The 144,179-nt window shown below is 42.3% G+C and overlaps 2 protein-coding genes and 1 long non-coding RNA gene across 4 annotated transcripts; all 3 read left to right on the plus strand.

The window, feature by feature from the left end:
* The first annotated feature begins 613 nt into the window (after window positions 1-613).
* tlcd5b (TLC domain containing 5b) lies at window positions 614-1,732 on the plus strand. The gene is made up of 2 exons (XM_067257664.1): window positions 614-803; window positions 1,185-1,732. The coding sequence occupies exons 1-2, from the start codon at window positions 614-616 to the stop codon at window positions 1,730-1,732; spliced, it is 738 nt and encodes a 245-aa protein (XP_067113765.1).
* Window positions 1,733-3,442: 1,710 nt separating this feature from the next.
* arhgef12b (Rho guanine nucleotide exchange factor (GEF) 12b) lies at window positions 3,443-108,666 on the plus strand. Of its 2 annotated transcripts, XM_067256847.1 has the most exons (40): window positions 3,443-4,273; window positions 57,222-57,242; window positions 58,299-58,393; window positions 61,831-61,929; window positions 62,040-62,089; window positions 62,864-62,921; window positions 63,057-63,262; window positions 64,243-64,320; window positions 65,222-65,341; window positions 65,440-65,556; window positions 67,071-67,190; window positions 67,401-67,484; window positions 67,650-67,760; window positions 68,732-68,830; window positions 69,688-69,730; window positions 73,184-73,289; window positions 73,527-73,664; window positions 74,316-74,348; window positions 84,832-84,946; window positions 85,224-85,329; window positions 85,805-86,035; window positions 86,519-86,669; window positions 89,858-89,893; window positions 90,145-90,311; window positions 90,462-90,608; window positions 90,760-90,845; window positions 90,929-91,054; window positions 91,441-91,555; window positions 92,058-92,158; window positions 92,456-92,533; window positions 92,769-92,844; window positions 94,051-94,218; window positions 96,878-96,965; window positions 104,059-104,133; window positions 104,236-104,330; window positions 104,489-104,764; window positions 104,966-105,268; window positions 105,394-105,623; window positions 106,011-106,083; window positions 106,524-108,666. In XM_067256847.1, the coding sequence occupies exons 1-40, from the start codon at window positions 4,242-4,244 to the stop codon at window positions 106,532-106,534; spliced, it is 4,464 nt and encodes a 1,487-aa protein (XP_067112948.1). In that variant the 5' UTR covers window positions 3,443-4,241; the 3' UTR covers window positions 106,535-108,666. The 2 variants fall into 2 exon arrangements, with proteins under 2 accessions (XP_067112948.1, XP_067112949.1); XM_067256848.1 differs by lacking the exons at window positions 91,441-91,555; window positions 92,058-92,158.
* Window positions 108,667-134,780: 26,114 nt separating this feature from the next.
* On the plus strand, window positions 134,781-135,638 carry LOC136963661 (uncharacterized). Its single transcript, XR_010879007.1, has 3 exons — window positions 134,781-134,947; window positions 135,064-135,172; window positions 135,295-135,638. It is a non-coding gene; the product is annotated as an uncharacterized lncRNA (long non-coding RNA).
* Window positions 135,639-144,179: the final 8,541 nt, after the last annotated feature.

The following is a 144,179-nucleotide window of genomic DNA, read 5'->3' on the forward strand; positions in this document are numbered from 1 at the left end:
AAAACTTGTTCTTGCTCCGGCTTTAGCTGTTGGATATTCGGCAGCGTTGCCACAACGGACCGAATGGCTCGCATCTTTCTCCGCCGCCATTACGGAACTACAACACAAACTAGCGCACAACATCAACGTCATCGTTCTCAGCCACTCCCTCTGTTCGCTGATTCGCCGGTAGAAAATCAACCTGAAAAATCTGACTTACGTACCTCATGGCCAGACCTATGTACAGAAGCAAAAATAAAATTGAGCAGAAGTACGTAGGAGGGCAGAGTCAGGCTACATAGGCAAAGTACTACTTCATTATTTTTCAGTATTTTACGTCGAAATGCTTATCCAAACAACGTCAATCGCGGCACTGCACTCCGTTGAATTATAAAGAGGACACATGCAGAATATGAACTTTGCAGAGTTCACGGTTATTGAGCTGATTGTGGGAAACTAAACCCATTCTAATTTGTACACACACACAGATTCCTGGCATTATTAGAGAGATAACACAATAAAATGTTCTAAAAGTGAAGAGGTAGGAATACTTTCTGAAGCCACTATATATCACAAACTGAAGCATCTGTCAAAGTCTATCTAATCCTGATCCTTCTCCCAGGCAGACACAACAATGCTTCTTCTTGAGGTGATCTGCAGTCTGATTGGCTGGGTGGCACTATACTGTGTCTTCTGCTGTCTGGCCAACCAAAGAGGAAAGGAGTGGAACTGCAGACTGGTGACGCTGTTTCATGGGATACTCATTGTGGGCATGACAGCATACATAGGTTTCATAGATGGGCCCTGGCCCCTTACTCACCCAGGTGAGATGTGGCACCGAGATGTGTGCTGGGTTTCTTTATCTCTACATTGGAGAAATATCCTCATTGTAAGAATTTCCACTAATTATTTAACAGATCTCATCTCCCAATTACTTGATCAATCATGTTTTTCTCACATGCTTTACAGTATATGGTAAAGTGAATGACCCAAATCTTGTCCATAACATAATAAATAGTTGGATTTTCAACCAGGGGACATCGTGAAATGCATCATGCTACCTTGTTGCATAGCATACAGTACCTTGTAAATTTCCACAGAAGTAATATATTTTGTGTCAGAAATACTTCATGACTTAATAATTGGAAAGATTTTAGCACAAATTAGCAATGAACCCCTGTACCTTTGTCCATGTCCAACCGTAGGCACGGAGAACACACCTCTCCAGATCAAGGCAATGGTGCTCAGCCTGGGCTACTTCCTCTTCGACATGGGCTGGTGCATGTGCCACCGTTCTGAGGGCCCCATCATGCTGGCTCACCACACAATGAGCATCCTGGGTATCCTGCTGGCACTGGGCCTGGGAGAGTCTGGAATTGAGACATGCGCCGTCATCTTCGGCAGTGAAATTACAAACCCACTTCTCCAAGCCCGCTGGTTCCTCAGACAGATTGGGCGCTACAACAGCCTGCTGGGGGATGTGGTCGACTTGCTCTTCATCTTGCTGTTTGCCTTTGTGCGTGTTGGTGTGGGCACCATGATGCTCTACTGTGAACTCACCTCCCCCAGACCCAGTTTAATAATGAAAGGGGGGGGTCTGGCTATGTACATATTAGCTTGGGTCTTCATGGTGGACATAGCGAGATTTGCCTGCAAGAAAGGTCGGGCCAAGTATAAAAAATGGCAAGAGAGGCACAAGATGGTCGAGCAGAATGGGCAAGATATGTATGGACATACCGGAAAGACAGATTAAAGACAGAATCTGGAGATGGTATTGGGCTCCCATTGTCTATACGTTTAGACATAGAACTTTGATGCTCCTTTAAACATACCATATGAATTGGAACTCATGAAATGTACAATTTTGCACCATTTAAATTCTTAAGCACCTTCAGGAACCCACTGCTCTGGGCCATACTGTAGATGTAGTTCTGAGGAGGATTGACTGCAACCCCTATTGCTAATGCTGCACCTAAAGGAGAGTTCTATTTCTCATGAATTCAAAGGAAGGAAGATAGACTACCTCAAGGACATATGTAATGAATACATCCTTTTTGTTATTATTTCTTCATTTACCTTGTGTGCATGATCTCTGCCTCAATGTTAGGCTACATTTAGCTTTGTTTAGTAACCAGTTAACAATAAGCAAATGCCAAAGGATAAACAATAACTATGAATGAATGTATCCATTTAACGCTAAGGTAGGCTACACTTATTAGGCAGTAAACATGTCAGTGTCTTTGTAATAGGTATGCTGAATCATAGTACTCCATGCTCTTTGTATAACATTTGCTAATTGCTGAACTTCATAAAATGTACAGACCTTTTGTAGGCAACAAGAAAGCACTGTGTGCCTGTTGCCATCTATATTGGTATATTTAGTTTGTCCTTTAGATGGCACTGTCAACCTTTTTCATGTTGTCCACCTTACAATTCACCTAGGGTGTTTTGCAATCATGAAGCTGTTTTAAATAGTGACATCCTTTTTAGCAGTCATCGGAACGATGATGAATAAAGACTACATCCCCCAGTGTAAGAATGGTTGTCTCTGGATGCATTATAGCCTATACTACAATATATGTTGTTAGCGAGATTTGACTTTATTTGGAAACCTTGTTACTCTTTACTAGCATGGGTAGTTATCAGTTTAGCAAGTGCATGATATATGCTCTGTGGACCAAGTAGTCAGATTAAATACCTAATAAAAAACATGTTGGAGATCAGCTAGAAGATAAAGTTTACGTTTGTTATGTCTCTTCTTGTAATAATTGTCATCCTTAGGTGATCATTATAATGAGACACTGACAAATAGTAAGATACATGTGCATGAATCACTAATACAAGTAGAAGTGAACAAGTGTTAAACTAAAATGTACTTTGACCAAAACGATGGTCTGAAAAACACAACAGTGAATAAATCAAGAACTACTGTATAATAGAGAAATCAGTCGTTTGACACAATAGTTAATGTGTGGTATTTGTAATAGGCTTGGAACACTTTATCTTTGTGATGATGACTGAAGTCATGTCGTTTCCTTATACTAACTTTTAGTTAAGTTGCTGTTATGTCTCAGAAAGTATCAATACATGGGGTGGTAAATAGAAGCCAGGAAAGAGTTGAATATGTGTAGTATTTGAACTACTTATATCTACGTCAGTATACGTCTTAACAGTACACACTTGCGACGCATACAAAACGATTTTAAGTGTATTTAAATGTAATTCATTCATAACTACCGTACACTTTTATAACCATGACCAAATGCATAGCAATGTAGCGTTGCTTTCAGAAAGTTCTCCATCGAAATCTCTATAGAAGAGGGATTGGGTGGTTTCTTTTTCTTCATTTGGGGGTGGGGGTGGGAAAGCATTTCCTTTTTCCATCCGCTCTATACAGTAAGAGCGAGAGGCCTGTGCAAAAGTGTGAATCACTTATCTGAACTAACTTGTAGATTTGGAACGTGGTGCGCAACAATGTTTCAATTTTGAAAAAAGGTCTAGAACTTACCGTCGGAAACTTTCATTATAGTTGGCAGAATTCTTGCAAACATGAAGGACCAAGCCCGTCAGGGATAAGGGGCGATCGGGAATGCTGCTGCCATGAAAAGATTTCAGAGGGGAAAATAAGGGATCCGCACCGAGTGCAAGCAAGCTTGGAAAAAACTTATGAGAAGACAAGAAACGATGTTAAGACTGTTTCTCAATTAATAGAGAAGACTCGTCTAAAAAGAGTTATCTAAAGTACAACTTGGTAGGCTACTGTGTTCAAAAAGGAAACATTAACAATAGGGAGCCAGTCGGCTAATAGTTTCCCGGTGGTCTACTGACAAAGACGTATGCAGACAGCGGCAGGCGAAGCCCAGGCTACAATGTGTTCGCATTTAATGTTCCTCTTGAAAATTTTGAGAGATTAATGTAGTGATACTTGGAAATATCTATGTAACACGGCGTATTCACTTTACGTCCCGGTAATGTCTTTGAAGAAGATGTTTATATTTTACCCTGATTCATTCGCTCTCGTGTCACATTGTTTCACATCAGTTGCTCCAGCAACATACTAAATCTACAAATTGGGTATACACTGTGGAATACCAAAATTATTCTTTCCATTTGATGGATAAAACGATTTTCAGTCGTTGTGGAACGCCTTGGTTGGACGGACACTGAAAGGAAATACGGAGTCGATTCACAATCGGAGTTTGTCGTTGTGGTAAAATGCTAGTTGGATAAAATCCGTGGAAAAACCCCATAACGGAAGCCCAATGAGCGGCACACAGTCAACACTCACTGACAGGTAAATTGTACATCAAACTCACAAGTCTCGAATGATGATTTAATCATATGGTACAATCAATGTGACGTTATTTCTTGTGGTATAGTTGTTTGTGTTGGTCAGACTGTGCTGGATTTGCTATGTAGACTAGTATGCTCTATAGCCGTCACATTTTTCTTTGTTGGTGATGTATTTAGAGTCTGTCATCCATTATTGCCTGTTTGCCACTCACTGTGTCCAATTATTGTGTAGAAAGGGGTTCTTTTTTGCATTCCTGTGAATTATAATGGAAATGACTTAATCAAAAACAAATCTGGTGAATTGAATGACAGCTCAAGGAAAATGCACAGGAATATCAAGAGGTGATCTGATTGGTGACACTATGGAATATAGAGAGAGGAATGTAGGAATGCGTTTTCATCTGTATGGCCCAGAACATAGCTGTCCTCACTGTGATTCTGATGTTTCTAGCCAAAGTGTTTGCTTGTTTATGCTGAATAGGGTAATATATCACTGTGATCATACAGCTTCATACTCCGCCCAGAGTGTGAGGAACAGCTGAACAATGAATCAGCTGTTTTTTGTAAGGGGGGGCTTTCTTGAAAGTGTGAGACAAGTGGTGAATGAGGCGAGAACTAAATAACAACATCAACATGAGGGAAGTGATTTGTAGGACTCATTTGGCATACGTGTATAACTACTATCTGGACTAGTGTCATGCTATATGCCTTGCTATGAGCTGTTTCTATTTGTGTCATTTTGTACGACATGGGCCAAAGCACAAAACCTCTGTTTTGATAGTGTGCCTACTTTAATTTTTCTGTCGCATTCAAGGCATGTGGTAATCAGTATAATATGGAATCCCTTGGAAACCTAAAGCATTTGGATGTCTTTAAGTTTTCCATTGGTGCCAGTCTGAACAGCTTTGGCCGGCTTTCCAGTTTTGCTAAAACTTCAGAAGTTGATGGCTGGGAATGGAAAAAGCATATCCCCCAGCAGATTAGATTCCAGTACACATTCTTGTACCCTCAACTGTTTGAAAAGTGTATTCCAAGAAATGGCAAAGATAGACACCCATTACACTGGAAAGTCAATTGATGTTTAATTATTTCACTAGTCATGTAGACAACAAGATTAAGACCGGCTATTTTGGTATTGTTGTCGTGCAACAAAAACCTTTTTGCATTCAGCTTTACTGATGTTTGCATCACCAAGCCAAAACCCTTCTCCTTCTATGACTACCTTTTCTGGTATCATCACTGAATCCTGCATCTACCCAGATGTCACAAGTATACTCGTTGCTGTATAGCATGAAGAAACAGTCATATAATTTGGTTCCTGACTGATCACACACTAATACTTTCTTTGAATCTAAGCTACAAGAGGCCTCTCAAAGCTACTCATTGTAAACAATATCTATGATGACCCACATTTGAAGACAATTGTCATGCCTTTGGAAGGCTGAAGACACAATCTCACTCATTAACCTAAGATGTAAGGTTCTCTTTAAAAAGTTTGCACAACCAGGGATGGATACAACCATGACTTGAGGGAACTTGACAGTCAAACCAGGAAGCAGGGTCATCTCTTCATCATCTTCTCTGCATGCAGCCTCAACCCCATTGCGTTTGATGAAGATATAACAGTGGAGCAGAGTCCAGCCCAGTCCTATTGCTCTGTCTCAGGCACTTTCTCCTACTATGAAGTGTTTATTTTCAAAAGCCCCCCTTGTTTCAGCCCCACCTCAACAGTTATTTTCTGGCAGGTCCTCAATGAGAGGGAGCGAAAGTTTGTTCCATTTTGTTTTGGTTGACAGAGACAGATCAAAGATATAATCCTCAGTAGGGTTTCAAACTCTTTCTTTAAATGGACTTCTCCTGTCAGAGACAGACTATGTAAATCATCTGTATGCCTTCAAATTAAGTATGAATAACTCATTTTGTTTATACCCCTTGCTTGTGTATACCCCTGAAATAAGTGATTTAGAGAGACAGATTTGAGACTGACTGTTGCAGATATAAATAAGTGTGTGTAATAAAGGCTACCTTTAGGGCTAGTGGGAAGTGTCAATGTTGAGACTGATGAAGTCGGGGGGACATGCGACCAGCTCTTTGTCACTTTTTCGCTGATCAGAGGATATTCCTCTCTCCCTGAGGCACTCGCAGGAAGTGGTGACATCACTGATAAACAATGTCTGCCAGCCTGGCCAGGCCACCAGCCCTTCCTGACAGAGCCGCTGGCCAGTGAGCAGTGCAGGATGGGAATCAGCCCAAGCTTTACTGTCATTCTATCCCCTCTTGTAACACTGCAAGGGCTTGCACTGTTGTGTTCAAAAAGGGTGTTGGTTGCAATGTTTTGACTAGGTTAGGAAATGCACTCTGAATAGTGGTTCGTGATTTCAAATCTTTGCCTTTATACTATTGAAATATTATAAACACATGACATCTTTCCTAGTTTCATTTTTTTTGCATTTGAAAACCTCTAACTGTTTGTCATCTCTTGACACCAAGTTGGAGAAGGACGAGTCATTGTAATACCAGGCTGAGATTGCATGCGGGCAAGAAGTCTGTTGACTGCCTCAGAAACAAAGATCAGAGTGTGTGGTGGCATGGTGGTCCCAGCATAGGATGGTTATCAGAAGATGGGACTGTTCAGGTGTGTATTATCAACATTGCATGAGACCTGGATGACTTGGGGTTTTTTGTGTGAAAATATTATCATGCTCAGCCATTCAGAGAGAGCACGACAAGTAAAGACAGGGTTACTTTGATTTACTTTTCTAAACATAGACAAAGCAAATAAAACTAGAGAGGGTACCATTTCTGTGGAAATTGTAGGGTGTGCTCGCTTGCGTCGGTTGCAGGTGGGTCCGTCCCCTTAAGTTTTTTCCCATCTAGTGATATTTTCAAGCATTCAGCCTACTCAAGAACCCCCTTTGAAACAAGCTAACCCCCTTTGAAACAAGCTACTGTAACAACATTGTCACCGGCAGTATTTCAGATGGAATCGCGATTCAAACAGTACCATCTGCTAACTGAAAATATGCCCCCAAAAACGTAAATAAGCTTTACATCTATTTAGGGAGAAATGGCAAATTCAAAATAAGTTTGCTACGAGCAAGCTAGTTGCGGTGGCTAGCCAAACTTCACTGAGTGAGGGGATTGTTTTTAAGCGCCAGAAATGAGAATGTTTCTTTTGACATAAAGTTTAGGCTGTGGCACTGAAGCCAGCGACGCACCACGAAGTTTAAACTTTACATACATTCTTTAATGTGACATTACTTACTGTACATGCAAGTCTTGATTTGCTTAAATGTACATGTATGATGCTGCTAGTAGTAGCAAAGAGTCAATATAAGTTCTTTGGTAGTAGTACACCACGGCACGATACGATACTCGCTGTGCAACAGCACATCAATCCGTGCGTCATTGCAACCTGTGCTGACGTGGTGACGTAGATAGCACTGAGTACCCTTCGTCGACTAAAGGCACTTTTTTGCCACAAAAACGTTGTAACCTCCTAAACCGTGAAACGGAACGTAAATAAAAATACAAGCAACGCAATCGAGACCAAGACAAATATTTTGACACAGGCGTTGTCTATGTAGTCCAAATATTGACTTATCCTTAGGGGGGCGAAAATAAACAATAACTAGAAAGGGCTGTTCCTGCGAAACAGCAGTGAGAATGCTGAAAACCTGAATGGGGATAGCTGACCATGCTAAAAAGGCGGAAAATTGTGAAAATGTACTAGAAAGTTATAAGCTGAAGCGCCTGAAAGGTATTTTTGAAAGGGGCTGGAGCTGGACGAAGGTATAAAACTACAGAAAAGAGAAGAAAAATGCAAAAAGAGAAATAATTCTGAAGAATTTGAAAATTTAGCAGAACATTATTTGCTGGAGTTTCAAAAGGCCTGAAATGTATGTTAGAAAGGAGCTGCAGCAAGATGAAGGCAGAAATGTACAGAAAAGAGAAGAAAAATGCAAAAGTACTGGCAGTTGGAAGGTACTGCTGTGAAAGGTATTTTTGAAAGGACCTGGAGCAAGATGAAGGCAGAAAACAGAAGAAAAGAGAAGAAAAGAAGAAGAAAAATGCAAAACAATAAGGGCAAAAATTCAGAAAGATGAGCTGCAGGAAAATGTGAAAATTTAGCAGAAAACCAGTTGCTGAATTCTGGGTTGAACAAATTTGAAGGTAAAAGGACAACACTGGAATGACTTGAACTTGCTGGAAAAACGTAGCAACCGTTGGTCATTGGCAACAGACTGGCAACATTTCTAACCTAGAATCTAGGTTTCAGGTTCAAGACGGAGGAGAAACTAATCATGTATGCCTGCACACCCAGTCCTGTTCAGACACTTAATTTAAAATGACATCAAAATAATAATTCATAGTGCAGGGTTGCCAATATTGTCGTTGTCCCTGGTGAGTTTTTTTTATACTTAAATAATAAGATCATGCTACATCTAACCAGCGGATCATTTCTTGCAAGTGTGTCAAAGTGGTATTTTTACAGACTGTATTAACACCGTTGGCTTCAAATTGAAAACGGAGACCATCTTTTGATTAAAGACAAGTTCCTTAACCTCTGTTGTCAATATCGCCAATAAAAAGTAAATACTCTTCAGTTACGAAGCATTTGTTTGTAGCTAGGTAATGAATGATAGTTATTAGACCGTATGTGACCTGGTTTCGCCGTTCTATTAGCAGCCATGATGACAGTAGCGTCACTAGAATGGCCATCACTAACAAAAGATCAAAAATCGAATCTGTCCGCTGTTCTACATTGCCCACATAATTACGTATATTTCATTCCAAGACTGCCGAAACCATAGATATCCTTTATGTGTCTGTGCGGTCAGAAATACAACTCCTTTGGCAGTTTCAAAAACGTTCATGGTGCATGTCTGTTTGGTTGCCACGGTGATGGCGCAGCTGTGATAGCTAACGAGCTAGGCAGAGAGCAAAACGAACATTTACCTAGTATCCACACCTCAAACAAATTAACCTAGACGCACAACTATACGTCCAATCCAAAAAATAAGCATATTTTCCGAGACCCAAGACTCTGCCGAAACCAGAGATATTCTTTATATTTCTGTGCGGTCAGAAATAAGACTCTACTCTCTCTGAACAAATGTGTACGTCTTTTGGATTCAACAGACAACTGTCTACGACCAGCACAAAATTAGCTATCTATTGATCCAAAAACGAAGCATGAAGAGCGAAAATTGTGGCAATGCTGGCAAACTAGAAATATTTTTCAACGACATCTGAAGCTCAGGCCTCCACTCTAAGCGTTTCAGTCTGCACTCTAGGGTCTCACGTACACACCCATGTAAATCTCAGAAACGGCTTGAAAAAGTCATGAAACATAATCAGTGATATTGAAAAAAGTTGAATAGATATCAAAAAGCTGAATTATTTAAAAATAGTTTAGGGTTTTGTCAACATTTTAAAGTTTAAATGGTGGCTCTAGCTGAAAGATTGAGGAAGAAGAAGGATTTGGAAGTTGAAGAAGTTTAAAGAAGTTTGAGTGGATTTGAAAGAAAACTCCATTGGAAACCCATGTAAAAAATATTATGAATATTGATTTATATTAATTCAAGCATAAGAGGTACAAAGCTGAAAAGTCATGGCACCCATGGCCTGAAACTGCTGAATTTTATGATAGCTGAACGGTTTTAATAGCTGAAGATTTGAAGGCGCTGAAAGGTGTCTTGGAAGAAATAGAAGAAGAAGATGCTTGAATAAAGATTCAAAGAACAATACTTGGAATGCTGAAGCAGCATTCCAACAATAACTAGAGAGGGTACAATTTCTGGGGAAATTGTAGGGTGTGCTTGCTTGCGTCGGTTGCACAGGGGTCCGTTTTTGAATGACATTTTTACAACTGATATTTCTGTATATTTTATATAAAAATGCATACTTATTATTTATAAAGATTACATAGATTTAAAAGCATTTTTTTTGCTGCTCATTTACAACTGAAAATACGAGTGAAGTGTAGAATGAAATAGATGTCTTCTAATTTCCCCTGCAAGAGGCAGCCTCATCGTTGAATCAAAACGAATAAATTTGTCAGACCGGTGTAAAAATTGACCTAATCTCTATGACTTAAACGTCATTTTAAGTTTTTCCCTTCTCATGATATTTTCAGGCATTTAGCCTACTCATTGCATTCATTCATTAATAAAGAACCCCCTTTGAAGATTATTCTACGACGTTACCCGGCAGTAGAAGATGGAATCGCGATTCAAACAGTACCATCTGCTAACTGAAAATATGCCCCCCAAAACGTAAATAAGCTTGACATTTATTTAGTGGAAAATCGCTCATTCATAAAAAGCTCACTGGTAGCGATCATTGTCAGTAACAACGCAAAATGCGATATAGCCCTGTGTGGAGAAGCTGCCCCGGTAAATTGTACTACTACGGTACAGTACTAGACTACTGCTGTGTTCGTCTTGGTAGCGATTGCGTTGGTTGAATTGGATTTAATGTAACGTTGTACGGTTTAGGCTGAAATTAATTATTTTCATGAACAGATTGACAACGTTTAGGCTGTGGCAATGAAGTTCAGGTTAGTAGTTAGATAGACTTTTGATTTAAGTAAGGGGAGTGCCGAACATGTTCTGTCGCCGTTTGACTTCCTAAACAGCTGTGTACTGTAGATGTTTTTGTAGTGTCTCGCGTAAGCTACAGCTTTGCAGTGAGCTACACTGGTTTGAAACCGCAGGTAATGGTAATTTCACCAACAAATCGTTTACTAATGTCAGAATAAATCCTACAACGAAAATGTATATGTGAGGAATGTTTATTTTAACGATTGAACAGATACATCATAGACCACTGTAGTATTTGTTGCCCGGGCAACACAGGCTAATGTCATGATGCTAATACTTCAGTGAAATAGTAGACTACTGTTTCCGAAAGTAGATGTACTTCCTTAATAATATCAGCTTATATTGTACATTACACATCACAATTGTGTGTCATATCACAAAGTAAAATGAGTAAATAGTTATCACCCTGGCCTCTTTGCTTGTGGCGTTTCTGCAGCTGCCTTGCAGTAAAGCTATAGTTAGCCTAGCTATCCCCCAAGTTAACAGATTCGAAACGAATGTTCTGCCAAAGGTAGTCACACGTGTTTTCGTGACGTTAGTGACGTTAGTAGGCTAGCAAATTAGCCACCGTTAGCTTCACTTTTCGCCACAAAAACTTAACTTGAGCCTAAACCATGCAACGGAACGTAAATTCCAATAGAAGCAACTCAATCGCTACCAAGACGAAACTTTTGACACCTACGTTGTCTATGTAGGCCAAATATTGACTGAGTTTTAGGGGGGCAAAAAGAATAAAAAAATTATAATAATATATATGTGAGAGAACAAAGGTTGTGCCCTTGCCGAAGGCAAAGCACACCCAATAAGTTGAATAAAGATTCAAAGAACAATACTTGGAATGCTGAAGCAGCATTCCAACAATAATATATATGTGAGAGAACAAAGGTTGTGCCCTTGCCGATGGCAGAGCACACCCAACTAGATGTTCAGGTAGTCATTTTGTCCACTTCCTTTGATATTATGAAGGACTAGTCAGAGCTACCCGCAGGAAGTTAGGGAATGGAACTTTTGCCTTTTACCACTGTTGGCAATTCAGTTGACTGTAAAGAAAAACCTTTCTCTTAGAACAAAATTTACAAAACAGAAAGATTTACATACATGTACTTAGGCCCTAACTCATGTAGAACGGGTCCATAAAGTGGCTGCTTGGTATAGCTGAAAATCACCATCTTTTGTCAGCATGTTGCCTATATGCTCATTGGCAGATTCTGATCCACATGGGGAAACAAACTGACAGCCTGTGTTAAACCCTTATAATCACACTCTTTTCTGTTTGGACCCTAACCTTAACTTGGTCAAAGATCAACCCTGTTCTGTTTTTTTCTGTCGATGAAACTTCTATATTTGTGTCTCAGTGCAGTTGTTAGCACCATCTCCAATGAAAGCAACAGCAATTATGAGACCAAACTGTCTGAATCATTCATGACATGTTGGGCTTGTGTTGCAGGTGTTATCGCGTCATTCGTCACAATGGCTTCCCCCCACACCAGGGTTCAAACTGGGGAAACCACTTCTCATGAACACCACTTTAGCCAGCTATGCCACTGACAATCTAGTAATTCTATGTTGTGGGTGGACAGTATTTATTTTTAGAGGAGTAAATTTAACCTATTAAACTGTAACACTTGCCACACTCATCACCAGGCCTTGTGTTTTTGTCAACTCGTTGGAGATATTAGCCTTCTAGTAAATCCCAGTTGTGCAAGTTCCCCATAATGGGAAAACAATCATAAAATAGTGATTGAGTTGTCCTTTCTTTCAGTCAAATGATTTTGCCTACCACAATGAACCATTGAAGGATTGTTTTTTTATATATTTACCCTCATTTACCCTTATATAATGTTTACCCTCTGTAACTGGACCCGCTCTTCGTCTCTCTCTCTCTCTTTCTTTTGACTGGTGTCTGTGGTACAAGTCAAGACATGCTAAAAGCAGACACAAGCTGTATCCAGATGAAAGCCACACCCAGAGGAGTTTGGTTATAAAGAAAAAGCTAGACTGTTTGGCCATAATAAATACCGTAGTCAGCATCTGTTTAACAGTTCAAGCTGGATCATCAATTGAACTGAGTTTCAAGTGGATCTAATCCAGTCTGACATTTATATCAAGGGATCATCATGATGTTATCAAAAACATGATGTTAAGGCTATTTATTGTCACTGCCATCATCTACCACCAAACATCAAGTGACCAGACAATGTGACTTTGGGAAATTGTTTGATGTAGAGTGACAACATAGATAATTTCTATAGTTTGTGAGCTATTAGCAGGGCTCTAGGTGTGGGTTGCTCAAATGATGACCAAGGACCCAGGCATAGGGGAAGGTTCAAGGCGCTTTATTTCCATAGTGCAGGATTCAGGCAAATCAAATCAAAATGTATTTGTATAGCCCTTTTTACACGCAAGGGCTTCACATACGCCCATAGAACTGCCCCTCAACCAACCTAAACCCTCAAGGAAGACAAGGAAAAACTCCCAGAAAAACTCACTGCAGCAGAAAAAATTGAAGAAACCTTGGGAGGAGCAATTCAGTGAGGGATCCACTCCTCCAGAGACGGTTGGTGGAAGAGAGGAGCAGAACACAGGCAGACAACAGTTGTGTCATGAATAATCCAAAACAAATTCCCCCACTGGGGTTTCAACAAAAGTCACTTCACCAAGCACTTGCCTGCATTTTTTCTAACTTCCCACCACCAAAACAAATGTTTGCCTTTTTAAAGGGGCTATACCATTAATTTGTCCCAACATAAACCAATAACCAACGACCTTTCCATAATTGATTAACAATAAAACCAATGATATGAGGGAGTCAGGTAGCTGAGCGGTTAGGGAATCGGGCTAGTTATCAGAAGGTTGCTGGTTCGATTCTCCGGCCGTGCAACCCTTATAAAAAAGAAGTATATTAAAGTAAGTAAGTATAAGTATACTAAAAAATGGATAGTGCACTTTTAGTTCACTTTTGATATACTTTTAAGAAGTATGCTTTGAAAATAGTTAACTTTTGATATACTTTTAAGACGTCTACTTAGATAATAGTTCACTTTTGATGTACTTTTAAGTATTCTTTGAAAATAGTTCACTTTTGATATACTTTTAAGAAGTATGCTTCGAAACATAAAATTGTATACATTTATTCTGGAGTAGGATGTACGTTTTCTATTATTATACAGCAAAAACAGTCAAAATAATTTTAAAGTACATTACAGGTTAAATTCTTTAGATCCATCTCATTGTAATTATTCATGTCTAGGAAAATCTATTATGCATTGCACATTGAATCTTTTTTCGTACTGAAGCTGTAACCTTAATTACTGCAAAAACATTTTGAAGCCCTATACTCTTAAACAAATAATTATCAATTGGAGTATTAATGGAAAAAACGAAAAAGCTACTTGAGAAAGAAGCAGACAGAAGGGTTGCATTGTGGATTTGAAGGTTATACTGTCAAACTGACTGAAGAACGAAATAAGGAAGTGAAAAAATGAAGATAGCATGGCTCATAGGACATATACTTCATGAACTGAAAGTACACTACACAGGTTACTTTAGAGTATTCCAAAGTATACTTTTAAGTACTTTAGGAAATGTACTTTATGAACTGAAAGTACACTACACAGGCTACTTTACAGTATTCAAAAGTAAACCTCAAATACACTATAAGTGTACTTTAAAGTGTACTAAATGACCTAAAAAGTGTGCCAATTCAGTTTACTTAGTACAAAAATAGTATATAAATAAGTACACTGCTAGTATACTCTTAAGTACCATGATAATAGTATAATTTTTATACTAAGTATACTTAAGTATACTTACAAAATAAACTTGAAGTATACTTATTTTTTGTAAGGGAAATGATGGTGTGTCCTTGGGCAAGGCACTTCACCCTACTTGCCTCAGGGGAATGTCCCTGTACTTACTGTAAGTCGCTCTGGATAAGAGCGTCTGCTAAATGACTAAATGTAAATATGAAAGAGCCAACCCATCCCTCAGCCTACCGACTCAACGGCTGAGCTACCCAGCAATACCTTGTCAAGGTGGCTGATTAATGGTAAAAGATGGCTCCCTCTGCTAGTGGAAGAGTGTCGCCACTCCTGTGACAGCATCCTCTGATGGTCAGAGCCAGTGCTTCGTCACAAGTTTCTAATAGTGTTTTAAAGTGTTTGGTTACTTTTCATTTGTTTGAGCCTTACCAAGCCTTGGGTCATTACCTGTGACGGCATGACCATCCTCAAACCCAAAGCTCATGTACTTCCTGTAGGCTACTAAAATCACCTGACTATGATATGGCCCTATTCTTGAGTTTTAGGCTTTTCCCTGTCCTTCCTGAACTGGGAAGAAATTAGAATATCTGGTTACTGTGCAGACAGGCCATGTGTTGTCCTTGTGGACGATGTGAAAAGATGTCCCAGCTATGTGTCTGATGTGAAACAGGGATTGAACGGGTGCTCTGTAATGCCTCAACAGTCGACAGTGGCACAGGCCCTCCCAACTTTTCTAGAGACCTCAAGTTTTGCCTGACCTACATGCTTTTAACACACTGCCTCTCTCTACCCTCTCTTCCTGTCTCTCTCTGTTTTTCTCACACACGCTTAACACACAGCTTCTAACTCACACAATGCTCCTGCCCAGCTGTTGCTCCATAGCACTGCTTACCTTTGTCCTTACTATAGCATCATGTCTGCGGTGTTTTGTGCAGTCACATTACTTTGTCCAGGCTTATGGGTACTACCGTATTTTTCGGAAAATAAGACGCATTTTCTATAAACGGCACCCCATCAGAATGGGAGCTTTGTGTTTGTAAATCTGAGTATAAACCGCACTGGAATATATGCCGCACCTGATACGGGAACAATGATACCAAGCAATGCACGAGTATAGGCGATCTTACAGCATGCCGTTGCGACACACTTCAAAAACGAAAGTAAGTGCGTAATGTATATTTTCTATTGCCCGGGAATTAACTAATATTTACCTTTAGACGCGTGAGTTCTAAATATTTCCTACGTTCCCCAAAGCGTAAGTAATTTTTCCGAAACGGTAGCTAGCCAGCTTTGTTAGCTTCCGGGCTAAGTTAGCTAGCATAATACTCGTAGCATAGCTACTACCATGCTAGTTAGGGTGACCAGACGTCCGGATTTCGTCCGGCCATCTGTTTTTTTTAGCCCTTTGTCCGGACCGCTGTTGCGTGCAGGGCTGGATTAACAAATTCTGGGCCCCTGGGCACGAAGGCATCATGGGCCCCTCACACCCCTCCTCACACCCCTCCTCCTATCAACTCAACCACAGCTAGTTATATTTATTACACGGCTGTTCTTAATACTGTAGAATGCTCCATTCACTTGAATGAGGCTTCCCAACGTTCTGTGGTCAATTATTTTTCGATAATTGACCATTGCTATGCATAATTGACCGCTGTCAAGGGAAGTGGCCTTTTTACCTTGGATTCACGTCTTTCGTAGCACTCCGCAAGTCGTCCAGTAACTTTTCAACCCCAGCGTACTCCGTTGCTTAGCGACGTCAGGTGATTTGAAGCCTAAAGAATGTTCAATGTTCTTTGGCGAACTATTTCTCTGCTGATCAACACTACGAATGGTAACAAATAAATAGTAAAAAGACACACTGTGTTAAGTTATTCTTTCAGCAAGTAGCCATGTAATAAGCGGGATAATGTATAGTACGCCGTTGTCATTATCGGGAAAATAAGCCCCGACAGGGCGAACAGCACTGCGACGGCGACGTGAAGCGGTGTTTCAAGTAAAACTATGTCGGTTATAAATTCAAGTGATTGTTCAGTAGGCTACAGCAGCCAATGAAAATGCACACAATCTATAAATGTAATTAAATCATACCAGCAGCGAGCATAATAGCATGTAATAATAAATAAAGATGCCTCTTACCTTAGAACATCTGCCTCTTTCTTGATTTCTTCCTTGACAATTCAGTCACCACGTCATCAAAGTCCAGTTCTCTGACAAGTTCGGACTCAGTGCGCTTTCATTGATGGCTATTAAGGCGTTTCAGACACATACTTGTTCTGAGTTCGTTTTTTATTCTTGCCATTTGTGAAAACGATCGTTCCCCCTCACAATTAGTTACAGGTAGTCAAGAAAAGTCTGAGGGCAACAAACACGTTTGGAAAGGTTGATTGTAGGCCATTTCTTAACAAAATCTGCAGCAGTTTTGAGGGTGATTTATCCTGCTCATCTCCTACAAAGAACTTAAATTGAATGAGCTCATCTGCAAAGCTCTGATCTAAATCCGTTGGGTAAGCAGAGGAAAGTGTATTGGCCCGCTTACAAATATCACTGGTGTCAGACTCATTGTCATCAAACAGAACTCCAAAGTATTCATTCAGAGGCCTGTATGCATCCAGTCGTTGATTGAGACAGCTGAGTAACTGATCAATTATCACGTTTAAAATCTCAACTTGAAACTTGTGGCTCCCCTCAATTGTGACTTCATGCTCCCTGGTTTCATCGGCAAATGCTTTCCGTTTCCTTATCCGATGAAGGCTGTGCTGATAGGTCTGGCACACATCTCTAACACCCATGGCAGTCTTTTCAAAGTCTGAAAATGGATCCCGAAGTGATGCCACAAATGACAGCAAAGATTCCAGTAGTCGCACAGCAGTCTTTAAATCAATGTCGCTTTTCTGCAACAGCTCACTTGTCACCTTGAACCTGTGTAGGACGGCATCCCAGAAATGGGCCATGAAGGCTGTTTCCAAGCATTCCATTTTGCCACAGAAAAAAGCTGCCTCATGTCATGTATCAGGAGTTTCATGCATGTCACCTGACAAACTCCCCAAAGCATCCTTTATTGAGCTGTAGTTCTTCCAAAGTGCTGATTCTGAGTCAGCGTGACAGCTCCACCATTGTGTGCTTGATAGGGATTTCAGAGTCATATTTACTTTGATGTCAGCATTGTGGAAAACGTTATTCCACCGGTGAGTTGACGCAGCGCAAAAACTGTACATGGACTGCAGTATCCCAAAAAAACTTCTAAGCTCTTGGCAGCTGTTCTCAATGGTATTGACACCAACCAAGGAATGTGCAGCGCACAGTATGTAATGAATTAGTGGGGTTTGTTTTTTTAAATGGGCCTGAAGACCGTTGTATCGCCGGACATGTTACTGGCGTTGTCATATGATTGGCCTCGACAATTAGACAGAGTCCAGGTCACTGATAATTGCAAGTACACTGTCAGCCAGGCTCACCCCAGTATGGCTTTCAATAGGCTCGAATCCAATAAATTGTTCAACAACGTTCCCCTCATTATTGACGAACCTGAAAATAAAAGTAAGCTGGTCCACATGAGATAGGTCCGGTGTTGAATCCACGATCACTGAAAAATATTTGGCATGCTGTAGCTCGGCTGCAATGACCGCTTTATTTTCTCCCCCATTAGCGCAATCAATTCCTCGCATATTGTAGAAGACAAATATGATGTACTACCTCTACCGTTCTGACCATATTTCTGAATGTGACCAGCCAAAAAGGGATCAAACTGAGAAATCAGCTTTAATATTCCCAAGTAGTTTCCATTGTGCGCTGACCCTAGAAGCTCATCGTCGCCACGGAATGGGAGGCCTCTCTCACTTAAAAACTTGATCATAGCAACAATGCGCCTCAGCACTAGGGGTGTCAAGATACCAAAAATTCAGTAGTCGGTGCCAATACCAGTAAAATAACACGATTCTCGATGCTGATTTCGATACCACGTTAAAAAAGGGTTTTCTAAGATTCCATGTACTTGAACTTCTTTATTAACCCGTAAAGGAGTAGCGTTGCACATATGTGATCGTTCGAATGCGGGTCTCACATACGCGATTTCGAACATTCCAACTGAATATTTTCCGATAGACAAAAACTATGCAACAAACGCTTTAGTATGGCTTCAAAATGTACTAATGAGAAGGCTAATTCAACCGAAGTACAATTTGGCCTTAACAAGTAACACTAGCATGGTAGTAGAATTGCTACGAGTATTATGCTAGCTAATTTAGCCAGTAAGCTAACGAAAGCTAGCTAGCTACTGTACCGTTTCGGATAAATAACTTGCGCTGTGTGGACCGTCGGAAATATTTAGAACTCACACGTCTAAAATACTTGAAAAACATCAAAATGTCATAACAATACATAAAAACGTGCAATATAGCATAGAACAACATAATAAAGTGCAATTAATGCTTATAGTGCAACAAATACTGGAACACTGAAGCGTATGCTGCCCCATCAGTTCCGGAACCGATGCTGCTAACACTGGCATCGTCGCTAACGTTGCCTACGGTGCTTCAAAAAAATGGGCATCGTCGGTGTTTTGACATTTTAGAACCGGAAAGTATCGGTAGTATCGGTTCTCGTGACATCCCTACTCAGCACCTCTTTCCAATACTTCCTCTCTCCTTCCAGTTGCCGCACAAGGGATGCATCAACAGTACCAATTGCATTACATCGCTGTAATAACGCAAGCGTATTAGTTCTATGCTGTAAGCTCTTCACGTGTTCAGTTCTGCGATCAGAGTGCTTCCAGTCGCTGAATCCTATTACAAACGCAGTTGCTTTTGTGGACAAAACCGTGCACGCAAAGCAGTACACATGTCCAGTACTAGGTGAGTATATCAGCCAATCTCTCGTAACTATTTTTCCGTTCTGTAAGCGGAAAGAAAATAGATCATTTGTTAGGGAACGTGTCCTACCCCCAGCAACGTCCCGTGTTGACGCTGGATATTTGGCCGCTCCGTTTTGGAAGGCAGACACCCCGCTTTCAAATGAACGTTGGTCGCTCGTCTATCGTGCCCCACAAAGATGGGTCATTCATATTGTCATGGGTTGTGCTTGAGCTGGTGGCACCAACCTCTGGGACCGTGTTGCATGTAGCACTGCTGGCTCCAGGTGGTGATAGACTCTCCGGCGGCTCTGGCTCGCAAGCGGGACTGGTGGTCTCACAATCAGACTCATGATGACGACATTAGCAGACGAGCTAGCAACAGGTGCCTCCTCTGATGAGCAACTAGCAACCTCTTTAAAAAAAAAAGCTGTGGATTGAAGGCACACTTTGTAGAAGATCTGCTCCTCACGCTTCTTTCTCCTTTTGTCGCGCTTAAACAGTGATTGTGTAAACATTGGACAGTTGACAGTTGACTCATTTTAATTTATTTCAGTTAGACAACATGTCGTCGGGGGCCCCCTGGTGGTTGGGGGCCCCTGGGCAACTGCCCCGGTTGCCCATATGAGGCAGACTCCCTTCACTATCCATGTGTATTTATTTATTCCTTTTCAGTTAGATGTTATGTTTCTCTGAGGACCCCCAAAACTTTCATATTTAGGCAAATTGTCCATTAAACTGACTCATGGCTGAAGCACATGTAGCCCAACATTTTTCATATGAAAAGGGAAATTATCATTGAGGTTTTCAATGTCTAATCAGTAGAAGCCATAGAACTGTCGAGTGTGTGTGTGTGGGCCAGGCCTGGTGTTCTGTTCCCACAGGAAGTGGCAGGGAGAACGAGAAAAAGAGCGAGAGAGAAAGACCCCTCTTGAAAAGAGAGGAAACAGGCTCCTCTCTTTCTCCCTCTCTGCTCTCTTGCCTATTCTGGTGTATATGTGTGTGTGTGTGTGTGTCTGTGCGTGTATGTGTGTGTGCGAGTGGCACAGTCCAGCACAACGCCTCGTGCCCTACACACGTGACAGGAACGCTCAACTTTCCCAGCTGCGTCACCATGGAAACTGCCAGTAATGTGCGTCCGCTTTCCCATCCTCCTCCCCACTCGCCTCCCTCCCCCGGCCAGCAGTTGAAGAGAGAGGAAAATTACTTCCTCAAGGATAGCCTGCCTGACTGGTGACCCTCACACACTGACCCCCTCTCCCCCTCTCTCGTCTCCTTCAACCCTGTTGCTCCCAACTTCAAATATGGATGTCATTTGTTTGCTACACTGGCCCCCAAGAGACACACCAGCCATGTTTTCACCATAAAGCCTTCAATTTGTGAGCCACCACTAGTTTGATTTGAGTACTTTGAGTAAACTCTTGACAAGCTTTACTTTCCTTTGGCTTGGGAGATATTTCAGTTTACTACTTTTATTATAAATACCTGTACAGATAGAGTGCAACATCTACACATAGACTGGAAAGCTTGATTCTCTTGCATATAATATAATAAACAGATATACTGAAGTACAGATTAAAAAGTACAAAACAGTGTGATGCAATGAAATGTAGGTGCTGGTAAGGATCTCAGGGTGATGTAAGATAGGTTGACTTGGCCTCCTGACATTACATTCCACTGAGAAGTGTTCAGAGGTGTTTTAATGGATGCTTCTGAAAGTAATGAGCTCATTGAATCTCATCGAGAGGGTTATTGTAGACTCTGAATACACTCAGTTTGATAGAACCATACCGAACGCTCAACAGGGACTCCTTTCTGTGGTCTTAGAAAAGAGAAAGGCATCACAACTGAAAAACTAATTTACCAGAACTTGTGCACTTAGATGATGGCTTAGTCTGTGTCTGTGAGGAAGAAAGAGAGTGAGAAATGGCATTAGAAGTAAAACAAAAAATCCTGTATCCCCTTCTGGAGGTTTAATCTATGAATTACATGAATTGAACTTGTAAACAAGAAGTCCTAGTTTGGTAACTGTAAGGTAAAAGGTTAACGGCGAGAGCATATTAGGAGACATTATGCGTTACATACTGTAATCACTCTGTCAGGCCCACTGGAGCGAATCTCAACAGGAGGCACATTTTGCCTGTCGATTGCTATGGCCTCTCCCCCCACATCCTCCACACAAACATGCATATAGCCAGTGACATTGAGGCACACACAGTCATAAGCATACACACACACACTCACTCATGACATTGTGTGCACTATCCATGGACTTGTACACTTATTTACACAAGCACACTCACATATATGATCACATATTTCCTCTCATAGCCTCACATGCACATATCCACATACACTCACAGAGTCTTCCCTGGATTTCCTTGCCTGCCATGGATGTTTCTCCCCGGCTGGCTACATCTGTTCTGACTGTTGATAAGAGGGGTGGGTTAGCTAGCTACACCCTGTCACGCCTTTATCACTGATATCAAATCAGAGGCTGGCAGCTTCCTCCACTAACGGACCATTACCAAATAAGGTTTTAGTGTATGGTGGTGTTTCAATCACTTCAACCGTCATACTTTCGTTGGTTTGTTTGTTGTAAATTTGTCGTATACTTTTAAATTCTATTTTTAATCTTTTTAAAAATAGGTTTGAGCTAGTATCAGTTATGATGTAGCCCAGGCAATTAATGTTAGCCATAGCCTGATAAAAGTTTGGATTCATGCAAGATGTTGCGCCTTTGACCTTTGAAGCTACAGACATCTCGTAATGCTATGACTTTTGAAAAAGAAAAAAAAACTGTTGTACTTAGTGCCGTACTGAAATGTTTTTCTTTATAGTAACCTCATGGGAATTGCAAGTGTAGTACTGTAAGAAAAGTTACGTGTGAAATTTAAATATTGATTTCAAAAATGTTATTTGTCTAATAACTTTGCCTCTGAACTAAGCCCCTGGACCAAAACCTTTTAGTTTATTATGTCAATCAAGATGACTAGATGACTGAAACATTTCTACTTGCTTTTTTGTTGTAGATTCTGCCACTTCTACTCGTCATCAAATTCCCCCTTCTCCATAGAACCTATAGTTTTTTGGGAAAGAATATGTTCATGCATCGCAGGTGGCGGGTGTATTCTTTGGTATTCTCCCACACATGCATAGACAGCAGCTGTGTAGGTGACCATTCAAATGTTTGCACGCTGTTCAACTCTGGCCCTTAGTTAACCAACCACAAAGACTACTGCTGAGCGTAGGGGTCTGTTCTCCTTAACAAAGTAGGGAAACATTTTGATCCTTTCTAGTTGTGGTGGCTAAGCGACAGTCAGATGTGTTCGTGGTACAGGAAATGTTTCTTATTTTAAATTTAGTTTGGAAAACTTAATTGGAGTGAACTTCAATTGTTTTAATGCTTAAGTGAAGTACTTTGACATGAATCAATTATTTTTTAAGTTGTGATAGTGTGCCAGTGAGATACATCGTATATTTTTTACTTCGAGTCAAAATAATACAGTGATGCATTGTCTTTCTTCCAAATAACGCAGGAAAAGTTCAACTTGATAGAACTTAGAACTTAGAAAGTAATAAAGTTGTTGCCATAAACGCTTCTGTTTTGTAATTCAGTCCTTGTTTCCTTGATAGTTATTGCTAGCACTGCACTGACCATCTTTTTAAAGTATCAAGGAATTAGGTTTTAAATCTCCTGTATTTGAGCTTGTATTCTCACAGGCCAATGGGAAAACTCCTGAGCCTCTGTAGCTGAGCTTAACATCTCGAAGGAATTGTCTGGTATTTTTGGCATGCAAGACATGAGTTTTTTGTTGTTGTTTAGTTTAGGATTTTTTTCACCTCGATATCTGTACAGCTATAAATAGCCTTGGTTGGAGTCACTCCCTGCATGCTGACGAGGGGCCCGGGGAGACATCCTGGATCCAACCAACTGGTTTTTCAGAAATTACCCTAATGTGACGGTTTAGTTTAATCACTTTTTCTGTTAATCACGATTCTGTTTGGACCGGCCCAACCTTTTGGGTAGACAGCTGCCTGCTAACTTACTTGAAATTTAAGGAAAGTTCCTGAAAAGTTTGCCAATGCTACATACTGAGTGTACATACACTGTAGCCATGAGCACTTTTAATCAGTATTGTGAACCCCCCTCCCCCCCTTGTACACTACTGTTCTAAAATTTATCCTAATAAAACTTGATTAACCAAGCTCAGCATTATGAATTGATATTGTAAGGCCAAAGGAAACTCGTCCCGTGTTTGCGGAAACCCTATGTCTGCAGTGTCTTCAATGGATTATTGTGCTTAATGGCTGAAATTTACAGGACAGTCCAGCAGTGACTGCAAATGATGTCCAGACCTTTGCTGTGTAGCCACCACTGTGGAGTAGCGGAAACAATAACGATGCAGTGGTTTGCATTTGGTAAGAGCTCTCAGGAGCCGGATTATCTCCTAGTGCTGTTTATAATAAATCGGCAATTACCTGGGCCCTGAGTACTACTAAGAAGAGCGTTACAGTTTAAGAGCTTTCTATTCTAGCTTTCTATTTCTATTCTATGGGAGTCAGGTGGCTGAGCGGTGAGGGAATCGGGCTAGTAATCCGAAGGTTGCCAGTTCGATTCCCGGTCATGCCAACTGACGTTGTGTCCTTGGGCAAGGCACTTCACCCTACTTGCCTCGGGGGAATGTCCCTGTACTTACTGTAAGTCGCTCTGGATAAGAGCGTCTGCTAAATGACTAAATGTAAATGTATTCCTACTGCAGGCTAGATGTGATACGCACAAATGCATCTCTCTAATAAGGCCAGGAATCTGTGTGTGTTTATAAATTTGAATGGGTTTAGTTTCCCACGATCAACTCAAGAACTGGGCAGTCTGCAAAGTTCATATTCTGCATGTGTCCTCTTTATAACCCAACGGAGTGCAGTGCCAGGATTGACCTTGTTTAATTAAGCATTTCGACATCAAATAATTAAAAATAATTTGTGTGTAGTAAGGAAAATAAGAAAATTCAGTTTCATTATTTAGAAGCAAATTCGCTTTTACAACCGATATTCAGCTGCTTTCAAAGAGGCTGCCCTTACAAAAAAGAAGTATATTAAAGTATACTATAAGTATACTAAAATATGGATAGTACACTTTTAGTTCACTTTTGATATACTTTTAAGAAGTATGCTTAGAAAATAGTTCACTTTTGATATACTTTTAAGGAGTATACTTAGAAAATAGTTCACTTTTGATACTTTTAAGAAGTATGCTTAGAAACAGAAAATGGTATACATTTCTTCTGGAGTAGGATGTATGTTTTCTATTATTATACAGCAAAAACAGTCAAAATAATTTTAAAGTACATTACAGGTTACATTTTTTAGATCCATCTCATTCTACTTATTCATGTCTATGAAAATCTATTATGCATTGCACATTGAATCTTTTTTGGTACTGAAGCTGTAACCTTAATTACTGCCAAAACATTCTGAAGCCTGAATTGATAATTATCAATTGGAGTATTAATGGAAAAAACGAAAAAGCTACTTGAAAAAGAAGCAGACAGAAGGGTTGCATTATGCATTTGAAGCTTATACTGTCAAACTGACTGAAGAACGAAATAACGACGTGAAAAAATGAAGATAGCATGGCTCATTGGCTGGTCAATTCCCATGATGCAAGGCGGTAAATAGTGTTAAAATTTGCTGATAAGTTTGCCGTTTGTTTGAAATAGAAATGTAACTTCATGAATTTCGTTTTAAAAATGTGTCTGCTTAGACTATAGTGTTTTGTTGCGTGGTAATTGTCATTGTTGTGCTGGTTTACCATTGTAACCATGAGTTAAATGACTGTTACGTTTCATAAGAAGAGCTGGATTTGTACTACTTGAATGCGTACACAGTTAATAGCTTATTTCAGCTAAGACTCTGCAGTGTAACTTTGCGAGGGCCCCTGTTCTCGCCAAGTGACGCAAGATCTGAGGCGTTTGAGGGGCTCCTTAACATTTTAATATTTTAGTAAGTCATAGTGAAATGACATTTATTAAGTTTACTTCTTGAAGTACTTAAATTAATTAAAAGTGCACTTGAAAGTATTGCGAAGTATACTTTGAGGCTCTTTAGGAAGTCTACTTCATGAACTGAAAGTGCACTACACAGGTTACTTTAGAGTATTCCAATGTATACTTTTAAGCACTTTAGGAAGTATACTTCATGAACTGAAAGTGCACTACACAGGTTACTTTACAGTATTCAAAAGTAAACCTTGAAATACACTATAAGTTTACTTTAAAGTGTACTAAATGACCTAAAAAGTGGGCCAATTCAGTTTACTTAGTACACTGCTAGTATACTTTATGTAACATGATAATAGTATACTTTTTATACTAAGTATACTTACAAAATAAACTTGAAGTGTACTTCTTTTTTGTAAGGGTGGCTAGCTAACAGAGCGAAAATATTAAGAGGATATACTTTCGGTATAGATCAGTGAATTTTGTTACATAAATTAATGTGTTGGGGAGAGCAGGGGCGAAAGTACAATTTTTTAGAAAAACTTAATTTTAAAAGACAATGTTTTAGAAATAGATATATTTTTGCTTGGGTCAATAACTCACAAGTGTGGTCTATCAATACCAGGTGGTATGTACAAATGTTGAACAACTTCAGTATAATTTCATTTTGAACACAAGTTGCACATTGGTACTTTCGACCCCGTCAGTTGGGACGACAGTAACACACGGGTGGGTCAAAAGTAACACAACGATACAAGCTAGATTTTTTGCGTTACTCTGGTTTTTATTAAATATACCTGACTATGACCTTGTTAATATGTAACTGCAAACATATTTTGTCCTTTATTTTTGTAAAAAAATATATTTCATTTAATTTCTTCTGAATCAGACCTCTGTCTGTCTTTCTGACCCTCACTCTTGGCATATTCTGTTGGTATAATATGACATAAACATGTTTTAATAAATTCTTTCCACAAACAGAAAGTCACCACATACTATTGCATTAGCGGCTGGACAAAAGTGTTACTTTCGTCCCGACAGGAGCTCCTGACATTTAAACTAGATTTACTTTTATACTGAAAAACTCTGACAAGGCAGCTTTCAGAATGTGTTACATCAATGGTTGCGTGCTGAACGTCCTGTCATAGCTTGGAATGCAAATGAAGTCAAGGCTCTGAGAAAATCGCTTTGTTACTTTCGTCCTGCGTTACTTTTGCCCCAGTTCTCCCTACTGAGGTCAAAACTGCCTAAGTAGCCTACTGCGATTGAACTAATGCGATTTACAAAGGCCTTCGTAATTAAATGAAACTTAATCTGATGACCGCATCAAAGTTGACATATTCTCCAAACAGTAGTTATAATTTGACAGTCATATGTCTAACAACAAGACTAGCCAGCTATCGAGCCATGTCATTGTCCCCAAATCAAATCAAGATTTTTGGGAAGAAAATAATCGGCATGTCATGTTGCCCGCAGCCTGTCTGAAGTACTGTAGATTGACTAGCGAGGTGAATAGCGAATGGGATGTGAGATGAGCGGTTATGTTAGCCTGGCTCTGCCTTCCTACGTACTTCTGCTCAATTTTCATTGTGCTTCTGTACTGCGTCTGGGCTTGAGGTGTATTGGTCAGATGTCTCCGGTAAACTTTTTACCGGTCCAATCAGCTAACAGAGGGAGTGGCTGAGAACGACGTAGATGTCATGTGCTAGTTTGAGTTGTAGTTATGTTATGGCGGCAGAGAAAGATGCGAGCGAAGCCTTTCGGTCCGTTGTGGCAACGCTGCCGAATATCCAGAAGTTAAAGCCGGAGCAAGAACAATTTGATCCCCACGGGGTTCGTTTGATTTTCCAGCTAGCTCTGTTAGTGGTGAAGGAGTTGGCTAAGGCAATTGCTAGCGATTGGATATATCAGATCCAGAGTGGCTCTGGGCAGATCCAATAGTTTTAAACTTCAACAGAGTACCCGCCTTCAAGGAAGTTAACGCTTGTCAATGGATCGAGCCCAGACTCTATACTCTATCTGTACAAATGCAATGTACGAGAGTCTGGTTAGGACCAGACTACGGTTACGTGACACTGACAGTAAATTCAGAAAAGTAACATTTTCCAAATAGGTTGAAAGAAATATTGAAGTCACTCATTGTTGTAGCTAATTACATGCTAGGCTTTGACTCCGTCCCTGCAGGGCCGGATTAAGACATTTTGAGGCCTGGGGCTAATTACCAGGATGAGGCCCCTATATCGCCCCGACGCGATATATATATGTATATGTGTGTATATATATATATATATATATATATATATATATACATCATGACACGCACACAAACCCACGCCAGGTGCACTGACACATCAGTGCTTTAAAGTCCACAGAACCACTCTATAAATATGATCAGTTTAAACATGTGACTCACCATCATCACATCAATGATATTAAAAGGCCCGTTTTCTGCTCTTTCAATGCAAACTCATCAATGTGCTCTTCAAAGTCCAGTTGGCGCAGTATGTCATGCTCTATTGACTAGGGATGCACCGAATCCAGGATTCGGTTTCGGATTTGGCCGAATATTGGGCTTTTTGACGGGATTCAGTTTCGGCCGAACCTTAGATTTTTTTTCCACCGAACCCGAACCCTACGCTTGCACTAAGCGCGCTACGTTGGTCGAAATATTTACTATTGTGTTAACATTTTAAATGCGTTAAAAACACGTTCATCTCGAAGACGAGTTCGTTCAGAATCATCTACGTAGCAGGTCGACTGACTGATTTCCTTCTCATACATTCCCGTAGCGCCACAGTGCATTTCTCTGTTGAAGCCCAGCTTCAATGGACTTCAATGGGGCTGCTTTGAACAGTTTTTTTCAGTGCTTCGAAACTATATGGTCATTGGATAAATGCTGCGATTATGTCTCGCACACGGACGCTCAGCGTCTCTGGGGGTGAATGTAGGAGTGGGCTGGCCTGGACGCTGGGCTTCTGTTTGATGATTGGAGGGTCTGTCGAAAGACTCCATCTCGTTTTGATTGACAGTGATTTTGTACTATAAAAAGTCGCCGAAACTATTCGAGCTCAGTCCCATCGCGGATTTTGGTCCCACTCTCGTGCTGTCTTTTTTCACTCTGAATTTTTCTAATGTTATGCAGCGCGGTGCCGTTGACTCACTCGACATTGTGCAACCTGCTGCAGCCCTGGTGGCGAGGCCCAGGGCTGCAGCCCCTAAAGCCCATTGTCTTAATCCGGCCCTGCGTCCCTGTTGTTATGGTTACTTATTTCAGACACTTTAGAGGCTCATACCAAAGAGTAAAGAAGCACAAGAGGCGACACTGATGCTTTTTTAGTAACAGTCACTAGGGACGCTTCGGTAGCACGCCGCCATTGTGGAGTGAAAATTCCAACTGGAGTTACTGGACAACAGCACAGATAGTTACATAATAGCTAGTTATAGGTAACAGATCATTTTATATATATTTTTTGTGTTGACGTTAGCTAGCTAGAATCGGCAACTGTGTACCTAGCAAGCATTAGCAGCATTTGTATCGGTTAAATGTCAGTTAATTTAATCATCAGCTAAGCTAAACGTAGTTAAATATCAGCTAATGTTCAGCTGTAAAGTATACACCTTTTAAAGGATCCCTTGGTAAATCAGCCTCTGCCGGGTAGAAAGGGAATTTTTAGAAAAAATTAAAAGTTAACACCAACATTTAGTGGCCAAATCCATTGTTATGTCTACAAATTATTTTAGATATGGTGTAAGTTTAGCTATCTTGCAAATACTGAGGATAGCCTACGGAAGTTGAGTTAGCCAATGTCGATGCTAGCTAACGTTAGAATAGTTAAATTTCACTGGGTCTTGCAGCACGCTGGTTGATTTACTGAAATTATTATGAAATGTTATGTACTAGCCATTTGCCTACTGTAGCAATTAACAGTATCGCCTGATAGTGTAACTGAGACGACACAGTAAATAATTCCTCTTTCAAGTAATAAGCCCCCGTTGAAGTGTTGAGCATTAAATTAGCTGCACGGTTTGTAGAGATCTTGTGTGTTTTGCTAATGCAGAATTCGGTCAAATAAAATCGGTGAAATAGACGTAATGAGTGGCACATAAAGTGGGGCAAGTACATTTCTCTTCCAGACTTGCCCTACAAAAAAATCCACTTGTCCCGGACAGGCTAATGTTGAGCCCTGTACATGGCTCGAATCTTGATATAGATCCGAATCCATCATATCTTTGACACCCAAAATCACTGAATCTCACAGCCAATTCAGCACAATAGAAAATGCGCTTCAAAGAATGTCAAACAAAAAACATTTTGTGGAAAAAAAGTGGAAGACTTGTCTGTAAGTCTGTGAAATAAACTGTTAAAAGGGATTTGATGATCAGTAGTCTAGTGATTACGTTATTCTGTGTTGTCATCTACGGTGGCCCTGAAGTGCAAACCACACCCCCTAATATGAGTACATGCCCCAAATGAAAACACTCCCCCCAAATACGAGTCAACTCCCCCCAAATAGGATGACTTGCTCACCTCCCCCCAATACAAATACACGCTCCCCCAAATGGGAAACGACATTACATTAACTCAAAACGGAAAGGGTTGGTACTACACTTTGTCGTTGAATGGACGCAGTAACTAACAAGAAATAAGAAATTGATCGACAGAAGTACAAAATGCAATAGCCTGCAATAGCTCCCCCTAGAGGCCTGGAGCACTTCTGTTGTGTAATCAGGGTGCAACGTTTTTTTGGTAGCATTTTTTTCAGGGTTTGTGTGCTTTCCTTTTTGCAGCGCGTTTTTATATTTGCAGCACGTTTATGTATTTGGTTGTGTTGTGTATATTTGCAGCGCGTTTCTATATTTGCAGCGCGTTTGCTGAAGGCTGAGCATGTGTTGTCAAATTAATGATGTTTTCTTAATTTGCTTGTGTTTTGTCTATTAGCATGTGTTTTCTTAAGTTGCAGGGCGTTTGCACATGTCGGCCACCATAGACATAGCCTGTTGAGAACAATATTTAAAACAAATCAACAAGCATTATCTTAACAATGTTGATGTACCAGGGCTGTCAGTTCCCTGGTGTCTACGGTCCTGTAGGTTCTCTCCAACCATATTTGTGAGTAACCAAAATTAGAATGGTAATTATTAGAATCAGGTGTGAAGAGTCAGGGTTACAGAGAACCTTTAGCAGTGGTTCTCAAGCCACGGGTGCGCTGCCTCTTTGGCAACTCTCTCAGAGTACCTTGTGACTTTTTCATTCTGTGATAGTTGAAGTAAAAGAAAAATATTTTAACAAAACAAAATTAGTAAACTTGAAACTGAACATTGTTATGGCATTGGCAGCATCATCTAAGGATACAGTTAGTGTATGTTGCTTTGCTAATATCTAAGCTATTAGATGAACTACAGTACAGTACCTCAGTCATGCCTATTAATAAGCTACTTAAAGCCGATATATGCTTCTGCGTTTTTCGAAAAACGGACACATGGGAACGCCCGCGTCTACGTGGAACGCCCTCTACGAGCTCTCCGTCAGCCCTCGGAGAGCCCCGTAGAGCTCGACGTGCACCTCCTGAATTTTCTAACTATCCGTCGTAATTTCGAAGAGCTACGGCTTGAGCGGTTAGGGATTCGGGCTAGTAATCTGAAGGTTACCGGATCGATTCCCGGCTGTGCAAAATGACGTTGTGTCCTTGGGCAAGGCACTTCACCCTACTTGCCTCGGGGGGAATGTCCCTGTACTTACTGTAAGTCGCTCTGGAGAAAAGCGTCTGCTAAATGACTAGATATAAATGTAAACTGCAAAGATAGCACTTTGTCAATTTTGGCGAAACTCATCCAGACTACTTGGGCCAGGTTGTGCACACACGATCAACAAATGTGTGCTCAACCCTGTGTGATCCGATTAAACCTATCAAAGTTTGTAGTCTTGTTTCCTTTCATGAGACTACAGTCAATTTGGTTCAATGAGCCTGATCAACTTGACAACAAATTTAGAGTAGACTGGGATAATTGAGTGCTTGTAATTAGAGCATGTGAGGAGTATTGATTTGTATGGCAGGCATATCCCCTGCGTGTGGAAAGGCTTTTACATTTACATTTATGCATTTAGCAGACGCTTTTATCCAAAGCGACTTCCAAGAGAGAGCTTTACAAAAGAGTATAGGTCACTTAGGGTGTGAGGGAGAGCTCGTCATCCATGGTCACCCCGAGGTTCCTTGCAGAGGATGAAGGGGTCACCGTCGCCGATCCCAGGGTGATTGAGAGATCGTGGGAGATTTTAATGCGTGGACAGGCATATCTGCCAAACTACTGTCACTGACTCCACTTGCATCATTACCATGGCTAGCCATGGGAGGAGGGTGACATGGGATTGGGCTCTGTTACCCCACTCCAGGAGACTCTTATGTGGGGGAAAAGCACGACACAAAGCTCTCTTGAACGGTGCTCAATACACTCCAGGCTAATGATCTATTAAAGAGCTAAGTTCTCCCTGATCTGCCCTAAGCCTGGAGGTTAAACCAAGGTCCTGTTATTACAAACCTCCCAACTAATCGCTGGAATCTTAGGTATGTGTATTGTGCCATCCATGCATGTGTAAACGCACACAGTCTGTTTGTGTGTGTGGTGTGCGTGTGTGTTTGCTGTGTACACTGCCAGAGTCATTAATATGGCGTCGCCCATTCAGGTTTTCTCAAGCCAAATATAAAATAGGTTTATCAGTGTGCCCTCATGATGCAGAAGCAGTGAAAATGTGACCTGTGGCAGGTCGTCTGTATATGGTGGACACAGCACAGCCCCACCCCCACAGTGGGGGCATTTCCTCGCTTAGCTCACCCTCTGTTCACCACTAGCCTGTGAAGGACACACGCACACAGGAGCTAGCTGGCAGACAGTGGAGGTGTTGTGTCAGCTCAGCTGCTGGCGAATCATATGTTTGGCCATCTGCAGCCCCCTTTCTTTCTTTCTCTATCTTTCTCTCTTTCTTTCTCTGTCTCTGTCTGTGTTTCTCAAGCACTTCTTAAGCTAGCTTTACCATTCATCTCTCACCTCATTTTGACCTCATCAGGACATTGAGCTGCCCCAGCCCCAGGGTTGCCAGGTCTGTGTGACAAAACCAGCCCAATGGCCAATCAAAACCAGCCCAATGGCCAATAAAACCAGCACAAAAACCAGCCCAACATGAGAACTCAAAATATGCCCCTGCCAAACCATATACACTGCTTTTAAAGTCCAACAGCATTGCTATCATTGCCAAATGTATTGTAATATCTACAAAGTAAGACCAAATGTTTAGTATTCCAGTATTAAAAGCAGTTTTCAGGAGGTTTTATCAGGAGACTGAGGGCCTCATGTACGTACATTCGCAAACGTAGCGTTATTGGCACCATGGCCAACCCGCAGATTGTGCACTCTGTGATACTTCAGTTTACGTCGTATTTACGAAACCTGCTGGTCATCAGGTAATCAGCGCCTTTCTCCGCCCACTATACCGTACATTGCGAACATTTAAACGCGCAATTGAATGGGCCTCCTTCTTTCTATCATGGATCAGCCACCAAAGTCAAAACAGCAATGACTGTTTGAAGTGATCCTGATGCCAATATTTGTAATGTAGCGAAGAGTTTAACAACTGCTGGAATGGAATGTGAACGCTGAGTCGGAGATTCAATGTAATCTTTGATTTCTTCCAGTAACTGTAATATTACATGGCTGCTTAATCTGTAACGCATAATGATTTTGTGTTCACTCAACTCAAAAAGTGTGATCCTTGTGGCAAAAATTATTTTGCCTATGTCTTCGTCTTGATCGGGTTACGGCTGCCATTTCACTAGGAGGCATATGCGCATCCTGGTTTACGCCTGCTTTTAACAGGCGGAGAATTTTCACCGCAAAATAGAGTTGCGCTTTCAAAAGCGGGTTTTATACATACCGCGGAATACATAATTAGGCGCACTTTACGCATCCCCTCCCATCTCTTTATGGGAAACTCCCACTTTCGCATTGACCCTCCCGTGAATGCATATGCATGACACGGAAAAGCGCAATTTGCCATTTTCAGTTCCCGCGACAGGCAGTCTGCGCTATTACCTCAGTGTGGCATGTTTGTACATACCTCGCCATGCTTTTACGCGCAAATTGCGAAACAAATACGCCTGAAGTGGGCGCAAAAGCGTTAGTACATGAGGCCCTGAGAGCATTAGGCACGTGTGCACACACACAGTGCGTCCATGTGTGTACGTGCTGATCTGGAGTCAGTTTGGTAGGATTTGGGTATAAATAAATTATTTCATTTAAAATATGGATTTTTATTTAAAGATGTTCATGTAATTTGCATGCAAAATAGGTCTACCCGAACCAGCGGACAAACAATTCAACCCACGGCAACACTTCAAAAGTAGCCCAATTCCGCGGGAAAACTGAGGACCTGGCAACACTGCCCAGCCCAGATACACGCAACTCAACTCTTAAATAGGTGTTAGACTTTAGTTTTTTCCCCTCAAAATTTAAACCAGTTTAAATTCACCTCCAACTGCCTGATGTGCAACAATCCTCCATAGATATGTAACTATAAAGGCAGGAATCTGTGCATGTGTGTATGTTGCGTGATTATCTTAATTGTATGAAGTAAAAATTTGCCAGGGGTATTGCTCAGGACTCAAGCATGTGCTGTGTCATCTACAAAGTCATTTGGATGAGTGGTTTGCAACAAGTAAATATAATTACATAAACTGCCACTGCACTAATATATTAACAGAAGAACCTTTTCCAAAGCAGTGGTTGTGACTGTGCACATGAGAGCCAGTGTTTTATAGCGTAGCACATCCTGAGTCATTCCAGACCAAGGGGTCTCTTCAGGCCAGCGGTGAGATGGGGAGAGACCTAGAGCCTCAGGGCAGAGAGAGAGAGTGGGTGATGGGGAGGGAAATTAGATGACCCGGGACTCCTCTCCAGCTTTTATGATATGAAAATCGATGCTCAGAAGAAAGCATCTGCAGGTCACAAAGATCTGCCAGGCTTGACAGTTCCTCCCGTGTCACTGAATCCTTTCCTGGGGGGTAGCCCGGCTGTTTGTGTGGGGAGCTTGTCTCATTTGTTTATTTGTTGTATAAATTGTGGTAGACTTCTAAAGCAAGGATGATTAATCCATCCTAGTGTTATTACTGAGGCTTTGTTGTCCTGAATTGACACAAATACGTATGGTCTCACACACACACACTGCACTTACACTAACACACACACTCACATACTGGGTCAGACTGTTTCAGTTCACTTCAGCTGGTCTCCAATCTGGGGTTAGGGAGGGGGGTGGGCAGTCACCTCTGCATGACTTCATTTATTACACCCACTGTCAGAATACTTCAAACATTGCATGCAAATTCCTGTATTCCTTTATTAGTTACTTTATGTCATAGACAGCTGAAAACACAGAAACGTGAGGTATTCCTCTGCGGAAGTATAATTGTGGAGGCAGAGTTGTGGAGGCAAAGTTGTGGGGGCAGAGTTGAGGAGTTACAGCTGTGGAGGCAGTGCTTTGGAGGCAATGTTGTGGTGGTGGTGGTAGAACTGTGGAGGCAGTGCTGTGGAGGTATAACTGTGGAGGCAATGCTGTTGGAGGTATAACTGTGGAGGCAATGCTGTGGAGGCAGTGCTGTGTAGGTAGAGTTGTGGAGGTAGTGCTGTGGGGATATGACAGTTTGAAAATGTGTTCAGGTGTGTACAGAGTTGTATTCACTGGTTATTTGGAAAAATCAGGGTTAAACAAGAGTGATGCTCCACACAAGGGCTAGGTGAACTCAGCGGATGTCACAGAACCTAAAAAAGACATGGGGGATTGAGACTTGACATAACTTCCTCCTAAACTACTGGACAGTTAATTCCAGACTCTGTTACAGGCCATAGCTACTCAATATGGGGTGGAGGAGGGAAGCAGGACTTAGTGTTACTATCCATACAGACCGATCAGACATGATCCCCCCCCCCCCCCCCCCCCCGTATCCCTTTTCTGGTGTCCTTTATTCTGTTGTACTCTCACAGACCCTTCACACTTTCGGCCTCCTTGTAGCTCTTTTCTTCCTCTTCCTTGTCTCTGAAATTTGCCCTTGCTTTTCTTTCATATATATTTTCTGAATTTAGCAATGTTCTGAAATGAAATGCAATTTCACCTCACTTTCACAGAAAAACAGATAATCACTATTTAATTGTGTCTTTAATTCCCAAAACAGTACAAAGTACAAAGTAAATGTTTTCATTTGTGGAACATAACTTCGGTATTCAAAATTACATAGCTATTGGGTATTGTGAACACAAATGTCCATCTGGTATTGTGAACACAATCCAAAGAAAATGATAATCTAACTATAAAGGCAGGAATCTCTTTGTGTTTGTCTGTGTGTCTGTCGCTCAAGTATCTCGCAAACCGGCCCGGTGTATTGCTCAGTATCCAAGGACATGCAGCGATAACTGAAGATGTTTGGATGAGTGCTTTGCAACAACTAATGTCATTTTTATTCCTACTCTCTCCCTCACCGAGTGCTTTAGAAAAGTTGCCATGAATTAATGTATCTCTGCAATAGGTGCACTGTAATTATCATACAGGAACATATTTAACAAGTGATTTAACTCACTTTTGTCCTCTCAATGTGATAAAGGTTACTGTCACTGTGAGTATGGGGTGTCATGGTGATGTTATTCGAAGGCGGTTTAATTGCGGAAGGATAGCACTGAAAGCTTAGGTGTAAAATACACGGCCCACCACTGTGTACTAGTACAATGAAATTTACATGGATTATATCGATATATCCTACATATTGCTGCTTCCTTATGCATAATTATTCTTCCTTTGTAATATGGCTTTCTCAACATGTGCGTGTTTATTTGGGGGTGAAGAGGATATTTTGTGAAAACTCTCCCTAGAGTGTTGCTTTGAAAAGGTCATGCATCTCACAGGATTTCATTGGGTATTGGTGATGCATTATTCATTGCTGGGCTTTCCATCTTTTCAAACCCAAAGACTTTTGCTGGCCTTAAGGTCTAAATGATGAACGGGAATAACCTATTTATTTATTTATTCATTAAAGCCAATTTATCTTCCTCCTAGTCGCTCCTCCTACTCTATCCTCACAAAGAGTGCCCTCCCCAAACCTCTTATTTCTCTCACTTCTCAGCCTAAAGGTGGGAACATGGTGTATGTGGAGGTGCTTGCTGGTTTGTGGTAGCTGGGGGCTGGCTGGGGTGTTTGTCTGTCTCCTTCTCCAGTGGATTTATCGCTCTTTCTCTCCACCCCCCTCCCTTGGTTCCTGCCCCCACCACCAGCCCTGGCCCCGGGACTGGCCATGCTCATAAAACGTGAACAGACAGTGTAGCGTGAAGAAATGTACGTCCCCGAGCCGAGTCAGGATGCACACTCTCTGATCAGGCTTATTGGGGCAGAAACAGGGCGAGTGCCTCCTCCTCCCTTTAGGGCCTGGAAAGGGGATGGCGAAAGAAAAAGGGTGGGAGGAAGGGATGTATGGAGGAAAGAATGGGGCAGGAATATGTGTGTGTGGGTTGTGCATATTGTATCATAGTCTGGTTTGACTTAACGACTGTACGCTGTTGTTGGATATCAAGACATTGAATGATTTCTGTAGTTTGAGATTTAGTGCCTTTTGTAAATGTTTTATCCAATACTGATTAACAAGCTAACCTTTCTGTAATACAGCTCTGCAATTGCCAATGATGTGAGTCTGGCTCTGTGGAGACATCGAAAAAGAAACCCTGAATGCAGGGCGTACGCTGATATATGATGGTCATGCAAATTTCATTATGACATTTCTACCAGACTGCCACTAGTCTTGCTTGGTGCCTTGAGTTGACTTATGCTTGTCTGGACATAGACAAATAGGCAGAAAGGGTTTGTCAGTGCTGTTAATGATGATGACTCAATGTAAGACCTAAGACCTAAGATCTCTCTTGCCATCTCTGTATTTCTTTCTCTCTCCACATCTATCTGTTTTTATCTCAGTTATTCTATTGCTCATTTGAAGGCTAGGCAGAGGCAGTAATATGTTGAGGGATACACTCTTGGGAAACGTTGCCTGGTCTAAAAGCTTATCGCACAACTGCAGCTCTACCTTTGAGCACAGAAGAGCAGATAGTTACAGAGTTCAACCCGAAATCACTAATTAGCTTCATTACTGAGTGGTCACAGCTGATTGCGGGTGAAGAATGTTGCAGAATGCCCTAAATCATTTCAGGTGAAACCTCTTCCGATGTTATACAGAGTTGGTTGTTGCCTCTAAAGATAGCATGAACCCATATAGGTCCAACAATTTTTGTTTGCCGGTTGTTACGTTGCCATATGGTTCTGAAGCTGAAATGACAGTACTCAAATAAACCAAGTCAGGATAAAATATCTCTCTCTGTCTCACTTTCTCTGTCTCATCGTCACTGTGTCTCTATTACCCTGTTTCCACCGACGTGTTTTGGGTGCTGTTTCGGGCCGGTGCTTAATCACAAACTAGTTATTTCTCTTTCGACAGCCTGAGAACCGGCTCCGAACCAGGGAAAGTGGTTCGCAAGTAGCACCACTTCGGAGCTGGGCTAGAGTGGGAACCAAGTACGAACCGCTTGCGTCAGGGGCGGGGTTACCGTGACCAACAAGATGAACAGAATCCTTTGACCGCCATTGCTGTATGTTTTAACAATTCATATTTCAGCTAAACGTAGGGCCCGTTCCTTAAAATACGGAATCGTCCCGTATTTGAGAATAAAAAAGCGCATCCCCGTTTTGAATCAATACGGGACAGGTTTTGTCCCGTATTTTCTGAGTTGTCTTCAATGCAGCACCCCATGCAAATCATCACAACCGAATTCTGTGAAGACTCGTCCTATTCTGCCCCTGATTGGGTAACACTCGCTGCCATTGTTGGGTTGATCTTTTTTTTCATGTTCACGGAGTCAGAGAAGGGCGGGTCTCTTGGCGGGGAGTCGATTTGAAAGAATGGCGGAGGCAGCTCCAGATTAGCCTGGTCCTAACCAGACCAGTCGTACATTTCATGTGTACAGAGAGTCTGGGCTCGCTCCATTGTCAAGCGTTAACTTCCTTGAAGGCGGGTACTCTGTTGAAGTTTAAAACTATTGGATCTGCCCAGAGCCACTCTTGATCTGCCATAACCAATCGCTAGCGTTCGCCTTAGCCAACTCCTTCACGGCTAACGGAGCTAGCTAGAAAATAAAACGAACCCCGTGGGGATCAAAAAATTTTCTTGCTCCGGCTTTAACTTCTGGATATTCGGCAGCGTTGCCACAACGGACCGAATGGCTTCGCTCACATCTTTCTCCGCCGCCATTACGGAACTACAACACAAACTAGCGCACAACATCAACGTCATCGTTCTCAGCCACTCCCTCTGTTCGCTGATTGGACAGGTAGAAAGTTAACCGGAGACATCTGACTTACGTACCTCAAGCCCAGACGCAGTACGGAAGTACGTAGGAGGGCAGAGCCAGGCTAGCTCCAGATACCCCCCGCGTAATAAGAAGTACACTTATAAAAGAAAGTAGGATTGACATGCTTCAATACTGTAAACTACTAATTCTGGTCCACTGATGTTAAAAGCCTTTTTTGTGGTCTCACTGTCAAACTTTGTTGGCCTATGGTTATTATCGTTATAGCTGTGTATTCAGCTATGATCATATGACCACTTGAGTTGTGATAGAGAGACGCATCTGTTCATACTGATTTCAATAGAAGATATCTTTTTATAATGTCCATGTAACAATCTTAGTGTTTTTATGAAAACATGTTTTAAGTTGTGATTTAACACCACTGCCACTGCCCCCTAACCCCCCCCCCCTCCCCCCGCGGCAGGTGTCCCTTATTTTTCTGTATTGAAGGTGGCAACCCTAGCTAAACGGTACGTGTAAATCAGCATCTGAATTAAAATGTGAAGAGAAGTGGGCAGTGTAGTTGCTGAAAATGTGCTTATTTTATTGATGAAACGGCTCATTTGTAAATTTGCTCCCACTTTTCGATAACCTACCTAGCATCGCAGTGCAGACACTAGTTGCTGCATTTTATCATGATCCTATCAAAATGAGTGAAATGACAAACACAAATGTTATGAGCTATTGAGCCTATATTTAACACAAATTTAATACACAAGCACATAATACAGCAAAAGTTTATAAAATGTTGCGCTGGTAATGCCAGTGTTGTCATACTGCTGCGAGTCCAGGGTATTGCGCAATAGCCAAGAAAACACGCATCTCAACCTCGCGTTCTTAGCATTCTTCGGATTCAAAAACAGCCTTTAGACGGGCTCTGCCAGAGAATGTTTAATAGAGCTCCGGACGTGACTTACTGTTTACGTCGCCATTTTGGCAGGAAAGTAGTGGCTAAAATGAACGGCGCCAGCACGGATTTCAACCTGTCCGAGTTCACTGCGCACTTTAATTCAAAAGACATAGGCAGCTATAAAGCAAAATTTGATCGACTAAACATTATTGATCCCTATAATGCTCCCGGAGTTATTTTTACGACCTTTACGAGTGAAACGGAAGGCTTCCCTGACCTTCTGTATCCAGATATTTACAACTCTTTACAGCCATCCCAACCTGCAGAGACCCCCCCGACGCAATCCGGACGCATAATGTACCCCCTCAACCTGCACGTACACCCCCCCCCCCCCCCGCACCTATCTCTACCAGAAATGACCATCTCGCTGGCTCGAAATACAAAATCCCCGATTTCCGGGAGATTGTAGAGCATTTGCGGGCGTCAGGGAGCCGCTATTGAAATGCGGGAGACTCCCGGACCTTCCGGGAGACTTGGGATGTCTGTCTCTATCAAATGTCATTCGTCCTACTCTGGAGTCTTGAAAGCCTACAAAAGCCTGGAGGGATATAAATGGACTCAATCAGCTGGATTAGTGATAAATATTCAGCTATGTAGCTAACGTTAATGCAGTCAGTTTTATAACTTGTATAGCTAGCTAGCAGTCTCTTGTCATTCCAAGAGACTGAATGAACCTCAGTTGAAGCCATGGGTGGTTGTCAGGACTTATAGGGTTGTTCTCTCTGGATCTTAGGAATCCTATAAAATTCTCTCCCTTTATCTTTTCCCTGATGGTTCAGGCATCCCGGCGCACAGCAGCTATCCACCATATTGAATCAATGTTTATTGAAATAGGCAGCAAATTATATGCATATGTGTAATATGCAGACATCGCAACCTGCAGAGACTCATTTCCGGGAGGAGGCATGCATGATGTACCCCCTCAACCAGCACGTACACGTACACCCATACCCCTCCCCCACCCGGGACGCAATCAGGACGCGCAAAATGCACCTGTTTCGACCATAAATGACCATTGCAGTCTCACGCTCGCTCTAAATACAAAATCCCTGAATTTCGGGAGATTGAATAGCATTTGCGGGCGTCCGGGAGCCGCTATTCAAATGCGGGAGACTCCCGGAACTTCCGGGAGACTTGGGATGTCTGAATATGTATGTAAGTATATATGTATGTACACTCTGCCGCTCCACTTGGCTCTCCACTTTCCTGCCAAAATGGCGATGACCGGTGCATGCTGGTATTGCGTGACGTCAACTCCCGGAGCTCTATAGGGGAGAACTCCCACTCTCGGGAAACTTCCGGGTTCTGAACTGGTTGCAGTTCCACTCTAGTTCCATATTCTCGTTGTTATGATCAGTGACCTATGCTCTTTTGTAAAGCTCTCTCTTGGAAGTCGCTTTGGATAAAAGCGTCTGCTAAATGCATAAATATAAATGTAATGTAAATATGATGGCGCTAATGGTCGAGTGCAGAATGAATGGAAGTCTATGGAGCTATACCCCTCAAAATCCACTTTTCTCAGGATATAATTTTTTGTCTCGTAATTTGAATGTTGACTTTTATAAGGGGAGGCAAAAAAAATACACACTGCTGGGTGTAAAAAAACTAAGTCGCTTTTTGTCTTAAAAAGCTTTTTAAAATGTCCAAGACGTCATACACATCGTACGATCAGAGATACTGCTACACGGCAAGCTCTGGTCACTTCCTTTTTTCTCTCGAGGCATCGACAACACAGCTGACAATGTGTTGTCAGCTGTGTTGTCTCTCCCTGTCAATACACATGCTAGAAAGAGTTTTAGCTTGCTAATTTTGTTGCTAATGTTGCTAATGCTCTGACATTCTGGTTACGCTTTGGATGTCATCAAGCAGGGCCAATCAGCATTCATTAGCAGAATGCTAGCGTGTAATGGGCAACAACGACTCACCCTGTAAGAAATCAAAAGGACATAAATACTTGTTAATTCAACTTTCGACATATAATCCATGTTGAACATGCACAAATAACAATCAAATCCGAGATTTCTCAACGACAATCAGGCGAAAGAGACAAATTTAGCCATTTAGCTCCATAGACTCCATTCATTTAGCACTCGACCGTTATCACCCCCAGTGGAACTCTGGTGTAACTGCAACACAATTTGGTACAATGTGGCTTAACCCTGTAAGACCCCTTGTCAGTGGCGGCTGGGAAGCCCCCGCAGCCCCCGCAAGGCGTGGGGCCCCCACGCCCTAAGGGCCCCGCCCTGCATATCAAAAAACAGACTAGGCCTATATTAAAAAAATATATTAAAAAAAACAAGGAAAACACGCTCATTTAGAGCCCCAAGTTTCAACTGCCAGGTAAAGGAATTCCGTAATGTAGGCAACGTAACAGATCTAAATAGACTAAATAGTCTCAAAATCCCTGAATCTGGCAACAATGACTTTTGCGTATCTTACGTGCCTTTTGGGCCATTACGCCTATTGAACGCGCACATTTAAAAAATGCTAATCATTAGGCTACGTTCTGCTAGATGACGGTAGAGACATGAGTAAAAGAAGATATGCACGCGGTGCTCAAAAGCGCAGCAATAAACTGTTGTCTGAATAGGCTCGAGCAAAACACCCGAAGATTACACACTTATTTAGACCAGCCAGAGAGGAATATTATCAACATCTCCAGACGAAACACTACCGCAGCCGCAGGTAGCTAGCAGCAGCACGTCTTCACCAGCAACCAACAATAAATATACTTGCTTAGCCTACTTATTGGCAAGAATAAATGTTTTCCTTTCCTCCATTGATTGTGTGTTATTTCGACGATGCTATCCTTGGTGCTGAACTATCAGAAGGCTAGTGCTGTCTTTGGTTTTGAACAATGACAAATGTGTGGCGGCCTGCGGAAACTCTTCACATCGTGAACATTTGGGTCTTTCTGTGTATTATACATATTTGGAAACTACAAACTATCCTGAATACAAATATGTTTAAATCACTCAGATATCTTTATCACAACTGAAGTTACATAATTTTAAAGTTGACCTGTGTCAATAAAGTGATAACCGAGAAAATTGCATTCCACTCCACTTTCATTCTAAATTCTGTGGCGAATATGGAAAGTAAATCCTTTTGTTCGTAATCACGTTGTGAATGTAAATGTCAGTTTAAGTATAGGCTACATTAATAACTTCTCAGCAAGTTATTTTTAAGTTTAACAGCCTGACTTCATTGATCAGTTGTTTGGGGCTGCTGCAGCACTCAAAAGAGCAAGCAAACTGAGCATTTGATTTGAAATGGCTTGGAAATCTTGTCCATCATGTCCAAAAAACGTTGAAATTAACAGTTTTTCAGAAGCTATACTTTTTGTACATTACAATGAAGTTTAGGGTGTTAACTATAGAAAACATCAAAAATCTAAATTTTGACAGAAAACAATTTTCGATCTTTTATGGCTTATAGCCAGCAATGACCGTGCGGCCGCGACATCCGACGGTTTCCGCAGAATGCCACACAAATAGGCTGCTATTGTGCTTTTGTTATTTTTTAACTTTTTTATTTCTCTCACATTGGTGAATATAGGCTATATTTAAAGGTAGACAGCAATGTATAAGATAGGATGGAGATACATTTTGAGTGGATTTAGGGGAGGGGCCTCAAGCTCCAACTTTGCGGGGGGGCCTCTGCAAAGTCCCGGCCGCCACTGCCCCTTGTTGTAATATTACGTCACCTTTAGCTCTCAAAAAAAAAGAAAATGCAAAAAAATATATATATTAAGACCACATTTACATGGCCATTGGGTCTTATTGTATTGCCTTGCAATGCCATTGGATACTAAATGTGTATATAGATCTGGCCATAAGGCCATGAACTCCCTCCACCAGCAAACTTTTCTGGAAGCGAATCTCCTTGTTTCATTTGACTGAATATATCAACATTGAAGTAAGTAAATTCCATGAAATAATTTTTGGGGTGATTGTTAGAATATGTAGTTCATGTAAATACTAATTTATTGTGGAATTCATGCATCACATTAGATTTTTAGCTTGTTTTGTCTTTGTTGTACTTTTACGTTGGGTGAAAATGGTAGTAAAATAATATGTGCACCTTGCACACTACATGGAGACGTTACACTTCTTGAATGTTCAGATACAGGATAAATACTTACAGAAATGTAATGTATTTGATGATTCACACTTTACAAATGGGGTATTTGTTAGAATTTTCAGTTTAGACCAGATTTGAATAATTCTAAATGTTATTTCAATGTTAGCAGTGAAATATAGTCAACTGTTCTTTTAAATCTGGACTTTGTTTGTTTGCCCAAATATCTGCTTGTTGCACAAGGCAGATACTGTTTGTGGAATGCTTTGGAGGATGGTTGTTCAGGGACAAGTGTAAATGTTTTGGAATGTGGGGGTTGCATGTATGGTGCATAGTTCAGAGACAAGTGTGAATGTTCTGCAATATGAGGATGTAAGAGGTCTTGGAATGTTAAGTACAGATCACATTAGGCTAGCCAGACAGTATTGTGTGCCTTCAGTGGAATGTATTGCATGAATAGGATCCATTTGCATTGGAATTAGTTGTACTTGAACATACTCTAACTATTATTTCCATTCAGAATGACACCAGCAAGGAGAGTTTACTTCAGTGTATGATGTCAATGATGCTATCCAAAATGGAGAAAGTGATGTTGACATGGGATCAGACACCAGTGATTCGAGTGATGAGGAGGTGGTTGAAAATGTAGAGGAAGTGGAAAAAGAGAATCAGAGACCCCCTGATTGCCCAAATGATGATGATGATGGTAAAGACCAAACCAACACAAGCCAACCAAAACACAACATATGCGCTGTCAAGTGGTATGACAACAGGGCAGTCACACTTGTGTCATCCTTTGCTGGCATTGATCCTGTGCAAAAGATTCAACGCTGGAACAAAGCCACCAAATCCTACATTGAAGTTGAGAGACATCATATTGTGGGTGCATACAACAAATACAATACGTGGATTTGCTGGACTCATTTGCAGCCAAACACAAGTTCCTCGAAATTGCGCCGCTGATACAGTTCCATCTTCTGGCACCCTATTATCATTGCTGTGATCAACGCCTGTCTCCTCTACAAACGGGACTGCAAAGCTCTCAATATTCCCAAGAAAAAGATGTTGAACAGGAGACTGTTTCAGGCGCAACTAGCTTCCTCTCTCATACGGACAAACACAGTTGTCAACACACCAGTGACACCTCAGAGACCTGTGACTGCTCAGAAGAGACCATCCTCAGGTAATGGGGGTCCACCAAATGGGGCCTCAGCCAAGAGGGCATGTGAACCACCAACAGATGTGCGCAGGGACATGGTCGCACATTTCCGGTGAAGACGAGAGGACACTGCAGACACTGCATAAAAGGATATTCTAATACGCTCTGCAGAAAGTGCAGTCTTCGTCTTTGCTTTTCAGAGGAAAGGAACTGCTTTTGGGACTACTATTGCAAGGGTCCTTGAAGTTTTCATTCTGTTTTGAATAATATTTATCCAGTTCATTTTCTTTTTTTATGAATTCTGATTCATCAAAATATGACTGTTGGGTGATTATTATTAATGAAATGTACTGTTATAGTGATATCTAAGCAATCCACACTCCAAATTAACCGTTAGTTGTTTTGTGTATTTGTTCTGACAGGTTGAGAGCAAATGATGAAATTCTGCTCCCAACTAGGCCCAACGTTGCAATATTACGTTTCCCTAAAAACGTACAAAAACATATATTTTTTAATGAATCCTTCATTATCTGCATCAGAGGACTCCTACAACATCATCTGACTTTGAAAAAAATGTGTTTAGACATTGTTTCTATATTTGGGTCTTACAGGGTTAATAGGGAGTGGACAGGCTCTCCTTAAACAGGCGGCCTTTACACACCGAGTCCGAATTTCGTGTCCGAAATGTACGCACGTAAAAAACTACGACCTCTCGTTATTATCGAATGCCGAGTTAGTCAAAATTAAATACATAAATAGGTAAATAGATAAATACATACATAAATAAATATGTCTATGAAATAAATTCTGAAATTAAAAGAAGATGGCAATAAATATAGCATTATATAATTATATAGACCTTTTTTGTAACGTAAACAATAACAGATCAGTTTAGAACGTAAGGCCCTGAACTACATCCGGCTAGCGCGTTTCCTACATTAGTCGCTAGCTACTTTACCATCGAGTTAACATGACTAGCGCATATTACCATCAATTAACTGGTTGTGAATAGAAGCGATACATCGAATAGTGTCCCCTAACCGACCCACTGGATCAGAACGTTATTTATTTTAGGCTATAATTTATTTTAGGCTGATCTGGAATTGATTGCCTACCTAAATTAGAGCTAGAGCTAATCTATCCCGATGTCTACCACTATTTCAAATACATTTACATTGTCATTTAGCAGACGCTCTTATCCAGAGCGACTTACAGTAAGTACAGGGACATTCCCCACGAGGCAAGTAGGGTGAAGTGCCTTGCCCAAGGACACAACGTCAGTTTGCATGACCGGGAATCGAACTGGCAACCTTTGGATTACTAGCCCGATTCCCTCACCGCTAGTAGTAGGTAGGTACTATTTGGCTAGCTAGCCTACCAAATAGTATTTGGTAGAGTGCGTTTACTGTCAGTAAAGAGGTTATTGGAGCCTATAAAAGTCTGATGCCTACAACTATTTTTTTTAATGGGAGTCAACAAACAATGTACATATTAAGACATGACAAACCACATTTTTAAAGCACTAACCCATATAGCAAACTTCATTGAAACTACGCTGAATCAACATTCCGCTTTCAACGCTAATTTCATTGAACCAACGTCAGACTAGGTTGACCCATCATCATTTTACACCAATATTACTATTGAAACAACGTTGAAAAAACAACCAAAATCAACGCTATTCTAACGGTATTTCCACCAATACTACTATTGAAAGATCAACAAGCTATTATTTACAGCAGCAACCCAGTCATCTCGTTGTCCCGTTTTTATAGGAAATTTAAACTTGACTTGTTCTTCCCCAATCTCGACGAACAGCCATACACAGCAACAATTGACATTGTTTAAAAAAAAATGTTTGCCACTGTAACTTGCTCACTTATGCTTCTAAACTAGCTGACTTCCATCAAAACAATCATTCGCGTGTCTGAAACCGGAGGCTTTCAAGGGCCAAACTTGACGAATGAAAATTCTAGAATGTTCATCAAAAAGGGTCTATAGCTTAATCCATTTACCAACATCAATAAAAATATACTTTTATTTATTTCAAAATGACGTTTTTGAAAAAACAACATTCATTTATTTCATGGGACTTTTATTTCCTAATGCCACATATATTTCAGAGCACCACATTTATTTCTGTGCTGTATTTATTTCCAGTCGCACATGCAAACGAGAGGGGCGTGGTTATCTTCAGACCAACGCAGCTGCACAAGATCGAAGGTAGATAGGGACACCTAGATTCGGTAGATGATGGAAGACATTAGTCTTGTCAGCGATCGCATGCTGGCCCTTACAGATCAAATTGATCAGCATGGCTTGTCAGGATATACTATTTTGGCACATAGTAGATTTTGTAGAGGTTGGGCGGATAAGTGCTCTACAGAACATAGACATTTACTACAAAGTCTTAAATGGTTTGAAACTTATCGAGCACCGTGTTTGTGTGCAAGACGGCAAGTGTAGAAAGCCACAACAATAATCTTCCTTTAGGGTTTAGCGTATTTTGATCGTAACCTATTGTCTGGGTTCACAGTGATGATTTAAGTAATTTGTAAGACGTAGTTTCATAAGGGGCTGTGGTATCGTGGGAAATTTGGCTATTGCCTCAAGACAACCACAAATACGCGATTAGCCTACACATTCGGGTATTTTCTGGTGTGCCCACGATAACCAGTTATTTTCGATGAACCCAGGCCATACAAAATGTTGCCTAAATGCCAATACATTTGTGACTAAAAGCTCCTTTCATCCATGAGCCTGAATAGCTCGCATTGTATAGCAATGGACCAACAATCATGTGTTTTTGCTCTAGTGCGATCGAATCCTACTTCATGCCAGCTTGCAACTGTTTTATTTTCTTAGCCTACAGCAGCAAATATGAGATGCGACTTGAAATTTGCCAATAATGTTTAATGTTGTGTGAGTTTGTGACGAATCTGGTGATAGAGGCCAACGGCAGCTGCTGCTGTTAGGTGAACGCACAGCTTGCATGCTTACAGAAACCAGCTAGTCTGGAAACCAGGGCGATAACACCGGGTGTTCAGCACCTGTGCTAAGGGGATAGCTATAGAGCTACCTGTATGGGGGGTGACAAGTGCCATCGCACTGCCGAAAAGCATACAAAGCTTTGCCCACAATGTCTGTGTCGTCTCTGCCTTTTTATCATTGGTTCCCAATGGGAGTGATGGCATTGACCTAGTAGCCTACGTGTGGGTACTTGGTCTTTGATAGCTGCGATGTAGCGCTGAAGTTACCTTTGTAAACATTCAAAGGTGACGTGTAACTCGTCTGCAAAGTTAACAATCACTGCCACCACTACGTCTTCCTAGGTGGTATCAGAGCCTGTTTAAAGGGGCGATTGATTGCAAAACCGATTTTACCTTGTCATTGTTGAAAAATGACAGTTTGGTGTGTAAAATAGACATACAGTGAACCTCAAAGTCCATTGAAACCTCTTTCCTATCAAAATTTCACTTTTTGAAACTGCAACTTGCAAACGCTAGCCTTTGAAACAGTGCAAGTTGTGACGTCACAATTTGCAGCATCAACTTTGTCACGCCCCAAAATGTACATTTACTAACGTTATTTCTTGTTCCTGACTGTGTTTCATTCAAATAAATAACCTGTGTGGTCAGGTAAATCTACAATTCAAGATGCATGTTTGTCCAGATCTATTTTTCAGCAAGATAGCTAGAGCTAACTGAAGCTGAGTTAAATCACCATAGTTTGTTTGGTAAGCTGTAGCTAGTGCTAATGTTACCCACCTAAAGGCCGATTTATACTTCTCCGTTTTACGGAGACGGTCACAGGGAACGCCCTCTCCGACGAGGGATTCCCTCTCCGTGCCCTCTCCGAGCCCCTTGGAGAGCTCTATTTGCACCTCCTGATTTTCCTGACTATCCGTCTGTCCGTCCGTCATTTTACGGATACCCCTTGGCTGTGATTGGTCCGTATTAAGAACCGCTTGCGTCAGGGGCGGGGTTGCCGTGATAAACAGGACGAACAGAATCCTTTGACCGCCATTGCTGTAAGTTTTTACAATTCATATTTCAGCTAAACAGTACATGTAAATCAGCATCTGAATTAAAATGTGACGAGAAATGGGCAGTGTCGTTGCTGATAATGTGCGTATTTTATTGATGAAACGGCTAATTTGTACATTTGCTCCGACTTCTCGATAACCTAGGTAAATAAACACTCGACGACGACTTACAAAAAAACGTTGCGCCACCTACTCTTCTGGCGGTGAATTGTTTTCAGCACCCACAGCCTTCGGAGTACTATAAATTCAACCAATCCGTCCGACTCCGTCCGTCTGTCCGTAACGGAGTCGGAGAAGTATAATTCGGCCTTAAGTCGATCCTGTTTGCTTGCACAGGGATCTTCTACGCTAGAGCTACGTTAATAGACAAACATCTGCCTTGCCTGTCGAGTCAATGTTAGCTAGACTAGCTCATCTGCTTTTTATTAACGCTGATTTGCAAGGAATGCAAGAACAGCTAGATAGCGAAACGCCTAGAGTAGGCATGTAAACTAGTTTAGCTTACTAACGCAAGAGCATAGGTAATGTGTGATGATTTAGTTTATTGGCAATGGGGCTAACGCGTTATTTCATGTTCCTGACTGTGTTTCATTCGAATACATAACCCGTACATGTAAATCTACAATTCACGATGAATGTTTATCCAGATCTTTGGCAGGTTATTTTTTATCTAGCTAACTGAAGCTGAGTTGAATCACGATATAGTTTGGTTGCTAAGCTGTAACGTTCTACTCACCTAAGTCGATCCAGTTTGCTTCGACAACAGAAGCCTACAGAGCCAACAGGTCTTGCCTACAGAGCCAACAGGTCTGTGGACGATGCAGTTAACATGGCCCTCCACTTCACCCTACAGCACCTGGACTCCCCAGCATCCTATGCCAGGATCCTGTTTGTGGACTTCAGCTCTGCCTTCAACACCATCATCCCCGCCCTGCTTCAGGACAAGCTCTCCCAGCTGAACGTGCCTGATTCCACCTGCAGGTGGATCACAGACTTCCTGTCTGACAGGAAGCAGTGCGTTAAGCTGGGAACACAAGTCTCTGACTCCCGGTCCATCAGCACCGGATCACCTCAGGGCTGCGTCCTTTCTCCTCTGCTCTTCTCCCTGTACACCAACAGTTGCACCTCCAGTCATCCGTCCGTCAAACTCCTGAAGTTTGCGGACGACACCACCCTTATTGGGCTCATCTCTGGTGGAGACGAGTCTGATTATAGGTGGGAAGCGGCCAACCTGGTGACCTGGTGCAGCCAGAACAACTTAGAGCTCAATGCTCTTAAGACAGTGGAGATGGTTGTGGACTTCAGGAGGAACACAGCCCCACTCACCCCCATCACCCTGTGTGACTCCCCAGTCAACACTGTGGAGTCCTTCCGCTTCCTGGGCACTATCCTCTCCCAGGACCTCAAGTGGGAACTGAACATCAGCTCCCTCATCAAGAAAGCACAACAGAGGATGTACTTCCTTCGGCAGCTGAAGAAGTTCAACCTGCCAAAGACAATGATGGTGCACTTCTACTCAGCCATCATTGAGTCCATCCTCACCTCCTCCATCACCGTCTGGTACGCTGCTGCCACTGCCAAGGACAAGAGCAGACTGCAGCGTATCATCCGTACTGCTGAGAAGGTGATTGGCTGCAATCTGCCTACCCTCGAGGACCTGCACACCTCGAGGACCCTGAGGCGAGCGAGGAAGATTGTGGCCGACTCCTCCCACCCTGGACACTCCCTGTTTCAGTCACTCCCCTCCGGCAGAAGGCTGCGGTCTATCAGGACCAATACCTCACGCCACAAAAACAGTTTCTTCCCTTCCGCTGTGGGCCTCTTCAACAAGGCCAAGGGACCACACTGACTCAAATGACTTATTGCTTAAAACACACTGCTTTTGCACTGCACCACAACATGGTATCTTGTACATTTGTATTTTTTGTAATATTTGTATTTTTGTATTTTTATATTGTAATTTACGGCAACTTATATTTATCCCACTTAGTACTGCTAGTTTATGTACCCTTAGTATAGTTAGTCCACATATTTAAATTTTAGGTATATGTTTATTGTATGCACCTTCCTGCCAAAGCAAATTCCTTGTCTGTGCAAACTTTCATGGCGAATAAATCCCTTTCTGATTCTGATTCTGAAAAAGTGGAAACAACTAACGTAATCATTTCAAATGATATCTAGTCAATCTGTTGAAAACAGTGTTGTGTAGACACAATAGATTTATTTGTACGTTTTTATTTCAAGTCTCCACCTTCTTTGTTTCAGTGAGTGTTGGCCGTGATGCGTCTTTGCTCCACAGCTTCACTTGTTGTAAACCAACCAATCAGCGCGCAGTACATCTATATATTCATGAGCATACCATAAAAGGAGAAAACCTAGCGTGGTTTGATTTAATATTGAAGAATTACATAAATTATAATATCTGGGTTTGGGTATTGTGTACCGTGTTGAATGGGTCTTGGTCTGGACACGTCTTGGTTAGTTGCAACTTGTCATTGCCAATATTAACAACGCATTAAGAAACTTGACTTCAATTTGAAGCAGTACTGTAAATCCAAAGGTATGGGTAATGTCTTGAATGGTCTGGCTTCACTTCAGGTCTTTCCTCACTAAATGGTAATACCGGCATGGCATAATGGTGAGGCTAGATAGTTATAGCTAGGTGCCTTATCAATAGGGTTGCCATCCATCCCTTAAAATACGCAATCGTCCCGTACTTGAGAATAAAATAGCGCGTCCCGTTTTGAATCAATACAGGACGGGGTTTGTCCCGTATTTTTTGTGAAGGCTCTTCCTATTCTGCCCCTGACTGGGAAATACTCGCTGCCATCGTTGGTTTGATCGGTTTGTTTCAGGTTCACGGCCAATCAGAGTCAGAGGAAGGCGGGTCTCTTGGCGTAGAGTCGATTTGAAAGAATGGCGGAGGCAGCTCCAGATTAGCCTGGTCCTAACCAGACCCTCGTACATTTAATTTGTACAGAGGGTCTGGGATCGCTCCATTGACAAGCGTTAACTTCCTTGAAGGCGGGTACTCTGTTGAAGTTTAAAACTATTGGATCTGCCCAGAGCCCCTCTGATCTGCCATAACCAATCGCTAGCGTTCGCCTTAGCCAACTCCTTCACCACTACTGTAACGGAGCTAGCTGCCGTAGGTGGAAAATCAAACTTTTCCAAAACCCCGTGGGGAGGAGGGCCACAACATCATGGCCACCAACAAAACTTAGCAAAGATTGTTCTTGCTCCGGCTTTAACTTTTGAATATTCGGCAGCGTTGCCACAACGGACCGAATGAATGGCTTGGCTCGCATCTTTCTCAGCTGCCATTACTGAACTACAACTCATACTAGCACGACATCAACGTCATTGTTCTCAGCCACTCCCTCTGTTTGCTGATTGGCCCTACAAAAAATGTATTTGAGAAAACCGACTTGTGTCGAATTCCCAGACCTAGTACAGAAGCAATCAAAATTGAGCGGAAGTACATAGGAGGGCAGAGCCAGGCTAGCTCCAGATACCCCCCCACGTAATAAGAAGTAGGCCTACACTTATAAAAGGAAGTAGGCTTGACATGCCCCAATACTGCACACTTCTGGTCCACTGATGTTATCGTGTTCATGATGTTCATGGAAGATCATTTGCAAGTCTCCTGCACTATATATATTTTTCCAAGAGACTTTTTGAGTATCAAAGCATTTGTTTAATTTAAAGTTAATAAGTTATGGATCTGTTAATTTAATAAGTTAATAAAATATGGTTCTCTAAAGTTCCTCCAAAAGCCTATTTTTTGTGGTCTCACTGTCAAACTTTGTTGGCCTATGTTTATTATCGTCATAGCTGTGTATTCAGCTATGACAATATGACCACTTGAGTTGAATAGCAGATATCTTTTTATAATGTCCATGTATCAATAAAAACATGTTTTAAGTTGTGATTTACCACCACTGGCACATCATCGGGCCTGTGGTCATCGTGGCCTCGAGGGGTGTGGCCCCCGCTGCGGCAGGCGTCCCTTATTTTTCTGTATTGAAGGTGGCAACCCTACTTATCGACCTAGCCAGAGCCATATATTTTTCTATGGCTCTGGACCTAGCTATCCACATAATGGCAGAGCGACGCAGTGGTGGCAGTGATTGTCTTCTTTGTTAGGCGTAGCGACGGTTGGTAGCTTTGTTAGCTAACATTACCTGGCACTAATCACCCCCCACTACCTGTACATCTTGCACACGAACACAGTGCTCGATAAGTCTCAAACTATTTAAGACTTCAATGTATGTTCTGTAGAGCACTTATCCGCCCAAGTACCTCTACAAAATCTACAATGTGTGCCAAAATAATATATCAGCCATGCTGATCAATTTGATATATAAGGCCAGCATGCGATCTCTGACATGACTAAAGGCTGAATTATACTACACATGGGAACTCGTCGATGTGGAACGCCCTCTACGAGCTCTCCGAGAGCCCTTGGAGAGCCCCGGAGAACTCGACATGCACCTTGAGAATTTCCTAACTATCCGTCGTAATTTCGGCTGTGATTGGTCAGTATTAAGAATCGCTTGCGGCAGGGGCAGGGGGGGGGGGTTGCAATGATCAACAAGACGAACAGAATCCTTTGACCGCCATTGTTCCATACGTTATGTCAACTTGTGATTAGTAATGCAAGTTATAAAGTTAAGGCTTTTGCTTGACCTAATCTAAAGTGAGAACTATCTATGCCTTATTAAACATTTTGAAGAGATTTGCTTTATAACTTGCATTACTAATCACAAGTTGCATCATTAGTAAATGTTTATAAAATAGTTGTTAAGATATCTGCTAAGTATTAGTGTACATCATGTATTTGACTTGGCGTACATTAATTAAAGACATAAGTAAATATGTTGTTAGTTATTTACTCATGTTTTGTAAAAGTAATGTAAATGGTTTGTTTACCATTTGCTAATGCTTTCTATACCAGCTAATGGACCTTTAACAGCTTATAAACTAGTGGATTGCAACTATATTAACAAGCTGTCTATAAAGTATGTTAATTCAAAACACCTTATGAATTGTATTATCAATCAAATACATCATTTTTAACAGTGTTTAGTAATGATTAACATAGTGTTTAAAAATAAACGTATTAACTATTTAATAATGTATTGTTAATGTTTCAAAATGTTTTATAAAGGATCAACTAACTATTAGTTAACACTTTGTAAATGCCAAAAAGCGTTGACTTATTATAGTGTTACCATTTATTTTATATATGTATAAACACATTTTTTTAGGGCTGTGAAATGATTAAAATGTTTAATCAAATTAATCCCAGATTTCTGTGGATTAATCATGATTAATCACATATTTCCGATTTTCTCTGTATATTTTTGTGAGAACAAAAAGATTTATGACAAAAGACGGATATATACATTGAACATGTTCTCTTTTTTTTCATAAAACAAACAAACAATGGTGCTGCAACTCAGCAGTTTTTTAGCAGTTCTCTTTGCTATTCCATATGGAACATTAATATAATCTTCATCCTAAACAGAATTTGGGCTTCTTAGCCATTGTATGGTTGAATAAAACATTTGTATTTTATTTTAAAATCAAACAGAAATGATTTGGGCTTCTTAGACATTTTTTTTACGGCTGAAATGTCACGGGGTGGTCCATGGGAGGATGAGTGGAGGCTACACCCCTCCATCATCTCTCTGATTCAGCAGGGCAGAAGGGAATCTGTTTGCGTCCTGGGACAGCTAGCAGTGCCATCTATGGTTTTCTCTGTGCGCACGGGACGAACCGGCGTTGGAGGTCCATGCCTTCGCACCCCACCCTTGGCCGAGGGTCCTAATTTATGCCTTCCCACCAATAACTGTCATCCTCCCAATACAGGCCCCGGTAAGATCGAAAAGACTGTTGTTGATTCTAATAGCCCTCAACCGCCTTGGAGCCCCATGGTTCCCACAGCTAATGAGATTGGTATTGAGGAGACTGTGGCCTCTCCCTCAGCAGCAGGATGCACTCACCTAATTCGGCAGCATGGTGAAGAGCTTACCTGTGATCTGAGGTCCTCTCATGGCTTTGGTACTGAGAGGGACATCTTAGAACGCAGAGGTCTGTATGATGCTGTCATCCAAACTATACAGACCGCACACGCACAATCCATGCCGGGTCAAAAAGTTGTTTTTTTACAGTCAATGTTTGACATGGGACTGGCCACAGGTACTGTAAAGGTATACGCAGCAGCCGTCTCAGCTTTTCATGAAGGTTTTGCCAGTACAACCCATTGGTTAATCGTTTCCTGACTGGTACCTGTGGGCTCAGACCTCCTTAGAGGTCGTCAACCCCCCAGTGGGACCTGTTCATGGTGTTGGAGGTTCTGTGGAAGCATCGTCAGCGTACCCCTGCGTTTCATTTCTCTCAAGATTAGCTTACTCCTCACTCTGACTACGGCTAAGTGAGTGAGTAACTTCTGTGCCTTGTCAACAAATGTAGACTGCCTGATCATCTTGTGGAACCAAAAAGAGTGCTGTTGTGCTATAACCCAATTTTTGTGCCAAGGTCAACAGTCAGATGTTCAGGGCACAGAGGTGCGAGTTGAGAGCGTTCTTTCATCAAAGCCTGCAATGCCTTTGTCTACACAAAGACTCTCCCACTGTCTCTGCGACTCTATCATTACAGCATATGAGATTAACCCGATAATGGAAATTCACCATAATAAAATCGCGAAACAATAAAGTTGCATATCGTCTCACCCCTACCCACACACATAAGCGGACATACTCTGAATATCGGCAAAAAAATCCATCCTCTCATCCACCACTGAGGTATGGTGTCTGTATTCACCCAGACAGTCCATCCCTGACTTCCACCATCCTAATCTCTACTACATAGCCCATCGGAGGAGAATCTTTTTTTCTCTCATATTAAAGGACAAGATAAGGACAACCATTACGTGTCCCTTATTTCTTTGTGTGACATGTGGTGTAATGTAGCTAGGCAATTGTCTGTTTCCCTTTCCTGTTTCAATATGACTGGGTTTGTTTAGTCTGAGGGAATGAAATTGGCTTTGTCTGGCAACATGTGGTGGCTTTGTACTACAAAGATGCAAACTATAATCAGGAATTGGCATTGCTGAGGTATATTGTGTTATAGGTCAATATGGGAGGTTGTCTGTTTCTTGCGCTGTCTTCCGTCCCCCTAGCTTGGTATATGTTTTGACTCGACACTGCTGTTTTTTCTGGCCTGTGAGCAGACTGTAAATGGGAGGCTTGGCTAAAACTCTGGGAACTAGCACGATATTTCTCAAAATCCTGCCCCCTGCCTTCACTGAAAGATACACCCCCCCCCCCCCCCTCACATTCAGGAAATGGGAGCCCTGCCAGAAGCCCTCTCTGTTTCTGGGAATCTCTCCCACAATGCTACAGTGTAGTAAGTTGGCTTTGACGTGATCGCCATTGTTCAAAGTGCAGGGCCCGCATTGTCTAGGGGAAGGAACAGCAACAAAAACAAAAAACACCCGCGGAAGAAGGAGAGTAGGAGTGTGTGTGTGTGGCGACAGGGGGGTTATAGAGTGACTGAGGAGAGGGGTTTGTGCAATCTGTATGTGGGGAACCTCCGGAGTATTAATCTGTGAGGTTCTCGCTTGCATAATTTCGAGAGACTGAAACCTGTGGAACTGCATGCCATCACCATGAGAACATGAGGTTTACGTTAGCTTCACACACGCACCTTATTTTTTGTATGACATGGTTTCAAGATGGGTCTAGTGTCACCTTGTTTTTTTTTGGCCCAGTCCCCTTTTCCTGTTAAAAGCCTGTAACCCAATGTTTGTGTTGTTGTGTTGTGTAAGCAGATGAGGACAGATGTTCCTGTGATAGGGCTGTTAAGCTGCCATTTAGGTATAGCAGGTGACACTACATTGAAGAACCACCCAAAACAGAAGTATGATTTGGCACAGACAGACAGGCTGTCAATGAGAGTTGAGTGGGTGTGTGTGGGTGTGTATGTGAAATGTCTTCTGGTCCATGCTCTGTCTTACAGGTGAATGCATGACTTCAAAGTGTAGAAAAGTGTAGAAATAAATCTTTCATGTATAAAACATTCTAACTTAACTCTTTGTCCTTTGCTTTTGCAGGTTTCCCAAAAAAGCAACTAGGTGAGTTGGCATTTCTTTGCTTACGTTTGTCAACTCCAAGAGTATGACAAAATATTGTCGTCCTTACATCCAGAATATGAATATTTATTACGTTAATATTTTCTTTTTATGGCCAAAACGTGTAACGTGAAGTAGGATGTACACATTGAGTTTGGTGGGTTTGGCCATCTGTAGGGCTATTAGGAACCCCCCACTCTGTGAGACTCCCTCTTCAAAAGCGTCAAGATGACTCACACTGCGCTTTCATTTGGAGGGTGAAGCATTTTTTCCCCCATAGCACCAGGGATTTGACACAGTTAGGTCTGGGATGAGAGCTAGCAGATACTCGTGTCTAGACATCTTCAAGCATGTCAGAGAGGGGGAGAGAATTTCAGAATGTATCAAATGTGACATCATATTGAACTCAAATTCGATTATCACATTAGTGAGACGAGACAGAGATGTAGAGGGATGCAATCCAACAAGGCGTAAAACATAAACGTGACACACCTTTTAACTTCCTTGTGTGTGAGCCCAAGTAAAAAAAAAAAAATGTAAGTACCAACATACACATACAGGCTTGTGAAAGTATGTGAATATACCAAATTTTAAGTACACTTCCAATTTTGTAGAAAAAGATTAATCTCTCTTTTCATACATTTAAAGTAGATTTAAGGATACTGTTTTTCCACCTGGGAGAATATCTCAGGACAGGATCCTGAGAGAGAGCTAGAGTGACATTTACGGCCTTGCACATGTAACAGACGTGGTCTTGCTCCGTCAGAGGTATACGGGCTGATGTTCGACCCTCACTGGGATCGAACACGCCACCTCTGACTTGCCAAGCGCGACCACTAACAGCTACGGCAACGAAAAGCTAGCTATTCATTGGCGCGGGTGGCCTGTTTACATACTTGAGGAGTCAGTTTAAACCGATACACACTGGCTACATTCAAACCTTCATATGTCCAAAGAAGAAAGGTGTGTCAAGAGAATATCAAGTCATTTATGGTTATGGAAAACCATTGTGTGAGTGTCTGGTCTGTTGTTGTCTGACCGGTCCATTCTGGTGTTCAGGACCGCTAGCATTCTCAGCAAGGACCACCCCCCCGACAAGAAACCCAAGAGTGACAAGGCCGCTGTCCAGTCTGTGCATGAGTTTGACCCCACAGGTGAGTGCTTCTCTCATGTGGGCATACACACACACACACTGTTCCTTCATGGTTGGCATATAAATGTGATCTCAGGAGAATTATGCCCATGGTTGCGGTGAATTAAACAAATGCTATTTTATTTCAACGTGTTTAGATTAAGCCAAGGCATTGGTCATCCTCATCCCTGATACTGCCCCAGCTCACAACATTGATCCTACTCTCCTCACAACTCAACATTCCTCAATCCCTTAAATTAATTGAACATAAATTATGCAGCGCGTCAATGGGAGAAAGTGCTGCGGCAACATGAGCTAACAGTCTGCCCTGGGGAGTTCGGTCCAGTGTAGTCTGGGGAGAGGGTGAAATAGAAGCAACATGGCTCCCCAACTGAAAGACACACAAACATTCACATGCAGGCTGATGCTTGACTTTGTTGAACTACAGAGACCTGCAAAGAACTATAGAGACACCTTCTCTGGTGTCTCAATAGTAGATGTGCCCACAGACACACACACGCAAGCTTACCTATACTGCCGTTTCTGGTCTGAAGATGAAACACCCACTCATCTTGCACATAAGCATACCCTCACACACAATTAACGGGTAGTGTTGACTCACACAGACACACTTTCACACATACACACGGATACATGAAGATAATATTACTGGCGGAGTTTGAAATTGGAAGGGGGATAGATGGGTCTGTGATGATGAAACACCCGCTCACACAGAAGTTTTAGCTCCATAAATCTTGACACAAACAGCCATACACACACACACACACACACACACAGACACATAAAGAGAAAGTCATGACCAGTGAAGTCTGAGGTTGAAAGTGAGCTTTGAGGCCCCATAGTCATGTGATGAGGCTGTACACACAGACAAATACAGCCTCTACATCTCTCTTTCACTGCAGACCTGTTTGAGGGGCTGTACTAGAGTGGCTTAGTAGAGCCCCTCAAACGGGTCTGCAGGAGCATGTTGGGCATCGAAGCTGTTTATAGTATAAATCTCTCTTCTGAACTTGACATTTTTCTGACTGTAGCATCTTCACTACCCTCATTGGAAGATTGACAATGGCACTTTTAGTGTTAAAAGGGTAGCAGTTGAGCTTCAAGTTACAGCATAACTGTTATGCTGTAACTTTCTAGTTGGCGCCGAAATTGGCTGCCTAGGTAGGCTCTCCTACCGAAGTAAATTCCTTGTCTGTGCAAACTTTCATGGCGAATAAAAACCCATTCTGATTCTGATTCTGATGAGTATCACAACTGATTCAATTGTGGTACTGCTGCTACTATTGCCGCTAATTTGTCAATAGTTTGCTGTATAATTGTAACAACTATTTTCTCAGACGACAAAATAGTTGATCATGCTAAATGTCCATTATGAACAGCATAGCTTGAATCTTTATTTGTCATCGCACCTTCCTGTAGATTCGTCCTTTTCAGATATAATGCAAGACTTTAAACATGAATACTGTTGCTTTCATAAATGTATTAATGCTAGAGAACATTCTATTTATTCTCATACAGATTATATTAATCCAGTTTAATGCAATAAACACACAGTTTTCCCATCAATATAATGAATAGCCTACATGCCACCATGTCATCAAAATATTATGCAATAGTGATGTTGTATGCAGGCAGTAACTGTCCTACTGACACTTTGTCAAACATCAATCACTTACAAACACACACTATCTTTTTCTGGCTTTCTGAAATGTTCTCTCCCATTTCTGTTTTGCTGTTTTCTATGTGTGTCTGGGTATGTATGTCTGTGTGTCCGGGTATGCATTGCCACTGTGCCTGTGCGGTGTTTTTGATAGAACTGCCTGTGCAGAAGACTGTAGTAGCAGAGGGAAGCCCAGAGCCCTGTGGTAAGACGGTCCTGGAGTTGTCACAAAAGGACCTACCTTGCTTTGTTCCCTCATTTCCTTTACTTCATCTGCACTGTTCTGAAAAGACCTGGATAGATAAGATTAAATATAATCACCTCTCGTTCCAAAAATACAAACATATTCAAAGATAGTCTTCCTGGTCAAAGATGTACAGTGTAGCATGCTTTCTTTCAAATTATTGAGTTGACAAATTGATTCATTCATTGTCAAGAAAAAAATCCCTTCGTCTGATGTCCCAGATCATTAATCCATCTGATTCAAGTGAAGACCTTCTGGGATGTAATCAATGTAACCTGAAGAGACTGAACCGTACATAATTTTCATCTCCTCAAACCAGTGCAGTTAAAGGAAAGGTGATAAGGAGAGAAGGCTACTGCAGGATATTTTACATACACTCCTAGTATGGTTGTGTTGTGTGGTGATTTTCCCTAGTAACCCCCTCTCTTCTGATGTCTCCTATCCTGTTCACTAACCTACTAACCAGATATTCCCTAAATCCCTGAGTATATCCTGAGATCTTACTACATGAATTTTCTTGTGCTGCATGTTTATATGAAAGGTCATCCAGATTAATAGTAATGATTAGCTGTTCAAGCTGTTCACTGCAACTATGGAGTTGTTACTCAAGATGTATACCGGGACTGCAAATACACACTCAAACACTTATATGCTGCAAGTTCTATTTCATTTGGTGGAAACCAAAGCATCAACGTTGTTTTAATCACCTTTTGTTAGGACTGACTTTTGCGTGACCTGCTTTGACGTGTTCAGCCTCTATTTGTAACTCAAACACTCACAATCTGTGTTCAGACAAACAGCACTGGAGGTGTCCCTGCACGTGTGCTGATATCACTGTTCACCAAACAGCCGGTGCTTATCTATGAGTCAAACCAGGTTCCTTCAGGGTCATTCAGCTTTACCCAACCCATCAAGAGCTTACGTGTTTACTGTACATCTATGGGAAAGATATATGGAAACTATAATGAGACAGTCGTTTAGAAATAGAGTTGGTCAAAGGGAGAGAGGCTTATTTTATGAATTGAGGCAGAAGGCATGTAATAATAATAATGATAAATTGTATTTGTGGGACACTTTTCAAAACACTCAAGGACATCTTACATAAAATGGGCCTATATAGTTAAGTAAAAAATCAGTGGAGGTTAAAAAGTATACTTTTTGGTCAGAGAAAGTAGTGAGTACAGTTTAACTTAGCTTTGCAACTTTAGTGATTTGCCCTCTTTAGATGCCCTCTGTTAGATGTTCCTCTGTGAACAGAAGCTCAATCAGCTTTATCAATATTTGTATAATCTGGTTTCATAGAGGGTAATATGTCTGCTTTGCTGTGGAAGAACTTGTCTATACTAGTTTGACCCAACATCCAGTGTGTATTAATCTCACAATCAAATACACACACGCATACACACACACACATATACACACACACCACACACACCATCACCCACACACTCTGTCTGCCTGGGATCATTAAACCGTTTCTCTTAGTAACATAAACTATGTTTCTGTGCTTATCTGTCTGCCTGCCTTTTTGCAGGGCTTGTCCAGCGTTGTGTGATCATCCAGAAAGACGAGAATGGCTTTGGGCTGACGGTGAGCGGAGACAACCCTGTGTTTGTGCAACTGGTCAAGGAGGGTAAGTGGATCAAATAATGTATTTCAAATACGCAAATCGGACCTTGAGTTGGAACGCCAGCATTCAGATCCATAATATGTTCCCTCGTCTCTTCTGCCCCTGTGGTGTAGATGGCGCTGCCATGCGAGCTGGTGTCCAGACTGGTGATAGGATCATCAAGGTGAACCCCTGTTCTCTTTTTGTGCCCATAGGCCCAGTTTAAATTCCTTTCCTGTGAAACATCTCCCACTATTTTTACCTTCATGGGAACCTGCATCCCACTCCTAAGCTGCAATTATGTACTCTTCAAATGTTTCCTTCCCACCTTCCTTCCTTTTGCTAAACCATCGATATGACCCTGACTCAGATTTCTAACAGCTGTTAGATTTCTTACAGGGTCCACACACTTCCCTCCATCCGGCTGCGTTAGATTACATTTACATTTAGTCATTTAGCAGACGCTCTTATCCAGAGCGACTTACAGTAAGTACAGGGACATTTCCCCTGAGGCAAGTAGGGTGAAGTGCCTTGCCCAAGGACACAACGTCATTTGACACAGCCGGGAATCGAACCAACAACCTTCCGATTACTCGCCCGATTCCCTAACCACTCAGCCACCTGACTCCCCCTAGATAAGAGACTACCACATAGGAAGGACGCATTCATAGAGTAGTCAAACAGAGCCCCCTGCTTCTTCAAGTGTTGGCTAGACCCCTGCAGGCTTCTGCAGTAGATCATGGGTCATGTGTAATGCCCTCTGCAGAATCACCACTCTGACATCTGCTGGCTGGATGGGGAACTGCAATGTAAAATCCCCACAAGGAATTGTTTGACTAGTATTTATTTATTTAGTGGTTGAAAATGAATCACTAGTGGATGTCAAAGGAATACTGCTCATATAATTTTTTGGAACGTTTTTTTTATTTTTTATGTAATGCTGCTATCATTTTCTTAGGTTAACGGGACCTTAGTAACACATTCGAACCATGTAGAAGTTGTCAAGCTTATCAAATGTAAGTCATCTTACTTTCTATGAATGTTGCATTAAACTATGATAAATCAGCTATGTACATGACACAGCATGACATATGACGCAGGCAGGCTTCATGACAATGACATGTACCCCAAACTAACCCTGTCCTCTGCAGCGGGTTCCTATGTTGCCTTGACGGTGCTGGGGCGACCCCCAGGCCTTGTCCAAATCTCCCTGGGGGAAGGGGAGGGAGACTCAGGCCTGTCCCCTTCCCTTTCTTCCCCCCACTCCCCAGGACCCACGTCGGGGGAGTCGCTCGGTCTCTCCCCCTCCTCCACCACCAGCCCCCAGGACCATATCACCCCCCCGCTGGCTCTTTGGGTACGTCCACGTGTATGTTGTTGGGGGGTGGGGGGTTGTTGCATGTGTATGCATGTAGATATTTGGGAGAGTTGCGTGGGTGTGGATGAGATAGGGAGTGTGTGTCGAGTGAGAAAGTATGGTTAGGGTTATGTTGTTTATGAGGGTCCTTCTACTTTTCGTAATTATTCTGGATGTCTCTTATTTATTCACTCTTTCTTACCTTATTCACTCTTACCTTCTTGTTCATACAGAACTTAGAAATACAATGTCTCCTCACCCCATGTATGATTACTCTTAGATAAACTGTCTTTGTTGAAACATCTTAGTACTCCCTAAATTCCTTTACTCTTCTTATTTAATTTGAGGACATTCTTTCTCTCATCCTCTCTCCTTTTACACATCCCTTTCCACCGCATCCTCACTTTATATTCTTCCCAGTTTTTTTGTTTCATTCATCCATCATTTCCCCTGTGGTTGCTTAACCCTTGTGCTGCCTTCGGGTCACATGACCCAAAGGTTCATAACGAACCATCGTTGTGTTTACCCAATTTTACCCAATACAAAAAAAAATACAAATAATTTTCTTTTAACCTTTGCAATGTGGGGGGTCTGAGACAGCCCAACGGTTAAAAGAAAATGCTTCACTTTGTTTTTGTATGCGGTAAAGTTGTCGCAATACGACGGTGGGTCACAATGACTGATGGGTCAGAATGACCCGAAGATTCTGTGTTGTCAGTTACATCTATCCTCAAGCCAGCCCTCCTCTAGACCAGTGGTTCTCAATCCTGGTCCTCGGGACCCCCTTCCCTGCATGCAACACACCTGATTCAAATGAATGGTCGTTATGGAGCAGGGAAACATCTAAAACATGCAGGGCAGGGGGTCCCGAGGACCAGAATTGAGAACCACTGCTCTAGACAACATATTTGTCCTTCTGTGCTTTTTATCCTTCATTCATTTGCCCCCCCCCCCCCCCCCCCCCCCCCCCCCCTCTGCAGGAAGAGAACAGTGCTGTGCACAGCCAAAAAGTGGACATCCTTCATAAAATGCTGACTAAAGAGTACCAGGACTTACAGGCAAGGCTTGGGAGTGAAGAGAGACAACCATTGAGTACTATTACACTCATACACACGAGAAGAGAACCAGAATCAGAATTCGGTTTATTCGCCATGTGTTCAGTTTATTCGCCATGTATTCGGTTTATTCGCCATGTAACCACGTACATGGCGTACATGTAACCACACACACAGTCCATAAAACTCGCATAAGGGTCTTTTGGCACAGGTGATTTGATTCCAACTCTTTGTCCACTGTTTTGCAGGGGCTCTTTAAACATTATCTTTGAAAATTATCTCTCTGGGGAGTACTGGCCCACCCTGCCCCTGGTTCAATGATAAAAGGGTTGGAAATTACTTGGCCTCTGTCTGTCAGGGCTCTAGAGGGTAGGGAGAGAGATAGGGAGAGAGAGAGGGAGAGAGAGAGCGAAAGAGCGGGACACACAGAGACACACACACAGAGACACACACAGATACATCAGCTGGATGAGATAGAGCCATTACTTTTTGTTTCTCTTTTGTCTGCGCCTCTATTTTTCTCCTGTATTTAGTCTCTTTCTATTTTCCTTCCACCTATCTCTGTTTTGTTCCCCCTCTCTCTTTTTCTATCTACACTATTAACAAACACAATACTATTCCATGGCAACCAAGTAGACAGCAGGGGTCATCTGCTTTAACCACAACAGTATCATAGAGGTGATTATCTCTTCTAGCACTATTACTCTCAGTTCCCTTATGCCAAGGCCTAAAGAACTGAGACCACATGAAAGTGAAGCACTTCCATTTCACACACACACACCCACACCATCAACTCCTCTGTGCTGTCCACTAACACTCCAGACAGACTTAGGACAAAGGGCCTTGCAGTATCTCCCCCAGCCGCCGTTCTGACATGTGTTGACTGTTTGTCGTCGGTCTGCAGGCAATGCAGGAGGAGTATAGCAAGAACCCCACACCCAAACTACTGAAGGAGATCCAGGAGGCCAAGAAGCACATTCCACTGCTACAGGGCCAGCTCAGTAAGGCCACAGGGACAGCTCAGGTAAGAACAAACACACAAATACAGAGAATCATCAAAAATCACAGTTTTCACAAATATATATTGAGTGTGAGTGCGTGCGTGTGATTGTCCACTGTCAGGACGGCCCCCTGTCGCCCAGGGATGGTGAGGCAGAGGAGGAGGGGACTGATGGTGATCAGACCCCCTCCTCGCGGAGAGAGGGCAGCAGTGACTGGCCCTGGACTAACAACAACACTGTATGTACTGTAATAAACCTTGACTCCGCTATGGAATGTAGATAGTCAATGCAGGCTAGTGAGAGTACACCGCTGGACATAGGAGAGGGAACACTCAAGGTACAACAATGTTACTTTATTTGAATTCATAGGATAGAGCATTGAGCCAGGCACACAGATCTTCCGGCATTAGTTAGAGCCCCTGCACATAGAAACCCCCCACCAGGCCAACCAAGGTGTCTGTCACTTGGACAGCCCCTCTAATTTAAACACCCCCACGGGGCACGGCAAACGTGTCTCACACTACACACCCATGCTCAAATCCCCTTAGGGCACAGCAAGCAATGGCCACACGGTGCTATCACACCCATACTTCACCGCAATGTCACGCATGTCTCGGGACTGCTGGTGGGGTCTCTCTACTGTACGGGAGCGCAGTTGCCTCCCACGGTACTCTAGCTCGCCGCCTTATGGCTTTAAAATCGCAACCTCCCTAAAACTGATCATGAGCGGTTACATACAAAACGAACAAGGGATAGAGTTTAAAAGCCCTATTTACTCAACTCTCCGGGGGTTCGAGACCCTCCCCTGGGGTCTGCGCTCTGTGAGGCCGCTCCAAAGACGGCAAGAGAGCCTCCTACACAGGCTGGGAGCAGGCAAGGGTACGCCTATAGCCCCGCTATCTAGGTCACCCTAACCCGCCAGGAACCTCGCCCTGTCCCCCTCGCTGTCTTCACGCCGGCAGCCCTAAATGGTCTGCGAACGCCACCACCCCCCAATTGCGTACAGTGTATTATACTTTCGCGATGTCCACCACAACGGCTCCCAGACCAACACAACACCCTACCGATATTCTCCCTTTTATATACCTCTCGACACTCCCTTCAACAGGTGCAGCCACTTGCCTAATTGTCAGCGCAGCGCTTGACCGCTCCCCTAACTACCCCCGTCATTCACTACAGTACCAACACACACATTCATGAAACCAGCCTTTCCTACTGGCACTATCATTCCAAATAGTGTTTATCTGCTAAGTGTGTCACTTCCCCGATAGCTGTTTATGAATGTCGCAAAATAAATTTGTTATTTATTTGTTGTCTCCAATCGCTTTTGAGAATTTAAACTTTTTAAATTGAAGGTCTACACATTTCTGTAAAAGGTTAAATGAGCAGTATGAGTTTCCTGATTTATACTTAACAATCACAAAATATGTTGGTGTTGATAGGCACCATGAATTGGTGAATTTTCAATAGAATGTGCTTGTATCCGAGTCATTTTTGCCAATATGGCAGCCATTCAGATTGTGAAGCTAAATAATCAATTGCTATTCCTGTGTGTGTGAAATACATTGCTTCCACTGTAGCACTATTTGGAAGGCCAACCATTATCTAACTTTTTTATAAATAAAAAGTGTGGGTAAACTGTTGGCTATGTTTTGGTTTATTTATTGCCGAAAGTTATGCCTGGCAAGCTCGACCAGGGGTCGTTCAGAGGGATTTGAAATGGTCTATTGTTCTGGTGTTTGTCTCTGTCAGGTGACTCCAAGTCCTTTCCCCGAGAGTCCGTGCCAAAGAGAGACCCCCTGCCACAGCCCAAAGACCCCCAAAGACAGCATCAACTGCCAGTTGTCCGACACCGAGGACACACCCGATCCCGTGAGACACGCATATTCATACATGCACAAACACACACACCTCTCTGTATTGTGTGTACATACACTGTCAAACACACTATCGTGTGTACATACACTGTCAAACACCTACTCCCAGACCAAATAGCATTTAAATTTGTTTTGATGACTTATATGTGTGGCAGTGTATCCAGTCCTTGTCAGACTCTAATGCACTGTGGTTCTGGTCTCCCAGTCCGGTGTGGGAAGCCCCTCCTTCCGCCTCAACCCGCAGATCATCGGAGCAGAGGATGACTACTTTGATACTGAGCAGGAACAGGTAAGAGTACATAACGGAAGAATTAGTTTTATGGCTTTAGCCGCTTAAGTTGCCAATCTGTTTTTGTTCCTTCTCTCATTCCCTTTTCCTCTCCTGTTTATCTATCTCCCCATCTTTCTTTTTCCTTCCTCTCCATTTGTCCATTTGTCTCTCTCCCTGTGTCAGATTAATGGTCAGTGTAGCTGTTTCCAGAGCATGGAACTGCTCAAGTCTAGACCTGCTCACCTGGCTGCCTTCCTACATCATGTGGTCTCGCAGTTTGATCCGGCACCTCTGGTGAGAACATACACACATACACGCACACACACAGACAGTCCATTTTGTCAACAGTGTCTTATACCCAGTGATGTCGGTAACGCGTTACTTAGTAACGCGTTATTCTAATCTGACCACTTTTTTCAGTAACGAGTAATCTAACGCGTTACTATTTCCAAACCAGTAATCAGATAAAAGTTACTTGTCCAAGTCACTGTGCGTTACTATTTTGTCATTAATAGTCAAATATATTTCATTTCTTCTTGCGTCTCTGGGAGTTAAGCCTATGCGACAATTAAGTCACGTTTTCAGCACAAGGGTCACGTCACGTGTATATACATAGACCTACCACTCAGCGACACAAACAACAATGTAGCAGGAGAGAGAGAGATGCGCATTTTCGAGTTGGAAATACAATCACTATTTTGAGTATTTGTCAGCTAAAGATGGAAATATCAAGGTTCGTTGTACACTCTGTGCTGGTGGCGACAAAGTGCTCTCAAGCTACAAAAACACAAAGTCAAATTTGAAGAAACATTTGGAGTCGCAGCACTGCACAGTCAAACTTATATAGACGGTTGTCAATGCGGCGCTGCATGAAGTCGAACGCACCTATTTTTATGTTGAGGCGGCGGGGTTGTTGTCGGCAGCTGCTGAATGTAACTAATAAAGTAACTTGTAATCTAACTTAGTTACTTTTAAAATCAAGTAACTTGTAAAGTAACTAAGTTACTTTTAAAATCAAGTAACTGTAACGTAACTAAGTTACTTTTTCAAAGTAACTGTGGCAACACTGCTTATACCACACATATACCACAATGCGTATGACTTTTACGTATAATTATGTATTTTCTCTCCTAAAGTGGGGTCATACATATTCTTTTAATCACTTTGCATATGTTGATTATTCATTAATTAGTTCAGTTGATCAGTTAATTAATTAAATGTTAAGTGTTTTGCTGATTTCTGCCTGTTGTCCCTGGGTCTCATAGCTGTGCTACCTCTATGCCGACCTATATAAGCAGACCAATTCCAAAGAGACCAGACGGATCTTTATGGACTTTCACACCTTCTTCATGGACCGAGCAGCGGTGAGCTGGCATCACACACACACAATCCAAACCTCCACAGCCCCGATGCCCTTGTTACAGCCTCTATCTTCCTCTATCTAAGCCCTCTGTGACATGCTTGCGTGTAAAAAGGGCTATACAAATAAATTAGTTTGATCTTAAACAGTCTACAATCTAGGTTAGCAGGAGAATCAGTGTCCTCACTCTCTCTTGCCAATTTTCCATTCAGGGTTTCATAATGTAACATGCTGTATGGTACAACCCCCTAGGTAACTAACTCATTGGCCAAATCCTTTACTCTCAACTTAACCTAATTAAGGCCCATAGCCTATCAGGGGCAGGTTATCTTCTGAGAATGTAACTGTGGCACACTGTAAAACTAGTGTTGACATCAACATGTTCTTAAGTTAAATTTCGGTAGACTGCCAAAAGAGATTTGAATATGAGTAGTCTCAGTGGTGGTTATCTCAGGTAACTGGAGTAATTGACCTCCAACTGCTTGTATCTGTAGAAATGTAATGAGAAATGCTAGCATGAATGCTAATACAGCCATTATCATTTATTTGGGGGGTTGCCAGAGGATGGTCACAGGCTAACATTTATGGGATTTTTGCCGGAGCAGGCTTTTTTTAAGGGATTAGTGTGTGTTTGTGTGTGTCAGAAAGACAGGTTGTGGTGGAAGCTTCATGTCATGAATCTGTCCAATGTGGACTTTTTCCAACTAAAGGGAATAGAGAAGTGACCAAAACGATGCTCAGTATCCTTTCAAATCTACTTTCAACAATGGTAGTTTGATATGGATTGCATTTGTTGGGGCAGCAGAATTTGACAGTTTCTGTTCAACAGTGATATTACAAACTTCCTTTTTTCTTTTACAGAATCTTAAAGTCGCAGTGCCTGACTCTATCGCTTCTGAACTGGGTATGCTCTTATTGTGTTCCTATCGTATTCACAAGACATAGTGAATTCAAATTAGTGGTGGGCATAGATTCATTTTTTAAATCTAGATTAATCTCACTGTAATATTGGCGTTAATCTAGATTAAAATGGCTCATTTGAATTCCGCCGAAGGCATTCAGAATATGTGTGCTACCCAAATAATGACTAAAAGTAAGTCTTTGAGAACGGGTTTCTCAAGCCAGGTGGCGCATTAGACCAGGAGCTCATCACAAACTGCTTGAGAAAGCTGTTCTACTATGATAATTGGTGATGAAAATAAATTATGTTCAATAAGATGTACTTGTGTTTCTTATATACTAGTGTAATAATTGGACCAATACGCTGTTCCTATTGGTCCAGAAGACGTTCTCAAAAGTTAATAATACCGTTTATATACCTCCCGAATGTTCGCAGAGGTAAATAAACGGTTTTATGGACCTAGCAACAAGCTGTTGCCTTGGAGATGTAGCCATTGACCTTAACAACGTAGCATCTGCTCGGCAACAAAGTAGCCTAAGTTGCCCTAAAAAAAAACTAAAACAACCAAATTGTTTCTGCACAGGTCCGCAAACGCCCCGCAATCGCTTCGCGTTTTAAAAAAGTATCTGAAGCAGACAGAAGACGAATTGATGTTGTTGATATGTTGCCTTGGAGGTGTAGTGACGTCACCAGTGCAAGTGCAGCTGATTGCTCTGACAACATGGCGTCTGCTCCAGATTCGACCTGTTTGATTTGGGATCTTCCCACGTATTGTTGTAGTATATAAGAAACCAAATGTTTACTCCTCGACAGGTCAGCAAATGCTTTGTCGCCTCGATTTGTTTGTAAACCTCGACCTATGGTCTCGGTTAACAAACGTTTTAACAAATCTCGGTTTACAAAGGCGTTTGCAGACCTGTCGAGGAGTAAACATTTGCTGTTTCTTATATACTATTGTAATAATTGGAACAATACGCTGTTCCTATTGGTCCAGAAGACGTTATCAAAAGTTAATAAATCCGTTTATATACCTCCTGAAAGTTCGCAGAGGTAAATAAACGTTTTTACGGACCTAGCAACAAGCGGTTGCCTTGGAGATGTAGCCATTGACCTTAACAACGTTGCATCTGCTTGGCAACAAAGTTGCCTAAATTGCCTAAAAAAAACTAAAACAACCAAATATGGTTTTTGCACAGGTCCGCAAACGCCCCGCAATCGCTTCCCGTTTTAAAGAAATCTGAAGCAGACAGAAGACGAATTGATGTTGTTGATATGTTGCCTTGGAGATGTAGTGACGTCCCCAGTGCAAGTGCAGCTGATAGCTCTGACAACGTGGCGTCTGCTCCAGATTCGTCCTGTTTATCACGGCAACCCCGCCCCTGACGCAAGCGGTTCTTAATACGGACCAATCACAGCCAAGGGGTATCCGTAAAATGACGGACGGATAGTCAGGAAATTCAGGAGGTGCACGTAGAGCTCTCCGAGGGGCTCGGAGAGGGCACGGAGAGGGAATTCCTCGTCGGAGAGGGCGTTCCCTGTGTCCGTCTCCGTAAAAACGGAGAAGTATAAATCGGCCTTTAATTTCGGAGAGCGACGGAGAGCTACGGAGACCCCCTTGGCTGTGATTGGTCAGTATTAAGAACCGCTTGGGTCAGGGGCGGGGGCGGGGTTGCCGTGATAAACAGGACGAACAGAATCCTTTGACCGCCATTGCTGTAAGTTTTTTGAATTCATATTTCAGCTCAAAGTGCTGCAATTCTTGTATGAAAAGTGCTATATAAATAAAGTCTTACTTACTTACTAAACATTACATGTAAATCAGCATCTGAATTAAAATGTGACGAGAAATGGGCAGTGGAGTTGCTGAAAATGTGCCTATTTTATTGATGAAACGGCTAATTTGTAAATTTGCTCCGACTTCACGATAACCTAGGTAAATAAACACTCCACGACGACTTACAAAAAATTGTTGCGCCACCTACTCTTCTGGCGGTGAATTGTTTTCAGCACCCATAGCCTACGGAGAACCATAAACGAAGTCTATCCGTGCGTATCCATGCGCCCGCCCATCCGTAAACGGAGACGCAGAAGCATATTTCGGCCTGTACTGTTTAGCTGAAATATGAATTGTGAAAACTTACAGCAATGGCGGTCAAAGGATTCTGTTCGTCCTGTTTATCACGGCAACCCCGCCCCCACCCCTGACGCAAGTGGTTCTTAATACTGACCAATCACAGCCAAGGGGGTCTCCGTAGCTCTCCGTCGCTCTCCGAAATTACGACGGATAGTTACAAAATTCAGGAGGTGCACGTTGAGCTCTCCGGGGCTCTCCGAGGGCTGACAGAGAGCTCATAGAGGGCGTTCCACGGAGACGAGGGCGTTCCCATGTGTCCGTTTTTCAAAAAACGCAGAAGCATATATCGGCCTTTAGTCTTTTCGAGGTTTCCATTGGGAAGCTTCTTAAAAATACATTTTCCCTGAAGCAAACCAGGCGGCTTCATAGCTGCATCCATGTTAGCACGTCACGTTTGATGTGATAATTTCATACACAAGGCATACACACAGGTTCGAAGACTCGTTCTCGTCCCCTACAGTGCAATTCGGCTAGGTATACATCCGCGCTAAAATATCAAGGTGAAAGTCATCATAGCTTGCGTAGTATAGACCCAGCTCCAAACCCAACTTTGAGAATAGATTAACGGCGATATTTTTTTTATCGCCGATAAGAGTCGCAGCGCGTTAACGCCGATAACGGCCCACCACTAGTTAAAATCAATGAACGCTGTGGTTGTGAGTGTGCAACAGTGTGTGTGTGTGTGTAAAGGCCGCAATATGCTTCTGCGTCTCCGTTTACGGATGGGCGGGCGCACGGATACGCACGGATACGGACGGATAGACTGCGTTTATGGTTCTCCGTAGGCTGTGGGTGCTGAAAACAATTCACCGCCAGAAGAGTAGGTGGCGCAACGGTTTTTTGTAAATCGTCGTGGAGTGTTTATTTACCTCGGTTATCGAGAAGTCGGAGCAAATTTACAAATTAGCCGTTTCATCAATAAAATAGGCACATTTTCAGAAACTACACTGCCCATTTCTCGTCACATTTTAATTCAGATGCTGATTTACATGTACTGTTTAGCTGAAATATGAATTGTGAAAACTTACAGCAATGGCGGTCAAAGGATTCTGTTCGTCCTGTTTATCCCGACAACCCCGCCCCTGACGCAAGCGATTCTTAATACTGACCAATCACAGCCAAGGGGGTCTCCGTAGCTCTCCGTCGCTCACGACAGATAGTTAGAAAATTCAGGAGGTGCACGTCGAGCTCTCCGGGGCTCTCCGAGGGCTGACGGAGAGCTCGTAGAGGGCGTTCCTCGGAGAAGAGGGCGTTCCCATGTGTCTGTTTTTCGAAAAACGCAGAAGCATATATAAGCCTTAACAGGCTGTGTGTCCCCTCAGAACGCCGGAGACCAGAGCTCATTCCTGAGGACTTACACAGACAGTACACACAGGTCCTCCAGGACACACTCCTAGCTGACATCCAGAAGAACCTGGAGGACTTCAGGTAACACACCCACCCTGAAATGCCGCGTGCCTTATGCCCACTATATTGTTTTTATTGTCTATATTTGCACCTGACCCAGGTCAATCCAATATTAGCATTTTACTAATTTGTTATGGATTATTTTTGTCTGGGACAATATAGACAATATAGACCCAAATAAATCATCACTCACTAGAACAAATGCCCTTGTTTTGCTTTTTTCTACTCATTTGTGTGTGTGTGTGTGTGTGTGTGTAGGCAGAAGCGCAGCATGGGTCTGACGCTGGCGGAGACTGAGCTTGCCAAGCTGGACACGGAGAGAGTGCGGGACCGGGTGGCACTGGAAAGAGAGCGTTCCTGCGCTGAACACATCATCTCCAAGATAGAGGATGTGCTGTGAGTAGCCATGCATACACCCACTCACGGAGGACAAAGTACACACATGCAGAACAGATCACAGAAACACACACACAAAGTACACACATATTTCAGACATGCACACAGATAGATATAGGTTATGTCCCCAACTCACAGACGCAACACACAAAGATACATATAGGATAGAATCACACAAACAAACACTGCACACACAAACAGAAAAATACACATACAAACACAAAAGCCAATTTTTTAGGTGATTTTCCAGGTCTCTTCATTTAAGGTCCCCAAACATGCCAAACCTGTGAGATTTAAGGGATTAAGATACTTTGGGTTTGACATTTTGACTTACATTCTTCAGCCTGTGAACATTCCTGATGAGCATCTCTCACTCTTCAGAAACATCTCTGTTGTGTGTTTTTGATGTTAGTGTGTTGGTTAACCACTAGAAGCTCATGAAAACTTACCCTAACAAAAGCAATTTGTATTAGACCCATGGTTTGCTTATAGCATTTTAATCCAAACTCCATTCAAACCTCTTAGAGATTTCTACACATGCTTGTTCATGCGTTTACTGTATGAAACAAAATCAGTAGTTTGTGTGTCTCTGTCTGTGCATGTGTGTATGAGTGTAAATTAGCTAACTATGTTATGTTTCTCCTCTCTCAGCCTGACATCACCCTCCACTGAAGAGGAGAAGTGGTAAGTTGGCCATTTGTATCACATTCTCATTTCCTCTCTCATTTGTCTCTTTTATTCAGTGGGCCTGCCTGACATTTGGGCTCTTAATTCGACTTTCTTATAGACGAGGATTGTGTAAGAAGTTGAATTGAATGATGTGACAGATGGCTTTGGCCGTTATAATGTCTATTATAATCAATTTGAATTATTTTCTATTATATTCGATTTAATTTCTTTATGAAATGAATTTGCTCAAGTATATGGTTTGTCATTGATGAAGTGACAGTCTTTTTACATTTACATTTACATTTACATTTAGTCATTTAGCAGACGCTCTTATCCAGAGCGACTTACAGTAAGTACAGGGACATTCCCCCGAGGCAAGTAGGGTGAAGTGCCTTGCCCAAGGACACAACGTCAGTTGGCATGACCGGGAATCGAACTGGCAACCTTCGGATTACTAGCCCGATTCCCTCACCGCTCAGCCACCTGACTCCCCCTTTTAAGCATGCAGTGCTGAGTGTTGCTGGCAAGTAATTGAGAAGGAGGTGTGGTTATGCGGTTAGTGCAAGAAAAATAGAATAGATTTCTGAATGAGACACAATGTAATTTTGCACGGCCGGGAATCGAACTGGCAACCTTCAGATTACTAGCCCGATTCCCTAACCGCTCAGCCGCCTGACTCCCCTAGTTATACTGTCCATTGCACAAAACCTTTCATATTGTACAGTTTAAGAAACTAGTGCATAGTGCCCGTAATTCGGTCAGTGATTAAGATGGCAGTGAAACACACAAGTACAGATTACTTGAACTCTATAATAGTGCCCGTGATACAATTGGTGGCACACACACACAGATTCCTTGAATTATAGATAGGGCACAGTGCCCGCAATGATGTCCGTGACACACACAGATATCTGGAATTATGGATAGATAGTGCCAGGGCCAGAGTGGGACCCATTTTCAGCCCAGGAGTGTAATGGCCAAAACCAGCCCATCCCCACCAGGGGCAGAGACATACGTTGTAAACATTCGGGGCTTAGCCCGAACCTAGGACATAGTTTATGATTTTGATGTGAGCTGAAATTGGAACTTCACATGAATGCGGGCACACGTAGCGCGTGAGATTTTGTTTTGCATTAATTTCAGTGCAAAATAATTTTTGGAGCTTTATGTAATATAAACATTGTTATATTTGCCGGAAATGACAACCTAAATTTTTACCTGAAAGATTCGGGGCTTTTGAGAAAACATATTTGAAGTGACATCTTTCTTTTTTTACCTGGATTTTTCAGTTCCATTTTATAATTTTCGCATCAGCTTAATCTTGCTAACTTGCTCCACAACAATGGTTGAGGGTTGTCTCCATGGCAACAACCTTGCTACACGCGCTTGTGTTTGAGAAAGAGAGCATGCGCGACAACTGAAAACGGCACTTTTTAATGCACAGTCTGATCATGCGCTTATTTAAATTAAAACCTAGTGTAACCTGTTAGCTTACTTATCAGTCACACAATAACTTAACAAACTTACCACATATTGTTTTTTCACACACCGAATAAAACGAAGAGAAAGCAATTCCCACCGGGAATTCTCCCTATTCCCCCTGATGGACACTCCGGGCCTGGATAGTGCAGTGCCCGTGATGCAGCTGGTGATGACAGTTCTTCTCAGTGGTTTTGGTACCCAGCGGTCCGAGCACATTTAGCGCCCTGGGCAAGGGGCAAGGTTTACACCACCCACCCCCCCTGGGATGCAAATCTGGGCAGGACAGCTGATTCAGGCAAGTGCAGGGGCGGAGGGGTCTGTGTTATGGTTAACTTTCTATGGGCCACGGATGAAGCGGTACTAACATCTCACTGCTCTTCGGTCCTTGAGCTGCTAACTGTAAAAATCAGACCCTCCTACCTGCCTCGGGAGTTCACTGCGGTCGTCATGAGTGCAGTCTACATCCCCCCTCAGGCAGATAAGGCCCCTGCTTTGGATGAATTGTATGGGATTATCAATGGTCTGGAAAATATGCACCCAGAGGCAGCCTTCATTGTTGATGGTGATTTGAACAGAGCTAAATACTATCAGCACATTGACTTCTTCACACGTGGAGACCAGACCCTCGACCATTGTTATACAGCATTCAAGGGCAGCTACAAAGGGAGAGGCTACAGTGAGACCCAGTCCTCTGTCCTATTGCCAGACAAGTTTAATTCCTTTTACGCTCGCTTTGAGAGGGACAGTGACGACCCCCCTGCAGTGGAGCTACCTGAAGGCCTAGCCAGTGGTGTGCCTACACTAACTGTAGCTGAGGTGAGGCATTGCTTCAAAAATATTAACCCTCGCAAGGCACCTGGCCCAGAAGGCATATCAGGTAGGGCCCTCAGGGGCTGTGCTGACCAGCTAGCAGGGATCTTCAGTGACATCTTCAACCTCTCCCTCAGCCTGTCTGTACTCCCCACCTGCTTTAAGAGGACCACCATTGTCCCTGTGCCCAAGAACACCAAGTTCACCAGCATGAACTACTATCGCCCGATAGCACTGACCTCTGTCATCATGAAGTGCTTCAAGTGGCTAGTCAAATCATTCATCTGCTCCTCGCTGCCTCCCACCCTGGACCCTATGCAGTTTGCATACCGGTCCAACAGGTCTACAGACGATGCCATTGCCCTGATTATGCACACCGCTCTCTCCCACCTGGACAAAGGGAATACGTATGTGAGGATGCTGTTCATTGACTACAGCTCAGCATTCAACGCCATCATCCCCTCCAGACTGGTCTCCAAGCTTGTGGACCTGGGACTAAGCACCTGCCTATGCAAGTGGATCTTCCACTTCCTGACGGGGAGGCCACAGGTGGTGAAAATGGGTGACCGCACCTCATCCACACTGATGACCAACACAGGCACCCCCCCAGGGCTGTGTGCTCAGCCCTCTCCTGTTCTCTTTGTTCACTCACGACTGTGAGGCAACGCACAGCTCCAACCGACTTGTTAAGTTTGCTGACGAAACAACCATCGTAGGCCTCATCTCAGTGATGAGTCAGCCTACAGAGAGGAGGTTGATACCCTGACATCATGGTGTCAGGACAATAACCTCTCTCTCAACGTCAGCAAGACTAAGGAGATAATTGTGGACTATAGGAGGCGGCAGGAGGAGGAGCATGCACCCCTACACATCAACGGATCCGAAGTGGAGAAGGTCAGCTGCTTCAGATTCCTCGGGGTGAACATCACCTGGTCTGCTCAAATGGACAAGGTGGTCAAAGCGGCCCGGAAACGCCTCTTCTTCTTTTTTTTTTTACATTGTATTTATTGATATTTGGTTTACAACATACAGGTAGTACAGACATCACAACTGAAAATACACAGTAAACGTTTCACCCCGCTGCCCCACCCTATTTCGTTGAGGAGATCATAGATTTGCAGGGATACAAAAAATAAAAATAAAGGATGACCTCCTCTCCTCTTACATTTACATTTAGTCATTTAGCAAACGCCTTGAGATTACTAGCCCGATTCCCTAACCGCTCAGCCATCTTCCCCCCCCATCCCTAAAACCCTTCTCCCCACCCCATATTCCCAGACAGGCAGGCGTCCAACACAATAAAGGCAACAGAGTCAGGAAAATAAAATAAAAACAAGCAATGTAAATTCACACATAAGCAGTAAAGATGCATATTTGGCAAGATAAACACCAATTACATATCAGTACATCTGCATACAATGGTCAACCCACATCTGGCCGTGGCATAGTATCTACATAGTTCTTAAAACCAGACCAACATTTATCAAAGAGATGTGGTTTCCTTTTAAGGTTAAACATAATTTTTTCCGACACCATGTATGAGGAGATTTCCTTGAGCCACATGGAGAATGACGGAGGATCTACACTTTTCCAGAGCAAAACAATACATTTATTGCCAGCTATCATGGCCAGTTTGGTAAAGCGCACTTTGGAATATCTGATATATCGCCTAACAGGGCTAACCTCGGTGAGCAAGGGACCTGAAACACTGTAATCTCCTTAAGAGCCTCCCATATAAAGCCCCAGTAAGGTTTCAGTTTATTGCAGTCCCAGAGCATGTGAATAAGAGTACCTGTCTCTGTTACATCTAGGACAAAGATCTGAGAGCGAGTCATTCATCTTATGGAGTCTTTCTGGTGTAAAGTAGATTCTATGTAGAATGTTAAACTGCAGTATTCTATGGTGACTGTTGTATGAGAAGGACAATGCCTTCTCACATATTGATTCCCAATCATGAAGTTCAAAAGTACAGTTCAGGTCTTGCTCCCATTTGGTCCTGGAATTTAGGAGTGCAATGCCTGCCAGGGCCGAAATTCTGTTATATGTAACAGACAGAATTCCCTTGGGGTGTGTGACATCTTTGAGGATATCATCAATCGGGAGAGGCCTAGTGGGGGTGCTGTTCCCAAGTGTACTTATAAAGTGTCTGACCTGTAGATACTTGAAGAAATTAGGAGCTGGGAGGTGGAAGGTTCTACTTAACTGTTCAAAGGTCATAAGTGTATCATTCTCATAAAGGTCCCCAAATTTTTTAATTGCCTGCTCGTACCACTTCTTAGTGACGGCATCTCTAAGTGCACATGGCAAGACAGGGTTGGCATGGAAAGGAGTATTCCTATGAAGTACAATAACACTTTTAATATGAGTTTGGATCTCAGACCAGATTCTGGCTGTATGTCTAATAATGGGATTATCAGTGCCATTCCTCAGAGTGTGATATGACTTAATATAAGGAATACTGGCCAATGGCACACCTGACGTGTGGCACTGTTCTATTTGTTTCCAGGCTGGCGGGTTAGCTAGTTCTGATTGCCAGACCCATAATGCCCTGGCCTGAGCCGCCCAGTAATATATCTTAAAGTTAGGAAACTTCAGTCCCCCATGCGTGTGTTGTATAGAGTTTTGATTTGAATTCTCGGGACCTTCCTCTTCCAAATAAATGAGGAAATTAGTTTTAGCAGTTTCTTAAAGAAATTGTTATGTATAGATATAGGAAGGGTCTGAAACAGGTAGAGGAACTTCGGTAGGATATTCATCTTAATACAGTTCACTCTCCCGATGAGAGAAATTAGTAAGCGCATCCACCTATCCAGGTCCTTCTCTACTTTGTTAAACAACGAATCATGGTTCAGTGAGAAAATACTGTCTAGTTGGCAAGGGATCTTTAAGCCTAGGTAAGTTATAAATTGGGCATTCCACTGACAAGGAAAGTTGTTCCTTGAGATGTTCTCACCTGGAGAGTTAAGAGGCATAGCCACACTCTTTTGTGCATTAACCTTATATCCAGAGATCACATTATACCTTACTAATAGGTCTGAGAGGGCAGGCATGGACGAGTCTAAGTTGGTGAGAAGTAAGATGATGTCATCTGCATATAGACTTATGACATGATTCTCAGACCCAACATTCACTCAGTTATGAGACCGTACTGCGATGGCTAGGGGTTCAATTACCAGGGAAATAATTAGGGGAGACAGAGGGCAGCCCTGTCGGGTGCCGCGTGATAAAGGAACGGGGGTTGAGATTACTGTGTTGGTCTGTACCATAGCGGTGGGGTTAAGATACAGTATGCGGATCAACCGTAGTATATTTGGGCAGACATTTTTTTCAAGGACCGCGAAGAGAAAGTGCCACTCTACACGGTCAAAGGCTTTCTCCGCGTCCAGTGATATCGCTATGACCGGGTTCGCCATGGATTTGGCACAGTGTATTATATTAATGAGTCTCCTAACATTATCTGATAATGAACAGTTCTGTATAAATCCAGTCTGGTCAACATTAACAAGAGAAGGAATTACTTTCTCAAGTTGAGTGGCAATTATTTTTGTTAGAATTTTATACTCCGATGATAAAACCGAAATAGGTCTATATGATTCACACAACCTAGGATCCTTCCCTGGTTTAGGTAAAACTATAATAAGGGCCTGCTCCAGGGTTTCAGGCAACCTACCATCTTGAAGTTTAGCTGCAAATGTCTTAAAGAAGTCTATTGAGAAACCATTAGGCCCCAGAGCTCTCCCTGAAGGTAGTCGTGCCATGGCGTCCAATACCTCTTGTTTGGTTATCGCCTTCTCAAGGACCCCTATAAATGAGTCAGGTATTTTAGGAATTTCCAGCCCATCTAGGAATTCATGCATTTCTTGTGACTTTTCACCCTGTGAGGAATAGAGAGACTTGTAAAAGTCTGCAAACACCTGATTGATGAGTAGGGGGATGTGGACCAGCTCTCCATCGTTCCGCTTAATAATAGGGATATTCCTAGCGGCGTCTTCCTGTCTTATCTGCCACGCTAACAGGTTCCCTGCATAATCACCATGCTCGTAATAACGCTGTTTTAGCCTGGCCATTGCATTTTCCACCTCCCGTGTAGTAATGGTGTCATTTCTAAAGTGTTTAATTTGGCGACATATTATTTTTTCTTCCAGGAGTAGTAACTAGTGATGTTGCCTCTTATATAGGCTTTGAAGGCCTCCCAAACAATAGCAGGAGAGGCAGAATTTGAATTAATATTAGAATAGCATTCAAGCTGTGTGTTAATCATTACAACAAAGTCACTGTCATTGACTAAGTGGTTGGGAAATCTCCAGCGAGAGTCCTTTATAGCCATTTGCAGCAAAAGCGGAGCATGGTCTGAGAGTGTCCTCGCTAAATATTCACAGGACGAGACTAGATGGATTTTAGATGCATGAATAAAGAAGTTGTCAATTTTCTAGAGTAACCTTTATGTCTATGTGAATAAAAGCTATACTCACGGAGAGAAGTATGTTGCTCTCGCCATATATCGAGTAACTGTAGGTCTGAGAGTTCTCTTTGGAGTGTCTTGGCCGCTAAGGTTAAAGGTATGGGAGTGGAAGAGGATCTGTCCATGGTGGGGTCTAATACCAGGTTAAAATCACCTCCATTTACAAGCTCTGAGGGGTTACCTGTTACTTTAACCCTTGTGTTATCTTCGGGTCATTCTGACCCATCAGTCATTGTGACCCACCGTCGTATTGCGACAACTTTACCGCATACAAAAACAAGGTGAAGCATTTTATTTTAACTGTTGGGCTGTCTCAGACCCCCCACATTGCAAAGGTTAAAATAAAATTATTTTTCATTTGTTTTTGTATTGGGTAAAATTGGGTAAACACAGCGATGGTTCATTATGAACCTTTGGGTCATGTGACCCGAAGGCAGCACGAGGGTTAAGAAGGAGGTTCACATAGAAGGTGGGGTCATCATGGTTTGGACCATAGGTATTAAGCATTGTGACCCTCTGTTCCCCAATGAACCCACTGACCATAATATATCTGCCCCCACTGTCCTTTTCTACATGCTCTGCCTGAAAGGGAATCCCTTTCCTTATAAGAATAACTACTCACCTTGATTGAGAGGTAAACGAAGAGTAGTATATTTGCCCTTGCCATTGTTTCCCCAGTTTGTCATGCTCCATGTCAGTCAGTTAACGCCGCGATTGCCTGCGATCGCCTGCGATCTGCAGCGATCGTTTCGGCAGCTGGTCGAATTTTTTTGCGAGACGCTTGCAAAATCGGCTGCAGGATGATGAAATACACCATATTAGTTGATATATTTGAAGAAAAAAACATAATAAGATTTTACTCCATTAATTGTAGACTACAGTGAACATTTGTAAAGTTATAGACTTTATAATTACACAATGTTGCTAACGAACGTCCTTTACATGTTGTTACCCTGATGAAAACGAATGAAAATAAACGGATTGATCCGTTGAGCTAGCATGCCCGTAGTTGTTTTGTTTGTTTGAGAGAAACGAGTTGTCACGCGTTGCACCCAACACACATACGTGCAGACATAGCCTATAGAGAACCCCCAAGTCGATTTCTAAAATCAGCATCAAATGAATTCTCGAAGTTGAAAAGCACAGGGAGTTGTTGTATGACCCCCAGCAACAATTTTACAAGGACAAAGTTGATAAGGATCAATGCTGGGAAATCGAGCGGGCTCACTGCCATGTTTATGTACCATGTCAGCGTAAAGGAAAGCTCAGAGTAGCAGAAAGGCTTGGTGACCGGCGCAGAGAAATTCGCGTCTGGTGTGAACAGCTTTTGCTCAGTCGTAGCCGATCGTGGCGCTGCGCGGCGCGTCTAGGCGCTTCACAGCCAGTGTGTCCCAGGTGTTACCGTAATGGAGTTTTCCTTTCGTCCGTGCGGCGTCGAGGAGTCTTGTCACGTCTGTAAAGCGAAGCAGCCAGATCACTAGGGCCCTGGGACGCCCGCCTTTGCCAAGGGAGCGTTGGAGTGAACGGTGAGCCCGCTCGGTATCAATTGTGTCCCCGGGCCCTACCTCTAGATCAAGTATTTTCGGAAGCCACTCTTGTAGGATGTGTTCTTTCAAACTGCTAATTTCTTCCTGCGTCTTTTTCTATAGTCGACGAAGTCTTGTTGGAAGACGTTGAGGCTTTCTGCGTAGCTAGCTTGCTCATCTTTAACCCCCTTGACACGCTGCCCAAGAGCACGGTTGTCACTGAGAAGTGTTTCTACTGACACAGCCAAAGTTCAGCTTTTGGTCTAACAAGGAATGGATTTTGTTGAATCCTTTATCCATTTCTTCGTGAAACCAAGCAGGCGGCACGTTGATATTAGCTACAGACGGTTCGTCACTACTAGCACTGTCCTTGGCCGTGGTCATTGCTATTAGCTTTTTGCCTTTATCGTCTTTCGTAGCTGTTTCAGGCTTTTTCCCCAGCATACTCGGTTCAATAGTGTTAGGATTGTGTTATTAAAATATGAATGTTATTTCTTTGCTGTTATTGTTGAAGGTTAAATTAGAATATAGGATTTATTGTAGGAGCTGTTTTCAATGCGACCGCCCTCTACGCCGCCATTATTTCTCCCCCACGCCTCTTCTTCTTGAGGAGACTGAAGAAGTTTGGCATGGACTCAGTCATCCTCACTAACTTTTACAGATGCACTATAGAGAGCTTACTGACTGGTTGCATCACAGTGTGGTATGGGAGCTGCACAGACAGGGATCCCAAGGCCCTACGTAGTGTGGTCCGGTCTGCTGAGTTGATCATCAGCAGGAAGCTCCCAGCCCTACAGGAAACCTACCACACATGATGCCTCAGGAAAGCTGGCAGGATTCTAAGAGACTGTTACCACCCATCCTTCAGTCTTTTTACCCCGTTGCCTTCTGGCAGGCGAGTCTCGCACATGCAGACTGGACAACAGTTTCTTTCCAAGGGCCATCAGGCTTCTGAATGGACATTGATATGGACACTGATACACTTCTCACTAGTCACTTTATGTAGCTGCCAACAGAGTTGGGCACAATTTAAGTTCATTTAATAATTTGATAAATATAAGAAAGTATAGTTTTGTAATAATACATTGTTGATTTGCATAAACATGGAGGTGTTTATTGATTGTGTAGTGTATTGTTGCGTAGCGGAACCAATGTTCTTGTGCTGCTGGGGGTCGGGTGTTTGTTGTATCGTACCTTTGAATAACTGAAGAGAGAAGCATGTGTTTGGTGCAGAGAGAAGCATGTGTTTGAGTTTGAGAATATAAAGAAGAATTTGAAGTTTGATTTCTACCCTATTTTGAGCGGCCAATGAGGTATGAAAGGTTATATTTATGTTTAAACAACTTATAGCCTACATTATATATTTTTGTTTGTGATATGTTTACCACCGATGCTAATGCTCTGTACTGTACTCATTGTATGTTTTCTATATTTATCTATCTAGTTCTCACGGCATATTTGACGGCAACAAGTGTTAATAAATGTCTGTAAAACAAAAACGCCTTGTGTTCGTGAAGTTAACTGGAGGGTAGCTACACTTTACACACTATCACTTTCAGCTACATTTAGTCATTTAGCAGACGCTCTTATCCAGAGCGACTTACAGTAAGTAGAGGGACATTCCCCCGAGGCAAGTAGGGTGAAGTGCCTTGCCCAAGGACACAACGTCATTTGGCAGGGCCGGGAATCGAACCAGCAACATTCTGATTACTAGCCCGATTCCCTAAACCACTTGACTCCCCGAGGTTATTATGTGTATTTAGAGGTTTAGTATACTGTATTGAATATTGTATATTATTTGTATATTAGGAGGTTTACTACTATATTTGAGTTTATCATGTAATCTATGTTCTGTGTACTTATGTTATCTTATGCCAGGTTGCTTTGCGTTGGCTTGTCCTAAGAATTTCAGTGCCCAGTCTGACCCTGTGTTGTTCTGTGCATCTGACAATAAAATACTTGAACTTGAATGAAGGGGCTGGGATGAGTTCCCATGATGCCCGTGGAGGCACATGAAAGAATGTCGAAATGCTGATCCGAACTACGTAAATCTGGATTATAAAAACGACACCTGCGAAATTTCGAAATTCAGTTTGTGGTTTGACCTCCTCTGCGCAGGATATTAGTAATTATATTTTCTAAGCACAGACAGATGTGCCTTTTATATAATACATAATATTTGACTGTTGACTAGGGATGTATGTTGTTTTGTTTTCAGCACAACAATGCAGTATGTCATCCTCACCTATATGAAGCACCTGGGGGTGAAGGTCAAGGAACCTCGCAGTCTGGAACCCAAACGAGTCCGCATCAACTTCCTGCCTAAGATAAAGGTAATGGAGGGCTCAAAACACACATACGCTTTCACACATGCAGACACAAGCCTATACTTGCAAAAGCTCTCTCACAGGGGCACACTATACAAATCAACCATGACCATCTATTATGCAGTTGGCAGTACCAATTGCAAATGGACACAGATGGGATCTCACATAAACATTCATATTAACTTTCCTTCACAGAACCATTTTCCACTTCCACTCTTGCATGTTAACACTCGCTTGACTGTCTTGCGAGCGTCTGATATATCTGTATTACTTTTCCGAGCAGAAGAGCATCAAGCCTGAGAAAGAGGGAGAAGAAAAGGTGAAGAAGCCTCGCTTTCCCAGCATCCTCGTCCCCCCTCGTCGGCCCAGCAGAGTGGACTCCACATCAAGTACGTAGATTGACCGTCCACAACAGCTGAAAATGACTGCAGTCCTTGAGTTTTTGGGTTGTGTTTGGAAGGGCAGTGCAACAACAGTTTCCTGTGGTCAAGACACCTTTTATATTATTTTTAAACATACTGGGGAATTTGAGCCAAAAGGTCATCAAAATTCTAAAACCACACACTAAACCCTAGAATTTCACACAACATTACCGTTAAAAAGACCTCTCTTTATAGCGGCTTTGTTTGTTTACACTGGACCAAACAAAGGTTGCATGATTCGCATGTGATAAGGTTCTTTGTGATGTAAATGTGAGGGATTGAGCTGTGAGTTTCTTGTGCCCTCTCCATTTCAAAAGCAACCTCACCCTTCCCCTCCAGCATCCTAGAAGGAGACGAAGGGTGGATGGGGACCAAAGCTCTGCGTCTACTCTCTAATCAGGTGTGTTTGTGTGTGTGTATACATCTGTGTGTGTGTGCACAGTTGGCAAGGCCATGGAGCTGACCAAGCAGCGACCCCAGAAGCAGCTGTCCCAGCCAGCCATGGGGGTCTCCGAGCACCCAGAATCTTCCTCTGCTGGGAGCCGGGCCCGTGGGAGCCAATCCAGCGAGGGTTCTGACGCCAGCGCCCAGCCCTTGACCTATATCACCTCACCTCCCCACAGCGCGCCAGCGAGCCAGGGCTCCGACTTTACGGGACGGGACTCGGACTCAGGTAAGTTCTTTTTTTCTCTCCCTTCTCCTGCCCCACACCCCTTCCCCCTCATTTGTTTTGTCCTAACTTTCACTTGCCCCCTCTCACACACGTGTGTTCTCTAGACCAGGTTCCTATTATTAGACTGGCTCAGTCTGGCTACACAAAGGGTCAGCCGAGGAAAATAATTGCCTCCTTTGGCTTCTTGTTTATTCCCGATTCAGGGGCATTCATCCTTGTCTTTTTGTATCTGTACCATTATTTAACCCTCCCTCCTCCCTCTGCTCTATTTTGATGTTTCTCTGGACGACAGTCATGTAATGGTTTTATTTTTTGTTCAACTCTTCCGTTTTTGAGCGTTAGGAAGTCTATGGAATAACTTGCAACGATTCTGTATGCAATCTCTCTTCAATATAGTTTTAGCTGGAATCAGCACTGTGCTTTCTGTTGGCTTGGAGGGAACAATAGAATGGAATGAAACTGACTCTTTTGTGTCCCTTCCAGGCCTCCCTCCCTCCTCTGCTCTGCCCAGACTTAGCGAGGGGGTCCATTCGGGCGATGCCCTCGATGGCATGTCCCACCCAACCAGCACCCACTTTGACTTCAGCTCCTGCACCCTAGACCAATTACAAGAGGAGGAGCGAGAAAGTGACAGGTACGTTTTGCACCACAAATACAGAGATTAGTTAAGAATTTCAAACAGTTTCACACTGTATTAGAATAAAGGACAATGTCATTTAGTTAGAATTACTGTCCCCCTCTCTCTCTATGCAGAATCTATTTATATATGTAATTATTGTATTGCTGCTATGGCCAGACTTGTCTTGTGTCTAACTCCAACTGGTATGCACATTTTTTGCTTCAACAGAAATGTTAAGTTACTTTGTTTTAACTACATTACTTACTTACTTACTGACTGTATATACAGTATAGGATTAATCCCAAAATCACACGTTGCATGTCCAGCAACAAATGCAACAATGCTGTATCAAATATCATCCATCCACTCTCTTCCCTAATGCTTTATGCAATCAGAGTGGACAGTACACTGGAGGCCAGCTAAGATCTAAGCGTGTACACTGACCAAAAAGATTGCATGATCCAGAAATATTTGTCCTGTCATTCCCTCACACCCCCCTCCCGACCCATAGTGTTTCACTCTACTGCCGTGTCGTACCACTTCCAAACTCATCATCCCTTCATTCTGACATGGTCACAACTGCGGTCTCAATGCAATAAATGTTGGGTCACTCACTTTACAATGCTACGCTTGGATAGGCTTGGAAACAGACATAGCCGTTTACTTCCTTTGTAAATCACAGTCTTAAAGGGGTGATTGACTGGGTTTTTGGGGTATTTCACACTGTTCCTTAAAGATCCTGTAAAGCAAATTCCATGATTTGCTTCTCAGTACATTATATACGTGTGAAATGAGTTCCTGAAAGCATGTGCAAAGCGCCTGAAATGTGAAGTTAGACCGTAAAACAGTTTGTTTTCCATTTGCAGATCAGGTTTTAATGGGCGGAGACCAATTACCTATCTACGTCATTTTGACCCATCTACGTCAGATCACTGAGTGGCTCCTCCTGTTGTACTGTTATTGTAGCCTACATCAGCTAACTAGCTAGCTTCAGGATGTCTTCCTCCACCCGCAACTGCATCTTCCCTGGATGCAAGAACTTCAGCTGTGCTGCAGCGCTATTTAATTTCCTTATTGATGAGGAAAGGAAAAATAGGTGGATTGATTTTGTGAAGAGCCACGCTAATGGAAAGCTTCGGATAAACTCCAACAGCCGCCTCTGCAGTGACCATTTCACGGCGGATAATTTTAACATAGACCAGAGACAGACGGAGTTCAGGGACACACAGCTTCTCTTGCAGCGTGGAGCCGTACCGAGCATCGCCCTCCCGGCCGTTCCTCCTCCGGTCGCACCTGAACCATCCACCACTGCCAGCAGTTCATCACTCAGTTCTGTGTGCTTGTTATAATTATACTAGATAACTTTTCCAGAGGTATCTCTGCTATGAGTTAGTGCAAACCGCTAACTTGATATTAGGCTACTCGGTGTAGAATGATGGTATTTTGGTGAAATGGTAGCTAATGTGCTAGAAGTAGTTGGAGAGCTCACTGTTTGCTGTCTCTGGTGTCCATTTTTACTCCTGTGTTACAGCTCAGGGGAACATTTCATTTATATGCATCTGTATGTTTCACTCATTGAACAAATACATTCTAATTCTATACTGTTTTGTTCGGCTTGACGTAGCGTCCATTATCTTGGTCGTAGGTAGGCAGCGAGGGGCGGAGCTTCAGCTCCTTCAAGCGACACGACCCCCAGTCTCAAGCAGAAAAAAGTGATGATTTTGTCACGATTTCAAAGCCTAATTTAACATACTTGTTTTTTTTCATTCGAATTTGGATGGGTAGTTAATAACACATTCTTCTGTGGTGTGGTGAACTTAAAACTTGTTTTCAATTCCACTTTACAGGATCTTTAAGGTTTCCATATAGGGTATGTAACATTGGTTGGGCTGAAAATGGCCCGGGTGCTGTTCTATGCCCCCTGATACATCCAGTGAAATTTTCCCGGGAAAAAAGCTAGGTTTTCTCCTTTTATGGTATGCTCATGAATATATAGATTAGCTGCGTGCTGATTGGTTGGTTTACAACGAGTGAAGCTGCGGAGCAAAGACGCAACATGGCCAACAGCACTCACTGAAACAACAAAGGTGGAGACGAACAAATAAATCTATTATGTCTACACAACACTGTTTTCAACAGATTGACTAGATATCATTTGAAATTATTACGTTAGTTTACGTTTACTACTTCCACTTCTGTTGTCAAAGTAAACAGGATCGCCTTAGGTGGGTAACGTTAGCACTACAGCTTAGCAAACAAACTATCGTGATTCAACTCAGCTTTAGTTTGCTCTTAGCCTGATGTTGTCATACTCATAATTCTAGTCAGAATATGAGTCTGATACTGCTCTGTTGGGTTGTGAGTATGGGGCGTGTTTCAACTGAACCCGGAAAACAATGCCTCTTCACTCAATTGGATAGACCTACAACCAATCAGAGCAACAGAGTATGTTGTTTGTTGAAAACTAATTCAACCCAAGCGCTCTTTGGTGATGTGGTTGATTACGTTACTGTTGATCATCTGTCCATCATCGTATAAAGCCTGCCCAGACAATTTGATTGGTCCGAACAGCTCTTGTTCGGACATAGTTTTTCCCCAACCGAGCGACCCCAGACCTGTGTTGTCATGTAGATTTACATGACAACACAGGTTATTTATTTGAATGAAACACAGTCAGGAACATGAAATAACGTTAGCCCCATTGCCAATAAACTAGGCTAAATCATCACACATCCTACCTATGCTCTTGCTTAGCAAGCTAAACTAGTTTACATGCCTACAATCTAGGTGTTTTCGCTATCTAGCTGTGACGTCACAAGTTGCACTGTTTCAAAAGCTAGTGTTTGCAAGTTGCAGTTTCAAAATAGTAGTGAGAAGTGAAATTTTGATAGGAAAGAGGTTTCAATGGACTTTGAGGTTCACTGTATGTCTATTTGACACACCAAACTGTCATTTTTCAACTATGACAAGGTAAAATCGGTTTTGCAATCAATCACCCCTTAAGACCAAAGGGCAGAATTCTGAAGATCTGTGTGTCTTGTTTGTTTTGTGTGTGTTTTCTTTTCTTGTTCCTTGTGGATTATAAGTGACCTCGTTGGAAGGACTTTAGCGCATGCTGGTTCACGATAGCAAGGCCAGTGAGGCAAATAATTTTATGTGGGCAGCAGCAGTGTGGGGGATTTAAGATTCTGATCTGTTTTCAGAGCTCCAGAGGGAGGGACGCCCAAGCCTGCTCGGAGGTGAGCATCTCCTGTTCTTTTGCTACCGCCATCTTGATTTTCGTTTGAGTCATCCAATGTAATCAAACTTGATTAAACGTGTCTTTTGGGAATACATCTTGTTAGGTTTCAAAATGAAAAAACCCTTAGATCCAATCACACCTCCCCTCTCGGCTTATTAATCAGTCTCCGTTTATTCATTTTAATTTCTATTTTTTCCAGTGAGAGCTTTAACATCTATAATCCCTCCATCCTCCCCATCACTCTTACAGGATGGAAGGGTTAAGCGGTTTGACCTCTACAGACGTGCAAAGCGAAGATGACCAAGGGAATGAGATTGAGTGCGAACAGGACCCTCCCAACTGGCAGCAGCTGGTCAGTCGAGACGTCCTGGCTGGCCTTACACCACAGGAAATCAAGAGACAGGAAGTTATCAATGGTGTGTCTTAAAATGCTGTTAAGTGCTGTGCTGTTAAGTATTCAACATTTCTGAACCGTCTTTAGTTTTCTTTCAAATTATCTTTAAGGTGTGAGTGAACTGAACAGAGGGAATAAGTTGCGCCTTAAAGTGTAATATTGTACACCACAGAACTTTTTTACACTGAGCGAGCACACCTGAGAATGCTGAAGGTTCTAGACTACGTTTTCTACCAGAAGCTAACCAGAGATGGCATCCTCCCTCCAGTCGACATCAAACACATCTTCACTAACCTGGAGGAGATCGTTCAGCTACATGGTAAAACACTATCCCCCAACTGACCAGGGTCATAACACAACAACCGTTTTTGAGTGTGGGTTGCTTGGTGGAAGGACTACTACTTTATGTCAAAACTAAACCAAATTTGTAGTTTTTGTTCATAAACACGTGCTCCCTCCCTGCAATCCAGTGTCTATAACAGATCAGATGACGGCTATACGCAAAAAGAATGAGACATCAGTCATCGGGCAGATAGGAGATGATCTGCTAGCATGGGTAAAGGATGCTTTCATATACTAATGCCATATGGCAAAGTAAACTTGCGTTTCACAGACACTGTGTGTGTGTACACAATATAGTTCAGTGCTGGAGAGGAGGAGAAGATCAAGCGGGCAGTGGGCACCTTCTGCAGTAATCAGCCATTTGCATTAGAACTTATCAAGACCAGACAGAAGAAAGACCAGCGCTTCACCTCCTTTATGCAGGTACAGTATTACCAATAATATTTATACTTCAACTATGCTGAGGTAGGTTAGGCAAGGCTATACACAATATAGTCCCGAGTACAACTATACAATGAGAGTTTAATCAATGAATTCTATGAAGGCCAATATCATTTAACCTGACTCGCCAGATAGGTTGTTACACATAACCAAGTCATCCTTGGAAACTGTTTGGAAAAGGGCTGGCCCTTTAAAAAAGAAATTGCCAAGTGTGTGATAAACCATCTGTCTATCACCGTCTATATCATGCAAATGCAGCTATCTTGCAAGGTTAAAGATCATTGGCAGCTCATGCTGAGGTAGAGGTAGAGAGTAGCAGTACAGGGGAGACATCTGTATGACGCTAACTCTGTCTTTTCATCTGGCAGGAAGCAGAAAGTAACCGCCTCTGTCGCAGACTGCAGCTAAAGGATATCATTCCAGTGGAGATGCAGAGACTCACCAAGTATCCGCTTTTGTTAGAGAGCATAGCCAAGTACACAGGTACACTGAACACAGTTGCTATCACCAGTGTGCAAATATAAACACACCAATACAAACCTGTTACCAATGTATCAAGGGATATTTTGAGGCAGTTTTTTGGTGTCGGCGGGGCGATGGTTATTGATGTACCGTATTTCTTTGAATAAACGCCGCCCTCGAATAAATGCTGCACCCAAAAAATCTGAAAACGGTTATTTAATTGGTTAAATTCAACCCCAGTATTTATTCCACATGTACATAACTTTCTGCACAGCTTTCTGTTTGAAAGCTAATGTGTATGAATCGCATGATTCATTTTTCACAATGCCAGCAACAAAGTTGTCTATGGCTGCACTGCAGCTACAATTCACGAAATCTCTCTAACTAATTAAACGCCGCCCTCGAATAAACACAGCACCAAAAATGAACGTTATTTAATAAACGCTGCAGCGTTTATTCAAAGAAATACGGTATATAGTGGGTTCTCCGTTGACTTTTGGCTTGTATCTAAACTGTGCCACAGATGACACAGAGGAAAGAGACAAGGTGAAGAGAGCTGGGGAGTGCTGTAGAAAGATACTCAATTACGTCAACCAAGCTGTCAAAGAGGCAGAGAACAAACTGGTGAGAAGGCACATAACTAGACTTGAGGTTAAAAGGCTTCAAAAGTGTATAAAAAATATACTATACAAGCAGTCTTACTTGTTATGTATTTGTAGTTGCTTTGCATTTTAATAAATTATTTCTGTGATTTGTCCTTGTAATATATGTTTTAATATATACAAATAATATAAAAGAAATTACGTCATATCTTCAAATGATGTCGAGCAAAGTAACTTGTCTCATCATGTTGTTTTAGTGGCAGGACTAAATTATATTCAAAATCTTAGGTGCTCATGAATGTTTTTCTTTGCTTTCCAGAGGCTAGAAGATTACCAGCGACGGTTAGACCTGTCATCTCTGAAGCAGAGTGAGAACCCTATGATATCTGAGTTTAAGGTGAGGTCCAACAGCAAAACTTTCACTATTTTTGATAGTTTTTTCTTTCATTTTTTTTTTTTTTGTTCTTGATAAAATCTTGAAATTAACTCCTCTTTTCCATATTGTGCTTGTGATTAGAGAAAACCATTGATAGACAATATCTTAAAATATCACTCCAAAACAATGACTTGGGTCAAGAGTTGCAATGAGATCAACTCCAACATTTTTGGTGCCTTTCCCCGTTTTTGTATAGAATCTGGACCTCACCAAGAAGAAGATGGTACATGAAGGACCTCTTTCCTGGAAAGTCAACAAAGACAAGATCATTGGTATGACCTTCCATAACAAATAACATCTTTCAATATCATACATATTATACAGTTAACTCAGAAATTATTTGCACCCCTGGTAAAGAGTAAAAAAGTGCTACAAAAATGTCACCTTTTTGTAATTTTGCTTAATGTCAGAAAATGAGAACAATCCAACTTCCCAAAGTTGGATTTATTTTGAGAAAAAAAGTATCTTATTTTTTATTATACCATGAGTCCCACAATTATTGAAACCCCTAGAAATTCTTCCGAACAGAATCTAACTAAAGCATTTTTCTAATCACTAATATTTGACTTTTTAAAGTTGATCATAGTGTTTAGGAATTTACAAGCAGTAATCTGTGACTTCCTCTTTCATAGGCATATATATGAGGTGACAGAGTCAATATTCCCTTATTCATGCTGTATTCATCAACATGGGAAAGATAGGAAAACACACAAATCAAATGAGGGAAAAGTATGTTGAGCTTCAGAAGTCACAAACTATGAAATACTTGGATATTTTCAATCTGAATCTGGCTGTCTATGACAAGAAACTAAAACTGGATTGTCGTTGGATCTTTCAGCAGACAATGATCCTTAACACGTCCAAATCAATAAACACATTTTTTAATTGAACACAAAATCCGGTTTCTGACAAGGCCATCTAGGTCCGCTGACCTAAACCCCATTGAAAACCTGTGGTTTGCTGCAAGGAGAGTGCACAAGAGAGGACCTAAGACCCTGGATGATCTGGAGAGATTCTGTAAAGAAAAATGCTCTCAGACTCCTAGCTCTGTATTCTCCAACTTAAATAGATGTTAAGGAGAATACTTAGTGCTGTTTTATTGGAAAAAGGAAGTTGTACAAAGCATTCAATGTAGGGGTGCCAATAAATGTGGCACACATGGTTTTATTTAAAAAACATTGTTATCGATCACAGATTTTATTTTCTCTAAATTAATTAATTTAAATTGAAGTTTGGATAGTTCAATTCCTTTTCCAATGGGAAATTAAGCTAAACGACAAAAAGGTGAAACATGTTTTACTCATCTTTGCCAGGGGTGCCAATAATTCCAGAGTTGACTGTATATTGAAATATATTCAGTTCTAGACCAGATGTACTGTTAGGTGGTGACGTGCTAGCTTTAGCCAGAAAGTGATCTAGCTGGTTAATATGCTAATGATTCTGATGTGCCAGTACTACTTTCCTCCTTCTCCCTTCAGAACTGTACACCCTGCTTCTTGAGGACATCCTGGTCCTTCTGCAGAAGCAGGATGAACGCCTGGTTCTCAAGTGCCACAGCAAGAACCTGGCAGGGACAGCAGACACCAAGCACATCTTCAGCCCCATCATCAAGCTCAGTACCGTGCTGGTGCGCTCTGTGGCAACTGGTGAGTTCCCTGCTCTGTGGGAAAAAAACTGAAAGCGATCTGGGTTATCAGAGTCCTAAGCAGCAATTTCGTACAAGACAAAATAGTTCCGGTCCTACCTATCTGATAGGACCTTCCAGGTCTGCTGAAGAGGGTCAACTTAAGCACCTCACTCACTCACTATGGGAGTCCCAGTGATATGGTATCGTAACTACCTCCTTATTGGCCTACCAGGGGGTAACATAAGCCCTCTGCAGATCGTCAAGAATGCGGCCGCCCGTCTAATCTTCAAGCTCCCCAAGTACTCACACCCAACTCCCCCCTGAGGTTGTTTCATTGGCTGACTGCCGCCGCGAAGATAGGTGCAAAACCTTGATCCTTACTGTGGTGTATTGGGGTTCTATACTTATCTAATTCAAACATGAATCCCTTAGTGATGCAATCCACATGCAAATGGCAGCCAAGGAGGCTTCCATTTGCATGTGGATTTTTGGAACTTTCCTCACGCGTTTAGATTCACAAATGCATTTTTTCTAAAAGATATTCTCTGCAGCCTATCAGATGTCTCCCAATTTTAGCCAATCACATTAACGTGTCTATGTGGACTACAACAACCTGCCATAATAACGAACATTGTCTCCTTGAGATCACGAGCAATGTTGTCTGGTAGCATGTAGGTGAAATATTGCTTGTTAATCTTATTAAACTGATTATCATACGTGATAAAATATTCTTGAGAATGGCAGGATCCATGTTTAGTCATTTTAAGTGTTTCCTAGGCTAACGTTTAGCAAGCTAGCTGTGATTGGCAAAAATTGTTAGACACATCTGATAGGTTGCAGAGAATATCTTTTAGAAAAAATGCATTTGTGAATCAAAGCGCGTCAGGAAAGTTAAAAAAAATCCACACACAAATGCAGGGATTTGTAACCTGTGTTCGTCCGATTTGTAACTTGTGTTCATCAGGTTGCAAACAAATGTAATGGGGTCATTTATTTGTGAATCACGGAATACATTTGTGATTCAAGCTACATTTATTTGTGAAACCCGAAATACATTTGTGAATCGCAATTTATTTTTTTGTGAATAACGAAATACATTTGTGAATCGCGTTACGTTTGTTTGTGAATTATGAAACTAATCTAACTCCATAGGGCTTTGCTGTTGTCAGGCCATGACTATGACATCAAATATAGGAAATCAGAACCTCTTGGCAACGCAGATGGCCTCATGCCTTCCACTTCCTGTAACTAGACCTATGACACGGCACTCAGACATCTTTTACTTCCACCAAGTTGAAGATGCCCCTGTTACAGCACATCAAGTGAAAATAGCCACAAGGAACAACCCGGTGTTGTCTATAGTAATAGAAGCCTTAAAAAAAGTGAAAAAGATATCAGACACACCTGAAACTAAGCCATATGGGGTCAGACAACAAGAACTGTCTGTGCAGTCGGGGTGTTTGCTGTGGGGGAGAAGGGTCATCATGCCCCCATCACTGCGCAGACCTATGCTGAAACAGCTCCATGCCGGACACTGTGGCATGGTGAGCATGAAAGAGGTGGCCCAAAGCTACTTCTGGTGGCCGGGATTGGACAAGTGCATTGAAGAGAAAGCTAAATTGTGCACCACATGTCACAGAGTGCGAAATGCACCGCAACCAGCTCCTGTTCATCCATGGGAGTGGCTAGCTGTGGCATGGCAGCGCATACACATCGATTTCGCTGGACCATTTTAGGACATGGTCGTAGACGCACACAGTAAGTGGCCTGAGGTTGCCATCATGACTTCAACAACAACAAAGAAGACCATGGAGAAACTGGGAGAAATGTTCAGTCGGAAGTCCGGATCGTCTGGTGAGTGACAACGGGCCTAAGTTTGTGTCCGAAGAGATGACTGTGTTCCTCAGAGTCAATGGTGTTCAACACATTAGGTCTGCACCCTAACACCCGGCCACTAATGGCTTAGCTGAGAGGTTTGTGCAAACACTGAAGCACAGCCTAAAGGCATCTGTGGGTCTGGGTACCCTCCATCAGCGGCTAAACCGTTTCCTGTTGACCTACCGGAACACCCCACATAGCACCACAAAGTCATCTCCAACAGCACGACTACTCAAAAGAGAACGAACATGGACTTAAGCAAACCACCAACAGGGAGTGAAATTGTGCAACACTATCAGCAAAAACAAGCCCGACGGCAAGCTGCTTGAACTTATAGTTTACAAATGTAACCCATACATCCTGTCCTAAAATAGAAGTTCTCATAGTGATTGTGTTGTATTGCCGGTGGTTAAGTTAAATAAGGGGGAAGGAAATGTGTTGTATTGGGGTTCTATACTTCTTATCCTTAATTTTGGCCCTGTTGGGCCACTGTACTGAAGCGCCGCTATTGGGCAGGTTGTAATGTACCGTGTCTCTTAGGTTCACATAAAGAATTAAGTTAACTGCACGCCGCCTCCGGTCTGTTCATTTATTAAGGTTTACCTTGTTAATTAAGATATAACACTTACCTACACTGAGAGCGACAGGATGGATCCTGCATACCTCCAGGACATCATCCAGCAGTACGCATAGACTCGGGAACATCGACCCCTGCACACTCCCCCCTTGTGGTTCTTCTCCTAAGACATTTAGCTTCTGCTAAATGAATAAAATGGAATGTCACATCTCTCCCTTTTCAGATAACAAGTCCTTCTTCGTGTTGTCCATGTCAGACAACGGTGCCCAAATCTATGAGCTAATGGCACAGACGGTGTCAGAGCAGAGAACGTAAGTCTGTCCAACCTCTTCTTTTCAGTGTCTTATTTCAATGGGCCTCATTCACCAATATCTTTCTAAGTTATTTCTTACATTTGTTCTTAAGACAGTTCCTAAGAAAAGTCTACGTGTGATTCATGACGTGTTCCTAAACAGCAGAATTGTTTGCAGGTGTGGTCTTAGAATGATGAAAATTGAAAGCTTGTGTCCCATTGCTCCTATTTAGCATAGGTAAACGCCCCGTTAATTCCCATAAAAGGGCTTGAGATGGCAGGGCCGTGTGCACACTCAGAGAAATGTCGAAAAGACATGGTAAAGACGGTGGAGGCCCCGAATCCAAAAGAAAGAAAAACTTTAGTAATTCTGAAGTGGAGGTACTGCTGCAAGAAGTTAGCGACAAACGTCACATCATATTTAGCGTCAGCGGTGGATACAAAGCAGTAAATAAAACCAATGCATGGAATGCAATTAGCCTACTCATGCAGTGAAGGTTGTATCTGGAGAAGGGCGCAGAACTGATGAAGTGAAAAAGAAATGGTTTGATGTGAAATCTCAGGCAAAAAAACATATTTCAAAAGATAGAAGATCCATGAGGACTGCTCTTGGTAGCCTAAAGCGTCCCAACAGGTACTCGTCACTCTCTGCAAATAAATTGGTATGGTCACGGAAGATGCGTTCCCTCCTCAGGGCACAATCTGTAACATTTTGCAGCAGCAATAAATATGCCATTGTGTGGTGTAGTCCTAGTGTGTGGAATATAAATACTGTGAGAAGTCACTTGTTATTGGATGGCAAGGTTCCCCGTTAACATAATTGATGTGAATTGAAGGCAAAGCAAGGCTAGTTTATTTAAATAGGCCTAGCATAATGCATACACAATGGCAATTCAAAGTGGTTTACAAATGAGCAGAAGTGTAAGTGTAGAGTGTATTTATTAAAACAAACAAACATATCATTACGTGTGAAATAATGAAAGTGATTAGTTGCAAAATTATAAAGGAGAAAAATATTCAATTTTAAATTAGAATGGGCGAAAACTGTATAACTACTTATTTTGCGCAAACATGCCAGCTCTCAATTGTGTGTAAGGGCTCTTAGGTGTGCGTACATTGGGGCTCATTCACCAATATCTTCCTAAGTTATTTCTTACATTTGTTCTTAATTTCCTAAGAAAAATCTACGTGTGATTCATGACGTGTTCCTAAACAGCAGAATTGTTCGCAGGTTTGATCTTAGAATGATGAATCCCAATATGTTGTAAGTTGAAAGCTTGTGCCCCGTTGCTCCTATTTAGCATAGGTAAACATTTACATTTATTCATTTAGCAGACGCTTTTATCCAAAGCGACTTCCAAGAGAGAGCTTTACAAAGTGCATAGGTCACTGATCATAACAACAAGATAGCCACAAAAACATTGCGAGTAGCCAAAACTTGAAGCACACATTGTGAACAACCAAAGTAAGTGCCAAAGGGAAGAACCATAAGAGCATGTAGTTAAACAAGTTACAATTAAACAACATGAACCGCTATAAGTGCAAGTGTACCTGTGGGAAAAGCAAGCAACAATAATAAAAACAATATATCACAGCGAGTACAAAAATTTAAATCAGTTACCACTAGCCACAAGAGCAACAAGTCTCTAAGCAAGAGTCATTGTGATCCTTGAGGAAACTAACATCGGGTCAAGCGAACCATTCCTAAGTACCGTTGTACTCCCGGAACAAGTGCGTCTTGAGCCTTTTCTTGAAGGTGGAGAGACGGTCAGTGTCTCTGATGGAGGTGGGGAGTTGATTCCACCACTGGGGGGCCATACAGGAGAAGAGCTTGTGTTGGGACCGGGCGGTCTTGAGCAGTGGGATCACCAGGCGGTTGTCTGAAGAAGACCGTAGGTGACGGGTGGGGGTGTACCCCCACCCGTCACCTACGGTCTGCAGGAGAGACTTGATGTAGACGGGTGCAGTCCCGTTTACTGCTTGGAAGGTCAGTACCAGGGTCTTGAATCCGATGGCAGGGCCGTGTGCACACTCGAGAAATGTCAAAAAGACGTGGTAAAGACAGTGGAGGCCTCGACAATAGACAGAAAAACTTTAGTAATTCTGAAGTGGAGGTACAGCTGCAAGAAGTTAGCGTCAAACGACACATCATATTTAGTAGCCTCAGCTGTGGATACGAAGCAGTAAATAAAACCGATGCACGGAATGCAATTACTCATGCAGTGAACGCTGTATCTGGAGAAGGGCGCAGAACTGCTGAAGTGAAAAATAAACGGTTTAACTTTAATCTGAATCAGGGCCAGGTTAAGGTCATCTGGGGCCCGGGGTAGAAGCCTCCCCGAGGCCCCCCCCCCCCCACGCAAAATATTTTTAAATATACAGTTAGGTCCATAAGTATTTGGACATTGACACAATTTTCATAATTTTGGCTCTGTATACCACCACAATGGATTTGAAATGAAACAATCAAGATGTGCTTTAATTGCAGACTTTCAGCTTTAATTTCAGGGTATTTACATCCAAATCAGGTGAACGGTGTAGGAATTACAATACATTTTATATGTGGCCCCCCCCTTTTTAAGGGACCAAAAGTAATTGGACAATTGGCTGCTCAGCTGTTCCATGGCCAGGTGTATGTTATTCCTTCATAAAGGGAGTTTGTTATTTCATTGACAAGGAGCAGATAAAAGGTCTAGAGTTCATTTCAAGTATGGTATTTGTGTTTGGAATCTGTTGCTGTCAACTCTCAATATGAAGTCCAAAGAGCTGTCACCATCAGTGAAGCAAGCCATCCTTAGGCTGAAAAATCAAAACAAACCTATCAGAGAGATAGCAAAAACATTAGGTGTGGCCAAATCAACTGTTTGGTACATTCTTAAAAAGAAAGAACGCACTGGTGAGCTCAGCAACACCAAAAGACCCGGAAGACCACGGAAAACAACTGTGGTGGATGACAGAAGAATTCTTTCCCTGGTGAAGAAAAACCCCTTCACAACAGTTGGCCAGATCAAGAACACTCTCCAGGAGGTAGGCGTATCTGTGTCAAAGTCAACAATTAAGAGAAGACTTCACCAGAGTAAATACAGAGGGTTCACCACAAGATGTAAACCATTGGTGAGTCTCAAAAACAGGAAGACCAGATTAGAGTTTGCCAAAAAACATCTAAAAGAGCCTGTACAGTTCTGGAACAACATCCTATGGACAGATGAGACCAAGATCAACTTGTACCAGAATGATGGGAAGAGAAGAGTATGGAGAAGGGAAGGAACTGCTCATGATCCAAAGCATACCACCTCATCAGTGAAGCATGGTGGAGTTAGTGTTATGTCGTGGGCATGTATGGCTGCCAATGGAACTGGTTCCCTTGTATTTATCGATGATGTGACTGCTGACAAAAGAAGTAGGATGAATTCTGAAGTGTTTCGGGCAATATTATCTGCTCAGATTCAGCCAATGCTTCAGAACTCATAGGACGGCGCTTCACAGTGCAGATGGACAATGACCCGAAGCATACTGCGAAAGCAACCAAAGAGTTTTTTAAGGCAAAGAAGTGGAATGTTCTGCAATGGCCAAGTCAATCACCTGACCTATATCCAATTGAGCATGCATTTCACTTGCTAAGACAAAACTGAAGGGAAAATGCCCCAAGAACAAGACAGTTGCAGTAGAGGCCTGGCAGAGCATCACCAGGAACGAAACCCAGCGTCTGGTGATGTCTATGGGTTCCAGACTTCAGGCTGTCATTGACTGCAAACGATTTGCAACCAAGTATTAAAAGTGACAATTAGATTTATTATTATGTTAGTTTGTCCAATTATTTTTGGTCCCTTAAAAAGGGGGGGGCCACATATAAAATGTGTTGTAATTCCTACACCGTTCACCTGATTTGGATGTAAATACCCTGAAATTAAAGCTGAAAGTCTGCACTTATAGCACATCTTGATTGTTTCATTTAAAATCCATTGTGGTGGTATACAGAGCCAAAATGATGAAAATTGTGTCAATGTCCAAATACTTATGGACCTAACTGTATATATTATTATTACTATGATTTTTATCAATATATATTAAAGAGAGGGAGAGGGATTGGTAATTAAATTATGACAGACAAAAATATCAGTATGTGATACATTGTAATCAGTGGCGGATGCTGGTCTTTCAAAGAGGGGAAGCTCATTTTTTTTTTTTTTTTTTGGCTAGTTCACTGGCTAGTTCACCCCTACAACACTAGCCTAGCCTACTGAATGAATGAACGAACGATCTAACATAACAATATTAATCAAGGAGAAAATGTGGAAATTAGGTTAAACCAGGGAGTCAGGTGGCTGAGCGGTGAGGGAGTCGGACTAGTAATCCGAAGGTTGCCAGTTCGATTCCCGGTCATGCCAACTGACGTTGTGTCCTTGGGCAAGGCACTTCACCCTACTTGCCTCGGGGGAATGTCCCTGTACTTACTGTAAGTCGCTCTGGATAAGAGCGTCTGCTAAATGACTAAATGTAAACTGAAACAAGGAACGTGGTGTATAATTGTATGAAATGTTTGATGAAAATTGGTTAGCAATTTCGCCAAGCAAATACCAAGAAATAGGTTGCTGCAGTTTGTCTTTCAACTACAGTTGCAAAATCCGCGATGGGACTGAGCTTGAATAGCTTTGGTGACTTTTTGTAATCCCCTCCAATCATCACGCCCAGCGTCCAGGCCAGCCCACTTCTCCATTCACCCCCAGAGACGCTGAAGCACTGAAAAAAACTGTTAAAAGCAGCCCCATTGAAGTTCATGGAAGCTGAGCTTCAACAGGGAAATGCACTGTGACGCTACGGGAATGTATGAGAAGGAAATCAGTCAGTCGACCTGCTAATATATGTAGCTGATTCTGAAAGAACTCGTCTTCGATAGGAACGTGTTCTAACGCATTTAAATTGTTAACACAATAGTAAATATTTGACCATTAATTTGTTGACATTTTAGGGGACGCTGAGCTTCCCACAGTCTTAAAGAAATCGCCACTGATTGTAATACATTGTAACACGCACCCCTAGCCAGCCACGATGTCAAATAAATTGGAACATGCAGTCTAGCGTGCACACACACAGCCCAGCGAACACATATATACAAACAATTCGATTGAACAAAAAAACATAGAGAAATCAGTTGACTGTTACAAATATCCATGAGGACTGCTCTTGGTAGCCTAAAGCATTCCAACAGGTAGCCTACTCATCGCTCTCTGCAAATAAATCGGTATGGTCAAGGAAGATGTGTTCCCTCCTCAGGGAACGATCTGCAATATTTTGCAGCAGCAATAAATACGCCATTGTGTGGTGTAGTCCTAGTGTGCGGAATAAGCCTACTTTGGGCCTATAAATACAGTGATAAGTCACTTATTATTGGATGGCAACGATCCCTGTTAACATAATTGATTTGAATTGAAGGCAAAGCAAGGGTAGTTTACAGTTTTTTTACAATCGCTATGACATTCTTTTCAATACATCTAACAAGTTTCCTTAACTCTTAATGCACCAACACACTTACCACACACAATTGGCAAAACTGTTAATTTCATGCTCAAAATCACACATTGTAAACTCAACTCAAACACTCATTTTCATAACACAAAAATACACTAAACAATACACCATGTCTACCAAAACACTAACACACGTTCTCTTTCAACAGGAACATTGAATCAATCATAGCACGTCATTAAAAAAAACACTAACATCAGATGAAATTACAGAAACTGCATTCTATTATACAGTATATGTGTCAGGTCTCACAGTATATGGATCATAGATTGTGTTTTGCAGTGCAGTTTCTTTTGAAGCCTCTTTACATTTTTGTTTTGTTGGGTTTAGTAAATGCATGCATTTTGTGTCTTTTGTTGCAGAAATTCAGAACAAAAAATGAATGACCCATCTCAGAGTAGCTTTATAGAATGTACGGTTACTGTATTGAAAAAAAGAAGACAAAAACATAATTGCTGCAGTAAAGGCTTCAGTTGCAACAGGACATTACTGCAAGAAATATGCAATATAGCTGCCATTTACAATATTTCATCAGTTACCCTAGCTCTGGCCCTTCTCTGAGCACCACCACACATTCTAACTCCTCTCCCTTGCCCCACTCATCTCCCTTGTCCTGGTACTTGTCTTCCTCTCCCTCGTGCAGGCATTACATATTCTTTCTTTCTTCGTGTTTCTCTGTATTGTTCTTTTTCCACATAAGATCATCCCAAAGAGGTCCTCTTACTGTATATACCTGAGTGTTTCCGAGTTGGGAATCAGCTGTGATTTACAGTATTTGCATAACTTCAACCAGCTGTTTCTCAGTAGCAATGGAATAAAATACAGGGGATATGTTTGTATTTCAATTTACAATATGAACAGCTGTTCACTTTGACTTTAGCCAATAAGTTAGGTTTTTAACATGATGTTATCTGTTCTGACATAATGTGAAAGCATTGGTAAATTGGGAAGTAAAAATCGATTGTTTTGGTCTTGGTTGAGCTTGTGTGTAAAAGAAGTTCAGGCATTTAACATTTGTGTTTATTCTATGCATTTTGTGTCAAAGCAACAAGAAATGTGTTAATGGTATAGCCAATACATATGGATGTTGTGCTAACTGTGGCAAGAGTTTGGGAAACTTGTTAAAAGTATTGAAAAAATTGTCATAGCGATTTGTAAAATACTGTATTTATATAGGCCTAGCACAATTCATACACAATGGAAATTCAAAGTGCTTTACAAATGAGCAGCAGTGTAAGTGTAGTGTGTATTTATTAAAACAAACAAAAATAATGTGTAAAATAAAACTAATTATAAAATTATAAAGGAGAGAAATATTCAATTTTAAATTAAAACGGACGATAACTATTTATTTTGCGCAAACATGTCAGCTCTCAATTGTGCCTAAGAGTGCTCTTGGGTGTGCGTAAATTCTGTTCTTACCTAAGAACAAATCCCAAATAAGAAAACATTGGTGAATGCCAGAATCTTCGTGAAAACTGCGTAAGTGGGGTTTGAGAACAATTTTGTTCGTAAGAACATTTGGTGAATGAGGCCCATTATCTCCTTTGTGAGCTCACCGTGTTATGTTGCCTTCCCCACACCAGGTGGCAGTGTCTAATCACACAGAGGGCGGACAACATGAAGACGAAACTGCACATCATACCTTTACCACAAACAGAGTAAAGTCTTAAGAATTATTTTGGCTTATAAGACCTCTCTATTGTGTGAAACACACATTTTGAACTTGGTTTTTGTAATTGATGCATGTCTGTGCATTTCAGTGTGGAGCAAGAAGCTGTTGAGATTATCAGTACGGCAGTGCCCAAACTGAGCAAAGACCCTGACAGGACTTCAACTGGAAGTATCCAGTCCCCAGGTATTCAGGTTATATTTCTATACTGTATCTCAAGATTATATCATGTCAGTATTGAAATGGTCACTCAAATAACAGAGCATTTGGTTGGAATATTGTTTCTGTTAGTAAAGTATACTTACAGCACACTAAGTCACACCCTCCTTTCTGTGTCCTCCTAGAAAAAGATGCCACTTCTTCTTTGGTTCTGCAAGCCCCACAGATAGGGACCAACCCCTTTGATGGTGTCAAATCAGAGGACGAGGAGGAAGAAGAGGCTGTACCCGACAGAGGAGGGGAGGAGGAGGAAGAGGAAGTGAGCACATTCCTGGAAGGCGATCTGGCCGACAGACTGCCCTTCCTTCAGCAGAGGTCACGGCAGGGCATCGCCATGGATGAGCAGGAACCAGATGCTTTTGGCATAGCTCCTTCCAGGGCAGAGGAGGCACTAAGGACCTGTGAGTTTTCTTTTTCAAAACGTATTCCTTGAAAGACCCCTGGTTTAGTTGCTCCAAACACACGTGTGACATTACACATCGTCCCTATCATGACATTTTGGCAGGGTTTAAAACGTATTCATGATGTTGAAATTGCAGTAGATTGATATTGCTTATTGTTTAATATCTCCATGAAGCTAACTCCTCAATCCTTCCTCTCAGTGGCAGCCCTAAAGCAGGTGCTTCTGAACCACATGATGACCCGTGAGGAGGGAGGAAGAGAGCAGGAGAAAGACAAGGAGCAGAGGAAGGGCCGAGCCGCCGGAGGCCGACTACTCAGGACCACCTCCCTCAGGGGCCCGGAAGACAGCAGCAGCAGCAACCCTGACTGCAGGACAACACCGCCTTCTGTTGTCTCCGCTGAAAACGCCAGTGGTTTGGACCAGGCAGAGACTGGGAAGGAAGACAGGACTCCAGAACTCCCTTCTGGTGACACAGACATTTTTGAGAAATCGGAGGAATATGGTGAGCGGGTAGGGCGAGAGAGGTGGGGAGGGGGACCCCCCATCATCACACTTTTTTTTATCAACACGATACATTTCATTCTACTTTTCCTTCATTCATCCATCGCCTCCTTCATCCCCTCCCAGGTAGTTACATGGTCCTGGAGGGATATGGGGGTTCAGGGGAGAGCAGCACTGATGACGATGGCGTGCTTGGTGGAGAGGGAGGAATCCAGTGGGGCTCCGCAGGCGACTTCAGCATCGACCTGAAGAAGCTGCTCTCCTCGTCCTCTCAGACAGGGGGCGCCGGCCCCAACATCAGCCGCCAGGTTATGACTCACCTACGCCTCCTACAGGCCAACTTGCAACATCTGAAGGTAGGCACAGTAGCATTAGATTCGCGTTAGCTAGTAGCATAACATGCTAACAGGAGTCAAACGGAGGTCCACGATGACAAGTTCTAGAGTAGGCAATAGCCAAGATAAAAGTTAGCCCTGAGGTTAGGGTCATCCCACGCATCTCACTTGGCTGCTAAGAAAAGTTTGGAAAGTACCTTATTATGAATAAAGTTGTGGTCATTGTTTTCAGCGGCCTTTATTTGTTTGTCAGTACACCACTTCTGACAGTTTCATTCTTTTGCCTTTTATGCATCAACCCACTCATTCATTTAGCCATCAACGAGTCATCTATATGTAGCCCATCCATCCCTTTCACATTCATATGTTAAAACAGAAGCTACATTTGTGTCAACAATCTGCTTACAGGACGTGGAGACCAAGTATAACCAACTGCGCCAAAGGCTGAGTGAAACAGCTACTGACACAGAGGAGAATAAAGGTACTATGTTCTTTAACTTGGTATGTACATTATTAATAGTTACACAGTACCAGTCAAAAGTTTGGACACAACAACTCCGTCCAGGGGTTTTCCTATGTTTGACCATTTTCTACATTTGTAGAAATGTGCAGCATATGGAACTCCTCCGAGAAAAACAAATGTTGGATAAACGTTCCTGGGGGCTACCTTATGAAGCTGGTTGACAGAAAGCCAACCGTGTGCAAAGCTGTCATCAAGGCAAAGGGTAGCTAATTTGGGGGGTTAATAGCTCAGTAGTTGGAGCATTTGACTGATGATTGCAGATTGAGAGACAAAAGTTCACATTTCCCTCTACGTCTGCTAAAATAACACATTATTAGGATTCCTCCGTCAGGAGGAAATCCTAACTCCTAAAACGAACTCCCTCTCCTATTTTTTTAATTCCCTGTGTCTCTCTCCAGATCAGAGTTAGTGATGATGGCACTCCTCTTCCCCTCCACTTCTCAAGGACAGAGGAGTGTCAGAGGGAGGGGGAGACGGTGTCCGATTTCCTCTGGATGCCCCCAACCACACCTCCTTTCTTCTCCTCATCCCCTCATGCTGCAGTGGCCAACAGCGGAGCCTGGAAATGGCAGCAAAGTTAGCAAGTAGACAGGCCGGCACACATGGCAATCAGGGAAGACCTCAACCTCCACAGCTTCATCCCAGGACCATTGTACTTCCAACACTCCACTGTAATGGTCAACTTGAATCACCAGAAAACCAAACGGAAATGAAGAAAAGTGCCACTCAGATTGCATGGCCCACCATAAACCTTTTCCAGCGAGCATGGATATCACTGGACAGGGAAATCCTCACCACTGAATTTTTTTTTTGTCGGCTGTGTCTGATCTAACTAGTATCTTCCTGTTACTTGTGAGCATTTGGTTCCGGTTAAAAGTGAGAATTGTGTCCCTCTATATGGGGGGGGGGGGGGGGGTGTTCAGTGTTGTCTGATCCAGAATCTCCCCCTCCATCTGTTTGAGAGTGGTTTTCCATTGATACACCTCCATAGAGTACAATACACAACATAAGTAGTTGTGACTCAATATGAGAAGTGTGCTGATGATTCAGAGGACAGTTGCATCATTTTAAGGGTTCAGCCATTTAGGTCTGTCCAAATTGAAATCTGACCACAGATTGTTCCCATTTTTGCCAGATAGAAAGTCCTTAATAAGCTTTTGGACCTTAAACTTAAACTTAAAGCCTACAACACTAACAACTAAACCTGATCCTGGTAATTGATTGACTGATCGACAGTGGATCTTTGTAGAAAATCCTTTTGAGGTTAAACATCAAGGTCTGAATTACCAGCCTGTAAGCTTTGTTAGATAGACTTCAAATAGGTAGCACAAGGCCTTGATAACCCCTCAGAAAGTAGTCAAAATCGATTCAAACAGTTCCTTATCATAAATTGTAGATATTGATTTAAAACAGTTTGATGCGAATGTGTACGCCTTCCTCCATTGTGCAGTCATATTGCAGTCATAGAGGTTATTAAAAAAGGCTACAGTTTGAATTTTTCACCACTCTGTTCACATTTCAGTTTTGATGGAAATATGGACAAGACTTATGCAGGAATGAAAAGTGCTGTAAAAATATTTCAGTGATATGCCGTCAGTGATGAGATGATGGAGAAAATAAACGTACCCACTTCATGGGTGCAGGGCTGTATATCCACAGATTTACTTAAGAGGAGACCTGTTATCTCACAAGCTTGTGACAAAGCATAAATCCTGTGATTAACTTTGTTGTAATGTAGTATTCATCCATTCCTAATAGCCCCGTCACTTCCCCATGCACCCTCTCGAACCCCCCCCCCCCCCCCCCCCCCTCTCTGAGAGCAGTTACTGTAACATTCTGGTTGACCTTTTTTGAAACTCAAAACAGTTACTGTACTCCATCCATTGGATACAAGCTACTGGGGAACTCTTCACTCACCATTAAGCTTTTAAGGTATGAGCACAAGACCTCTGCAGTTTCATGGTTGGATTGAGAAATTACTGCAAGGCACAAAAAAGATATTACTTTTACTCCAACGTTCGCCGTAGCCAAAAGACTGTGTGCGCTTATGAAGTTGTGGTATGGATTCTTGGATGAAAAAGAAGTAAATTACAAAAAAAGCTGAAAAGACCACATAAAACTTTTTAAAAGAACCTGTATGGACTATTTTAAATGTAAAAATTGTATAATTATGACCAACACTGCATCTCTTAAAGAAAGAGCAATCTACACATTTCCTTGTTTTTTCTTTAGCTTTCTACATCATACAATCATGTATAATTTTAACAGAAACTACTAAAAAAATGTAAAGACTGCAAGGTATCCCTAAAATATTAATGTAATCTGTATTTTTATTATTTTTGTCTAGACGTTATTATATTTTATATTATTATGAGTACTATTATTAAAATGGTCTCTGGCTCTGTTGAAAACATCAATAGTTATTTTAGTTGAGAGATTTACATTTGACTGATCTGTTGTTAAAATGAAGGGGATTGTCCGACACCACACAACTGAAAATGTAAAAAATATTATTAAAGAAGCTTGCTGGAAACACTGAAACTGTGTTTTTGTATTTTGACAGATGTAATAGAGGTATTTGTTGAGTCTTGTGACTTGTGATTCTTTATAAGCAGGTTTTGTGGTCTAGACATTATTTTTTATCATTTCTCTGCCACTACTTTTCAATGCAAGTTTGCATTATAAAATATGACCCTGTTGGAACAAAGTGCCAGTGCATCATGGACACAGGCACTGCACTTGTCTAATTATAAAGGCAGGAATCTGTGTGTGTCTGTGGCTCGATTATCTTTAAACAGAGCCCTGTATGAAGTTGAAATCCAGAAGGTGTTTTGCTAGGACCCCAGGAGGTCAGAATCAGAATGGGTTTTATTCGCCATGAAAGTTTGCACAGACAAGGAATTTGCTTTGGCAGGAAGATGCCACATTAAACATATAGGAATCTAAAATTTAAATATGAGGACTAACTATACTAAGGGTACATGACTAGAAATACTAAGTGGAATTAGAATTAAAATAAACTATACAATAAAATATAAGTTGCAGTAATTTACAATATAAAAATAAAAAAAATACAAATATTACAAAAAATACAAATGGTACAAGATTGTGTTGTGCAGTGCAAAAAGCAGTGTGTTTTAAGGGCATTGAGTCATGAAGTCAGTGTGAACCCTTGGCCTTGTTGAAGAGGCCAACAGCAGAAGGGAAGAAACTGTTTTTGTGGCGTGTGGTATTGGTCCTGATGGACCGCAGCCTTCTGCCAGAGGGGAGTGACTGAAACAGGGAGTGACCGGGGTGGGAGGAGTCGGCCACAATCTTCCTCGCTCGCCTCAGGGTCCTCGAGGTGTGCAGGTCCTCGAGGGCAGGCAGATTGCAGCCAATCACCTTGGCTGGATTTAACACAACTTGTAAGAAGTTGGGTTGCAAGTGTTCCAAGCAATAGAGAAGGCGAAATTTACGTCACGCAGCGTTGAATTCTGGGTAAATTGCAACAATAGGTGCGTTCGACTTCATGCAGCGCCAGCGTCGCCTGCAGCCGCCTGCAGCCCGGCTGACTTGAAGCAGCCAATGGCATTCTCAACTTCAAGGCCACCGGTGCTGCATGAAGTCAAACACACCTATTGTTTGGTTTAGGGCGCCATTTTCTAAGGTTGTCCCGCGTTGTGTATGGAGGTATGCATACATATTCATATTATTTTCATATAAAATCATACACCTGAACTATTTATACCATAATGAAGAAAAGAACTAGGGCTTTCTAATTATATAAATGTATGTATAATTATTATACATTAGCAGTCGGTTCCCTAAACCCACCTTTCCTACCCTCTCACCCTCCATGACTGACCCAACTAAATGTCTAAACTCTTTTTCTCCCCTGTCTGAGGCAGAGATCTCTGACCTCATTCTCTCTCATCGCCTCACCTCCTGTCCCCTTGATCCTATCCCCTCCGCTCTCTTTCAAACCATCTCCCCCTCCATTATAACTTTTCTTCTCCATGTCCTAAACTCCTCTCTTACCTCTGGCACCTTCCCCTCTGCCTTCAAACAGGCTAGAGTTACCCCACTACTCAAAAAACCCTCCCTTAACTCTGCCGTCCTCCAGAACTACAGACCGGTATCACTGTTACCCTTCCTTTCAAAAACAATTGAACGTGCTGTATCTAACCAACTGTCTAACTTTCTCTCTCAGAACAACCTGCTTGACCCCAACCAATCGGGCTTCAAGACTGGCCACTCCACAGAGACTGCCCTCCTTTCAGTCACCACTGCCCTCCAGTCTGCCAGAGCGGCTTCCAGGTCATCCGTCATCATTCTGCTGGACCTTTCTGCAACGTTTGATACGGTTAACCACCAGATCCTGCTCGCCAGACTTTCTGAGATGGGCATCACTGGCACTGCACTCCAGTGGATCTCATCCTACCTGTCGGGAAGATCCTCACAGAAGAGCCTCACAGACATCTCCGCCTGGATGACCGAGCACCACCTCCAGCTGAACCTCGCCAAAACAGAACTTCTCATCATCCTGGCTAAACCCTCCATCTCCCACGATCTCTCAATCACCCTGGGATCTGCGACGGTGACCCTTTCATCCTCTGCCAGGAACCTTGGGGTTACCATGGACGACGAGCTCTCCCTCACGGCCCACATTGCTGCGGTCTCCCGGTCGTGTAGATTCACCCTCTACAACATCCGGAAGATCAGGAGATACCTGTCTGAGCACTCCACCCAGATGCTAGTCCAAGCACTTGTCCTCTCCAAGTTGGACTATTGCAACTCGCTGCTCGCTGGTCTCCCAGCATGTGCAACCCGCCCTCTTCAGAGGATTCAGAACGCAGCGGCCCGCCTGGTCTACAATCTACCCAGACGCTCTCATGTTACCCCGCTCCTCATATCTCTCCACTGGCTACCTATCATGGCCCGTATCAGATTTAAGACCCTGGTATTGACCTTCCGAGCAGTGAACGGGACTGCACCCGTCTACATCAAGTCTCTCCTGCAGCCTTACACCCCCACCCATCACCTACGGTCTTCTTCAGACAACCGCCTGGTGGTCCCACCGCTCAAGACCGCCCGGTCCCAACACAAGCTCTTCTCCTGTCTGGCCCCCCAGTGGTGGAATCAACTCCCCACCTCCATCAGAGACACTGACTGTCTCTCCACCTTCAAGAAAAGGCTCAAGACGCACTTGTTCCGGGAGTACAACGGTACTTAGGAATGGTTCGCTTGACCCGATGTTAGTTTCCTCAGGGATCACAATGACTCTTGCTCAGAGACTTGTTGCTCTTGTGGTTAGTGGTAACTGTTTTAAATTTGTTGTACTTGCTGTGATATAATGTTTTTATTATTGTTGCTTGTTTTTTCCACAGGTACACTTGCACGTATAGCGGTTCATGTTGTTTAATTGTAACTTGTTTAACTACATGCTCTTATGGTTCTTCCCTTTGGCACTTACTTTGGTTGTTCACAATGTGTGCTTCATGTTTTGGCTACTCGCAATGTTTTGTGGCTATCTTGTTGTTATAATCAGTGACCTATGCACTTTGTAAAGCTCTCTCTTGGAAGTCGCTTTGGATAAAAGCGTCTGCTAAATGAATACATGTAAATGTAAACTAGAGAGGGTACAATTTCCGGGGAAATTGTAGGGTGTGCTTGCTTGCGTCGGTTGCACAGGGGTCCGTTTTTGAATGACATTTTTACAACTGATATTTCTGTATATTTTATATAAAAAAAGCATACTTATTATTTATAAAGATGACATAGATTTAAATGCTTTTTTTTTTTGCTGCTCATTTACAACTGAAAATACGAGTGAAGTGTAGAATGAAATAGATGTCTTCTCATTTCCCCTGCAAGAGGCAGCCTCATCTTTGAAACAAAACGAATAAATTTGGCAGACCGGTGTAAAAATTGACATAATCTCTATGACTTAAACTCTTTAAGTTTTTCCCTTCTCATGATATTTTCAGGCATTTAGCCTACTCATTGCATTCATTCGTTAATAAAGAACCCCCTTTGAAGATTATTCTACGACGTTACCCGGCAGTAGAAGATGGAATCGCGATTCAAACAGTACCATCTGCTAACTGAAAATATGCCCCCCAAAACGTAAATAAGCTTGACATTTATTTAGTGGAAAATCGCTCATTCATAAAAAGCTCACTGGTAGCGATCATTGTCAGTAAGGTCCGTGTACCTTGTGGCCATTGGTTTTTCTATTTTGCAACCCGTGTTGACAAACGCAAATTAGGGCCGTAATATCGTTTTGTCACTTTAGTAAGTCGAACACACATTTAAGTATAACGGCTTGTTTTTGGTTGTTTTGTTTTATTTTGGAATAACGGAATAACCATATAACACAAATGGTATTACGAGCCATTTACTCGTTTGTTTGATTATTCCATATCCTTTATGCTGGTATCTGCAAAAAATGAAAAATAGCCTCGTAATATCGTTTTGTCCATTTTGGATGTCAGAACCAGATTATGGGGAAAGGCTTGGTTTCCGTTGTTTTGTTTCATTTTGGAATTACGGAATATCCATATAACACAAACGGTTTAACGAGCCATTTACTCATTTGTTTGATCGGCCGTATTATGCATACTGGCACAAGTGAAAAAGAGAGAGAGGGGGAGAAATGTGAAACTATTGGGGGTGTTATTACTTGAGAACACCAGAGGGCAGCAACGACTAGCTTTTAAAAAAATGTTCCTGTGATCTGCAGGCCTACAATCTTGACGACACGGCAGCAGGTTCTTTAGTAGAAGACACACACACCAAACTGAAGGCACATGTTGACCGCGTTTGCTAGTTGCTACTTAGTTAATACATCTTTGATGAACACAAGTTTCTTTAATATATATTAAGTTTCTTTAATATATATTAGAAACATTACAAGACGGGGCTCCAGTGTGTGTTCAAACAAGGCCAAAAGTGCCAGACGGTATCAATCACACCCGTGCAAGTAACACTCCACGCCCCAACCCTCCCTCCCCCCACCTAAATGACGCTTTCAGTTCTGTTGTACGTCTTAATTAAGTGCATTGAGGCAATCATAGTAAGAAAGTTGAGGTCATGTGGGCTACCTTTGCCGTTTACATAGACACACAACTGACAGAGGCACTGTTGTGGATACTTTTTTTTTTTTAAGTTCTGATCATATTCCAAATTCAACTTCTTCAAAGTCCAAAAACAGCACGGAGCAGCAACGAGAGGGTTCCCAGGAAAATCTGATGTCTGTGCTTCACCTTTTATATCCAACAAATTACACCCCTGAACTTTTAAAACAGATCTATTGGCCTACTACAATTGTAAATATCCTATGACTTCTGCTCCAATTGGGCCTTGATGCAATGCCATCGAATAGTTTCTGCTGTTTCTGCCACGTTTTTGGGGACTAACCAGGGACCAAACCAGTAACTTGTGCCCAGTTCCTCTATTCTGCCCTACTACATGTGTTTTCCAACACCAGTTGCAATCAACCCTGGGTTATAGCCCTTCACCATTGCATGGTGCCATTCATTCTTCACAGGTCACACCCATCAAGTCAAAGTGAAAAGTAACTGGTCCAACTCCATGTCCAAGTCCATGGTATCTGTGGAGGAATACAGTCATCACATTTGTCAAACCCTCCCCACACAAGTCCAATGACTTAATAACTTTCGTGTAGGCCCATACTATAGCAGATTGCAGACATACAACACAGATGAGACTCAGGAGAGTGAATTAGAGATAATGGTAATGGGAGGGTGTTGCACTTTTCTGCTTCTCTTTTCTCCACTCACTTCTTTACCTTCTCACGCTTTCCAATTGTTTAAACAAGTCTCTGACATGTAAACTGCAAAGGTAGCCCACATGACCTCAACTTGCTCACTATGATTGCCTCAATGCACTTCATTAAGACGTACAACAGAACTGAAAGCGTCATTTAGGTGGGGGGAGGGAGGGTTGGGGCGTGGAGTGTTACTTGCACGGGTGTGATTGATGCCGTCTGGCACTTTTGGCCTTGTTTGAACACACACTGGAGCCCCGTCTTGTAATGTTTCTAATATATATTAAAGAAACTTAATATATATTAAAGAAACTTGGGTTCATCAAAGATTTATTAACTAAGTAGCAACTAGCAAACGCGGTCAACATGTGCCTTCAGTTTGGTGTGTGTCTTCTACTAAAGAACCTGCTGCCGTGTCGTCAAGATTGTAGGCCTGCAGATCACAGGAACATTTTTTTTAAAGCTAGTCGTTGCTGCCCTCTGGTGTTCGCAAGTAATAACACCCCCAATAGTTTCACATTTTTCCCCCTCTCTCTCTTTTTCACTTGTGCCAGTATGCATAATACGGCCGATCAAACAAATGAGTAAATGGCTCGTTATACCGTTTGTGTTTTATGGATATTCCGTAATTCCAAAATGAAACAAAACAACGGAAACCAAGCCTTTCCCCATAATCTGGTTCTGACATCCAAAATGGACAAAACGATATTACGAGGCTATTTTTAATTTTTTGCAGATACCAGCATAAAGGCTATGGAATAATCAAACAAACGAGTAAATGGCTCGTAATACCATTTGTGTTATATGGTTATTCCGTTATTCCAAAATAAAACAAAACAACGGATACCACGCATTTCCCCATGATCTGGTTCTGACTTCCGAAATGGACAAATCGATATTACGAGCCTATTTTTCATCTTTTGCAGATATCAGCATAAAGGATATGGAATAATCAAAACAACGATTAATGGCTCGTTATACCATTTGTGTTATATGGTTATTTCATTATTCCAAAAAAAACGAAACAACCAAAAAACAAGCCGTTATACTTAAATGTGTGTTCGATTTACTAAAGTGACAAAACGATATTACGGCCCTATTTTGCGTTTGTCAACACGGGTTGCAAATTAGAAAAACCAATGGCCACAAGGTACACGGACCATGAGGGCTCCCTTTTGCTTGGTACTCAACACGGTAAAAATAGTCAACCAAGTGTCCCAGGGGCTGTGCAGGTGACATGAGCAGGTCTCTCATTAAAGCCTCAACGCGTTTAAAAAAAATGCGCATGGTTGTCACTGGGTTGCTTCTCAGTATGTCGCATTTTGTGGACCAGTCTAGTTCTGAAAAGTTAACTTGTTCACCTTGCAGTGCCTTTATTGCTGTTATCACTTCTGGCCATCTCATTGCACTAAACGTACAGAAAAAGTTCCCAGTTGCCTGAGCATAGCAAAAAGATCTTTCAGGGTTTTATCCCAATAGGCTGGAGTCCCTCTCAGTGGCATCATGAATCTGGTTGCATCTTTGTTTTGCACCAATCTTTGAACCTCGCGTTTGTCTTGCAGCAATCTGTTGCATATTCTGCGTCCATCTCTGGTTCTTACTTTCCCTTTGCAGAGCTGTATGCTCATACTGGAAGAAGCCATGTGAATCTCTGTCACAAACTGTGCAAAGAAAATGTAATTTGTGTCCCTGGCAAAACGATTGTCAACACAGAAGAGCCTAGAGTTGAAATATCTGCTCGGTGATAATTCTTTCATTCGGTTGAGCTCATCTAATGTGTTCTCTCCAGTAGGGAACTGAACTGGGAAAGCCATAGCCTCCAATTTTGGAACTCTGAAAAATCTTACAGGGCTATTTCCTTCGGCAGGGGCAACACAAAATACACCGTCACCGTAACTTAATATCTCTTGTCCAATGTCAGCTGGTTGCAAACGTGTCTAATACAACACTAGTTGTCTGGTTATTCCCTTCTTTGTCTGAGTTAAGTTCCAGATCATCTTGTCCATGTTCTTCTGTGTTACTTGTTTCATCCCTGCTGTCAGTGTCCATCAGATCGCTTGTGTCATTGACAAAATTACCTTGTGCCATGCTGTCAATGGTTGGATCACAAGAGGCGGCATCATCTCTAACAGATATGTACTTGTACTCGGAATGAATGTCTTTAAGCTTCAAAATGGCTGTCAAAACTTTCTTCATGTTCAGTGTCGGGAACTGATAATGACCTTTATAGCTCAGGCATCTTTTTAACTTCACTTTCATCAGCTGACTTTGGCTATTTGGTCTCGGTAAACAGTTTAGTCGTTTCCACCTCTGAAGGTACACAAACCACAGCACCATGAATTGCTCTCTGTTGTCCTTTGGGAAGGGTGATGATTTTAGCAAATGGGATGTGCTTGGCTATAATGTGTCTCTCAAGTATGTTTAGATCAAAGAGTTCAGAGGGAATGGGTGACAGCTCTAACTTGTTCACCACAGCTATGACCGGCATGTTTCCCACCTTAAGATTTTCATGACAGCTATGACAGACCAATTCTTCTCTCCTCTCAGGAACAGTACATTGCTCAAGATCAGCGCATGTTTCAGTGCAAACATGAAAATATTTACCAGTCAAGCACACTGATACCATGTCTGGATTCTTTTGATAGCTTTCATGTTTGCATACCCTTACTTGATCTGGAAACAAGGCTCTGTGACAAACTGTGCAAACATAACATTGACATTTTGTGTCTTTAACTTGAAGGAGGATATAGCTTGTTGCATTAACCTATCTTCCACTTGAACCACTGGGGTTTGATTTTTATTTGTCAGTTGTGGGTTGATGTGTACGTGCCTTTGGTCTTTTCTTCGTATGTGTACCGCACACCTCATTTTGTGCAACATTCTATAAAATGGTTCATTAACATATCTGTAATTTGAACGAAGTGTGCAACGTTTAACGTGATTGTGTTTGAAATGTGTGTTTTTCTGTACCGGTTAAGAATGTACAGTTTTTGTTTTTCTCTGTATTGCATGTCATTTTCATATCGAGATGTGATATAAGATTTCAGTTTCCTTCTGAATGCCTCATCTTGACTATAGCGGTCTGTGACACGAGATTTCAGTTTCCTTCTGAATGCCTCATCTTGAATATAGCGGTCTGTGACACGAGATTTCAGTTTCCTTCTGAATGCCTCATCTTGACTATAGCGGTCTGTGACACAAGATTTCAGTTTCCTTCTGAATGCCTCATCTTGACTATAGCGGTCTGTGGCACGAGATTTCTGTTTTGAACGGTATTGTATGTCATGTGAATATCTATGAAGTACTGACTGTTGTTTTTTCACTCTGTACATAAGACAACTTGCATATTTGTTCCTATCATGCAGCAGTTTTTATGTTTTTATATTTAGCAGACTCAAACAATTTTTTCTGCTGTTTAGATGCGGAATCTGCATGTTTGTCTACATTTCTGCTTCCTTGACTCATTTCTTTGTTGTTCTCTCTGTTTTTTCATTGTCTTAATTCTCTTCTCTTTGCTCAATTTCTTGAGGGGGTTCAATGTTGGAGGTTCATCACAGTTGATGCTCCTGAGGATTAGATGTATCTTCAATCGCAGGACTCTGAGGATTGGATACGTGTATGTCTTGGTTGTCATTTGCGTAGCTTATTACGCTCTGGAAGGAAAGTGGCATGAAATCATAGCTGCTGACATCAGACACATCTGAAAACATTGTGTGGATCCTATCGATCATTTCACCTAAATGTTTGAAAGTGAGCATTATGGCCGTACCATTCAGACATGCAAACCCCTCAGGCGTTCTTGAGTGAGGATCAAAGATTCCATACCTTCCAGAGCTGTCTCTGAACAGAGCAATGGTGTTTGAAGCCAGTGTGAGCAATGCATAGTTAGCACCTGATGCCAAAGACTCAAGTCTTGTTGAAAGATTAAGGTACCACTCCTCCATCTCTTTACTCGGGGCAGAAGCTCTCTTGTAACCATTCATAACAGGTGATTTTAATACAATGTACCGATGTCCATCAGTCGTTACTCTGCATGGAAGTTCATCAAATGCCAAATAATTAGATACAAGTTTTCCCTCTTTCATCAGCTTTTTCTTAACCTCTCTGTACATGGCGTCACCTTTCTTTAATATATCATCAAGGTCCGGTCCTTGCAGATGCTCATTCTCAAAGTGATGGACAAGAAATGTTAGCGCATTACAAGTGCACTGTCGATTATTGGAGAAAGAACCGTATTTATTATCACTTTGACTGTGGGAAGCTTGAACACTTACAACATCCAGTCTGTGGGTGTTTTCTGCATTTTCAATGTGAGTGTGCTGTACCACCTGTTGTCTGTTCCAAGGACCTTGCATCTGATTCTGTAAATCTGGCATGCTTACAGTTGTGAGATCCAACTTCGTCCAGCGCTGCTTTGCGGCTGCAGATCTTTTTCCTTTCCTCTGCATTTTTGTGCAGGAGATTAATTATAAATGGTAAACCAGCAGTTTTCTTTTTAATGACAGTGAAATATTTCGATAAGTGATTACAATAACAAAACACTTGAGTTACAATCAGATATATTAGTACAACTACAGCAAAACAGTAAAGAACCAATATTCTATAATTCACAAAAAAAACAAGACAATAATTTACTCAAAGATGAAGGTCGGAGATTTCTAAAATGCTTTCAGGGAATTTCACAGAAACAAGTTAAACAGTTGTCAAGCCTGTAATAAAGTTTGTGTGTGTGTATATATATATATATATATATATATGAAGTTGTTTTGAATTCAGCAATATACAAATATATATCAGTAGTATTCAAAGATGGTTGTTAAACTTGTGTGGGGTGTGTAGTTAAACAATATCACCCAAATGCTTACAGTTGGACACAGTGAATTTTTTCTTCAACCAACAATGATAATTCAGATATTTCAAGTTGTTGTTATAATTCTGGTATTTCAAGAAAGGATTTTTCTGGCAAGGTGAGGTTTAAAGAAAACCCAAACCAAGAGAGATTTTGTCACGGCTGGCTGCAAGGAGGACCCAAAAGCGGAGTGCGGAACGGAAAGTTTATTAAAGGACAACTGAAATCTCACAAGCAAAGCTCTGGAACAAAAACAGAAAACAAGCCGTAGAAGGTAACTCAAAAAGGGATGGTCCGAAAAACGTAGTCAGGAAAGGCAGGGTCCGAGATCGGGAAGGCAATCCAGTACGTCCAGGGAAGGGTAAGGCAGCGGTTCAACGTGGCTGGAACAAAGAGCGTATCGCAGGGTCTAGAACTGGTCTCAAACATAACAAAACTCTTCGGCAAAGAAGGAGGGAAAACAGAGGGTATTTATAAGGGGTGTAATCAGCGCAAAACAGGGAACAGGTGGTGAGAAGGAAAAAGCTGCTGACAGAAAGAGCGCTGCCACGAAACCCAGTGACCACTAGGTCACCCCTCAAACCCTGACAGTACCCCCCGGCGCCCCCGAGGGGTGTACCTGACTCCGATGCTGGAAGTCCCTGATGAGCGAGCGGTCCAGAATGTCACGGGCCGGCACCCAACACCTCTCCTCCGGGCCATAACCTGCCCAGTCCACCAGATACTGGAACCCCCGTCCACGTTTCCTAAAGGACAGGATCTTACGCACAACATAGGCAGGCGCGCCATCCACGATAAGAGGAGGCGGCGGGACAGGAGAGACATGAGGAGAGTGGGGAGATCGCAACACGGGTTTGACACGGGACACGTGGAACACGGGATGGATGCGATGCAGCCCATGAGGCAACCGAAGCCTGACCGCCGCCGGACTGACCACCTTAGTGATGGGATAGGGCCCAATAAACTTGGGAGCCAGCTTGCGGGAGGGAGCGCGCAGCGGCAGGTCTTTAGTGGAGAGCCACACTTTCTGACCACTGACGTAAAGACGGAGCCCTAGTCCGGCGTCGGTCAGCCATCTGTTTGGTGCGTTCCCTGGTACGGAGCAACGCCTCTCTGGCTCTCCTCCAGGTACGGCGTGCCCGTTGCACAAACGCCTGGACTGAGGGAACCGCTGCTTCGGCCACCTGGGACTGAAAGAGAGGAGGTGAGTAACCCAGACAACAGTGAAACGGAGAAAGCCCAGTTGCAGACACCGGCAAAGAGTTGTGGGCATACTCCACCCACGGTAGCTGCTGACACCAGGTAGAGGGGTTGTGGGAGACCATACATCGAAGCGCCCGACCGAGATCCTGGTTTGCCCGCTCGGTTTGGCCGTTGGTCTGTGGATGGAACCCTGACGACAGACTGACGGTAGCACCCATCTGTCGACAGAATTCCCTCCAGAAGCGAGAGGTGAACTGGGGCCCCCTGTCAGAGACCACATCCTCCGGCATGCCATGGAGCCGGAAGACGTGGTCGATGACCACCCGGGACATCTCTTTCGCGGAGGGGAGCTTGGGAAAGGGAACGAAGTGAACCGCCTTAGAAAAGCGGTCCACCACGGTGAGAATCACAGTATTGCCACTAGATGGAGGAAGACCCGTGACGAAATCTAGGGCAATATGCGACCAGGGACGAGAAGGGACAGGAAGGGGTTGTAACAGACCAGCGGGAGGCGAATTGGAGGTTTTGTTTTGAGCACAAACCGAGCAGGCCCCCACGAACCGACGGACGTCCTCGGCCATGGTCGGCCACCAAAAGCGCTGGCGGATGGCTGCCAACGACCTCCTCGTTCCGGGATGGCACGTGAGCCTGGAAGAGTGACCCCACTGGAGGACATCCGCCCGCACCGACCCGGGGACAAAGAGCAGACCCTCCGGACACCCCTCGGGCACCCCGACTCCAGCCAGAGCCCGCCCGACGCGTGCCTCCACATCCCAGACAACGGCCCCCACCACCCTGCTTGTAGGCAAGACGGTGTCTGGTGGAGAGTCGTCAGCCGGGACGGCGAATTGGCGGGACAGCGCGTCGGGCTTGACGTTCTTAGACCCAGGTCTATACGAGAGCGTGAAGTCGAAGCGCCCGAAGAACAGCGCCCAGCGTGCCTGCCTGGAGTTCAAGCGCTTCGCTGACCGGATGTACTCCAGGTTCTTGTGGTCAGTCCATACCAAAAAAGGCACCCTCCAACCAGTGACGCCACTCCCCCAAGGCCAAGAGTACTGCCAGCAGCTCCCTGTTGCCGATGTCGTAGTTCCGTTCTGCGGGGGACAGACGGTGGGAGAAGTAAGCACAGGGATGCATTTTGTTGTCCTGAAGGGATCTTTGAGAGAGGACTGCACCGACACCTACTTCTGACGCATCAACCTCCACTATAAACTGCTGTGCAGGATCAGGTGTTATGAGGATAGGAGCCGAAGTAAAACGGGCTTTGAGCATACCAAATGCAGCTTGGGCTGAAGGAGACCACAGAAACGGAACCTTCGTGGAGGTCAATGCTGTCAGCGGACCTGCAACCTGGCTGTAGTTGCGAATGAATCGCCTGTAAAAGTTAGCAAAGCCCAAAAACTGCTGAAGGGCCTTGCGAGAGCCAGGTTGCGGCCAGTCGGTGACAGCCCTCACCTTCGCAGGATCCATGCGAATCCCCTCCACCGAGACAATGGACCCCAAGAACGGAACCGACTGGACGTGGAACTCGCATTTCTCTGCTTTCACGTAAAGCTGATTCTCCAGCAGCCTCTGAAGCACCTACCTGACGTGCTGGATGTGTGCCTGGAGAGATGGAGAAAAGATGAGAATATCATCCAGGTACACAAACACATGCTTATTGATCATGTCTCTTAGCACGTCGTTGACAAGCGCCTGGAAGACGGCTGGAGCATTGGTCAGCCCAAAGGGCAGAACCAAGTATTCAAAGTGCCCCACAGGAGTGTTAAAAGCCATCTTCCATTCGTCCCCTTCACGTATCCGAACCAGGTGGTAAGCGTTGCGAAGATCCAACTTTGTGAACACCCATGCCCCCTGCAAGAGATCGAAGGCCGATGACATAAGCGGCAGGGGGTACCGGTTCTTGATCGTTATGTCATTCAACCCCCGATAGTCCATACAGGGGCGCAACGAGCCCTCCTTTTTCTTCACAAAGAAGAACCCCGCCCCGGCTGGAGACGTGGAGGGACGAATGATACCCGCTGTCAGAGACTCATCCAAGTACTTCTCCATGGCCGCCCGCTCAGGGGCAGACAGGGAGAAAAGACGGCCCCGAGGAGGAGAAGTGCCGGGGAGCAGGTCAATGGCACAATCGTAGGGCCGGTGAGGGGGGAGAGATGCAGCCCGTGACCGACTGAAAACCACCCGCAGATCATGGTACACAGCTGGGACCCCGGAAACGTCCATGTCGTCCTGTAACACAGGAACAGAAACAGGCACAGAAGGACAGGCAGACACAAGACAATGGGCATGACAGTAAGGACTCCAAGACAATATGGATGACGCCGACCACTTAATATGAGGGTTATGGAGGGAGAGCCAGGGGTGGCCCAAAACCATGGGCACAGAGGGAGACTCAAGAACAAAAAAGGACATGTTCTCTCTGTGGTTACCCGAGGTCACGAGACCCACGGACTCGGTGACTTGGGTGATGGTGGTAAGTTCCTCACCGCTAATGGTGTGTACCGTGAGAGGTTCTTGGAGGTCCTGAAGGGGAACCCTGTTCTTAACGGCCCAGCCAAAGTCCATGAAATTCCCCTCTGCACCCGAGTCCACCAAGGCAGAGCAGGAGAGGGACAAACGATCCCATGACAGAGCAACAGAAATCAGTGTACGGGCACCGACTGATGGAGAGATAGAAGAACCGCTCACCAGGACTCCCCTGTTCACCGGCGAGCGGGGGCTTTTAACGGACACTTTGCCGCAACATGACCCTCTCCGGCGCAGTACAGACACAAGCCCAGGTTCATCCTGCGGCTTTTCTCTTCTGTCGATAGGCGCAATTTGCCCATCTGCATGGGCTCCGGAGGAGGCAGGGAGGCAAAGGACGGCCCAGGAGAAGGGTTTGTAACGTCCTCCGCTCGTACCTTGGTGGTGCTCCGGGCCCGGCGCCGAAGGTCAAAGCGTTGATCAAGGCAGATGGCAAGACGGACCAGGTCGTCGAGCAGATCTGGAGGGCCACGGGCGTAGATCTTGTCTTGGATTTCTGCCGTCAGCCCGTCTAAGAACCGTGCCACCAGGGCCTCTGCATTCCATTCACTCGTGGCGGCCAAGGTCTTGAACTCTATGGCATAATCTGCCACGGTCCGACGGCCCTGACGAAGTGAGGCCAACTGCCGGGACGCCTCTTTACCGAACACCGATCTATCAAAGATCCTGGTCATCTCGGTCTTGAAGAGATCAAAGTCTTCGCAACAATGATGGTGAGCCTCCCAGACGGCCGTCCCCCATTCACGAGCCCGACCCGCCAGGAGAGAAATGACGTAGGCCACCCGTGTGCGCCCCGTCTCGTATGTGACCGGTTGGAGGGAGAAGACGACCTCGCACTGAGTGAGAAAGGCACGACAGGCGGCAGGCTCCCCTGCGTACAGCGGCGGATTGTTGATGCGGGGCTCCGGAGTGCGCATAGAACGTTTGGCGGCAGTCCCCTGCATGTTGTCCTGGTCTTGCCGAAGTCGCTGGAGCTCCGTGGTGAGCTCCGAGACCCGGTCAACGAGGGCCTCTGTCATGCGTTATGTCACGGCTGGCTGCAAGGAGGACCCAAAAGCGGAGTGCGGAACGGAAAGTTTATTAAAGGACAACTGAAATCTCACAAGCAAAGCTTGTGAGATTTCAGAAAACAAGCCGTAGAAGGTAACTCAAAAAGGGATGGTCCGAAAAACGTAGTCAGGAAAGGCAGGGTCCGAGATCGGGAAGGCAATCCAGTACGTCCAGGGAAGGGTAAGGCAGCGGTTCAACGTGGCTGGAACAAAGAGCGTATCGCAGGGTCTAGAACTGGTCTCAAACATAACAAAACTCTTCGGCAAAGAAGGAGGGAAAACAGAGGGTATTTATAAGGGGTGTAATCAGCGCAAAACAGGGAACAGGTGGTGAGAAGGAAAAAGCTGCTGACAGAAAGAGCGCTGCCACGAAACCCAGTGACCACTAGGTCACCCCTCAAACCCTGACAGATTTATTTCAGTTCAAGGTGAGGTTTTTTCAAACCAACACCGAGAATTTGGTTGGGGTGAGACCAACACACCCAAGGCACACAGCTTCCTCTCTCCCAGGACAGACCTACCAAAGAAATGAAGTAATTTAGTTGACAGAACCATATATTTTTTTTTTGAATATCTAGTTCATAAAGCTGTACACAAATTAAATATTACCGCCCATTTAGAGTAATGTGTGTATAACATTTTCAACACAATTTCAGAGCTGTATGTGTCTGAAACATTTTTGTACATTAATCATAATAGCTCATTGTACATAATGTTAAGGAAAAAAATAAACCCTCAAAAAACTATCTTACCAGTTCTTGAGAAGAAATATCTGCCTGGAGAGCGAGTGTCTACTGTTAAGAAAAGGAAATGTATTTCAATGTCATCGTCGTCTTCATAGAAAGATAAATGTAATGGCAGCATTTGTGTGTCTATGCGAACTCACCACAGGTCAATGTAGGACGGTCACCACGATGAGTATCTGCCGTTAAAAGAAGGGAATTCATATTAAAGTCATTGTCTATTGTGAAAGTGTATGGATGTGACCCATTATCGACGATTCAAACTCTGACGTTGACGACATATTAGGATTGGATTTCTAAGCAGGGATGTTTAGATATGCTGTAAGTGTCTATTTACATATTAAAGTACAATGCTGTGACATAACGTTTTATATTTGGAGTATAAGCTAACCCCATTTACATTTTCGTAAAATTCCGAGTGTCGAGAGCTAGCCGACCTATAATGGGCTCCCCGGCTTACTGTACAGTACACTAATGCCAATTTGGTTTATTTTATCGTTACTACAGTACAGTAAGTCAGAGCATAAGAAAACTCACTACAAGTCAGTGAGGCGTACAGCAGTCACTTGGACAAGCACTGTAAGAGAGAAGATTGTTTTCAGAAATTATTTCCACCCATTGACTCCGAGTCATAATTTTTCAGCTAGAACAGCAGACCATGGTTATAGCTACCTAGCTAACAAGAATGCTCATTACTGTCGCACTCGAGCTAGCTACGGTAGTCTGGTTATAACAGTTAGCTAGCTAGTTAGCTGTGTTAAAACGTACGCTTTCTAGATAGCAAGTTGGTAGTACTAGAGGTACTCCTGTAAATACTTAAATAGCCTACCCCAAGGTAAACATCATTCCGTATAATATTTTTTGATATCTATTAGCAATGTTTACCAACCTTTCAAGCAAAATAACTGGACTTATATGTCGAGTCAACTGTAGCAACTGCTTGAAAATGACAGTTGGCTTGTTAAGTTTCAGGTTGAGCGCGTGACTCGATGAGCAGAGCAGTTTAACAAGCCTAGCAACCTATGTTTCATTGACTTCCATTGATTTTAAAACATGACCATTTCAAAATATAGAAAGATGGGGGGTTTAAAGCTGTAAACAGCTGGTCAATAGAACGCATTGATGTTTGAATGGAGTAAATCAAATCAAATTTATTTGTATAGCCCTTTTGACACGCAAGCATGTCACAGAGGGCTTCACATATGCCCGTAGAACTGCCCCTCAACCAACCTAAACCCTCAAGGAAGACAAGGAAAAACTCCCAAAAAACTCTCAACAGGAGAAAAATGGAAGAAACCTTGGGAGGAGCAATTCAGAGAGGGATCCCCTCCTCCAGAGACGGTTGGTGAGAGAGAGGAGCAGAACACAGGCTTAACATAGTCATAGAGTGTCGGTGGGTTTTTAAAACACCAAAATCCATTGTTCAACTTTATAGATGTAGGACAGGACCGGGAGACTCGCGACCAGGTCCAGCGTTGGCAGACCGACGACCAGGCAGGTGCTGACAACTCAAACCCCCCACACCACAAGGGATGTGTGTGGGGGGGGACAGAGAGAGGAGAGCAGGGATTAGAGGATGCCAGGAGCAGATAACAGTTACAGTCATAATAGAATGAGATCCCCACCGGTCAAGTGTGGACTGGTGCAGCAATTTAACAGAGCAAAAAAGGGGAATTTGATGCAACCCCACACACCAAGACAGCGACAGCCCCCCCCCCCCCCCCCCCCCCATTTTGAACATGAAATCTGTTCCAGGGGAAGAGAACTCTAAAATAAGTTATACTTATAGAATAAGGATGGAAGCAACCCGTCCCCCATTGCCTCCAACTAGTAACATACTTACCTTTAACAGTCGTAGAATTGACTAAACAATAACGTTTTTAACCTAATTTTAAATGTCGAAACAGTATCAGACTCCTTAATTGAGACGGGTAATTTGTTCCAGAGAAGTAGGAGAGTAGGTAGCTTAATCATGTAGTGAGCAGCAAGGAAGTACATTTGTGACATTTAAACCTATTAATGTTAAGTGCTTTGTGCTGCCATATTGCATAAATAACAACAGTTAGTTTTATCAATATCATAGCAGACAAAAGTATGTCAGCAGTATGAAGGTGAAAAAAGTGTTGCTTTGAAACCAGAATGGTGAGACAGTGTTAAAGGTATATCTGTCATTGTCATGCATTGCAATATTTTCTTACGTTTGACAAAGGAGAAAAAAGAGTGAAATGAAAAGGGTATCTTATTTAATTTCATAAATGTTAAAGCGTTATGTTAGAGCTCAATGCTCTTAAAACAGTCAGCCCCATTACCCTGTGCAACCCCAGTCAACACTGTGGAGTCCTTCCGCGATTGGGAACTGAACATCAGCTCCCTCACCAAGAAAGCACAACAGAGGATGTACTTCCTACGGCAGCTGAAGAAATTCAACCTGCCAAAGACAATGATGGTGCACTTCTACTTCCACGTCTGTTTGAAGTTTCTTGGCGAATAAAACCCATTCTGATTCTGAAAAGTATTAATAATTGAAATATGTAAAAATAGAAATACAGTTTAAACAGTGGAACAGTGTTTCTAGCTCTTAAATATAGTGATGAAGAGCGTTGGCCAATCGGAGTGGTTCCTTGTTTCTTGTAATGTAGCAACGGTTGTCATTGTCAGCAAACCTAGAACCTAGAATCTAGGTTTCAGAATCAAGATGGAGGAGAAATTAATCATGTGTGCCTGCACACCCAGTCCTGTTCAGACACTGAATTTAAAGATGTCATAAATATAATAATCCATGGTGCAGGTTTGCCGTTGTTGTCGTTGTCCCTGGTGAGTTTTTTTTTATACTTTTAAATTCAATCTCTTCACATTACGTGACTTTGTTGTGCAACTGCAAAAGCTACTCTAACTCTGATAAAAATGCTGCTGCAAAAAGGCTGAACTATTGTGGGCAGTAGATAAGATCATGTTACATCTAGCCAGCGGATCATGTATGTCAAAGTGGTATTTGTACAGAACACCGTACTGTAGGCGTGAATAATGCATGCATGGTCATCATCGTCGTCAATCTTTGGCCGAAACGAAGCTAGAGAGAGGATTCAATGGGAGATTTCCTACAGTAAGCTAGATCTACTGCTTCAAATTGAAAACGGAGACGATATTTTGATTACTGTTCCAGGGGAAGAGAACTCTAAAATAAGTTATACTTATAGAATAAGGATGGAAGCAACCCGTCCCCCATTGCCTCCAACTAGTAACATACTTACCTTTAACAGTCGTAGAATTGACTAAACAATAACGTTTTTAACCTAATTTTAAATGTCGAAACAGTATCAGACTCCTTAATTGAGACGGGTAATTTGTTCCAGAGAAGTAGGAGAGTAGGTAGCTTAATCATGTAGTGAGCAGCAAGGAAGTACATTTGTGACATTTAAACCTATTAATGTTAAGTGCTTTGTGCTGCCATATTGCATAAATAACAACAGTTAGTTTTATCAATATCATAGCAGACAAAAGTATGTCAGCAGTATGAAGGTGAAAAAAGTGTTGCTTTGAAACCAGAATGGTGAGACAGTGTTAAAGGTATATCTGTCATTGTCATGCATTGCAATATTTTCTTACGTTTGACAAAGGAGAAAAAAGAGTGAAATGAAAAGGGTATCTTATTTAATTTCATAAATGTTAAAGCGTTATGTTAGAGCTCAATGCTCTTAAAACAGTCAGCCCCATTACCCTGTGCAACCCCAGTCAACACTGTGGAGTCCTTCCGCGATTGGGAACTGAACATCAGCTCCCTCACCAAGAAAGCACAACAGAGGATGTACTTCCTACGGCAGCTGAAGAAATTCAACCTGCCAAAGACAATGATGGTGCACTTCTACTTCCACGTCTGTTTGAAGTTTCTTGGCGAATAAAACCCATTCTGATTCTGAAAAGTATTAATAATTGAAATATGTAAAAATAGAAATACAGTTTAAACAGTGGAACAGTGTTTCTAGCTCTTAAATATAGTGATGAAGAGCGTTGGCCAATCGGAGTGGTTCCTTGTTTCTTGTAATGTAGCAACGGTTGTCATTGTCAGCAAACCTAGAACCTAGAATCTAGGTTTCAGAATCAAGATGGAGGAGAAATTAATCATGTGTGCCTGCACACCCAGTCCTGTTCAGACACTGAATTTAAAGATGTCATAAATATAATAATCCATGGTGCAGGTTTGCCGTTGTTGTCGTTGTCCCTGGTGAGTTTTTTTTTATACTTTTAAATTCAATCTCTTCACATTACGTGACTTTGTTGTGCAACTGCAAAAGCTACTCTAACTCTGATAAAAATGCTGCTGCAAAAAGGCTGAACTATTGTGGGCAGTAGATAAGATCATGTTACATCTAGCCAGCGGATCATGTATGTCAAAGTGGTATTTGTACAGAACACCGTACTGTAGGCGTGAATAATGCATGCATGGTCATCATCGTCGTCAATCTTTGGCCGAAACGAAGCTAGAGAGAGGATTCAATGGGAGATTTCCTACAGTAAGCTAGATCTACTGCTTCAAATTGAAAACGGAGACGATATTTTGATTACAGACAAGTTCCTTAACCTCTGTTGTCAATATCGCCGATAAAAAGTAAATACTGTTACGAAGCATTTGTTTGTAGGTAACGAACGATAGCCGTAACTACCCAGCTAGCAGGGGGAATCGGGCCGATTCCGGCAGAATGTCGGGACAATCGGCTGAGAATCGGACTCGGCCGACGGCATTGGCCCGAGTCTGGCCCGATTTCGGCGGTATGAGTTATGGCTAAGATGCGGGTATTAAGCTCGGGCCGATTCCGGTGAGAGTTATCTGGCCCGACTGTTATTCAAATAAGAGGGGATGCGTTATGATGCACATGTGCTGCAGTGGTAAATTTGTCTAAACTTTTTGAGACGTGTTGCTGCCATCACATTCAAAACTACCTTATTTACTTAAAATGATACATTTCATCAGTTTAAACATTCTATGTTCTGTAAATAACATATAGGTTTATCAAATTTGCTAATCATTGTATTCTGTTTACTTTATTTTACACAACGTTCAGACTTTTTTGGAAATGTGGTTGTATGCCATTTATTTCCAACTCTGCCCCAGCATGTCATAGTCATCAATGTTCTCATCTGCAGAAAAATGTGTAGATTTAATAAATGAGACACTGAACTGAAAGTATAATTCTTTATTTACTATCAACAAGAACAGAAACAATCATTGGTGATGTGTAATATTAAGCAGGCATTCTCTGTATAGCAGACCAACGCTGTATAATCACACACAATGCAAATGTGTTTTAATTATTTTGTTAAGTGTTAATGTGATCCAAATGTATTACATTTACAAAGACAATTCATCAAAGAATCTCAGTTCTTCCTTAATGAAGCCAATTGTCATTTTGACAAAGAATACATCAGAATCCTCATAAAAAGCAACTATAGAAATTGCTGAATAATATTTATACAGTACATTTTCGTGCAGAGTTTGCAGCTCAAAGTGCTGTCCATAAACAAACACATAAGAAAGGATGTGCAGATATGGTTTCAACATGATCTATGCAAGCCCCCCACTGAAGCGTCACAGCTGGCAGTGGACACATCTAGGACTTCAGACTCCTGGCCATGAACATTCCCTGCTAGCCTACATCATCCAGTTTTACATTCTGGACCAGTGGGTTCTTTCCTGTCCATACCATCTCTTTCAAGGAGCTTGGTGCTCTCCCCTTACTGCTCAGAGACCAGGTAAAAGCATGAACCACACAAATGATCATTTGCAGCCAATTCTACATATGTGAATTTTGTGTATTCTAATACAAGATCATTTCTCATAGGCTTGCTTTCTACAACCATGGCATCAGGTTTCTACAACTTGACTAAAGGAGAGAGTATATGAATAAGTGAGTAATTATGATAGCTTGCTCCATTAATAAAGTACCTAAACATTAAAGAATTAATTAAGTAATTCAGACCAGAATTGCATAGATGTTACAGTATGTGCAGTATTATACATATGGTTTGCATACCAATATACATATACTGTAAGTACACAATTATGTGCAGTGCAGAATATGAATATAATTTATATATATGTTTATAATGTAAATAAAAAGTGACTAGGGATGTGGTTTGGGTGTAATTTTGTGTGTGGCAGGTCTGTGACTGTTGGTGAAGGAGCAAAGAGTCCTGTACTGCCTCCCCAGATTAGGTGGCAACCAGTCAGTGGTTAGGGTCCTCTTTAGGCTCTCCTCAGGAAGACCAGGAGAGCTCCTCGGAGATGTGGACACCCAGGAACTTGAAACATAAATATACATTTGATTAGGCTAATACTAGTTTTACAGTAGATCAATATCTCTACAGTAAGAATTATTGTGGTCCAAAGTACTTGAGAATACATGTAAACATTATAGGCTATTAGTGACAGCACTGGATTATATAACACGCATGGCATAAAAATACAGGCCTACAATATAGATTTTCCCAATGTAAAATACACTGCAGTGCCATCATGTAAATAAAATCATTGTAACAGCAATGGGCACATCATAATCCCTCATAGTTACAAAACAAGTGTTATACATCTTGTAAATCCTGAACATACATCTTGTAAATCCTGAACAGTTGTAGGCTACTATTACAAAATTGACTGATTCATCCTACTCAGTGTTGTTTTCTCTTATCTGATCATGTTGGTTATGGTATATATACACATTAGATCACTTGTTTTAATGTCTCTGTTCATATTGGGTAGGCTACAGAAGTATAACACACCGAAAAATATGGCAGATCGTACCACCACAGCCAAAGACTGAGCTCACGGGCCGGGACGTCTCGTGGATGGTTTACCAACAGATTCAAAATGCTAACGTCTTTCTTTGCAGTTGTTGGTGGTTTTCAGCGAGACAAGACAGAAAGATTAAGGCATTGTTAGAATTGTAGTTTTACTGTAGTATAGTCATTAAATATTTTATATAGCTCTAAAGTTTTTGATAGTTCTGGTTTAGCTAGACATAGCTCTACTGTAGGTTTGTTGTGTAATCTTTAGCGTAGCTTATGGTAGTGTAGTTTACAGTAGTGTTTTGTATATTTAGCGTAGATAATCAATTGTTTTATAGTATCAGTGTTGTGTACAGTAGTTTTATTGTAGGTCTTGTATTTAGGTCTAGCGTTAGTTGAGTATACTCAATATTTTAGCTAGTCCAAGTTAGTTGCTACGGCCTAGCTAGCAATTCCTGTACTGTACAGTACAGTGACCAACTGACAACTGACCAACACCAATCGACAACAATCGATGACTGCTCTCGTTCAAATTAATTCCTCATTGGTGTAGACGGAAGTGGCTGGATTTAAAGAGTGCAGTAAACAATTGTCGCGTTGTTTACGTAATTAACCCCTTCCGATCCATGATGGCTGTGTTCACACACATTACTTAATGATTACATGAAAGTAAAATAAATAAATAACAATCATTCTCTTGTATGAAAGTATTATACACTTAACCAAAGATCACTTTTCATGTGCTATTAAATTACTTGGTCAGAGCTTACTGTTGTATAAAAAACGCAATTGCGAGATATAATGCAGCCTACAATAATATATTTACATACTGTTACTATTAGTACTTTTACTTCTAATTAATCAACCGGAATGTTAGTGCTAATGCATTTACTTTGATACATATCTGCTGTTTCTCTAGACTGTCAACTTTCTGTAATATCGGCAGACGTCCCCGCTCTTCCTCCTGCAGCCAGACAGCTATTCACTCAATTAAGGTGATAAAGGTTCTTTAAAAATAAGTTGTACATAGTTTAATGTTTAAATGTGAAGGCTTCTTAGTGTCCAATCAAATGACTTGGTCAGTACCAACTAAACTATACATGTTACTGCCCTTTAGTGATTCACTTCCACTGTGTGTTTTAGAACTCTTGGCATTTGTCAATAATGGCTGAGGAGTATTCAGAATATAGTGTGACTTCAAACATCCGGCGAAGGTGTACTGCAAACGTGGCAAGATTTCTGACATCCATCCAACACGAGCAGTCTACTGTAGAAGATACTGTTATTCTTCAATCTAATGAGGCCTCAGAGGAAATGTCCAGTGATCAAGACTTTGAGAATGAACTGTTTGTTGATGCATCAATGGACAGTGCAGGTTTAGAAGAAGGTGGACAGCAGGGTGAAGTTGTTGATGATGAGATTGATAATGAGGGTGAAGATGTTGAGGAGATGGTTGATGATGAGGTTGAAGATGTTGTGGAGATGGTTGACGAGGAGGTTGAAAGTCCAACAGACCGTTTAAAAGGCTACTTGGTCAATTGGGCTCTTGAATATGAAATAACATTAGTTGCATTAACAGCCCTGCTTTCGATTCTGAGGTTCCATCATCCAACCTTGCCAAAAGATGCAAGGACTCTCCTTAATACCAACAGAGGCTACATAATTGACAGGATTGCTGGTGGCACTTTTTTTTACTTTGGTATTTTAAGTTCAATATCTAGCACACTCGACAAACTTCGGTAGAAACTCCCAAATAGGTATACGTTGAAATTACAACTAAATTTTGATGGGCTTCCTCTTTTTAAAAGTTCCTCTATGCAACTGTGGCCCATATTGGGACTGATCCAAGGATTTAACATTAAGAAACCCTTTCTGATTGCACTTTTTGGTGGAACATCTAAACCTAATTCATTGGAAGAGTATCTAAAAGATTTGGTGAAAGAAGCTAAACAACTGCACTCTGGCTTTACATTTAAAGGAAAACAACTCTTTATTACAATTAGTTCTGTAATGTGTGATGCCCCTGCACGGGCTTTCATCAAAGGTATCAAGTCACACTCAGGCTATGCTGGGTGTGATAAATGTACAGTATATGGTGTGCATTTTCAAGGTAGAATGACTTTTCCTGAGACTAAATGTCCCCTGAGAACCGATAGTAGCTTCAATGCACAGTCAGATGAGGAACATCACAAGGAGACATGCCCACTAAGCATACTTAATTTTGGTATGGTAACAACATTTCCCCAGGACTACATGCACCTTGTATGTCTTGGAGTGACAAGAAAACTGTTAGAGCTATGGACTGGCAGCATTGGTCCACTTCAATCCCGGTTATCATCTCAGAGGGTCATTCAGTTGTCTCAACATCTACTTTCTTTAAAAAGCTATATTCCCTCTGAGTTTGCAAGAAAGCCTAGGGTTATTGCTGAAAGACACAGGTGGAAGGCTACTGAATTCAGACAATTTTTGTTATACACCAGGCTGGTTGTGCTGTACAACCTTTTGAGTGAACCAGTGTACAATAATTTCATGCTCCTTTCAGTCGCAATATCAATTCTTGCTAGTCCTTCACTATCTGTTCAGATGTGCTGTTTTGCTAAAACTTTGCTAGTGTCTTTTGTAGAACACTTTGGCCAGCTTTATGGGGACAAGAATTTGGTATACAATGTGCATGGTCTGATACATTTAAGTGATGATGTGCAACAACACGGTCATCTTGATAATATCTCGGGTTTCCCTTTTGAAAACTTCTTAGGTCAAATAAAAAAAATGGTTAGAAGTCCACACTTTCCTGTGGCACAAGTTATAAGACGGATATCAGAGTTGGAAAATTCGACCTCTGATTGTTGTAGTGACATTTCTCACCCTAAGGTGAAAAAATATCACAATGATGGTCCTATCCCACAACATGTTACCAGTACAGTCAGTGAATACAAGGAAATATATCTTGCCAATTTCTGCATCAAGGTTGTCACTGGAGACAATTGCATCAAAAGCAAAGACAGTATAGGTTTAGTTAGAAATATAATTTGCATAGAAGGGGACCACTGTGTTGTGTATAATGAGTTCACTTCTGTCACAGACTTTTTTGACTACCCATTTAAATCCTCACAGTTGGGAGTCTTTCTTTTGTCAGATATGTCTTCAAACTTGAAATGTGTCAAGGTAGATGAAAGCCTTGTAAAGTATGTGCTCTTGCCATTTAAAAACAAATTTGTGGGCATGCCACTTCTTCACTTAGTGGAAGGTTAACAGATGAAATCTGTACCGGTAGTCCAATAGATATTGGCAGATACTTGATTGTATTTTACTATTATATGTAAAACATTTTGGATGCCAGAACATTTTTTTTGGTAATATGGGAACCAGACCTTACCCAAATGTTTTTAAAGTTTGTGAATAGTGTTTACAAATACTACAACAATATTTGTGTGAAATTGGTGTTTAACTATTATAAATACAAATGTGTCTTTACAAAGGTGCATGAGTGTGTCTAAAGTCATTCATGTCATATTGAAGGGACCTACACTGCAAACCTTTGATTAGCCTATACATAAGTCACCAACAAGCATGGGAAAGTAAAACATGTCTTTCAAATAATCATAAAACACATAGGTACATGTTTTCACCTACCACATGCTACACAATCTAGTGAGCTAATTGTGGGGTTAATAAATATGCAAATTCATTCTCAATGTACACAGCATGTTTCACATTGTGGAATTTATCTCTGCGGAGAAGAAGGAAACCGAAGTTGTGCCTTCATCATGGGTCCAGGATGGCATGAGCTACTGGCCGCCTTATTCCTCCACAGAACGCTGCACAAGGGCAGTGAAACGTCAAGAAACACCTGACGAAACATGGGGTCTGTTTGATGTGAACATCAGGTACACAAGAGGTGAGTTAAACTTATATTTCCAGTCAACTACCGGTACTTATAAGTGACATCAACCTACTGAGACAATATGCATCTGCATTCTAAACACAGCACGTTATTAAAATATTCTCTAACAGACACATATGAAGAGGCTCGCCATAAGCTTCCTATGGCTGTGGTTCAATCTGATCTGCAGACAGAAGAGGAGGAGGATGACCGTCCTGCATACATGAAGAGAAAAGGAAGGTATATCAACTAACAACTTAATTTGATAAGAAAAACTTTTCAGTGGATAGGCTAAATATCAACATGAATGTACTTCACTGGTCATCCTTACAAGTTCAATAACCTTATATTTTGAACATCAGGGGCAGAAATACGCAAATATTCAGTGACACTGAAAGTGAGGATGAACCCAGTGCCAAGTTTCCACGGAAGGACCGGTCAGTCACCTCTAAAGGTTTACCAACTGCACCTGTCATTAGACCTCCAGAGGACAGAAGAGAGACACCTGGGACCTCCAATACACAAACAAGGACTGAGCCAAACATTCAACAGCAGCTATGCGATCGTAAGTGTTACTTGTTGCTCCCACCAGAGGTCTGAAACTGGTGGTGCTAAAATTGTATTCCACTGACCCACTGGAACATAATTCAGGGATCTTAAATTTTATCAAAAGTTTGTCTTTAGATTACCACTGGGTGGTCTTTAGATTACCGCTGGTGATGTTTTCTGATTGGCAGTTAACTCGAGACAACTATTACCTTAGCAGACATCTTCCCTCGGTATGTATTCTGCCCTTGCGGTGCGCTTCTATGCAGAGCTAGACAGGTAGCTAACACTCAAGATCTCAAGTAATCACAAGGCTTGACTTTAGATGTTTACTGAAGGTTCTTGATATTTTTGTAAAACTGAAAATACAAACAGGAATGGAAGCATACATTAGTACACAAACACAATGAGACATGCTATCAAAGGAACATGAAGAAACAGGGAGTCAGTTGGCTGAGCGGTGAGGGAGTCGGGCTAGTAATCCGAAGGTTGCCAGTTCGATTCCTGGATAAGAGCGTCTTCTAAATGACTAAATGTAAATAATAAGCCTATACAGAGAGCTAGCTACGAAATGCTAACCTAGCTGCTTGGAGCGTGTCCTGACAAACACGTTATCGACAGAAATTATGTTCCAAAACACATTTCCTGCAAATACAATATAACGTTTACACCAATTATCCATACTGTACATGTACTTACAGAATAGTGTCCAAGGCAAAAACGTAACAAGACAATAACTACAACAACGTGAGTTCAGCTGCGCGTCTTGCTTTCAACTGGAGAAGTTTTTCCTTTCCCCCGCGTGTGCATGCTAGGTACCACAAAATCCCATAGGGGGCGATATACACAATGTACCTCAATGCAAAACAACCTAAAATATAGCTGCAAGCAGAAATGGCGGATTCCTCCTAAGATTGCGAACCATTGAAAAATGTATATTCTTCACAAATTGTCACTGTATAGAAAAATCCATGCTGTAGACTTACCAATGGGATACCAAATCTGAAATGCAATACCATCAAGATCCACAAGGGCTTTTATTTCAAGCCAAGGAGTGAAGGGAGGGGGCTTGGTGAGCTAGACCCCGAAGCCATTTGTTTTGAGAATAATGGCTGGCTGATGAAGTTATTGGCTGGCTAGCCAGCTCAGCCAAAACCTAAATGGCTGCTGCAGCCGCCAAAATGTTAATAGCTACAAATGCCTGAAGCTGCCACTTCATGTCTACAGATGTTTATGTTATACTGATTTACTAGATCTCAATATTTCCAAGTTTTAAAAGAGTACAAAAATATCGACAAAACCCTAGTCCTGACAAAACGGCATTCTTACTTCCAAAAACGGAAGATCTAACAAACGTCTGAGTATGCAACATAGAAATTAAGAAAGTATGTGAGAACAACACAATTACCTTTTCTAGTTGTTTCCGCCATTTCAGCTCAGCGTGAGAGAAAAACGCATTGCTTCTTTTACTGTCTATGTCTATGATCATCACTATCGGAAAACGCACAATTTTAATTGGTCATCAATTCACTGTGAGTCCTGTGTATCATAGCAACGAGCACAAGACTGTGGCGAATCCGGTGTGCAAAATTGATTTAGTTTATCATTGATTTTTTGTGTGTGTATGTCTCTATGTGATAGATATAATTATTGTTTGACGCAAATAATTTCATCTTGCTAAGCCAAAAAATATCAGATGGTGGCTCAATTTGGCTTACAAAATATTAGCTGGCTTTGGCTGAAACTCAAATGGCACCGCTTGGTGGCACTTGGCGTCGGCTTCAGGGTCTATGGTGAGCCTACCCATTCCAGAAAGCCTTGTATCTTTGTGCATCAGGGTGTGGCCTGTAGCGTCAACTATTGGTGATATTGGGCCATTTGTGGTGTGGTAGTTACTCTTGGCCTATACTATCAATGTTTTAGGGTTTTGAGAACTTTTTACCATTGCATACAAAATCGGAAATGCAATACCATCAAGATCCACATGGGCCTTTGCTAAAGACCAAGCAATGAGTGGGGGCTTGGTCAGCCCACAATTGCCTGAAATGTTGTGTATGCGTCTCGCTAAGCTTGCGCGTGTGTCAAGGGAAAGGCTGAGTGTGTGAGAATGTGGAGCGCGCGCACTGAGGAGCAGGGGAGACATTTAATTAGAAATTTCCTTAACAATTAGCCAAGCATGCATTTTTCAAATATTCACCAAAATTCAACTTTTCACCTTACAGTCAACTTTTTCTGAGATTTGTGTACTAAACATTCTCAAGAGTCTTCATGAACTTGTGATTGTATCAGAGTATCAGTTTTGCACCGGCGAATGTGTAAAGCATTATTTTAGCGTTAGAAATAAATTAGATTTCCTTTATTTCAATCATTTTTGAAGATATTAATTTGCCTTCTCACATGGGAACATGATGTAGTGTCTTTCACGTGACACACCAAGTTTGGTGGTGATATTTCAAAGATTTGCTGAGATTTGATCCAACTTCCTGTTTGGTTGCTTTGTTGACGATTTTGATTGGCTGTACCGGACAAACGGTTTTGAAATTCAAAAATCTGTTGAAGAATTCAGTGAGGGTTGCTCTGACGATGATACCTGCCAATTCTGGGGAAGATTGGACAAAAATTGTAGGAGAAGTAGCAAAAAAACGTGTTTCCTAAATCTTTATTGTACAAAAAAATCCAATATGGCGGCCGTTATAGGTTATTGAGGCTTTTTTGTTCCTCATGAGACACAAGGTATATCTAATGAATTTCAGAATTTTGGGACAAATGGGATGCGAATGGCATCACTTTGTAAATGGAAAATTGGGGCTTGGCCGTAGCGCCACCTATGGATAATGGTGCGTCATTTGTGGTGTGGTAGTTACTCCTGGCCTATACTATCAATGTTTCAGGATTTTGAGAACTTTTTCTAAAATGCATTACTATCAAGATCCACAAGGGCCTTCACTTCAAGCCAAGGAATGAGTGGGGGCTTGGTCAGTCCACAATTTCCTGAAATGTTGTGTATGCGTCTCGCCAAGCCCGCGCGTGTGTCAAGGGAAAGGCTGAGTGTGTGAGAATGTGGAGCACGCGCGCGCTGAAGAGCAGGGGAGACATTTCATTGAAAATTTCGTTAGCAATTTGAAAAGCATGCATGTTTCAAATATTCACCACAAATCGACTTTTCATGTTACAGTCAACTTTTCCTCAGATTTGTGTACTAAACATTCTCAAGAGTCTTCATATGAACTTGTGATTGAATCAAAGTATCAGTTTTTGACCGGCGGATGTGTAAAGCATTATTTTAGCGTTAGCGATAAATTCGATTTGCTTTATATCAATCATTTTTTGAGATATGAAGTTGCCTTTGCACATGGTAACATGTTGTAGTGTCGTCCACCGATATACCAAGTTTAGTGTTGATATCTCAAAGATTTGCTGAGATTTGACCCAGTTCCTGTTTGGTTACTTTTTTGCTGATTTTGATTGGCTGTGCCGGACAAACGGTTTAGAAAATCAAAACGCCATGGGATAACTTTTGTGAGGCTTGGTCTGAAGATCATCTCTGGTCATTTTGAAGAAGATATGACAAAAATTGTAGGAGGAGTAGGCTTTCAAAGGTTTTTGATACAACCGGAAATAGCGGAAAATCTATATAACCAGAAATTTACGTCATAGGGTGCGTTGAACTCGTCTTGATCCAGGGAATCCAATGGTACCTAATTTTTGAAAATAAGGCATACGGTTCAAAAGTTGCGTGTGTAAACACAAGTCCAACTTTGACCCATTGGTGGCGCTAGAGTGGTCTGATGGGATACATGAAACTTGGTGTAGGTATAGAAGGAACTGTCCTTAATGAGTGTGCCAAATTTCACAAAAAGTTATCCAAGGGTTCTAGGGGCTGCCATTGACTCCCATGGAACTAGAATAATAATAATAAATATAACTGCAAGCAGCAATGGCGGATTCCTCCAAACATTGCAAACCACTGAAAAATTTATATTCTTCACAAATTGTCACTGTAAAAATCCATGCTGCAGACTTACCAATGGGATACCAAATCTGAAATGCAATACCATCAAGATCCACAAGGGCTTTTATTTCAACCCAAGGAGTGAAGGGAGGGGGCTTGGTTGAGCCTACCCATTCCAGAAAGCCTTGTATCTTTGTGTATCAGGGCGTGGCCTGTAGCGTCACTTATGGGTGATATTGGGCCATTTGTGGTGTGGTAGTTACTCTTGGCCTATACTATAAATGTTTCAGGATTTTGAGAACTTTTTACCATTGCATACAAAATCGGAAATGCAATACCATCAAGATCCACATGGGCCTTTGCTAAAGACCAAGCAATGAGTGGGGGCTTGGTCAGCCCACAATTGCCTGAAATGTTGTGTATGCGTCTCGTCAAGCTTGCGCGTGTGTCAAGGGAAAGGCTGAGTGTGTGAGAATGTGGAGCGCGCGCGCTGAGGAGCAGGGGAGACATTTCATTGGAAATTTCCTTAACAAGCCAAGCATGCATTTTTCAAATATTCACCAAATTTCAACTTTTCATGTTACAGTCAACTTTTTCTGAGATTTGTGTACTAAACATTCTCAAGAGTCTTTATGAACATGTGATTGAATCAGAGTTTTTTGACTGGTGGATGTGTAAAGCATTATTTTAGCGTTAGATAGAAATAAATTAGATTTCCTTTATTTCAATCATTTTTTAAGATATTAATTTGCCTTCTCACATGGGAACATGATGTAGTGTCTTTCACGTGACACACCAAGTTTGGTGGTGATATTTCAAAGATTTGCTGAGATTTGATCCAACTTCCTGTTTGGTTGCTTTGTTGACGATTTTGATTGGCTGTACCGGACAAACGGTTTTGAAATTCAAAACTCTGTTGAAGAATTCAGTGAGGGTTGCTCTGACGATGATACCTGCCAATTCTGGGGAAGATTGGACAAAAATTGTAGGAGAAGTAGCGAAAAAACGTGTTTCCTAAATCTTTATTGTACAAAAAAATCCAATATGGCGGCCGTTATAGGTTATTGAGGATTTTTTGTTCCTCATGAGAAATAAGGCATATCTAATGAATTTCAGAATTTTGGGACAAAATGGATGCGAATGGCATCACTTTGTAAATGGACAATTGGGGCTTGGCCGTAGCGCCACCTATGGATAATGGTGTGTCATTTGTGGTGTGGTAGTTACTCCTGGCCTATACTATCAATGTTTCAGGATTTTGAGAACTTTTTCTAAAATGCATTACCATCAAGATCCACAAGGGCCTTCACTTCAAGCCAAGGAATGAGTGGGGGCTTGGTCAGCCCACAATTGCCTGAAATGTTGTGTATGCGTCTCGCCAAGCCCGCGCGTGTGTCAAGGGAAAGACTGAGTGTGTGAGAATGTGGAGCTCGCGCGCGCTGAAGAGCAGGGGAGACATTTCATTGAAAATTTCGTTAGCAATTAGCCAAGCATGCATGTTTCAAATATTCACATAAAATCGACTTTTCATGTTACAGTCAACTTTTCCTCAGATTTGTGTACTAAACATTCTCAAGAGTCTTCATATGAACTTGTGATTGAATCAAAGTATCAGTTTTTGACCGGCGGATGTGTAAAGCATTATTTTAGCGTTAGCGATAAATTCGATTTGCTTTATATCAATCATTTTTTGAGATATGAAGTTGCCTTTGCACATGGTAACATGTTGTAGTGTCTTTCTTGTGACATATCAAGTTACGTGTTGATATCTCAAAGATTTGCTGAGATTTGACCCAAGTTCCTGTTTGGTTGCTTTTTTGCTGAATTTGATTGGCTGTGCCGGACAAACGGTTTAGAAAATCAAAACGCCATGGGATAACTTTTGTGAGGCTTGGTCTGAAGATCATCTATGGTCATTTTGAAGAAGATATGACAAAAATTGTAGGAGGAGTAGGCTTTCAAAGGTTTTTGATAAAACCGGAAATGGTGGAAAATCTATATAACCGGAAATTGACGTCATAGGGTGCGTTGAACTCGTCTTGATCCAGGGAATCCAACGGTACCTCATTTTTGAAAATAAGTCATACGGTTCAAAAGTTGCGTGTGTAAACACAAGTCCAACTTTGACCCATTGGTGGCGCTAGAGTGGTCTGATGGGATACATGAAACTTGGTGTAGGTATAGAAGGAACTGTCCTTAATGAGTGTGCCAAATTTAACAAAAAGTTATCCAAGGGTTCTAGGGGCTGCCATTGACTCCCATGGAACTAGAATAATAATAATAAATATAACTGCAAGCAGCAATGGCGGATTCCTCCAAACATTGCAAACCACTGAAAAATTTATATTCTTCACAAATTGTCACTGTAAAAATCCATGCTGCAGACTTACCAATGGGATACCAAATCTGAAATGCAATACCATCAAGATCCACAAGGGCTTTTATTTCAAGCCAAGGAGTGAAGGGAGGGGGCTTGGTGAGCCTACCCATTCCAGAAAGCCTTGTATCTTTGTGTACCAGGGCGTGGCCTGTAGCGTCACTTATGGGTGATCTTGGGCCATTTGTGGTGTGGTAGTTACTCTTGGCCTATACTATCAATGTTTCAGGATTTTGAGAACTTTTTACCATTGCATACAAAATCGGAAATGCAATACCATCAAGATCCACATGGTCCTTTGCTAAAGACCAAGCAATGAGTGGGGCTTGGTCAGCCCACAATTGCCTGAAATGTTGTGTATGCGTCTCGCCAAGCTTGTGCGTGTGTCAAGGGAAAGGCTGAGTGTGTGAGAATGTGGAGCGCGCGTGCTGAGGAGCAGGGGAGACATTTCATTGGAAATTTCCTTAACAATTAGCCAAGCATGCATTTTTCAAATATTCACCTAAATTCAACTTTTCATCTTACAGTCAACTTTTTCTGAGATTTGTGTACTAAACATTCTCAAAAGTCTTCATGAACTTGTGATTGAATCAGAGTTTTTTGACTGGCGGATGTGTAAAGCATTATTTTAGCGTTAGAAATAAATTTGATTTCCTTCATTTCAATCATTTTTGAAGATATTAATTTGCCTTCCTACATGGGAACATGACGTAGTGTCTTTCACGTGACACACCAAGTTTGGTGTTGATATTTCAAAGATTTGCTGAGATTTGATCCAACTTCCTGTTTGGTTGCTTTGTTGACGATTTTGATTGGCTGTACCGGACAAACGGTTTTGAAATTCAAAAATCTGTTAAAGAATTCAGTGAGGGTTGCTCTGACGATGATACCTGCCAATTCTGGGGAAGATTGGACAAGAATTGTAGGAGAAGTAGCAAAAAAACGTGTTTCCTAAATCTTTATTGTACAAAAACATCCAATATGGCGGCCGTTATAGGTTATTGAGGCTTTTTTGTTCCTCATGAGAAATAAGGCATATCTAATGAATTTCAGAATTTTGGGACAAATGGGATGCGAATGGCATCACTTTGTAAATGGAAAATTGGGGCTTGGCCGTAGCGCCACCTATGGATAATGGTGCGTCATTTGTGGTGTGGTAGTTACTCCTGGCCTATACTATCAATGTTTCAGGATTTTGAGAACTTTTTCTAAAATGCATTACCATCAAGATCCACAAGGGCCTTCACTTCAAGCCAAGGAATGAGTGGGGGCTTGGTCAGCCCACAATTGCCTGAAATGTTGTGTATGCGTCTCGCCAAGCCCGCGCGTGTGTCAAGGGAAAGGCTGAGTGTGTGAGAACGTGGAGCACGCGCGCGCTGAAGAGCAGGGGAGACATTTCATTGAAAATTTCGTTAGCAATTAGCCAAGCATGCATGTTTCAAATATTCACATAAAATCGACTTTTCATGTTACAGTCAACTTTTCCTCAGATTTGTGTACTAAACATTCTCAAGAGTCTTCATATGAACTTGTGATTGAATCAAAGTATCAGTTTTTGACCGGCGGATGTGTAAAGCATTATTTTAGCGTTAGCGATAAATTCGATTTGCTTTATATCAATCATCTTTTGAGATATGAAGTTGCCTTTGCACATGGTAACATGTTGTAGTGTCGTCCACCGATATACCAAGTTTAGTGTTGATATCTCAAAGATTTGCTGAGATTTGACCCAAGTTCCTGTTTGGTTACTTTTTTGCTGATTTTGATTGGTTGTGCCGGACAAACGGTTTAGAAAATCAAAACGCCATGGGATAACTTTTGTGAGGCTTGGTCTGAAGATCATCTATGGTCATTTTGAAGAAGATATGACAATAATTGTAGGAGGAGTAGGCTTTCAAAGGTTTTTGATACAACCGGAAATAGCGGAAAATCTATACAACCGGAAATTGACGTCATAGGGTGCGTTGAACTCGTCTTCATCCAGGGAATCCAATGGTACCTCATTTTTGTAAATCAGTCATACGGTTCAAAAGTTGCGTGTGTAAACACAAGTCCAACTTTGACCCATTGGTGGCGCTAGAGTGGTCTGATGGGATACATGAAACTTGGTGTAGGTATAGAAGGAACTGTCCTTAATGAGTGTGCCAAATTTAACAAAAAGTTATCCAAGGGTTCTAGGGGCTGCCATTGACTCCCATGGAACTAGAATAATAATAATAATAATAATAATAATAATAATAAAACTAACAATAACAATAGGTTTCCTCCTTACGGAGGAATCCTAAATATAACTGCAAGCAGCAATGGCGGATTCCTCCAAACATTGCAAACCATTGAAAAATTTTTATTCTTTACAAATTGTCACTGTAAAA

This window comes from Osmerus mordax, chromosome 19 (genome assembly GCF_038355195.1).
Source record: "Osmerus mordax isolate fOsmMor3 chromosome 19, fOsmMor3.pri, whole genome shotgun sequence".
In the NCBI taxonomy this organism is placed as follows: domain Eukaryota; kingdom Metazoa; phylum Chordata; class Actinopteri; order Osmeriformes; family Osmeridae; genus Osmerus; species Osmerus mordax.

Excerpts from the sequence above, each read along its gene's own strand:
- tlcd5b (XM_067257664.1), top strand. The coding sequence starts at position 614 with ATGCTTCTTCTTGAGGTGATCTGCAGTCTGATTGGCTGGGTGGCACTA. Across the intron at positions 804-1,184 it reads CTGGCCCCTTACTCACCCAG|GCACGGAGAACACACCTCTC; the intron begins GTGAGATGTGGC and ends GTCCAACCGTAG.
- arhgef12b (XM_067256847.1), top strand. The coding sequence starts at position 4,242 with ATGAGCGGCACACAGTCAACACTCACTGACAG. Across the intron at positions 91,556-92,057 it reads GAGCATAGCCAAGTACACAG|ATGACACAGAGGAAAGAGAC; the intron begins GTACACTGAACA and ends ACTGTGCCACAG. Across the intron at positions 92,845-94,050 it reads CAACAAAGACAAGATCATTG|AACTGTACACCCTGCTTCTT; the intron begins GTATGACCTTCC and ends TTCTCCCTTCAG.